Genomic DNA, 121,896 nt, shown 5'->3' with positions numbered 1-121,896 from the left:
TGCTCCGTGTGAGGCAGTGCACAGCCTCCAACAATTCACTTAGGCTGAGAAGATACAAAACACTACGTCAAACCAGCTACATACAAAATTGTGAATCAGAATCAAGCCTTTATCTCTCTTAAATAAAAGGCATACTTATAAATATGAAATACACACGCTAGCTGTCTACTGGAAAGGCATGAGAAAGGGACTATGCACTGTGGGGGACTGGTCTATGTAAACAGAAAAGAAAAAAAAAGAAATCCTAGAATTTTTTTTTTGTTTTTTTAAAATTTTTTAATTTTTTTTGTGTGTAATGATTTGACCTTAGACAAGTGATGAGGAAAAAGCTATCATGGTATTCGTTATCATTTCCTAAAGGTGAAGATTAGAAAGCTGCTGCCAGGCATGAACTTGAGAATTACCTCATTGTCAATTGTTTGAATGATTAACTGGCTGTGGAAGGAAGAGAAATGAAATCGAGCACTTATGCTGAAGAACATGTTTTACTAAAAATTCTTCATTTGTGTAGGAGATATTTCATGGAAACATGGGGAATGTGGTCTGTAAACTACAATGTTCCTATTCTGTGGACTGACTCGCTGCTGCGCTGCCCCCCTGAACTGCCCCTTCGCGTCTCTCCTCAACACCACCAACTGCAGGACACACCGAAGCAGCTGCCCCGGGAGCGCTTCAGTGGGTCCGGCCGGGGCCTCCAGCGCAGCACAGGTCCAGAAGGGCTGGTCAGACGGGGTGTCAGCAAAGGCAAGCTTCCTCTCACCACAGTTGCCTAGACTTGGCAAGGGAGTCCTGTCTGCTGCAGGGGTCAGGGTAAAGAAATGGCCACCATCATGCTTGATAACTCACAAAGGGGACCCAGCAAAGGGCCTTCCATGGGGCTCAGAGGACCCAATGACATCTCAAGCCACCATCCAATTCCTCTCCTAGAGAGGAAGAAAGTGTTATGCTGCCAAATTGCCAATGCTTACAGCTACTATGAGGTACTTATCACCCCAAGCCAGAGGATGGGAACATCCTGCTTCTTCTGGCTTGTGGGGTTTTCAGCAAGGTGGGGAGGCCATCAGACAAAACCTTTAAATGTCAGCTTGTGTGTGTGCCTTTTGCAGCGTTTCTTGTCTTTATCACCATGGACAGCTAGGGTGACAGCGCACAAAGCCAATGAGTTGCCACCTTCTGTTCAGATACCGTAACCCCCGTGGAGAGCCGAGATGACTGGGGCCACTATGGCGGGCAAAGGCAGCGGTTGTGTTAGAACTCGAGGCAAGCAGCGCCCCACGGACTATGTGACACTCACAATGTGTACCAATGTGGCCCGAGAAGGCTGGCTCACATCAGTCTAGAGGCGAGGTCATTTAGCTTTGTTGTGTTGGGGCAAAGTGAGTTCTGTGAAGTAATAAAACTCCCCCCGTGGAGAATGAGAAGCACTGTTTATTAACAAGATGGTCAGACACCCGCACTACTACAGTAATGACTAGCAGACTACGGAAGCTTGACTCAGACCGCAAAACATGCCGTATGCTGGCCACTGTTGACACCTTTTATCTTAGGAAAAGAAAAGCTTTTCAAGTATGCTTGGGAAGGGCTGGGGTGGTCTGTAAGGTGGGAGCCAGATCCACACTGTGCCAACCTACAAAGGATTGTGAACTGCCCTCTGGAAACCTGTGGGGACCATTTTCAGTCTGCCAATTCAACACTCTTTCTGTTTTACATGATTTGAAAGCCACATCCCCTGCTACCATAGGCTGAATACAACGTTGACAACAAAGAAGGAGTGCAAAAAAGTGATCAATACAAAAAAGTAAACATCTCAGTTTGTCAAGATTATTCCAGGGCAAGAGTTCATTTCCAATCACTTCTCTGCGGTTCTCGTTCTAATGGCCCAGCCGAGATGGTCAGTCCAGCTTCTTCCCATGCCTGTGCCAGATCTTTCATGCCTCCCCAATTTGGCTGGCACACAGGGAGGCATCTGCAGCAGCCAATCTTCACAAAGTCCAACAACCTAGTTGATTCTGGTTGGTGGGTACCGAACGAAGCCATGTTGGTCTAAGTCCCTGGGTGAGAATAGATGTGAGTCTCACCCTCGTGCAAGCCTTTCCTCTCCATTCCAGTGTTGCTGCCTCGGCCGAGGACAACGAAATCATAAGGCCACGCGGATGCAGTGGTGCTTCAGCTTGCAGGGAAGGACTCCCTTGTTGAGCTGGTAGAAGTCAACCAGCTGGATCAGGTCGGAGAACTTGGTGTTCCCGTCGTCCAAGCTGAAGAATGTCTGCCCCTCATCCTCACACTGCAAGCACAAAAAACTCTTGTGTTAGTGGACCTGACCCTGGCGAGCAACCTGAGACCTACGGTCAGAAGCAGCTTTGTATGCTCGTGGTTCTGTCCCTGAGGGACACAAAAAGGCAGCAATGTGGGTCGGAAAATGCAGGAGGCTGGGACATCAGGTATCTGTACATTGTTGTGTAACAGTGAGCAAGGGGCAAAAGCTTCCTGAGGTAGTCATGAAGAAGGGCTTTGAGCTGATCCTCACTCACTAGGCTCGGGAGGCTAAGTTTGCCAGCCGACCTGGGTGTCCACTAAACACAAACATGCTTCGTGGACAGTCACATGTCTAGGTTCTCACTACAGGGCCCAGCAATCTCCTGATGCCCCTGATGCTTGCTTGGCTCCATTACTACAAGGATCATGTGGGCAAAGCGATTTCCCAGGTACTAGGACTACTTGGTTCTACTGCAATGAAATTAGAGGACTTTGTAGTATTTCCAGGAAAACAATTACATCCTTTTTATTTTTATTTATTTACTTCTTTTTTTTTTTTTGAGGCAGGGTCTCATTGTAGCTGAGGCTGACCTGGAATTTCCTATGTAGCCTCAGGGTGGCCTCGAACTCGGTGATCTTCCTACCTCTGCCTCCTGAGTGCTGAGATTAAAAGTGTGCACCACCACAAGTGGCTAAGAGTTATATTCTTTTTCTTTCTTTCTGGTATTTTTTGTTTGGTTTTCTTTCTTCTTTCTTTTCTTTTCTTTTTATTTTTTTCATGCTCTAGCCCAGGTTGACCTGGATTTTACTACGTAGTCACAGGGTGCCCTCAAACCTATGGCGATATACCTCCCAAGTGTTGACTTTAAAGGGGTGTGGTGCCACACCTGGCTATTAAGAATCATATTCTTAAATCTACTTCAACACACTGAGTTTAAGTCCAGTGACAACTGTCCCCAATGGGAAAGCCACTCTTCTGTACACATGGACAAAGGAAATTCTAAACCTTGGTTGATTAACACATGTACTTCTGACCTTGAAAACAGTCTGTGTTCAAGGACAGAGGCTGCAATCTTGCTACTTGGAGGGGTGAGGGTTGAAGGAGTTAAAGTACACATAATGGCCACTATTGAAGATTTATTCATTTTACAGTTTATGCTGACGGAGTCCAAAAGTCTGTGCTAATAACATAATACAGTGGGCTGCAAAGCAACATTTGCTCTTGAATGATAGCTCTAATTTTGCACACGTCTACTGGAGGCACAAAGCCAGAGCTCCACGAGGTTCCAGTAATGTCCCTGCTGGGGGGACAGGCAAGCACCCATTTTCTTCACTCTAGCAGCGAGATGGGACTGTTTGGCATGCTACTTCTCCCTAGTTTGTGAACACTCCCCCAGGCAGCCTCTGTATCTGCACCCCTTCCTAGCCCACAACTTCCAGTCACCACATGATTCTTGGAACTGCAGCCTAAGGTTTAGGGAGCATGTATTCATGGAAAACCCCAGGTTCAACTATGTGAAACATGGACCTAATTACTTCCAGCCCTCTTGAGGCTTTTACCCTGTTCATGTACAAACGGAGTCTCTGAGAAGTAGAATTTGAACTTAGGCATACTGCAGGGAGAGTTAAACCACACTGGACAGTCTAACAATAATTGCAGTGTGGAATGGAGGGAGGGAGGGAAAATGGCTGATGAAAGTATTCTATAATGATACAGTGGAACTGTCCAAGGACCAGGAGGAAGAAGGAACACAGCTTCTTCTCAAGCAGGACTGTTCCTAAGCTTAAAGCAGCTAATGTCAAACTTGCTGTACACGTCCAGTCTTCTACCTGCAAATCTACCTCTGCGTGTGCAGGTGTGATTGCCTCCACACCTCCACCTTCTGACCGAGACCCTGCTAGTCGGGTGGAACTGAAAGATCTCAGAACAGCACCATCACTTTCAACAACACTTCTAGAGAAACAGTGTTTGTAAGTCCCAGGAACAAACCCTCCTAGAGACTTTTGAAAGCTGCTTACCAGTGAGCTGGGAGTTGTTATAGTCTTGTTATTTTATTACTTGAAAATTACGTTAGAAATAGAACCAGAAATCTCAAAAGGAAAGACTGGCTTGAAAATACAAGTACTTACAGGTAGGATCTGAAAATTTTTAATTTTCTGGTGATGACACAGTGTGAGTACAAACGCCTTTGGGTTACTCTGGCTGTCACGGAGGAGGAAAAGCCTGAGGAATAGAAAACCAGAAATTGTTAACTAATTTTAAAATCCAAAGTGAAATAAGTATGTATGCATGTAAACGCAGGCAAGCACGCTTACACACATGCACACTCACTGAACTGGCCTCACAAAATGGGCTTGAAGCAATGGTAAGTGGTGTTTGGGCCTTTGAGTGGCGTTCCCTGGTGGCAGCAGCAGCTACAGCACTCAGAAGGTAATTTAAACAGGCCACTCTCCACGGAAGAGAATATGGCTGACTCCAGGGCTGATGTAGGGAAAATTTACAAGGGTGAAGCTAGATTGTTTTGTGCTAGAAAGTCAGGAAGGGCTCAGACAGTCATGGGGATGTGTCAAAACCATCCACAATGTAGCCTTGCTCAATCTGGGTGCCAAGATAAATCACAGATGCAATGGGTTATAACCCATAATACAGTAGGAATCCATGACTAAACACAGGCATTAAAAAATAAATGAGTAAATCAATCAGGGAAAATAATAAGCCTGACCTTGGAGAATATCAATGATATAAATCAAGGAGCGTTGGACTCTATCTGGTAATGACCTTGGTAGCAACTGGTTAAGACTTAATGGCTGCTGAAACCAGCAGATGAGGGTTTGGCAAGAAACGGAGCAGTGCGCACCTCAGTGCCCTGCGTGTAATATTTCTTTGATAAGACTACTCAACTTTATGGTACAGGAACCAGGTTGAAACCACCTTCATCCAATGTTCAAATCAGTGCAAGGATGGGGCAAGTGGACCTCATGTATCTCTGGTCAGGGTGTGTCCAGGAGGCTGCCACATTATTTCTCCACATGCTCCAAAATGCCCATGCCAACTCTAGTCATGAGACACAGCCTGGAGCAAAGCCAGTCACCATCTGGAGGAACTGGCCTCTGCTCCTAACAGGTGATAACCGTGAAGCATGCTGGGATGGAAGAAAGAGCCCAGGAGTGTACACGTTTTCCTTTTGCTATGAAGGAAACCACGAGGAGCACTGGGAGGTGTGAGTAAGTGTGCGGAGCAGGTAACAGAACTGTACCAATGTTAGTGTGATTGCATAAGAGAGCTCCTGAGTTTTTAGAACTTTCACACAGAAATAGCTTGGAACAAAGGAACATCAAGCTATAGCGCTTTGCGAATGAAATAGACTACGGCATAAAAATAACTTCAAGAAGGAGTAAAACCTGCCTGGGGCTTTTTCTGGATTTTAGAGGCTGTGCCTTTACCATAACGGCCACAGCCTGTCCTACGTGCTGTGTCCACACCTGCAGCAGACCTGTCCGTGTCCCGGGCCTAGGGTGGGGATCTCCTGGGCCACGGGACAAGGAGCAACGGTGACGTAAGCACTTGCTGGTGCTGCTGTTTGCCCCTGTGCTCTCTTGCTGCTCGTTCGCGGTTGCCCTCAAGCGAGCCACTGCACGGTGACTGCACGCCCACCGGCTGTGTGCCTTTTCCCAAGAATCCTGTCACTCTGGCTAATGGCTGCCACCATCCACCACCCACTAGTGAATGAAGCCATGTCAAGTCCAGCCTCGCTGTGCTGATCCAGGGGCAATGGTCAAATACTCACAACTGTGAGGGAGTCTAAGCCATAGCAGGTTGTGGCTGTTTGTTCTTAGTGAAAGGCAACTGAAATAAAGTGCACTAGCCCTTTGTTATTGCTGCTTGCTTTCTTCTTTCCCTTCCTTCCTTCCTTTTTTTTGAGTCTTACTCTTTCTTACACTGGTCCTCACTCTGTAGCCCAGGCTGACTTTACACTGAGAGCAACCCCCAGCTTCCCAAGTGCTGGATTAAAGGTGTGTGCCACCGTCCCTGGCTTGTCTATTTCTTTTTAATTGTTTAACTTTTAAGGGGGTGGGGGAAGAATTCACTTCTAGATGCAGCCTTTACAAGAATGGGTCAGAAATGCCTCTGCTCTGCTCCTAACTGGGCAAACAAAGCCAGTATACGTCACCTCTGAGCTAGATGGACTCCTCGGTAAACTGAGGGTGAAACTACTGTCTGCTCTTCAGGGGTGTGTGAGGAACAAAGTAGAACCTGCCGACAGCACACAGACCTCAGCAGATGAGAACTCCTGTCGGGGGAGCTCCTTACCCGTCCACAAGACCTTGCTGCTTGATGATTCTGTGCGACTCCTCCCGGGAGATGCGGCCATGAAACCAGTGCTGAGTTCTGTGAATCACTGTGGGGAAGGAGGAGCACTGGTAAGTAGTTTGTGGTCCCTCTGCACAAAACCTTCTCAAGAGAGTAAGTCTGACAAACTTGGTGCCCAGCTGTAGCAGCATGGTGCCCTCCTCCTGGGCACACTGCAAAGTACAGGAAGGCATAGAGGGCCAGCCTGATCTACTTCATACACAATAGCACGTTTGTATAACAACACGTACAACCCGCCACATTTACCTGAACTCAGAGTAGAAGGATGGAGAGGGCTTTGGCTACCCAGGATATTCATCCTTGTGCTACGCTTCTGCAAGAGAAATGTCTGGGTCAGGTCTGAAGAGCACAAACTGACACACAAGTCACCCACACCTAACCTCGGGTCAGCTGGCTGGGCAGGGAGCTGAGAAGCCACCCTCTGACCAGTGAGCCTGAGGTGTTTACTGGTTGTGGTGATTAAATACAAATGCAAAAACATCCTGGTGAATTTCTAGCCACCCCAGCCCCAAAGCAGAGTCACATTTCCCACCCGGAGAGCCACAAGAGCGACTGCAAAGAGCCTCGGCAGAAAGGCAGGGCTTCTGCCAAAGCCAGTCAGGTCTGAGCCCGGCCTCCCGACCCTGCCCTGTGGACCTCTGCCTTTCCCCACACTACAGTGAAGGACTGGAAATGCCTTCCAAGAGCCCTGGGCCAGTGTTTGGAACATGATTTTTACATCTCAGGAAAAGAAAGAGAAATGGGTGGGAATCCCTCCATCCACAGAGTCAAGACCTAAGTCTTGCCATTTAAATAACTGTCCTCTGTGGAGTCCAGTCAGGCCTGGCTGGCTCTGCGCCCTCCACAGACAGCCACTGATGGCTTATCAACAGGAAAAGCTCTATACATGAACCAAAGAGAGCCGAGAGCAGAGGACTGTTCTCCTCCTGTCCTCTCCCTGACAGCCAGTGGCCAGCGGGGGCAGGAGGGACGACGTGGAGGGCCACAGGGACCCAGCAGCCGCCTCCACCCGAACACCCGCCGAGCCATTTGTTCTGGGAGAAGCCGAGTGTATGTGTGTAACCAGCCACAGAAAGACCGGGACTGGCATCTTACCCTCCAGGCATGGCCCTCTTCCAGAGCAGCGCTCTGGGCTTCAGCTGGGTTCTCTATCACTCTTCCTGTTTGTCCAGAAAAATCCATCGCCACAAGGGAGTTCTCGGAGACACTGCGCTGCAAAGGAAAGAACACAAGTTCTAAGGGGCAGGGAAATCAGCCCTGGCCTCACGCTGAGGAAGCCAGCATGGACCAATCAGAACGATGCTGAGGAGCAGGCCACAGAGGCCCTTGTTCCCCATTCCAGGTTGAAAATTCATTGGTTAGAAGGACGTGGCACTAAAAGTGGCTTTGGTTTTTTTTTTCCCTGAGCAGAGGCAGCCCTGGGAGCCAGTAGGATTTGTACTGAACTGCCATTCCAGCCTGTTCAAACAAAAACAAGAAATAACAAAGACAGATGCAAGTCTTATCTTCAGTGCAGATCACACTCCTGGATTGTCAGCTCAGGGACGCAGGCACCAGATCTCCTATGCATCATCTGCCATCTCCTAAGAACAGACCCTGTAGCATCTTTAGGACTGTATTTTGAGAGGACAGTGTGCTTCTATGGGCAGCAGACTGGACACAGGTGTGGTCAGCTTTAAGCACAATAGGAAACAGCACCTGTAAGGCCCACAGCTTGAAAGAGCTAAAGCCCAAGAGAAGAGAGACAGAGCTAAAGGCTGTGCCATCAATTGTGTACAGGCAAAGAGAAGCATCTATGTAAACAATTCTGCAAGGAGGCTGCTGGGGAGAGGCATGGCAGGGAAACTGCCTCCCTGAGTGTCACAGTACGAGACTGCAATCCCTCTTCTAAATGGACAGTGAGCTGAGGTGCCCGCAGCACCAGCGAGACTGCAATCCCTCTTCTAGAATGGACAGTGAGCTGAGGTGCCCACAGCACACAGCGAGACTGCAATCCCTCTTCTAGAATGGACAGTGAGCTGAGGTGCCCGCAGTACACAGCGAGACTGCAATCCCTCTTCTAGAATGGACAGTGAGCTGAGGTGCCCACAGCACACAGCGAGACTGCAATCCCTCTTCTAGAATGGACAGTGAGCTGAGGTGCCCACAGCACACAGCAAGACTGCAGTCCCTCTTCTAAATGGACAGTGAGCTGAGGTGCCCGCAGTACCCAGTGAGACTGCAATCCCTCTTCTAAATGGACAGTGAGCTGAGGTGCCCGCAGCACACAGCGAGACTGCAATCCCTCTTCTAGAATGGACAGTGAGCTGAGGTGCCCGCAGCACACAGCGAGACTGCAATCCCTCTTCTAGAATGGACAGTGAGCTGAGGTGCCCGCAGCACCAGCGAGACTGCAATCCCTCTTCTAGAATGGACAGTGAGCTGAGGTGCCCGCAGCACACAGCGAGACTGCAATCCCTCTTCTAGAATGGACAGTGAGCTGAGGTGCCCACAGCACACAGCGAGACTGCAATCCCTCTTCTAGAATGGACAGTGAGCTGAGGTGCCCACAGCACACAGCAAGACTGCAGTCCCTCTTCTAAATGGACAGTGAGCTGAGGTGCCCGCAGTACCCAGTGAGACTGCAATCCCTCTTCTAAATGGACAGTGAGCTGAGGTGCCCGCAGCACACAGCGAGACTGCAGTCCCTCTTCTAAATGGACAGTGAGCTGAGGTGCCCGCAGCACACAGCGAGACTGCAGTCCCTCTTCTAAATGGACAGTGAGCTGAGGTGCCCGCAGTACACAGCGAGACTGCAATCCCTCTTCTAGAATGGACAGTGAGCTGAGGTGCCCGCAGCACACAGCGAGACTGCAATCCCTCTTCTAGAATGGACAGTGAGCTGAGGTGCCCGCAGCACACAGCGAGACTGCAATCCCTCTTCTAGAATGGACAGTGAGCTGAGGTGCCCGCAGCACACAGCAAGACTGCAATCCCTCTTCTAGAATGGACAGTGAGCTGAGGTGCCCACAGCACACAGCAAGACTGCAATCCCTCTTCTAGAATGGACAGTGAGCTGAGGTGCCCGCAGTACACAGCGAGACTGCAATCCCTCTTCTAGAATGGACAGTGAGCTGAGGTGCCCGCAGCACACAGCAAGACTGCAATCCCTCTTCTAGAATGGACAGTGAGCTGAGGTGCCCACAGCACACAGCAAGACTGCAATCCCTCTTCTAGAATGGACAGTGAGCTGAGGTGCCCGCAGCACACAGCGAGACTGCAATCCCTCTTCTAAATGGACAGTGAGCTGAGGTGCCCGCAGTACACAGCGAGACTGCAATCCCTCTTCTAGAATGGACAGTGAGCTGAGGTGCCCACAGCACACAGCGAGACTGCAATCCCTCTTCTAGAATGGACAGTGAGCTGAGGTGCCCACAGCACACAGCAAGACTGCAATCCCTCTTCTAGAATGGACAGTGAGCTGAGGTGCCCGCAGCACACAGCAAGACTGCAATCCCTCTTCTAGAATGGACAGTGAGCTGAGGTGCCCACAGCACACAGCAAGACTGCAATCCCTCTTCTAGAATGGACAGTGAGCTGAGGTGCCCGCAGCACACAGCGAGACTGCAATCCCTCTTCTAAATGGACAGTGAGCTGAGGTGCCCGCAGTACACAGCGAGACTGCAATCCCTCTTCTAGAATGGACAGTGAGCTGAGGTGCCCACAGCACACAGCGAGACTGCAATCCCTCTTCTAGAATGGACAGTGAGCTGAGGTGCCCACAGCACACAGCAAGACTGCAATCCCTCTTCTAGAATGGACAGTGAGCTGAGGTGCCCGCAGCACCCAGTGCAGTGGCAGCAAAGAGGCACGTGACTGTGGAGGGCTACGCCTCTACTTACCACAGGTGTGGAGAAGGGAGACAGCAAGGCCTTCCTCTGCTGAGGGATGCGATAGTTCTGGTAGAGAAGCATTCCATACTGGAAAGGAAAGGTCAGAATCAGAGCCAGCACCCCAAGGGTTCCCGAGGCCCCATCACACAGCAAACTCCACAGCTGGGAAGATTAGTGTTAAGTACGGAAGAGTGAACAAAGCGCTGCTAAAAGCCCTTTGAGCTAAACGCACTCAAGATGGGATCCTTCCTTCAGTGGGGCCTCAGCACACCTGTTACCCTAGACAGGGGTGGCAATGATTTGTCTGGGAATGTTGGGGAGAGGAACAAATAGGCAGTGACAGATGTGACAATGGTAAGACCAGAACAATTAAGTTGACTGAATCCTGCTGTGGCCTAAGTACTGTACTAAGTGGTTTATTTCACTTAGTTCTCTTTATGTGCTACAGACTATTACTGTGTCTATTTTACAGATAATAGAACCAAAACAGAGAAATAAAGTAAGTAATTAAATGTGGTGGGCAAGTAAGGATTCAGGGTTCCCATGTGCACAGCCTGTTCTAAAGTCACTTCCTCCCAATTGATACTCAATGACTATTGACTCAATATACCCACTTGGAAGATTTAAAGCAACAATGTGCCAGGAAGAGGAAATGAAGTTTTCAAGGGGATGTATCCATGGTTCTAGCTCTTGGTCCATCAGTGTGCACTCATTTCGAAAGTATCCACACAACAAGAGTGTCTGGCATGGAAATAATTGCAGTAGAGAATGTTCTATTGACGTTGTTACATGAATGGTAAGATTCCCATAAAAGACCCTAATCTGGGTCTCTAGGTGAGCATTTCCATTTCTAGGCTCCACCTGCTATACAGGAGCTCTGTAATCTTTCTTTTTCGTAAGCTCTATCTCTATAAATCTTATAATAAAATCTAAATTTTATCCTCTAGTCTGTGGCTTCCAATCATCAAAATTTGTTAGCCAAGAAACACAGAGGACACTAATTTAGTGAAAGCTTGTGTGGCTGTCAGTGCCCAGCATCCTAGCTCCTGAGTTATTGCCCATTTAAGAGCCAAGAAAGACTCTGATGCTCTAAAAGACACTCCCGAATTCCCTTATCACTAACCCCAGAGGAGAAGGAATGACGGGGTCAGGAGCACGTTTTGACTGTTACAAGTTGAGGTGGGATGTCAGGGCCAGTACCAAGTTACGACTGTTACAAGCCAATGATAATGGGAGATGCTTGCAAATTAGTTACATATTATTTTACCAAACACTTAAATATTATTTATTTATTTGAAAGAGGGAGAGAAAATGAGGAAGAAGAGACGGAGAGAGAGAGAGAGACAGACAGAACGGGTGTTCCAGGGCTTCCAGCCACTGCAAACGAACTCTAGATGCATGTGCCATCTTGTGCATCTGCCTTACATACATGGGTCCTGCAGGACTGAACTTGGGTCCCTATTAGGCTTTGCAGGCAAGTGCTATCTGCTAAGCCATCTCTCCAGCCCTGCCAAGTCTTTTATCTCTTCAACATACTGGACAATTACATTAGATTTTGCTTGAAAGGGAGAATTCTGCTGTGAAAATACTTTGAGATTAACCAGATTTGAAAGATCAACTTGCAGTGAAGAGGACAGAGAAAGGTCTAGATTAATGATGCCTATACTTTCAGATTTCATTAAAACACTGATTTTTGGAGAGGAAAATAGCTGTGAATATGAGGGTTTTTTTTACAACTAGTTTGTTAAGTGAAATAGTAACACATACATAAAAATTAACCTGAAGCTTCCACTCAGTATTAAATAATATTTTATAAAATAAATATTTAAAACATGAACTAGTATAGTGCACATAATCTGGGGCAGGAGAACTAAAGAGAGATGCACCCGCACCATGAACACATCAGCTTCCCTTCCAGCCTTCTGCGCTGGTCTGTCTGCTTCATTCTGCCAGAGACCAGAGATACTTCTTTTCACTGACTCACTTGTCAGAGGACTGGCTGTGGTGCCATAGGTGTGCACATGGGCAGGAGTGTGGGCATGCGGGCACCAGCTGGGAAGGAGGGGCTGAGGGTGCTTGTCAGCAGCCCACTGTGATTTGCAGAGTCCTTCTGCCTCAGGTATGCTTAGTCCCCTCCGACCCTGAGGCCTCATTACCATCACCTGTCCTAAAGCCTGAGACAGGGGCCCATGGTAAGTACTCAGCACACGTACCCAAGCACTTGTGACTATGTGGCTTTGTCCTGCACCACTTTCTCACTGCTCTGAGATGACTTTAGTGCCTGCATTTAGAATGTGCTTTTGAACAGAAAGAGAAGAGCTCTCATTTCTTAAAGAGCTATGGGGTGTTCTCAGAGCCAGCTGACATCCTGTCACTTATATAAACCTTAAACCTGGCTTAGAAACAAGAGAAATGTATTGCTAGAGTAAATTCCTTACCCCTAGTGCCCAAGGGCCATATAGCAATGGATTGTCTTGGTTGTCTGCACTGGTTGGGGTGATCTTGTATGCACAGACCAGGAACACTGCTCAGTGTCCTATAATGCAAGAACCCCTTTCTGCCAACAAGGAAGCAATGCTCATTACATGTTAAGAGAGAACCCGGCTCCATTCTTCAATGAAGTCCTCTGTTAAGGCTGGGCTTAGGAGAATGTGTAACTACACTTAATGAATAAAATTCTGGGGTTGAAGAGTGGAAACAACCCAGGCATTTTTGTGCCAGGACAGACCTACATCGATAGGTGCCTGTTCTTGAGGATATGTGGCCACTACAGCCCATGAGCCACATCCACATACCTTGAGGAGCCTGAAAGCTGTCATCCAGCATGCGCGGATTTGCTCATCTTCTGCGCAAAGCAGTCTCAGCTCTTTAGTTTCAGTCTTAACTTTGTTTGGCTAGAAGAGGTGAAACAACAATCTGATCAGTGCCACAGTGGGGAGGAAGCATGAGAATGTCTACAGGAGGGTCGCACTGCACTTGAACTGAAGATAATCAGCCACATGACACTCCAGTGGGAACTTGTTCCTTGAAATTGCTCTTCCTTAACTGGGAATGCCGGTGGAGACACAGCAAAATAAACCATCACAAGGTGGTGAACATGGTAAGTGTAACTGGGAAGGAGGATGAAGTCCAGTGGCATGGGGAGGATGTGGGAAGCCACAAGGACAACTGCCTCCTGAGTTACAGAGAGATTTTCAAAGCTACCAAGAGAGCTCAAGGAGGTGATGGGGAGAGGGCTCATTCAGGTTAGCTGACAGGAAGGAGCTCCTGAGGGTCTCAGGGGTACTGGAATATCTAAATAATAGTGATGTGGTCAATCCCACGTATACTCGTGACTCGAGGCCTACAAAGAAGGTACCACCTCATTCAGTAGCTGCAGGTGACAGACCCGGTGTCAGGACAGGGGAGTTTTCTCCTGAGCAATTTCCTCTGTTCTCTTAGTTTGAAGTCACCAAACCCGCTACCTGGTATTCTCTATCACATGCCTGATTTCCCAGGCATCTGGGCTGCTCAAGGACTGGTGAGACATGAGTACACATTAATGTCTTTGCAGAAACAAGTAAGGGTCGCCTGGCTGGCTAGCACAAGTGGTTAGAGCATTATGCTGATGAAAATAAGGCCAGCATGAAGGTGTGTTTCTGTTAAAAATTACAGATTGAGAACCAAGTACTGGCAGGAGTGGAAAGCAAGGATGTAGCTCCCAATTCCCACCCATGGGAAGTCTCCGTGGGGGGGGGGTACCTTGATGCAGAGCCCATGGTCTGTGGGTGCACCGTACTGCTTCTTCCCAGAAATCAGGGAGAAGATGTTACTCTCCTCCAGGTCAGCCAGAAGCTGCAGGTGTCTGGGTTCCTGCAAAACAGAATCCAAGTGACGTGCAGGATCACGTTGTCCAGCACAGCAAAGAGCATGGCAAAGGGCAGTGTGTGCATGACCACAGCCTTCTCCTCACTGACACGCTGGAGGCCGTGACCACGGTGTGAATGAAGTGCTGAGGAGACGGCTAAGCAGTCAGAGGTACTTGCTTGCAAAGCCTGCCAGCCTGCTTTCAATTCCCCTGCACCCACTAAAGCCAGACACAAAGTGGTGGACATATCTGGCATTTGCAATGGCATCATACCCTGGTGAGTCCATATATGTACGTATACATGTAGAATCAAATAAATAATGAAAGAAACAAAGAATTGAGGAAGTAAAGACATGCTAAATTAAGATCAGCTTCATTTAGCCCTACCTCCAAACCCACCTCTCAACTTTTCTGACACAAGCCTGCTGGAATACATTTGTATTTCAGCCAAGTGAGACAAACACCCATGACAGACATCAAGGGACAAGTAGGAGAAAGTCTGTAGCCCGCAGTCAATGCTCAGGTCGCATTCCGCAGGCAGGGCTGGTGCACCTCTTGGGTGCTGCATGGTGGCACTTCAACTGTGCCTTGTCTGTCCCCTGACCTGTTGTTCCACCCTTATCCTGAGCGCTCCCACCAAGTGCCTTCCCTGCTCAAGCTCACCAGCTCTTCGTGGCCGCAGTATACGGGGTAGGAACAAGCCACAGACAGCAGGAGTAAAGAAGCCACGTGCTGCAGGGTGTCTGAAGTTAGGTTTTTCTGCTTTTAGCAGGTTATGACCCTCTCTGAAGATGGTGCCCGTTCTTTTTAGGTCATCAGTATGGCAGCTAACTACTGATGCCCCAGAGATGCATAGGTCAGCCTGGTGCTTAGAATCCTCCCCTAGGACCCACCAGCTCCTTCTTTTCTTTCCTAGCAGGAGCAGAAGAGATTATAGCTCTTTAAAGAAATAGTTGGCTAGAGCTGGCTGGACACAACTGTGGCACGGCCACAAGAAGAGCGGGCTCCAGTGTGCCAGGAGCCCCAGAAAAGACCCACGGGTCAGCCCTGCAGTGCTTGTGCTTCCCTTCCACTCTCTACGTGGAGCGGGCACACACACGTGCATGCCACATCGAGAAACTCCCAGGAGAACGCCAGCCGGAAGCGTCAGCTGTGTGGGATAATGGGACCACCTGGCTTTATGCACGTGGCGTGATCTTTAAAACTTGCTCAAGCATGGCCAAGAGCATGCCTTTGCTCATGAACGCAGAGCAGCAGCAACCTATGGTCACAGCGAACCCCAAATTCCTGCAGTGATGAAGGCATCCACAAGGTCTGTGCCCAGCACACAGGAGGGGTCATGGGCTGGGCAGGCCATGGATACAGGAATGATGTGACTTAGTGGTACCTACGTCTACGTCACCACATAGTTTACAAGCCAGGGTACACTGCTAATACCGAGTTCAGCTATTAAATGAACAGCTCATCAGTCAATCAGCATGAACCTGGAGGAAGCTCAGCTCAGGCACCAGCGGGATCAGCGCTGGCCTGGAGGAGGGTTGACTACTCACTTTGGAGGTTCCCTTTGTGGAGCAATAAAGGCCAGATCTACGTAAGCACACATACAGCTTCTTCCATGACTTTCTTCCCATCTCCTTCACATGCAAAAATCCTTGGATTTCAGGACAGCTACTGGAGTTCAGAAAATTCTATGGAAAAGAAAAAAAGTTAACAATCAGACAGGACTCATAAAATAAAGCATTTACATTATTCCACATAGCTGACATTTTCTGAATTTTCAAAACACTTTTTGGTGGTCAGAGCTTTATCCTTTCAAAAGTTTTACAATCACTGAGCTGGAGAGATGGCTTAGCGGTTAAGCGCTTGCCTGTGAAGCCTAAGGACCCCGGATCGAGGCTCAGTTCCCCAGGTCCCACGTTAGCCAGATGCACAAGGGGGCGCACGCATCTGGAGTTCGTTTGCAGAGGCTGGAAGCCCTGGCGCGCCCACTCCCTCTCTCTCCCTCTATCTGTCTTTCTCTCTGTGTCTGTCACTCTCAAATAAATAAATAAATAATTTAAAAAAAAAGTCTTACAATCACGATCAGACTGTTGCTACACAGAACAAAACTAGTACTGAAGCAGGCACAGCACAGATCCCCACAGTGGGAACTCACGATGCCACACGACTCCTTATAAGACAGAGTATTTATGGATTTTGCTCCCTCTTCAAAATTTCCAAGAAATGTCTGGTCATCAGAGCTAAGGAAGTAGAGCTAAGACGACTGCCTATGGGCACAGAGGGCAGAGCGAGCACCGAGCTGCCCACTTACGTGCCCCCTCAATGCAGAAGCGCAGCAAAGCTGTCTCTGTATGGGAAGTGCTGGGACACCATGGTGACCGCCCACTCACCATACCAGCTAACTTCTTGTACAGGTAGCCTTACAAGCAAAGGTTAAGAACAAACAAATGACAGCTCACATTTTTTTTTATGGGAAGAAGCCAAGAGCCAGGTCACAACAAAGTGCAGAGGTGACATTAGTGGGGAACTGGCTGAGGAACACCCCAGCTCCCCCTCACAGGTGGGAATGCCAAGGCAGAAAGAGTCCTGGGCAGTGGGCTCCCATTCCCTTATCATAATAGACCATGGTACATCCTTACAGAGAACACCAATTTCCTCCAAGTCAAGACACTGGAAGAGCAATTTGCATCCTATTGTTTGCCTGTGTGTGGAGGGAAACTGAGGGTGGACATTTCTTGTCAGAACACATGGGCACGGCAGCTGGCTCTGTGGGCATGTGTGTGGAGGGCGGGACTTCTAAGGGGTTGATAGAACTGAACACGGATGCTCTTTTCTTTTGGATGGTAGGAAGAAATTTGTGCTCAACAAAGCAGGAAAGAAGGGCCCAGGAGCAAAAATGAGCTGCTGCAGGCTGCTGTGGAGATGGGCTTCCTCACTCGGACCCTGCATGCAGCCGGGCGCGTGTGCGCAGCTGCCACACTCGCTTCCCTTCCCAGCCCTCAAGAAGAAGGTGGCTGCACACCGCACAAGCGCCCTTGGCAGCTCTGTCCCTCGGAAGGAAAGGGAAGGGCTAGGTTTTCCTGGGACGCATTTTAGCAAGCAGAGGATGATTAAAGCAGGTTTCCTTAACACAGAGTAAGTTACTTTTTTTGTTTGTTTTTGGGGTAGGATACCCTGGAACTCACTCTGTAGTTCCAGGCTGGCCTCAAACTCACAGTGATCCTCCCGTCTCTGCCTCCTGAGTACTGGGATTTAAGGCGTGCGCCACCACGCACGGCTTTAGCTACTGTTCAAGGGACTTTGTGATAACTCAGTCACTTTTTACTATGAAAAAAATCCAGTAGTTTGGCTTTTCCATCTTGTCCTCCTGCTCGCACTGAGGTGCCAATGCTACAACCGCTTCTAAGTGAGAGCAAGTTGGTCCTGTGTGTGACTGCTTAGTTTGCTTTCAAAGAGCCTGGCTACATACCCATCTCTTATGAGTACATTTGTTTCCAGTTACTCTAAACCCTGCTAGCGGCCAAGGTTATCATGTGATTGAAAGCACACTAATGGGCCACCGCCATAGTTCCAAGAGGACTTTTCTCTATAAACTAGTTCAGCAGAGATTCTATTTTTGCAGTACCTGCAAAAGCTGAGTCTGACCACCATTGGACTGTTGGCACCAAGTCACCATCTGCTCTGGGAAGAAGTTCTAAGGAAACACAGAAAAAAGGTAAAGACTAGGAAAATCATATTTCTAGGTTTGCCAATAATAAAAATTCCCCACAGGAATGACCATGATCAGGAACATGTGTATTTTAAATGGAAGTCCTTTTTATCCTCTTATCAAAACCTTCTTTAAAACCCTATATTCAGTTATCTTACTGGGCAGATCTAGATTCTACTATGCTTAATAAAGAATTTATGATGCACACTATGGCGAAGGTAATGATTCAGTGACACAGTGTGTGGCATGAGACGATGTCCTCCTTGGGCTAGGGATGCCAAACTATGGTAAAAGACGAGTCGGGCATGCGCATCCCCAGTGCTGCAAGGAAACCAGAACCAAGAAGGAAACACTGAACAATAAGGTGAACGCAGCTGCATGTTACATTACACAGAAAGAGTAATCACATTGCTTTCTTTTCAAGAAAAAAGCAGCGAAAATATCAGAGCCAGCAACGGATGCTGGTCTCCTCCCTGAGCTGACGTCACTCAGCATGTGACTCAGGACAAAAACAAATGCTACTGAAGTCATGGGGCTCCCTCTTCTGCTTGGCCACAGGACAGACACTTCTCCCCAAAATAGGAGAGGATAGAAAAATCAATGAGCTGACGTCAGTATGACAATCATATTGATTTATCTGCTCATTCTTCAAGATAATATCTGCTATTTACAAAAAGTAATATGTTTCTTCTGTAGAGTTCATGATCAATTTGTTCCAACTTAACTGAATTTTCGAATTAACTGAAAATGCTGAGATGCTCCTCTCTTGCTTTTCCCTGTCCCTACATGAGGAAGAAGATCACCTTCATCAGTCATAGTGATGCAGACTAGTTGTGAGCAAGGACTCTCTTGTTCAAGGCAACTCAGGGTCTCAACCCCACATGCTTCTCTATAAACCTCACCTAGTCATTTGATAATCAGATATTGTTTAACCCAAGGACAAACTTGAAGATTTCAAGAATCCCAAACCCCAACCCCGAAAAGATAAGACTCACCATAGGATTCTTAAAAAACTCATACTTTGCATAATTCTTCCTGAATAAAAATTTACTTTCACTTGCCATGGTGCCCTCCACTTGGACCACCAGCTCATGGTCTTCCAAGCACCTCTCTGCAGGGGGAAGCGCCACATGTGAGACAAGGCAGCAGAAATATCAAGGCAGTTTTACAAGTTACAGACCTGACTTCCTGTTCTTTCAACACTGGGAATGAAGATGAGGTCAAGAACTAAAACTAAATTTAAATTACTCTTTCATATATTCTCTAAAACCTAAAATAGCTCTTAAAATACAGTAAAATGGATGCACAATTCAGGTTTTAATACTGACACATACATATTTCTTTTATACGAAACATCAACAACATTGAGAGGGTCAAATGATTTTGTCCTTGTATAATAAAACTTTAGCTCGTGTAGCTATCCAACTATCACGACAGGGAAAAAATTCAAAGACAAAGGAAAGGAGGGCAGGCCCTGAACAAAGAGGCTTGTGGAGAGGAGACACGGAGGAGGCCAGGCCAGGGTTTCCTGCGCCTGCCTCGGGGGATATCACAGAGCAGCCGGGACACAATGCTGACAGCCACAGAAAGTACCAACACACTTATCTTCCACTTGAAGCCATGAAATACTTGCACCAATTGGATAATAAGTGATGTCAAAGAAAACATACTACACACAGAACATTCATTGTGTATGATGTACGTGCACACACATATACACACCTCAGAATGTCTTATTGAAGTAGTCTGGAAAGTCTGGTTTATTCCCCTCATGGTTTGAACCTCTGTTTCCATGTGGAGCATGAAAAACTTAGCTTGCTTCCCACTAATTGGAACAATATGTTGGAAAAGCTACGCTTTTCTGCTATCTGACAGAAGTCACAGCCCCTCCTGTGGAGCTCCTGAAAAGCTCTGCTGAGGGGCCTGGCAACACAGGACTAACCACGGCAGACAATGGATAAACAGTGTGAACAAATCCACCGCAGGCTTAGCGTGGTTCTGATGCCAACATGGCACACACAGATTAAGGCGCGATGGAGTGGACACAGGGCAATTCTGTCCTTCCAAGCTCCTACCTCCTTTCATGCTGCCAGAACTGAGTCTCTAGAAAAGTCTCACCTGGGAGGAAAGGGACAAAGCTTAGGGAATAATCATTTCCAAGTTAAAGTGATCTCAGAATTTGGAAAAAGAATTTGTGTCCACAGAGGACAATGAAGCCATAGTCACTCCTCCTTCACAATGGGTCACAACTGTTACCAGAGGCAATTTCTGGGCTGAGTCATCCTTGGCCTGCATTTTGGTGTTACAAGAAGATGTTTTGGTACAAACACATTTAAAATCAGAATTTGTGAAAAGAAAGGGAACTTGTCCCTTGGCTTCTAGGAAGCTCACAGACCTTGAGTGAACAGCCACATCTGACACCACCAGCAAACCTGGAAGAGTTCCCACTACCCCTGTCTGGGAGAGAATTCTGCTTGTAACACTTGACTCCAAACACAGTCCTTATGTTTCTATAGGACAGAGTACAACAACTAAATATAACCTAAGCATTGACTAAAACTGTGCTGCTTGCTTAAAACAAACAAACAAACAAAAAACCCCCAAACCAAACAAAACAAAAACTCAGGCCTTTTAGGGAGAAAAGAAGGCAAAGGGTTCCATTAGGAGTGTTACCCAGAGAAAAGTGTCATATTCTGTAACAACAGAAAACAAAACAAACGTAGTAATAAAACAACAACTTACTGGTCACTGGCTTACAGAATAATTTTTTTAATCAGTTTAAGTAATAAGAAAGAAAGTAGCAGCTCCCTGAGTAAGGATAAGATGGACAGTTCTGAAGCAAAAGCTATTTTTGTTTCCAAAGAACCAGAGTCCATGGAGAGCCTCCTAAGGGCCTACTAGCTCCAACCCGGCAGGACAGCCCCTTCACTCCCTACACTGGCCTGGAAGACACAGGCTGAAGGGAAAGCACACATGGATGGGGTGAGGGTATGGAGCTGAGGAAAGATGGGAGTTGCTATGGTCTCAAATGACTGCCAAGTCAACCTAATCACCCCCAAGGAGCAGGCTTCTTTCCCTCTTGATCCCACAGGAGCCTAAGCTCTCCAGCTATGGCTTTTCAAGCTAGCCAGCCTTGGTATCCATTCCTGTTTTCTTCCTCAGGTAACAGGCTAGGTGAGCCCTTCCTCAGGGGTTCCGAGCTGATAGTCTTGGGCAGCCACCAAGTGCCCCTGGCAAATCTGTTGCCTCACGTGGCTGCCTACAAATGCCCTGAAGTTCTATGGTCCTAAGTAAAACTGGACAGCTCCTTCATTTCATGACAGTCCCAAACCACTTGTGTTCATGTGGAAGAGTGGGGACACTTTAAAGGACAGTCAAACTTTTAAAATTTCTGAAACGAAGTCCAGTACTGATATCACTAGTCTGCTCTGTAAGACACTTGAACATCAGATAACTCCGAAGTAAGACTTGAGCCCAGACGCTGTGAAGAGGCCAAGCACAGCATTTTCAAGTTCATGGGCAATGGGGTTGAGGGCAGCACACGGGCTCCTCATCTGGGCACAGGGGATCAAAAAGGGCCGGATTTCTCTTCCAGTGCCTGGTATTAGCATTCAAGACATAGGAGATGTGGGTCTCTATGTACTGTGACAGCTCACATGACTATAACAAACACAAAAGTCTTAAACAGCCTCAGCAAGCCACTGCTCCTCTTAAGTCACTGTAGCCGAATGCACAGGCCCATGGAGTTCCTCAAGTCCCTGCAACTCACAGGGCTTAGGGGACCGTCTTCCCCTTCCTGTGTCCTCTGCCAAGTTTCTCATCTTAGAGCACCTGCTCTTCACGTTTTGCCTGATACACAGGATGACCCAGGGCCTGGATGTGAGAATCCCGCACCAGTGTAGGTGGCCCTAGACAGCCAGGGATGGAATTTATCTGCAAGTCCATTTTCAAGTTCAGGAGGTGCCACAATGTTTTTCTGCTCATTTAAATTTGTATTTTGCAAAATTCCTTTAAAGAGTAAGCTTTGGACTTGCTCTCTCCACAGGCTGGGTCACAGCACTCTGTCTGCAGGTTGGGGTGCTGTCCTGCCTGGGTAGATGGAACGGCTTCATGCCGGCCCCATTCCACAGTTGAGAATTCTATTCCTGCACAGTGAAGCCTCAGGGTCCCTAGTAGGTAAGACTCATAGGAAATGTGAGCTAATTAGAAAGAGAATATTTAAAGGGACAGGCAGACTGGAGCAAGGCTGATTCTGGACTCAACTCAGAATGCAAAGCACAGATTGGACTCACCTAAGCTCACCAGCTGCTAGGAGCTTTGCTGACCAAGGACAAGGTTTCTCACTAACTTTCCAAAGTACTTCAAGTGACACGTGCCTTTCGGAGGTGACAATGGGAAGGGCCATGGCCTCCTGGCTCATAGGTATCTATCTGCCTCTGTTTACCCACTGGTAAGGAAGACAGGGAAGGGACAAATCCTACCGACCAGAGGTGTGATCTGTAGAGTAAAGCAGGGGAACCACTATTCCTGTGTCTCCATCAGTCCACTGGATGACCAGTGTTCCCATCAAGGCTCTGCTCTTCAGCTATCTTGGGGACTGTTCCCCACATTTTCCAAAGTCATTATACCTTTCTGTGTATATAAAAGATAGGATGCTCTGAATGGTCTAATATTTTAGCTACTAAGATCAACACAGTAATTAGTGTTTTGAAGGCCTCCATCTGAGGCCACATAGAGAGTAAAAGTAATGTTAAGAATGAGATCCTTATGCCCTCAGTTCTCAAGAGATTGGGGTCATACTATCCTTTAGAATCTAACAGACAGACTTGAATGCACTGTCTCTTGTCTGTGCTGCCATCCCTAGAGAAGAGGCAACACTGAACTGCCAAAGACTTGTTTACTATGGAGATAGCAATGGCTGGCAGTGAGCACAGGTGAGATCTGTCTGACTGAATGCCCAAAGGACCGAGCAGCATACCAGAGAGCAGCATCCACTATGAAGAATTTCCTCACAAGGCTATGACCCATCATTCCAAGACACGATGGACCAATGTTAAGAGGGCTACAGGGCCCTGTGAAAGGGGCCCCACAGCCCTGAAATCTTCTCAGCACTGGGACCTTCAAGATAGACTGCTGCTTGGTAATAGCATAAGTAATTTCCACCCCCCCTAGATAACAACTAATTTTTTTTTTAAATTTAAATGATGGGCTTGGGCTGTGTACTCAGAATTCCCATGTAGAGAAGTGAGGGGCTGGGAACGCAGAGGTGGAATGTGTTCCAGGGGTGCTTCCCTTACTCGATGGTATGAACTGGTGATTCTTAAAACCCTACATAGTCCTCCCCAAATCCTGACAAACTGTAAAATGTGTTCACTTGTCCCTAACAAGAAAAGAACTGGCCTGGAGAAAGACAACCAAAGACAACACTGGAAGGGACTTTATCTCCACATTTTCACCCTGTGTAGCTCATTATTATTATTATTATTTGCCAAATGAAATACAAATTTTAGTCCAAATGTCCTGTCTCTTTAAAAATCTTATCATTTGCTCCCTTACTTTTTTCCATTTTTATGTGATTTTAAAATATTGTCCCATCAAACTATATGAAACCTATTTATGAATAAGAACAAAGAAAGGATCACAGAAATATCACATCGTAAGAATACTCTATGTACCTGGATATTGATTTTTTTTCCTACTTCTTCAAAACAAAAAGTTCCTTATTTGGTAATTTCCAAAGTTCCAACGTCTATTATCTAGTATGTGGAAATCGGAGGCTACAGTAAATACTTGAGTCACAATTTCTAGACTGTCTCCTGTTTGTTAAGCACTTCATGGCGCTCTATACTCATTTTATCAGCGCTCTGTGTGCATAGGTTATATTCACATAATAGGTGACTTCAGGAGTACCTTTCTCAGTGCTTTTTACATGAGAACTGCAGCATTTGGCTGACTTTAAACACTGTTTACTCTACTCTGGTCCAATTAGGCAGACTCATTCTTGTGTTCTCTCTTTCTTTTCCTCTTCTAGTTTCTGACTATTACTTAATTTCTGAGTGATTTGTGTGTCAAAAGATACCGCTGATTGCCTTATTAGACCACTGTAGGATCCACTTACGAGCTTGGCAGGAGTCAGTTCATTTCCATGGTAACAAGTGTGACCTCCCTTGCGTGCCACTCCCTGTGGAGCAGGTGGAAAGATCTGGCAGAAGGTGGTCAGTAAAGATAGAAAAGCTCTGATGTCACACAAGCATTCTGGCTGCCAGGTCAGTCATCAATGGGAAAAAAAAATCTCTGTGATGGTTCATCTTCAGTGTTGACTTCAATGAACTTAGAACCACCCAGGAAACACACCTCTGGGCATGTCTGTAAGGGTGTTTCCAGAGAGGAGGGAAGACCCCCCCCCCCCAGATTGGGGGTGGCAGCCTTCTGTGGGCTGTGGTTGCAGAATGAACAAAAGGAAGCAGCAAACTGAGAGCCAGAACCATCTCTCTCTGCTTCCTGAACGTGATCAGCTGCCTCCCATCCTCTCTGCCACACCCTCCCTGGCTGGATGGACTGCACTGTCCAACTGTAAGCCGACACGATCCTTCCTGCCTTCAAACGGTTTTGTTGGATATTCTGTCACAGCAACAAGAAAAACACTAATATATTTAGCAAGAGCAGCTTACTTCCGAAGCATCCCAGGTCAAGTATTTGAAAGTCCAGGGAGAACTAGAAAACAGTGACTGAAAGTAGTAACTCAAATTTATATAGCATTATTTACACTTAAATTACAGATTATCTGTTGGCAGAATGCTGCCCAGTTAAATAAATATTTTGAGAGATGGAACACAAGGGGGATTTATAATTTGAGTGAACATTCTGGTCTTCAATACCTACACATGCTTTGCAAGGTGCAGATGCTATGCAATACTACTACACACATCTGAGAAGCTTCCTTACCTGAGACAGACCACCTGAGTAAACAGAACAACATATCTCAGTGAATTCTGGGAACAGTGCATATTTTCAAATATTCCACGATATAAGGTATGCCATTGGCTCCATAGGCACAGTACACATGCGCGCGTACACATATGTGTGCACACACAGGGTCAGGCATCACTAATGAGCTCAGAGGGATGCCATTCTGGCACCACACTCAGGCGTATGTGTGCACACACAGGGTCAGGCATCACTAATGAGCTCAGAGAGGTGCCATTCAGGCACCACACTCAGGTGCTTGTGACTCCCAGTGGCTCAGGGCTCTTCCTCCTACCAGCACGTCGAGCTTTCTCTGAAGATGGGCGGCTGCAAACCAGTGTGCTGAGTGGCTGGTTCTCCTCAAGGCACTTCCTGCTCCAACACACAGGTAGGCAGAAACCCCAGAAGGCTCTGACAGCCAGGAAGGAGAAAGATCACAGGGACCCTTCTCCCTGTAACTCAGCCCTCGGGAAGTGACCACTTCACCCACCTACAATGAAATTCTCAGAGCATGTGAGGGAGAAACGTGAAATGTCACAGAAAGTGAAGGCAGGGTCAAGGGCACACACCCACTACCTGCCAATTTGCCTTTAGCAGAGCTACATTCATCTGATTCACACCGAGGTCCCCAGGGCCATTAGCAGCCAGGCCATCCGTCCCCTACCTAATCCGAGGTGGGGGTGGTGCTCCACCAGGGTCCAGCTGTTGTCATCCACGCAATGACTTTTGTAAACCAGCAGCTGGCACAGGTCCCTGGCAGTCATGTCTGTTGGAATCTCCACCACTTTGCTTGTCCCATCTTCACTAAAGACTTTAACATCCTGCAACATAAAGAGGGGACAAGTACAGATAAACAACTTCACATTTACAAAAATGAAAAACAGACCAAATGAAACAGAAAAGTAAAAACATTAGCATTTCAACACACAAGAGATTGGTTTTCTGGCTCACTGAGGCCTCACATGGAGGCCTGGGGGACCTGGAGGCTTCCTTTCCTTTCCCCTTTCTAACTGTGGAGGGCCTTTCCTTCCCTTCCTCCCTCTCTCTTTCTTTCAGTATGGTCTCATTTTAGTCCAGCCTGACCTGGAATTCACTAGGTAGCCTCAGGCTGGCCCTGAACTCACAGGAATACTCCTACTGTGGCCTCCTGGGTGCTGAGAGGAAAGGCCTGCAGTTCCATGCCTGGCTAGCCTGAGTTTTGGTGACCCCTCTCTCTCCATGTCCCGGCTGCTCTCATGGCCCTCACTGTCTCTGAGGGGCTGCTGGAGGAAGTTGAGGTGGGTAAATGTTGATATGCTAACATTTAACCAATTAAAAAGAGGGAGGGGGGACAGAAGAAAACAGACATGAAATTATTTGCCACCACCAAAAATTGCAAGCAAGCTTTATTTTCCAGGTCCTGTTCACACTCACAGAAGCTAAATGGCTCCTGATTAAAAAAAAAAAAAAAAAAAAAGATAAAGTCAAGTAAGTGTGAGTCCTGGACAACCATGCCCTGACCAAGCTGCCCTTGCCTGCCTGCCTGCAGCCTCACCTGTCTCTTAGGTAGGGAAGCAAACCACTCCAGCAGCCCAACCGTGTCCTTTCAGGGCTGATGTATGGGCTCTTCCACTTCCCTGCAGGAAGACCTGGGTTCGGCTGAGGACAGTGGTGACATCAATATCCACGCCGCCCAGCGGGATCAGCCACCCAGGCCCTTGGGCAGTGAACCCCAACAGGTAACCCAGGTGCTGGAGCATGTGCATTCTCTGGGTCCAGACCAAGCCTGTCACTCATCTTTATGCCTAACTGCTGCCATGAGTGGCAACTTTAGTGTGGAATCTGCCATGAGCCATGGAAGTCAGCTTGTAGTGACAAACAGCCCCGCGGCCCAGTTCTCTAGCTCCTTTTCACAGTCATGTGTTCTCAAGGGTGGTTCCATGGAGGGAAGTCAGTGCCAGCAATGGGGAGGGCCCTGTGGCCGGAGCAGGAGTGGTAACTATGCAATCCATGAGGTGGCCCTGAGGCTGGGAGGGAGGCAGTCGCATGATTCCGGTTGTGAGCTCACGGAGGCTGCAGGGGACAAGCTGAGGGGGGGAGGACCATGAGAGACCTCCACTCCATCCATTCCCTGACTCAGAAATGCCAGGCGTGCTTCCAAATCTACTCACTTTCAGTGAGGCACGCCCTTCCCTCCTAGGACTCTTCTGCCTCCCTCAGCAAAGCACGTTTCTACCTAACAAGTGAGACGCTCACACAGCTGACAATACTGACACCGTCACAAAAATAACACTTCATTTAAACGAAGAAAATATGCCTATGGTCTCCAGGCAAGAACATTCCTGATTGAAATGCTTTAACATACAAGAAATATGTAGGCCGAGTACAAGAGCATCTGCACAATGCCTGGTGCGTGTGCTGCTCCTAACATCCAGCACGTCTCCCCTGTCACCGTCCTCATCTTCCTCCTAAACTTCCGTGGGATTACTGTGTACTCCCTGGTGCAGAGAGGGCACGTTGTAGTGCCGTATGTCTTCCATGTCTCCCCGAGGCCATCTGCCACATTTCCTGCCCAGATCAGCTATGGTTCCACCTTTCTCGTTCTCTTTTCAGTCCTACTGCATTTTTCTTTAAGCTCTCTCCTTACTCGGTCACTGCATGGCTAGTCCCTCAGAGGCCTGCTTTTGGTCTAGGTATGAGACACTAACACGGGCTTTGCCAGAGGCTGACCTTCAATCCTTTGAGTTAGCCACAGAAGGTCAGGTTGTCAGGATAAGACCGGGGAGTGCATGATGGGCTGAAGATTGAGCCACCCTGTTTGCTACCTGATGCCCATGGCAGAGGACAGGTACAAAGGTACACATGTCCAGTTATGGGCATCTATTTTTGATATTTTTTTTCTTTCTGAGCACTTCCTCAAGCTACAAACCAATCAACCTCCAAGACAGAACTCTAGAAAAGCCATTGTACAGCCCAGCAGTAATGTTATGGGTAAATGCTGGTGGCTACGGCGGGACCATCTGTGTCTGCAGCAAATATGGAAGGCACAATGCCATCACTGGGTGCCACACTAGAGCCCTGTCACAGGACCTTTTAAAGCACAGTTGTACATGGAGGAGTCTGAGGCCCTCAGCGCGTGGGCCCTGCTGGGGCTCCTGCACCGAGCAGGTGAAGACCGCCTGAGGGATGAGCCCCTGCTACCGCCCACCGGTAAGACCAGGCAGTAAGAGGCACCGTTCTTGAACTGGTCTGTGAAGACGCTACCAGGAAGAAGGAGGGAGGAAGACCTTCCTTCAGAGTGGGCAACCCTTCCAGTGTCCGCCTATGGCTCAGGTGGGGCAGAGGCCAGGCCGTGCCCGCCGCCCTTGCTCCTTGCTGAAAGTGCTTCTGCTGTGTTGTCGCCCCCCTTTGTGGACACTAGAACCCAGCCTCCTGAGTCTCCACTGTGGACCAGCGGCTCTCCAGGAATACGCCAGGCCTTTGTCATTAGACTGGGACTGCTGAAGTGCCCGGCTTCACGGAATGAACAGCTACGGGGTTCTCAGACTCTGCAGCCTGCACACCCCCACTGTTGGACCGCCCAGCTTGTATCCTGCAAGCCAGCTCAATAAATCCCCTCTGTACTATATATTCATGCTGTTAGCTAGAGAGCTCACACTTGTACACTATATTTCACAGGTCTGTGTAAGGCCCTGGGAAAAGGGCTCCTGGCAGCAGCCTCGGTCCCCTTGGCCCACTGAATGCTCTCCTTTCCCAGGGTGGACACAGAAGATTCTTTCAAGCAGGTCGAGGCTCCTGCAGGCAACCAGTGACAGGGTGAGGAAGATGCTGGAGGCAGGTCTGCAGTATTCCAGTCCAGAGAGAGCAGACCTCAGAACGGTGAGGTGCAACAGAACGCTCTACTTGGGAAAGTCAATTCTTAAACCCTCAAGTTCCTTCCACTATCAAGAAACCAAATAACTAATTGCTTTAAAAAATAAAATAGTAATATGAAATAGGGCAGCCATAATTATGTCAACAGCATGGAACTTTTAGAGTTGTATATTTGGGGAATGGGGCTGCTGTGCTGAGCTGGCCCATGGCTACATCCTGTTGTAATAAATGTTTCATTGTTGCCAAACTTTATGTTGCCATTTACTATCCATGCAGCATATAGGGAAAAACAAAAGCCCCATTATTTGCAAACCTACGGAAGGTGTTTAGAACACTCAGGGCTGAGGAAGTCTGCCCCACAGCCTTCAACTTCACTTTGGGATACCTGGCTTTTTGCCTCCCTGGTCCTGAGCAGGTGGGGCTTCCGGGCTTTTCTGCTCCTAGTCTCGGCACAGTCTCCTGTGACAGACAGACCTGCTGTGGCTGGCGGAAGTAGAGGCTCTGGGAATCTTGTTACTGAGTTCAGGAGACCTCCTGACTTCGGCTGCCTGGCGAAACCCTGCCAGAGGCTCAGCGATAATCACTTTGTAAAAATAGAAAACAGGCCACTCTCGGCTGCCTCCCCCACCCCACCCTGAGCTGTCTGGAGTGTAAGATGTCCCTGGTCTGGTGACCTAGTCCCTGGGGTGCAGGGCTGACCTAACGTCACCGAGGTCCCTCCCTCACGCACCGCCGCCCTGACCGGGGCGTCTGCACCAGAAGGCCTTGGACCCCAAACCGCCTTCACTCGCCACCGATGTCCGCTTCGCTTCTTCGATCAAAAGCTCTTGTAGGACACGGGCGGGGTTTTGTCATCCCAGAACCCTCCCGTAAATGCCGGTGGGTAACACTTCTGAGAAGCTGGGCTGCGGTCAAAGCAGCAGCAGCATGGAGCAACAAGGGGGTGCGGGGCAGTCGTGCCGAGGCAGGGAGAGGAAAGCAAGCCTTGAGGTCAACGTTGCGCGCAGCCCCGGGACAACTGCTTCTGGAAGCAGCAGTTTTCTTTCCCAAATCCCGGAAACAGGATTCGAACCCAGGGCTCATGAGCTCTAGCCTTTCTTCTTTCTTCTTCCTCTCTTCTCACCCTTCTCTCTCCTCCTCCTACTTCTCCCTCTTCCTCCTCCACCAACCGGCTTCTCAGCACCATGAATCTTACTGCCCTGAGTCTAAGAATTTACACAGAAATGTTTGAGCCTAAATGTCTCTAAAACCCATAAGCTGGCTGGCACAGGAGGGGTGTTTGATGCCTACTAGATTAGGGTGCATTCAATTTACTTCAATCTAGGACAGAACTGACTAGAATAGGCTAAATTAATTTTAGCAGGAAAAAAAAAATAATTCTACCAACTTTTGGTCAGCTGTGCTCTAAATAGTGGTGTAACTGCATGGCCCCCTGACCATCTGGAGAAACCACACTAATGAGTTCAACTACAATGACTACAGCTACTTTAAAATAACTGCTTTCCAGAAACTGATGGAGTCCCTATGGTTATCAATCTCAATTAAAATAACTAAAATAGTTTTCAAAACTCAAGCAGGGTGTGAACAGGACTTTGGTCAGGGTAAAGGTCTCAGCAGGCAAGCAAGCCTCTGTACCAGCTTAACAAGCTTGTCTAGAGAGAAGATTCTGCTCTGCTTATCAGTGAATGCCATGACTTGAATGTAAAATGTCCTTCAGCCCCAAGTGCTCATGACTAAGCTCCTTACTTGGTCCCCAGTTAATGGAGCTGTGGGGCGATGTGTCAATGGGGGTGGACTTTGAGGTTTCTCAGTCCATCCCACTTGCCAGTGCCAGCTCATCCTTAATACTGTATCTCTGGGCTGGAAGATGAGAGCCAGTTGTTATGTTTTTTTCTGTCAGAATAAAATTTCCCCTCAAAACTGCAAGCCTAAATAATCTCTTTCATCTCCTAAGCTGCTTCTAGTAGGGTGTTTTTCCCCAGCCATGAGAACTGCTAGAGAGAAATGGTATTAAGAAGTGGGAACATTGCTGTGATGAAACTGACCATGTGGTTTTTGATCTTTTGGAACTGGTTTGAGGGAGGAATATGGAAAAGATCTGGAACTTTGGACTGGACAAGCCTTTCAGTGCTGTAAGCAGAGGTTGATGGAATATTCTGGTGAGAGTCTGAAAATCTTAAATGCAGACAGAGCGTGGACTGTGAAGGCTTTGGCTTGTGAGGTCTGGGAGAGGAAAGATTTTTTGGAACTGGACTACTGGTGGAGAGGCTGGCTGCACTCCGCCCGTATCCGGAGAATGTGAGCAAAGCTGAATTGAGAAGCAATGGACTGGTGTGCTTGGTAGAAGGACATAGGAGAAGGTGTGAAAACTACAAAGTCTGGTACAGAAAGACATGTAAGCAGGTTTGAAGTTTCAAGCACAGAGAATGGTATTAGGCCTTGCAGGAGAGATGCCCTGAGGCCACAACCCATGGATGGCTCAAGCTAATAAGAATGCTGATTATTTTGAAAGCCAGTGTCTAAAGGGAGAATGAAGGAGTTCCTGCTCCTCAAGGTTACCCCCACCTTGGATTTACATATTTGAGGGTGAAGCCCACTTGGTATTGGTTTTGGAAGCGTAGGAAATAGGGAACTGTTTGAAATGAAGGGCAGTACTGAATGCTACCTACTATCTACAGGTATGTATATGCACTATATGTATGTGTATGCCTATGATCAAGTTTACAGATACTGAAAAAATTCAACAGTAGCTCAAAATAAAACAATCATAACTATACTGCGATAAAAGTTACAGAATAGGCCTCTCTCTCAAAGCCTTTTACTTCAACTTTTAAAGGAAGCGCTTTCCAGTTTTGTCATATTTGAATGACATTACTACTTAAGCTTTAGGGTCATTATTAAGTAAAATAGGATTATTTAAACACTGATATTGTCTCATTGCTGGAATAAAGCATCTGATGACAAGAAGGGTTTTATTTTGGCTTACAAAGGATGGTTCCAGAGCACAGACTAGACATGGTACTTTACCGTAGCAGCAAGAGTGAGAGGTGCTCTGTCAAGGCAGATCTTGCTATAACATCCCTAAGGCCCATCCCCAGCAACACACCTCCTCCAGCAAGGCTCTACCTCCTAAATTGCCACTAGCTGGGAACCAAGCATTCAGAACACATGAGTTTACAGAGAATATCTAATGAAACCCACCATAAACATCAACACTACAAAGTCACATATATACAATGACATGACTTCAGTTGCATATATGCATGCAGTGACACAATACCCATATACACAGGCAAATGCATAATATGCCTATATACAGTACATACATACTCACGTAGAGACATACCTATATGCTAGGATAGACATACCTATATGCTAGCATCTATTACAAAATGTGTTTACTATAGTAAATTAGAAAAATACAGTGGAGGAACAAAGCGGACGAAATCTGAAAATCACTTGACAATTTCTAGGCTCGGTACTGCAGTATTCTTTTGCAGATACTTATAAATAGAAACATGACAAAACTGTACTCATGAATACCCCCCCCCGGGCTTTTTTTTTTTTTTTTTTACCATTAGTGCTGAAAGTTAGTGAAGATGAAGAATTTTCCAGTACTGCAGTCTGTCTGTTGCCAGCTTTTCATCATTATTATAATGTAATTATATTTTCATATATAAATTAGTGTATTTTTCTATTTCTAGATAAACTGCTAGACATCAGGCTTTGTTAAAGTTTACCTGTACGAGATAAACATTTCTCAATACACCCAGTCACATTTTCTGAAAAAATACTCTTACTTGAAAGTTAAGTTTGTTGAGTAATGACTAGACCCTTGGACAAGCCCATACATAATCTGAGGAAGCTCAGCTCCTCACTCTTGGTAACCGTTTTACCCCTGTACCCACCCCACAGGCACACTTGTCAAAAGGCACCATCACTGTTCAAAAATCCTGACATAGGGCAGATTGTCGAGTTCCCCAGTGGGTAGTGATTTCAGCTCTGGCTCTGCTATTTGCTGCTCATATCAGCCCTTTGAATAGCACTGTTCTTAGCAGTAAGCTAGGATGGTTCCACAGGGTAGTGTACGGAAGGACCCCACACAGTCTGTCCTTTGTTTCTGAGAATGCATGCTGTGGGGGAGTCACATGCCTCTAGATACCCCAGAATCCTGTTCAGTGTCAACATCTCTGCAGCATACAGAGACTAAATCAGCATTTGGCAGACAGAAAAGAGCTCACCTTGGACTTATGTGCTATGGACATTTGGAGGAGAAAGGCTAAATACTCCAGGCTTAAATATTAGGAGATTCTGTAGTTAGGGGTTTGTGTCTAGCGAACAAGGAACGTACTGGCAGCTTTTCAGAAAGAGATGTGACCAATCACGTGGCTGATCATAGTTATGGGGGCAAGGTGTGTGTGGGGGAACAGTAAGGATAGGGGAGGCCTTCTCCAATGCAGCACCCTGGTGAGCTAGGCACTTGGTAGGATGTCTGAGAACACAGGGGTTTCAACATTTCTGTGAGGGGCAGCACAGCTTCCAGAGAACAGGTGCTGGTGAAGGCACAGCGTCTTGTCACCTCCCTGAGCTCAGGCAGCAACCAGCGAGCAGACTGAGCCGCGCCCTTGCCAGTGGCAGCAGCCTTTCAGGGGCACCTCCTATAGAGTACGCCTTGGTGATGTGGTTGGATGAGAATTCTCTTTTTGCCTTTTTAATTTTTTTTTTGTTGTTGTTGCTGTTTTTTTTCAAGGTAAGCTTTCATTCCAGCTCAGGCTGACCTGGAATTCACTATGTAGCGTAAGAGTAGCCTCGAGCTCACGGTGATCCACCTACCTCTGCCTCCCAATTGCTGGGATTAAAGGCATGCACCACCACGCCTGACACTGTCTTTTTATTTTTAACATAATCCACCCCCAGTCCCCTTTCTTTTAAGTAATCCCTTTAAGAAAATTCTTGAGGTAGAATCAGTGGCATTTTGGTACCTTCTCCCCACCCACTCCTGTGGTGTTTTGTAGGCTGAGGCCAGGCACATAGGTAAGGAAGTGACTTAGCACTTCCACCAAAGCAGCAAGTCCTTGGGGCTGGGGAGACGGCTCCAGTGGTTAAAGTTGCTTGCATGTAAATCTGCTAGTCTGGCTTTGATTCCCCAGTATGCTCAAGAAGCCAGATGCTCCAAAACCAGATGGCAACAAAAGACTGAGCCCCAGTAGACCACATGCCCTCCCACTTCGTTACAAGAGACAGATTGCATTTTGACACTATTTATAAAGCAAATTTGATGTGCATGTGTAGATACTCATAAAAGCATAAATCCTGCAATCCAGCAATGACTGCTGTGAAGCTACCCATCCATCTCTGGACCTGGCCAGCCATGGAGAGCCCGTAAAATGCTCCCCGTAGCCTCATGTGTTTGAGGTCAAGCCTCATGCTTGACCCCAGCTCGTGGTGCTTTTGAGGACACAGTGAAAATGCACATCAGTTCTATGAAAGTGCTCTGCACAGTACTGTCCGTGACACCCACATCTAGAAAGTGAGACAACGGCTGGGAATGAGATGTGACTAGGGTACAAGGTCCCTGGATGTCTGGCATGTTACCTGGCCTGACTGGCTCACTCGCTCATCTGCCGAAGCCTTATTCCTATAAAACACCCCAGTCACAGTCACCAGGCAGAGGACCCCGTTATCCTCCCAACTTGGGCGCTTTCTGCTTTGCTTTCCTTAACAGTGTCTCATTTCTGGGAGCCCCTCCTGCTACACAAGAGCTCTGCCTTCTTCGCTTCTCTTAGCTCTATAATAAAATCTTTCTAGACCTCACCCTCTGTGGTTTGTGGATTTCATTCTTCAAATTCTCAAGCCAAGAACCTGGAGGCCGGGACTCAGTGGAAGTTTTGTGTGACTGAGCATCTGGCACCTTAACTCCTGAGCTAAAATCCTGACCAAAAACCAAGAAAGACTCCCCAAATTCCCATGTTACCAGTAAGTAGGTGGTTCTTAGAGATCCACATACAAAGACTCATAAAGCTGAGCTGTGGTAGGGACTACTGGGCAGAGACACAGGAACACTGGGACTCCTTATCTGAAACTGGCCAGTGTCAGTAGTGCAGGCACCTCTAAATACACATGGAGAGCCACTAACTAAAACAGTGAATGGAGACAGGGTGGCACGTGGGATGAAACGTACCTATGAACACACAACAGCTCATTTGCCATGAATAGTACAATTCTAGAACAACTGTCTCTGCTAAGAATAGTCTGAGCAACACAAAATGAACAAACAAGAAACAATTTAAACCATGGCAGCTGCTAGACTGAAACACTGCCTGTGAACACATCCATCCAACTACAACGCTCTGAGTTGAGAAAGTCTATCAAAGGAATCAGTACTACCGAATTACAGGCATACTGTCCACAAAGACGTTTTTAAAATGTAGCAGTCAAACTATCACGAAACATCATACTTAAAGCACAATTTAAAATTTAAAAAGTATTTCTGAATTTGAGTTGGGCTCAGTGGAATTTTTCACACTATTTCAGGTTTTTGCATGTAGGGTGAGAGATGTGCTGTCAAAGTCACTCTCTCTTGGCATTCCTTAAGGACCTACTTTAAGTCAGGCACAAAGGCTCTGGAAATTGTCCCCTGGAATAAATGTCCCTGGACTCGAGGATTTTCATTCAAGTGAAGGGGGGGGGCACATGAGGAGCAGCGAAAGAAAAGCCTGAAGTATCTGATGCTGGATGGCAAAAGGGAGACATTCGGCAGGATGTGGTCAGTGCAGGCGACAGGGAGAAGGACGTGAGCTTTCTCTCTAAGATGTGAAATCATTTTGCAGAGATGTTCCTCACAGCTAGCTTTGCTAGTGACTCCTACGGGTGGTCAGTAGAAGGTGGACACCATTTTCCATAATTCTCCAGGCAAGAAAAATCAAGAATTGAAATACACCTACGACCACCCCCCCCCATAAGCTGCTCTGCGGTCCCCCACAGTGGAGGAAGAGGTGCATGTTATGAGTCTGAGTCGCAGGCCTTGGATTTCCCCAGCCAGCATCATCATGCAAATGCTTGCCAAGGAGAATGGGGCAGCAGCAGCTTCAGGCAGGAGAACTCAGTGAAGCAAGTGCCAGGCTGGGTTCTCATCTAGGAGCCTCTGCCGCAGGGTGGGCCACTGATCTACAAGGCAGCCTGTGTACTTCCACAAATTGAGGCTGTTGCCCTGTGCTTGTGTTTCTCTGGTTCCATTCACTCTTTCTGCCCTCACAGAACCACAGTCTTATGGAAAAACATAGAGGACAAATGTGTCACCAAATAAGATCAACTCAGGACAATAACGTGCTGACATCACCAGGGTGTCACGCTAGAGGGAAGCGGGAGCCATCGTCTCTCCCAGGCAGCTAGGAAGAAGCTCCGAGAAGAGGCTGCAGGAGCTGAGGCCTGAACGATGACAGTGACCCTGGTGCTTCTGGCAAGAGGAGCAATGTGGGCAGTGATGCCGCTGAGCAGGAGGGTGTCTACCTCAACTATGCTAAATTCAGACGGCAGCTATAGAACTAACTGCAGACGCAGAGTCTCTCAGAAGTGGACCAGTCCATCTATTGCTGAGAAAGCCCAAATCTGGAGCTGAGGAGCAGCATCTAATGGCACAGCTCCAAGTGAAGTCACTTAAGGAAACATCAGAGCAAAGACAGCCGAAACACTCACAAGGTCTTCCAAAGCCTCATGCTCTGTCAGAGCATGCGATAGCAACAGGGACAGAGGAACAAAGAAAACCATCGGGGCTCACAGGAGTTAAGAGTAGCAACTGTTTGAGGAATGGACTGTGTCAAATGCTATCAAGGTTTGATTCCACTGACAATGGCCACTGACTTTGCTCAGAGGTCAAAGACAGTTCCTGTAGGCAGTCTGTTTCAGGCAGCTACAGGAACTGAATACCTGGCTTCAGGGGGCTGGGGCAAGACCAAAGAATAAGGAGTGAGGCAGCGAGTGAAAGAGCTGGCGTGCGGAGCTCCGACAAGCAAGGCATACAAGATCCCAGCAGAGCTGCACGGACGTGGCGCGCGCAGTGAAGTGCATCTCAGATGAGACACGGGAAGGCACCCTGGGTACTGATGTGAAGGACTCAGCAGCAGGAAGACTTGAAACAACAATGAGGAAATTGAGATGACCACACACTTGGCATCACTGAGAAGGTAAAAAGGCAGGCAGGGATGGAAGGGCTAGCCTAGGAGACTGCAGACACGTGTTCCCTTGCAGGGTGGGAACAGAGGCAAGAGTGTGTGTGGGTAGACACAGATGGAGGTTCTTTTTGACAGCAGCTCCTAGCTGTTAAACCTGAGGCAAGGGGAGAATGAAGAAGAGGTAAGTCTACTTTTTCTTGGGAGCAATGAATGAACTTAAGAGTGAGAAAAAGTCTTTGGAGGAACAGAAACCAAGGAACAAGGGAGGGGATTTCCCTTTATCCTGTGGATGCATAAAAGCTGTTTATTTCGAATAAATATAGACTGCACATATTCTTTCTCACTTCTCAACAGCTTAACATTTAATTTGTAACATCAATTTTCTTTGCAGTCAAATTCATTATCTTGCATTCCATAATTCCAACTATTGCCTTAGTAAGGAGCTATTTCTAGCTCAGTGGTGTTCCTCTGCATTGAAACCATTGAGCAACTATTGCCAGCATTTACCATAAACAGCTGGGACAGCTCACGAGAGCTGTGTGTGGAGTGTTATCAGACCCGAGGTCTCAGGTGCCCCACGTGCCAGCTGGAGGCAGTAATGCATGAGGTCTCGTGCTCTCGGGGAGCTAAGAGTGTACAGAGGTCAAAGTTCCACAGAGACGGCTACTTTGGGGTCCCACGCTGTAAGTAAGCTTTCACCCTGAGGCAGAGGAAGGCATATCCACGGGGGTAATCCTGCACAGTGAGCCTTGCTGAAGGGCTGCTCTGTGCTCCCATACTCCTGGTCAGAACAAGGAGCTTCTGGAAGCTGCCACAGGGAAATTATCATCCAGGCTGGGATGAGACTTCTTTTTTGCCATGATACCTGAACACCAATTAATCAAGTATTTGCTTTCCTACTTAAGGTGTTTGTGTTTTTATTAACTGATTGATTAGTCAAGCTGGAGTTCCTTTTAGTATATGTGGATTTGTTTCCTAGGGCTGCTGTAACAAAGGGCTACAACCTGGACACAGTTGTGAAGCACAGGTGTCCACACTCAAGATGGCAGCAGGGCCGGTCCGGCCACTGTGGCCTCATCTCACCTGCTTCTGTGAGAATGCGCTTTTCCCACTCAAGTCACACTTTGAGGTACTGGGAGTTAGAACTTTATCATATTAATTCTGGGGAACATGAAAATCCATAACACAATAAACAATATGACCCTGATTTAATTCTTTAGACAAACACTTCAGAACTGTCACAACACAATGAATTAAATAATACGGCCACATTCATCATCTTGTAGCCCTCGAAGGTGGGAGCCCCTCTGTGAACACACGCCAGCGCACAGAGGTCCCCATTCTTAAGCCAGAAGCGCATGGTTTTCATGACAGCAGCTGCGTTTCATCAAAGCCAATCTATCAGCGGTGGTACTAATCACCACGCAAAGCCGAATCCAAGCGGCCTCTCCTGTGTTCAGACACAGCGTCTCGGCAGCCGGGACCACACTGATGACCTCAGTGGCTGAACACTGAGCCCCACCCAAGCTCTGACCACTGCCTCCCAGGCTCCTATGTGCTGGCTGCACTTGGAAGAGCCTGATCGATTCTGGCAGTTTTAGAGGTAAGATTTCAGATTTCAACTTCTGACAAATCTAGACGGACACAACATGAATGGTTGATTCAAGCAGTGGCTAAGACAAATTAAAACAAAAAGCCGCCCATAGAAGCAGAAGTAACATTTATAATAAGGAGAAGGCAGAAGGGCGTACAAGTGCTGGTTTTTTAGATGTCCTCAAAGTACCTGGGACGAAGCTGGCTGCAAGCAGGGTCACATGGTTCCATCAGGGCAGGGCTACATGGGAGCATGTCTGGTTTTTCTCGTCTGCGTGGCCTAAAAATAGCCCACCTATGGCAGTAACTTAGGTTCCTGCAGAAGCCACTGCTTTTAATTCGGGAAATTCCAGATGAAACCACAAAGGAGAGGTGCAGGACTTTCAGGGAGATGTTGGCTGCTCAGGAATAATGAGCCTTTGAGGACAGATTAGCCACACAGGGACAGTGAAATGCAGAGACAAGCTACACACATCAGACATGTCCAGAGACCTACTGGTTTACAATGGAAGCAGATGGATCCTGAGACATGTACCATTTATTACCGACCAGTCTGGCCTGAGAAATAACCGCCATGGCAGCAAACAACATCACAGTCCTCACTGAAGTGGGGGAGCCAGCCCCTCCCACTTTCCTCGGCAAGCTCAACTTCTAGCCACCACCAGGACTCCCCTTTACTCTTGGAGGCTCAGTTTCCTTCTGAGCCTTTCCACCAATACACAACTCAGTTTTCAAAATCCTGCATTTCAAAAATGGCTTCCCAGCAGGGCTCTTGACACGTACTAGAAGTCTTCTTGGAATAGGGCTAAATGTGTTTTCCTTCTCATGGGATTGGTTACACAGGAGTGAAGGAAGTGCTGGGCACACTGGACCAGGTCTCACTGCAAACCTGTCTCTGTGGCTCCCTGCAACTGGCCCTGTCCTCAGCAGACACAGGAGCAGGTGGTACGGTGTGTCTTCCCACTTGGGTACGGGTAGGAGGTGAGCATTACACTGGGGAGCCCAGTGCAGTTCTCAAGGGAGAGCTGTGTGGCTGGCAGTAAGCAGGCGGTCTGTGCTGCGCCCCTGCCACCCCTCTAGCTCGTCACGGACTTGGCTCCAGAGGGGCAGGGAGAGGAGCTGACGAGCTTCTTGGGGCCATCACACCGCCCTCCGAGCTTGTCCTAACTTGCCCTGGCTGCAGCTGGGAAGGCTAGGGGAGCACAGACGCTTCAGGAGGGTCATTTCCGATCTTCCACTTCACAGAAAATGGCCTCTATACATGCAGATTTGTGCGTACTCCCATAGCTTAGGCTCGGTCCAGCTACCCGAGCCCTACAGGCAGGAAGCGCCCCTCGACCTCCCAACCCTCTGAATCCTACTGCACCCCACCACAGCCCCGGCCTCCTGAGGCTGCTGCCAAGATGGGGCTTCAAGTCTTAGTTGTATTCCTTATGACTGTTTACAGAACCACTGCAAACCACTGTGGATGAAGGAAAGTTCTACCCAAGCACATTCAGCAGTTCCAAAGAGGCAGCTGTACTTCGGGTTGAAGACGGTTCAGACTACCTACAATATCTGCCTTGTGCAGGCTCTTGAAGTTTAAGTGGGGAGGCGCTCATCTAATTCTAGCCAGAGGTGTTAATGATGAGGCTGGATGTGCCTTTGAGAAAAATGAACTACATTGTGTGGTATCATAAGCTAACGCAGGCAGGCATTCCTCGCCCATGGATGATGGGTACAGGGAGGGCTCTGTGTGTAAGGCCAGCACCGAGTCTGTCATTCTGGGGCTTTTCAGAAGAATTAGCAAGAGGATGGCCTAGACTACTCCTTCCACAAGTGGGAGATGCCTACAGCCCTCAGACACCGGGAGGCGCTCTGGGTGGGTCTCCCACTGTGGGCGGCACCAGCTCCTCTGGGTAAATGCCACTAGGATTCTTGACTGCCAGGTGACGGCTGCCCATGCCCCTCTGCTTTCAGGTGGTTGCTGCTGAGCACCACAGGGTCCCCAGGGAGGGCAAGGGCGCGGCGAGCTCACCTTGGCCTGTACTTTCGGAGGAGCAGGTCTGGGAACAGGGAGACTTTGGTGGCTTGCTCTGGTGACTTCGGCTTTCTCCGGGTTTGCCTCCTGGGGAAGAACACAAGGAAACGTCTGTGTAGAGCAGCATATTTGGTTTTAAACAGAGATTTTTTTTGTTGTTGCTTTTGGTTTAGCATTTTATTTTGAAATAATTTCAGACTTGCAGAAAATTTTTTAGTCGTACAAAGACTTTCTGTACACACTTCATCTGGCTTCCCCAAATAGTAACATTTGGCCCCACTTACTTGCTTGTATTTCCATTCTCTTCTGTCCACATGGGTCTGCCAGACAGACAGTCCAGTTTTCTTAAAACAAGAACGTTCTCTTATACAACCACAGGGCCATGATCAAAACGGGGAAATGAGCATGGCCCACCCTCTCTAACGTACTGATCCACCTCAGTGAGCAGCATGCAGGGCTACTTTCTTTTCCCAAGACTGAAAGACACAGCCTGTGTACCCTTGCTGCGTCCCAGTGCTTTATGCGGTGATCTCGCCCCTTTAGTCCTAACTCACCCTTTGCATTGCAAACCAGGAGGAACTTCCTAAAGACTGCAAGCCTGCTTGGCATTTTGAACACTTTTAGAGATTCCCCTGCCCTTGTGACCAAGCATTTACAGAGTAGTGTGTGTGGCACCAGCGGCCTGGCTCCCTGGGCCTCCTCTCACACCCTTATTCCACTTTGCTGGATGCTCTCTGCTCTGTGTGGCAGAGTAGGACTTACCTTTCAGCCTATATGGACAGTGTCCCTGCCCACTGGAAGAGAACAGGGCGGCAGCACACTGGCAAGTCTGTGCCGCTGAGTGACCTGGTGTGGCCCGCCTAACTCTGGCCCAAGGATAGAGATGGCAGCACATGCAGCTGGATGAGTGTGAGGGATGCGGAGGAACAGACACTGGGTCCCTTCCAGCTACTGGTCATTAGGATCTCTCCAGGGTGATTCTCCAGACTAAAGGGCATATGGCGGATGTGTGGTCACTTCCATTGCAAATGCCATCATAATCTCCTCCTCCCTCATCCTAGCTTGCTATGGGTACTACATATCCAGAAACAGAGAGGGGGAAATCAGAGGAGTTGTTAAGGTGGCCACAGAACCATGAAGACACAAACCCAACTCCTTGCAAACTGAGGCAGTGAGACCCACTCTTGCTGAGGACAGGCAGGACTGCAAAGTCACGTGGAGTTTCAGGCCTTCCCTTAGTGGAGAGGACACACCGGTGGGGATGGGGTTCATAGGTCCTGGAATTTATTCTGCATTGTATATGTGGTAATCAGAATACTTAAGGGTGCACAGCAATACATATCCTGAGCTAGACAGAATATACTCAACTACAAGAACTGAGAACATGGCAAATGCTACAAGAAGCGTGGTGTAGTATCTCACTTGTAGCTCAGAGACTGGGGTGGCAAGGTATCCAGCCAAGAACAACTAGGCGAGTGCTGAACAAGCCAGTACCTGCCAGTGCAGCTGTCAGCTAGGAAGAGGACTTTACATAAAGACCATTCATGTGAAGAAACATGAGCTACTGGATAAATAAAAATGTATATAACTGCCTATCTATCTTTACAGAAGCCAAATAAAGAGAGGCCCTTTGTCTCTTGCTGCTGTGGTCTGGGTGATAAGCCTAAAAGTCCACATGTTGAAGACTTGCTCCCCATGGCAGTGGCCTCGGAAGGAAGTGGGACCTTTGCCGGGTCCTTCAATCAAGGTTGTGCCCTTGGAGGTGACCTTGGGATACTGATCTCTTCCTCTTTTGTGTTTTATGAAGTGCACAGTTGGGAACAGTCTGTTGGATCACATGCTACTGACACTACGTGATGTGTTTCTTTTGTCAGCATTGCAGAGATATGGGTCTACTTGATCTTGGATTGGAATCTCCAGAACTCTGGATCAAAACAATCCTTTTCTCTTTGTAAGTTAATTGCCTCAGGCATTCTGTTATAGCAATGGTAAGATAACATACTTGCCATTGTTAAAATACTGTTTTGTGACAGCTCAGCAGTCAGAACTGAAAGGTTGTCACATTTATATTTCAAAGTTGAATGAAAAAGAAATAACGTTGCAAGTGTCTCCCTCCAGTATCTATAGCATTCCTGCCATGAGTTTGGTCCCCTTCAGGACTCTGGAGAAACCAGGGACCTTGTGAACAGAAACACTTTCTGACAACAGAGGACAGAGGGATGCAGAGCTCACAAGTGAATCAGAAGATGCCAGGGCACACGGAGGGGCAGGAGCTGCTGCTTTCATGCAGGAGAGGCTGTCTGCTGTGGAATTACAGGGAGAAAAGCACTCTGAGGTGAGGTGAGGGATAAACTACCACCGTCATTTGCATTTCGTTTTCTAGGGAACCAACAAAAAGCTGTCAGCAGAAGACATGTACTTATTAACCTTCCCAAACGAGGTCAACATCTGTGTTCTCTTTCCTAGAAATGTGGACGCTTGCCACAGCAGCTGTGGGAGGATGTTTACCCCACTCCCTCTTCCAAAGGCATTCAAAACACCCTTGTCTGGTGTCCCCCAGGGATCTTTATCATTTTTACATTTGTTATGACTCCAATTATTTTTCCTGGACACTGGCTAAGAGACTGGAGTGAGGGCCTAGGCAAAGAAGGCTGAAAGAAAAGCGAAGGCAGCCATCTTGCTGGGCAGAAGTGGCCTGGTGGGTGGCTGTCCCCAGGCAGGGCTAGGAAAACCTCTCCCGGCAGGCGCGCAGCTGAGAAGCAGAGCGACTCTCAGCCCTGGCAAGTGGTTTTGTACTTTTCTTACTGTACACCCCCCCCCCCACCACGACAGTGAAAGTGCCTGGATTTGACACTTTATAAGAGTGGCAGACATCTCCAGAGCATGGAAAGCCCTCAAACAAGATTCAGGGTCCAAGTCTTCAACTTTGTAAAGTCCTGAAACACTTTATCTGAAACCAAGAAGAACTGACAAAGGACAGACTGGGGAGGGGAGAATCCTTCCCTGGCTGCTCGTGGCCATAAGCAAGTGTCCTCTGCCTGAAATACCTCGGGCTACTTTTTCAGATTTGGGAATATCTGCAAATACATAATGAGGTTTTGAGAATATTTAGGCCCAAGTCTAAAAATAAAACATAGGTTTCAGAAGTAGACTTAATTCATAGCTTGAAGTCATTTTGTATAATAAAGCATTTAAAACAACTTTCATATGGTTATCATTTAATAAGATTTCGTGGTGAGCTATCTTCGACTTGTGGTACCATATCCTGTAACTGCCCTGAAAGTTCTTGAGTTTGGAGCATTTTGGAGTTCAGATCTCTGCATGGGAAATGAAATGTGAAACCTGTACCTCCACCGTGCAGAAGGCTCCATTCTGTGGGTACGGTAAGCTGCTTCTCCACCGGGTGGTTTGTGGGCACCAACGCAACTTTCAACAGGGCACTGCCTGAGCACAGGCATGTAGGCAAGCCAAGCTGCCCTGGGGGCTCTCAGGGAAAGGCTCACTGGCTAGCGATTTCACATTTTCTAAAGAAATTTCAAGTCGAAGCAGCAGTAAGAATTAGCAAATAATTTTTCCACGGAAAAACATTTCTGGTTTCTAGCAGATGAAATGGCCCCTTTTGAAGCCACCAGGGACGAGGGCCAGGCAGTCCTGTGCGCTGACTTTGCAGCAGGACCTCATCAAGTTGGCCCCCATTTTCGGCAGGGCTGACAGGCAAAAGCCAGATGCCCACAGTTTCAACCTCATGTATCTAGGGGTCCTTGGACATAGCGGGGGCTGCAAAGAAAATTCCATGTTAAGATACTCAAATTTATAAAACAGTCCAGAGAAAACTAGTGGTTGGGATTTCACATGAATTTCCTGTCTCTTACTTAGCCAAGCACACACAGCCTGCTCCAAGTCACCACTCCCCACTGTAGCTGCATCATTTCTCCAGAGGCAGACATAGACATGCAGGTGCTGCTGTGGCCAAATGTCAGGGATAATTCTCAGGCTGCAGGGAGCTGAGAGTTTAGCAACTGATTCCTTAAACAGACTTACCCTGGCCTCAGAACCTGCCTGAGGCAGAGGAGTACAGGACGTAGGACACAGGATTCAGTATGAACATCTGTCCTCTCATGGGGGTAGCAGATGGCAAAGACAAAGATGTAGCTAGCAGTGGGGTCTACCAGGCTGGTGTCCATTGTGTTTCTCTGTGGCAGTACTGGGGATTGAACCTAGAGCCTTACTTTTGATAGGTAAGTTACCTACCACCATTGGGAAACATACACCCTCAACCCAAGCTGGTGGTTTCTGCCTGAGTAGTTTGTTGAATTCACATGGCTCTTTCTACAACAATGAAATGTTGTGCCATTTACTGAGGCGTCTGAGCAGCGAGGGTCTGCTAGGGCATCTGGTGTACACAGGTCTTAGATCCAAGCCCTGTTCTTTCAGTGCTTTACTCATGACCTTGGGAAATGGCCTTGCCATTCTGGGGCCTCAGCGGCCTTCTCAGCACACCCTGGTGACCACTCCTACTCCACAAGAGGCAAGAATCAAGTAAGTGCCCCAAAGTGGCACAGTGTTCACTATGGTATTAGCATAGGGTGAGGAGAAACTGCAGCTATGCTTTTTCTCATGTGCTGATCTAACTGCTCCAAGAGACTAGTGTTCAAGTCACTAGCCTTGAGAGACTGTTGTCTGCGGCCTCAGCTCCTCCCACAGACAAAGAAGCTGAAGCTTTCAGCAATGCTCAGAAAGGGGGTGAATATGAGTTAGGGACTTCCAGCCATATCCTAGCTGTGACCTGGAGCTTATCCTCCAGGCTCTAGACCTACCTCTCAGCACAGAGAGGCAGACTACAGGGCAGGCTACCAAGCAGAACCTTTCCTGAGAGATGTAAGTAGTGAGCACAGGAAAAAAGGATAGAGATGCTAGGCAATGACGATTCATTCTTTCTTCTTTCTGTCTATGTATCATTTATTTATTTTAGAGAGAGAGAGAGAGAGAGAGAGAGAATTGGTGCACCAGGGCCTCAGCCACTACAGTGGAACTCCAGACCCTTGTGGTACCTAGTGAGCATGTGTGACCTTGCACTTGCCTCGCCTTTGTGTGTCTGGCTAACGCAGAGTCTGGAGAGTCAAACATGGATCCTTAGGCTTCGCTGACAAGTGCCTTAACCGCTAAGCCATCTCTCCAGCCCAATTTTATTTTTACGATGATGTGATGAGCAGATGTGTCCCTTATAGCAGGAAGTCACGAGTGGCTGTCATGGGATGGCAGCACCTTTTCTGTCCCACCACGGGCTGACAGTGCCCTTTCCGTTCTTGTCCCACCACAACCGAAGGCCTGCTCGGCGCAGCTACAGTGCCTCAGCCAGGGGTCCTCAGGGCTCAGGCTGAATTTCAGCTATGCCCATTTCCTTCTGTCCTCTGATCTCAGAAGGTACCAAAAACTATGACAAACTGCGGTGCTGCGGAGAGTAGGAGAGCGCATGAGCGGTGGGTGAGGGCTCTGAGGAGACAGGAAGTCAGTGAGGCCCAGGAGAAAACTTTTTTCAGGAAAGACTCAGTTATAAACATGACCCGTGACAAGGAGGTAGCATCCTGTCTACATGTCCATCTATAGAACAAACTTCACATGTTGGCCAGATTTAGATTTTCCCACCAAACAGGTCTCACATTGTAGAACATTCATGAAATTGTAGTTAAAGCCTCAAGAGACCCTATTTTTGTCATTAGTAAATTTAGAAACAGAATCCTATGCAAGGGGCTTAATTTAGTCCCAGAAATTTATTTATTTTTTTTAAATAAAGCAAAGAACAATTGATTGGACAATATTCATGCCCCATCAATGATGGGTTACAGTATAAGATTAACTGTGTTTTAACAGTAAATGAAAAAATGTGTTACAAGTCCATAGTGTCACCACATTGGGTGAAAGAAAGGGAAGCCTGGCATTGCCATCAAAGTACCCACTGAGCTCTGCGAACTCAGAAGAGAAGTTCTCATTTGTCTTTTCTTAAGCAGAACTCCTCTTCGAGGCCCTGTCCCTCTCCATGGCTCTGCGGTGACACGTCAGCTCTCTGCTTTCTCAAGAGCACAGTGTTTTCCTTTCAGCCTGGCTTGTGCCAACCATGCCCAGTGTCCCAGGAGGAAGGCAGTATCTCACGTAAGAGTCTCTCTCCTGTGACATTCCAGGGGTGAAAACAAGGAAGAGAGCAAGGTGTAGCAGGGCAGTGAGTCCAACAGCTAGCGCTCCCTGCAGTACACGTGTGTGTGGGGGGGACTACTTACTCATTATCTGGGGTCTCTGCACCCGTGGGGCACATGCTACAGACCTGCCCCCCTCCCCCCCAGCCATCCCTATAATCATTTCGGTAGTGCTGGCCAGGAAGATGTAGGCCGGGCCCAGTTTGTGAGCTTCTGTCAGGCCTAAAACGTGTGCCCAATCTCTGTGGGCAGATTCCACATGCCTCTCTAGTGTATGTTCCTGGTTGGCACTGACCGTACACACAACGGGCACTCAGGGCTGCTGTCGGATAAACACAGGGTTTACCAGGGCAGTGCTTACTGAGCTCTGGGCAGATGAATGAGAGACAAAGACAACTTTGGAGGGTCGCACAGGAATGAGGACCCATAGAGTCTAGCCCATCAAGGCATAGAAAGCAAGGAACCTGTCACAAGCAGACCACTAGGTGGTGGCTGACTCTGCTTCTGCCACACCTGGTATAACCTGGACCCCGAGTGCAGTCTCATGGCTTGGAAGCGTTCGCTGTAGGCTAGGTTAGGGATGCAGCGCAGCGGGCAGGGCGTCGGCCTGGCTAGCGCGCACGAAGCCCTCAGTTCGATTGCCGGCGCCGCATGCACTGGCCGTGAGAGTGCGTGCCTGTAACCCTCGCACTGGAAGGCGAAGGCAGGAGGGCCCCAAGTTCAGGGTCACCCTCAACTACACACCAAGTACAAGGCTAGCCTTGGACACATGGGACCCTCTTGAAGGAAAGAAAGGGGGGAGGAAGGAAGGAAGAATGAAAGGAAGGAAGGGAGGGAAAAAAAATAAAGAAATTCTTTGCAGTAACAATCATCCTAATCAATAGTTTGGCTTCTTCAAATGAGTTATAAACAGTCAAAACACCTTACTACTTTTACCACAAAAATTCAGTATCCTGATAGTAACTGAATTTTTCTACCTTCTAGAAGGAAAAAGAAAAAAATAAAAAAACCAAAAAACTTTAGCACTCAGAAAAGTATCTCAGGCATTTTTATGTTTGCTAAATAAGATGAAACTAAACTTTAGATCACTAAATAAAATTAAATGCTATCAGACTACACTGACTTTCATAGAAGTTGAAGTTGTACCTTCACAGAAGCCTCACTCATGCTTTAAAAATAACCAAGTGGACTTGCTGACAGGCTCTGTGTGCGATCACACTGTTACTATTTCTACGCTCGCTCCTGGGGCAGAAGGGACTTTCCTCTAATACTACATTCAGACAGTCTAACCTCTGTGTGCTCAGGCTCAGCACGGAGGGATTCAACCGACTGCGGATGGAAAACTATTTTAGAAACCTGCATGTTACACAGTATTCACATTGTGTAAGAGACTGTAAGTCATCTAGAGATGACACGGGGCGTGGGGGGTGTGCAGATTCTATGCAAATACTGTGCCCTTGGATGTCAGAAGCTCGAGCTTTCTCCCCTCCACCCCACACCATGAATGAATGGTCTGTGTGTTCTCCCTCAGAGGCTGGCAAAGCCAGAAGACAGCTTTACAGAAATGCAGCATTGGTACATTCTGGTGTATAAATACTACTGAGTGAACTACGCTTTGTGTGAACATTCATAAAATACAAAAACCAAAGCAACCCCAGAAGCCCAAGTCCAAGGCAGGCAGCCTTAACCCTTCTCACCCTGGTCCTGACTGTGACCAGAGCACCAGGCAGGACTGAGTAAGCATCACAGGCCCTGGCACTGGAAACGGGAGGTACCCCAACAAAAACCTGTCCTGCCAGGCTGCTGAGCCTCCAGCACTCTGAACAAAGCTGGACTCAGGACACTGGTGGTGCAGGGAAGGTAACAAGCCCGAGTGGACTGGAGAGGACAGGCCTGACCGCCTAAGGTCCCCAGCAGGAGCCCAAGCCAGAGGACAAAGGAGCAGGAGGCGGAGGGAAAAGGGGCCAGGCTGGAAGGAGCAAGGAAGCCTCTGGCGGGTGCTGTGCCAGTATGTGATCTCTGATTGGAAACTATCCCGCTTGGTCAGTTTCCGTGTCCCCAAACCGGAGGGTAAGAGATGCTAGAACATGGGCCCAGGTGAGCCACAAGGGCACCCACAACATAGCATGATATGGGCATCAAGCTGGGGTGGAGTCATCATGGAAGGACTTGCAGAACCGGCTTGGGGCTGCTTTGCTGTCTGGGACCCCTAAGGAGATGCATGGCAGTGACAAGACTTCCCAGTCCTTCCAGGAAGAAGGACAGCTTCTTTCTACAAATCACAATTACCTCCTAACCACTGCCTGCGCCCTCCTGCCTCTATCTTGGGTAGCTCCTGGTCTCTGCACTGCAATGCTCATACAGTAGCTGGCTTCCTAGGTGCAGGGTCTGCCAACGAGCCAGCACCGTGTGGGGCTCAGGGCGATAGCTGAATGCAACAGGGTGGAGGGAGACAACGGCACCCAACAAGCTACCGGCAGGAGCGGGCTGAGGGCTTTTCTCTCCCCACCCCTGCAGAATGTCTCCTCCTCTGGCCACAGAGTCCTGGGGCCACAAGCATCTGTAGGTTACTGAGATCATGGCTGGCCTCGTGCACGTCTGCTAAGGAGCTGGGCTAGTGCCGCGGGGGAAACCGAGCCTCGTGTCAGCCTACAGACATGGTGAAAGTGAACGCGGCTCAGCTCCCCGATGCCAGAACTGCATTCTGTGCCGCTGGAGGAAGGGTGAGTCACGGCAGCTGGCTCAGGGGCCGTCCCACAGGGGCAGTGTCCACCCACGTACAGTGGCACACTGGCTTACATTCTCTTCCTCCTGAGAGGTTCACATCACAGCAGGCCCTCTCCATAGCTGGGGTTCAGCACCCACGCCCGACCATTCCTGACCCATTTAAGCAGCCACCAAGGAACCACTTGGATGGGAAACTGAGGGAGATGTGGAAGAAAAAAACTACTAACTTGCCTAAACAGGACTTTAGAATGTTTTGTGTATAAAGCCTTTGGTTAGAATTATTTTTCTTTTCACAAAGTTATTTTCCAGTCACTGGCTTGTCCTCAGTTACCTCCCAAAGACCCAAAGAGCTCTGCGCTGCCTTCTTTCCCAAGGGTTCTTCCTAGCACTTTATGCTGGCAGACACATTAGGGATACTACTTACTCACTTATTACTTTTGTATTGCTTCAGAGCTGTTCACTGGACCCTGCTCCCAATGCTGTGTTCTTTGAAAAGATAAACAAGAGCCAAGTCCCCTTTCTCTCAGCAAACAAACCCAAACACCTTCCTCTAAACCCTCTCCTACCAAGATCCCAGGCACAAAAGCCCAGTAGGCAGCCACAGGTGGCGTAGCACTCACACCCAATAGAAACCAGGAAACCCACTTTGCACACATCAAGTCAGAAGCAAACACAGAAGAGGAATGCCTTCTCACCCAGGCTGCAAACAAGAGCCGCAGGGACAATGGCTTCCCACAGTAGTGCTAGGAGAAACACCCTTCTCGCTGGTGTTGGTTCCAGTTGGCTTACAAATCTGGACAACCCAAGGGGTGGAGGCTAGTCTCCCAGTCATGAGGACAGCCAGATAACCCTCTTGTGGTTATTTTAGGACGGGAAGCTTGTAAACAACCTTACAGCACATCCACAGACAACTCAACTGGATCCTTACTTGAAGCAGAAGGACACCAGAGGTAGATGGCTCAAGTGCACTGTGGGCATGTGACGGAGTGTGGAAGCTGGGCCAGCGCTGGCTCCACAAGGAACACTGACCTCATCTTCCAACTCTGACAGTGCTGTAATGCAGGCAGCTTGGGAAGCATGTCCGATGAGAGCAGTGTTTGAAAGCGAGGGGAGCTTAGAGAAGAGTTCTACCTCCCCAAAACTTGACACAGGCACAGCACAGACGCACTCGTAGAGAATGGGGCTTCCTGGCTCCCAGGAGAGAGAACAGCACAGACGCACTCGTAGAGAATGGGGCTACCTGGCTCCCAGGAGAGAGAACAGCACAGATGCACTCGTAGAGAATGGGGCTACCTGGCTCCCAGGAGAGAGAACAGCAGAGTGGGCATGTGTGGGGAAGAGGAACGAATCTAGTGACAAGGCCCAGAATCTTCTAAATTGTACTTGTTTGAAAGAAGAAAGTCATGGTTTCAGGAAGCTAGGCTCTAGTCCTGAATACAGGTCACACACAGCTCTGCTTTTTACAGCATCCTCAGTTTCCTTCACAGCTGAGGAGAGATGTGGCATCTACACTCAACTCATAAGGTGGCTTGCGGGATAAATGAACATAGTAATCAAATGTATGAGCCACCAGATCAGAGCCTCGCATACAGATCCTTTAACACATAGCAGATGTCACTGTTACTATTCTAATCATCACCACCCCCCAATCACACTGCACCCAGACTAGGTTCCCTGAAAAAAGCCTTGGGCCACTCTGTTCCCAGCCTGGTACCCAGAGGAAAGGTTTCTCTGGCATTGTCTCTGATACACCTGCCTGGCTGGCACTGGGTCCTTTGCTTACATGGGGATAATACCTGCTTCACAGCACTACTTAGAGAAGAAACTGTAAGTCCAAAAAGAGTTGCTGTCACTTCCTGTGTCAAGTGGATATTCTTCTATCCTGAGCAAGTCACATTCAACGTCAAGACCACCAGATGGAAACTCTTCATGCTGACAATCAGGTGCCACTCAAGCCAGCCCCACGTGCTCATGCCCAAAATGGCAGGGTAATGAGGATGACCTGGCATCCGCAATTTCTTTGAAAGAACTAAAATTCACCTCCAAGTGTCAAGCCATTATTTTTTTTTTTTATACAACCATAGTTAGGAGATTCCCTCTAACTTACTAAGGAGGATTTGGGGCAATAAAATAAAAGGTCTCATTAAATCATTAAGTAGCCACAGGAAAAGAATTCACAGGAAAGAGCTCATAAATCCCCTTTCTACCCGCAGTAAAGAGCCCTCAGCGTTCAGACTGGGGCCTACTCACCTGCTTGGCGGGAGCCTGGCTCTGGCTTGGAGGTAAGGAGCCTGGAGGGAGCACAGGAGGGCTCCCAGGGCCGCAGAGCTCAGGAAACGGGTTGGGGATGGCCGGCAGAGATGAAGTTTTTAACTGCTGGTCTTCCTCCTGAAGCCGTCTGCAAGGAATGGGTCAAGTACTGGTTAAAATCTCATTCCCGACAAACCCCATCATTGCTATTTTGAGATCTATGCCTCGAAGAACTAGAAGGGTTTCTGTTGACACTATCGTACCTATATTCATAACAGTATTATTCCTAATAGCCGCAAAATGGGCCATGAATGAGCTGAAAGCAGCATGTGGCACATGGTGAAGCATCACACAGCCCTCACAGAAGGGAGCTACCCAAAACAGGAAGAAATGTCGGGACATGCTATCACACATGCATCTTGGGGAGATTATGTTGACAGAAAGAATCCAGTAACAAAAGGACACATACGAGAAGACGCCAATTACATGAGGCTCATAAAGTAGCAGCACTCAGGGGCTGAGAAGGGAGAGATATACACAGCTGCTGTTTAGTGGGTGCAGAGTTTCTGTTTTATAAGATGAGTAAGTTCTGAAGACGGCGTCATTTTTGAGCGTACAATAGCACTTTAAAATGGCTAATATGGTAAGTATTATGTTCATTTTACTATGATTAAAAGAAAAGACGCCATTGGTAGATGCAAAGAACATTAATTCCTTGCTTCCTAAATACTCTGTGGGATGGTAGAGTCACAGCTTTGAGACCTCGTGCCCACTCGCACCTCCAACCATGCTCCACACACACATTGGCATTCATTCGGTGAACATGTGGTATGTGAAAAGATTGAGAATAAGAGCATTTACTTAGGAACAGGGACTTCTCAGTGCCCTTGAGATGAACATTATCTATCTGAATGAAAATCCTACAAGAAGCTTCCTGTGTTATTAAAATGGTAGAATAAATGCTTATTTGCTCAGGAAGTAGTTGGGAATAAAAGCTTCATGTGTCTGTCTTCCTACAGCACTACGCTCAGAAACACTGCACAGATTCAAAACTCCTCTGCCCTTTTTGGCAGTTTTCCAGGGCCACCCCACCCTCCTTAAAAAATGCAAAGCTTACTTGTCATGCAACTAGGTGAGTTGCATAGGATGGTGAATCCATTGTAATTATGAAAACAGAGAAATCAAGTTCAAAGCCAAAGCCAAAATGATGCAAAGTGCTTTTCTTCCCTATAGAGTCCTGCAGGTGACTTCCTGACCACACCTCCTAAGCTTTCCTGGTGGCACGCCTCTGCCCATCCCCGGTGAGAGGGGGCAAGGCCAGTGCATGGACACCCCTTCCAGGAGAGGAGAGGCTTGGACCCCTCCTCTCTGCTTGGAAATCCTGCTTAGTAATCCCTTTGTGTACATTATCTTAAAAAATTTTTTTGACTATTTTCTACAATCTGATAAGATCAATGGTCCATTACCTTTCCTGTAAGAGATGCCATTAGATAATTCATCCTCTAACCAATTTCTGTCTTTACCAACTCACCTTTGACGTTAAAGCAAGATCTGTCTAGGCACTCTGTGTGGACCAGGAAATGACATGCTGGTTTAAGACAACAGCTCTCCCGTGGCATGAAGAAAATTAATATTGTGAAATATAAGAAAGCTTTTCCTATAATTGCTTGCCAATGTTCCAGAAAGTTTATTCATTTATTTATTTTTCCTGTTAACAAATACTGCTTTTCCATAATAACTTCAGCTTCAGTAGGGCAGCCAAGGAAGATGTGACCACTGTCATATAGGACAAGGCAATACGGTCAAGGATGGCTTCCAGCATTTTCCAGCCAAAAGCCTCCCCAATGATTTAACCCAAATAGCATTTTTTCAACTTTGACTAGAGAACAAGATATGAATGTTCTGATATTCTAATTGCTCACAAAAGCTTCCCTCTTTATTAGGATGGCTGTGTGTGTGTGTGTGTGTGTGTGTGTGTGTGTACACGTGCCATGGCACACATGTAGCAGTCAAAAGCCAAGCGCAGGTGTTGGGTCCTCTCTTTCAATCCTGTATGAGACAGGGTCTTTCTTGTCACTTTAGCCACTAGGAGGCCAGGCTATCTGGCTTGGAGGCTCTGGGATTCTCCGGACTTCCTCCCACGGCCCTGAGCACAGTGAGGCTACGATGGATGTCACTTTGCATTTGGCTTTACTTGGGTGCTGGCAATCTGAACTCTGAGCAGCCTTGTACAGCAAGGGCCTTTAACTCTACTGAGCAATTGCCTCAGTTTTCTTAGATATGCCTAAAGCGTAACTAAAGGATATTACACAAAGATGGAAAAACAAAAGGCTATGTTAAAAAGACCCACAATTAAAGGATATGCACCACCCCTCCCCGCAACTAGTCATAAAGGAAAAATGCCCGTGGAGAGGGCTGAGCTTTGGGGTGTCAGGGGTAGTGGCAGAAATACCTCAGCCTGGGCAGTGAAGACAGCTGTGTTCCCAAACCTTTGCCAGGCTTATGTGCACCCAGGAACAGTCTCCAGTCCCTCCTCTCACCTGAGCCCTCCTTCTGCTCCACAGATCAGTCTGATGACGTCCGCAGTGGGCCAGTAGTCACCCAGCATGTCATTTGCTTCACCTGACCTCATCTCTACACACTGTGTTACCTCACAGCCTCAAAGAGGAAGGGTGAGGACTGTATATTCTGAGACACTCACTTGACTTTCATTACAGCCTACTGTTATAGTTGCTCTACTCCACTGTCGAGTTATTGCTGTAGAACTCTTACTTTATATGATTGTAAGCCAAATTTCCCTACAGGACTGTCTATGGAGGGCAAACCACAGCAGACAGAGAACCTGGCTCTAAACCCAGCTTCAGGTACCCACTGGACAGGACAACAGCTGTATCTGTCATTAAGAGGTGCTCAGCTACTACTGGACCTGGTGGTCACTGCACATCACCATCTACCGGACCGCGAGCAGTGTCTCAGCAGACCCTCAGGCCCTGGGCTCACCTGACGGCGAGGATGTGCACAGGCTGGGAGCGCTGCACCTTCTGCCTGGGGGAGGCCTGCGGCTGCGCGGGCCGGGCACTGCTTGCTTCAGGCTGGCTGCTGGCGTGTTGGCCATTCTGCAGGAGGGGTTCTGTGTCGGACTGCATGCTGCACGCTGAGTAAAGGCTCTCTAGAGATTCGTTCATATCATTCACCAGCGTCTCTAGATCCAAATCATCCTCTGGAGAAGAGGCAAGAACAGAAAGAAATGTTAGCCGTGGTGAGAGGGCCCACCCACATGTGTATCGTCACATGATCAGACCCCCAAACTGAACAATATTTTAAAACACTACAATGGGAAGGGGTATAATTCAAGAGTATTTTCAAGAGTGCAAGTCCACTGTGTTTACTCATAACTGCTGATGTTCTAGAGGCAGGCAACAGTCATGGTTCACACATACTTCTCCACACCTACTGGCCTCCTCCCTAGTGCTATTAGGGTAGCCACATAGCCATGGCTATCAGCATGACACCCCTGCCTGGACTTTGCTACCTGGATCCTAGGAGAACAGTGACCAAGATTAGGCCAACCAGGCCCTCCCTCCCTCCCTTGGAATGCTGAAAGTCCAACAAGGAGCAGCAGTCTATCTGCAGCCCTGGCAACATCCTGGGCCCTGTGCGGCTACAGGGTGGCATAACCATGGCATGTGTTAAAACCCATGCTCATGGATTTCCCAGCCCCACTCTTAGCTCCTGAGTAGCCAGAGATCTCACTGAAGCCAACTTCATGGTAGAGGGCATGTAGCAAACAGAGAGAGAAGCCAGGATGGTGCCTTAAAGACTTGCAGGACATGCACAGAAAGAAGACTGACAGTCTCTTCACTTGTCAACAGGCTAGGTCACAGCACCCAGTTCTTAGTGAAACATCAGACCAGATGTTTTAAAGATGTTACTTAGACTGATGTAGCTCATCCATTTGGGTGAATAGAAAAAGATGTATCCCAGGGAGGAAGAGAGCACTCTGCCTCAAGACATGATTTTCATTCCCTCTTGGGTCCCCTGGAAGACTATGATGGGCAAAGGTCTTAACAGCAGCTACACCAAACCATGGTTTTGCCACCTGCAGCCACACTGGGCCCAGGCTGGTGCCAGGGCTAGGCACGCTCTGCTGCTCCTGGCATCCCAAGGGAAGGAGAGTCTGGCTGCCATGCAGAATTGGGAAAACCAGCCTTCACAGTCTTATGAGCCAATTCTAAATTATATTTCTGTATATCCCACTTGTTCTGTTTCTCTGGAAAACTTTGACAAACACAGAGACCCAGGGTTTGCTTCAGCACATGCAGAGCTAGGTGAGACTGGGGATGGGGAGGAAGGATCAGGTCACACAATAAGCCTCATCTTTTGCTTCTTTGTTTTCTTTTTATTTAACATTTAATATTTTATTCTTATTTATTTGAGAAAGAAAGAGAGAATGGGCATGCCAGGGCCTACAGCCACTGCAAACCAACTCCAGATGCATGCACCCCTTTGTGCATCTGGCTTACGTGGGTCCTGGGGAATTGAACCAAGGTCCTTTGGCTTTAAAGGCAAACACCTTAACTGCTAAGCCATCCTTCTAGCCCATCTTTTGCTTCTTTGAGGCCTCGAGGGAAGACCTACCCTCAAAATCATCCTACACCCTACAATTGTCTTGTTGAAGTCAATGAACTTGTTCTAGTCTGAGTTTTCAGTATTTGTAATTCAATATAGTCAACAATACTGGCTTCTCTCCCTCCTCTATATTTTAGAAATGTCACTTTTTCATAATAAGACAAATAATGATCTCAGCTCCCGGTATCATATTGATCTACAAGTCACAAATTCATCATCTGATGTGTTTCCACCAATAGCCAGAGTGACAACCTCCCAGTCTATGGGGGTAACAAGTCACAGACTCTTAGACCCTCACCCTATTAGAGGCCATAGGATCCTAATAACATAGAAAAGGTACTTGTGAACTTGCCTATTCCCCAGTGTAACAGTTACCTCATCACTGCTGGGACAAAACACTTGACCTGAAGCAGCTCGGGGAAGGAATGGGTTTAAGCTCAGTTTCGACAATTCATGGCACCGTGGGACAGCACAGCAGTAAGAGACAGCTGGCACCCCAGCTCATCAGCGGGCACGAATGTGTAAGCCATGAATACTCAATGGGGCTCGACTAACAAACCTCAAGGTCCACTCCCCCACAAAAAAACAGACATCTCCCAAGGCTCCATCTCCCCAAAACTCAGCCACCTGGGGTCAAGAATGAGGCTGAATCACAAGCATTTTGAGGCTGTGAGGGACATGTTACGTTTAAACACTTGCCTGATCCTGTAAGCTTTAGGGCCAGAACAAACTTGGGCTTTCGGTTCTCAGTTTCTTCATGGGATTCAAACATGGATTAGCATGTTAGTATCCACTTCTTTGTAGACTGTGAGAACTAAGGTATGATCTGCTTGACATAGAGTAAAGAGCTCTTTCTCCTCTGTTCCTCTCAAAACGCAAAGTGGGCAAAGCTGATAGCCAAGCAGCTGAGGAAACAGGTCCAGAGGAGCTGACTCGTCCAAGATCACATAACCACACACCACCCCAAATCTGCAAACAAGGGCAGCCACTCACTTAACAAGGCATGTGTATGACAAATGGGCTCAAAGATCTTTCTAGAATACTTAGCCCTCCCTGCCTCTCCTCAGTCTCAGATGGCAGGCTCATCAGTGGGAGAGTATCTTTCTAGCATGTATAAGGTTCTGAGTTTGATTTCCTAACACTGATAACAATGTCTGGGGTGGACTTTCTTTGGCTCTTTTTGTTTCTACAAACTATAGTATGATAACAAAGACAAAAACCTGCCTGGAGCATGCCTACACCAGAGGTGCAAGAAGTGGAAGGGAACAGCCAGTGCATGCCAGTCAGTGGCACCTGGGCATTTGTGGTGGGCGAGGGAGGAAGTCAGAAACATTTGTGGGAAAATTTGCCCAGTACTAGAGGAGCCTCAAATCCACCTTTGTTGGTCCTCACTCTCCAAGCCATGATGTTGAAGAAGGCTCTGATGGAAGGCTAATGGAAGTGACCAATGGTGTATTTAGGCAGGCCACACCTAAGGTCATAAGGAGGGGAGAGGCAGTGAGTGGTTTGCTGAAATAGCAGTGATGAGTTGTACAATGTCTGGATATCTGGCCAGTAGAGTTTCTGCTGGAATGAGGAAGAGGCCATATGAGAGGCACTGAACGGGAAAGGAGTTGACAGGGTCTGAGAAAAACCCAGATACCAAGATGGACCCAAAGATTTAGATTGTCACAGAATATCTAGAGCCTATGTAGGGAGATTGGATGGAGAAGGAAGAGGATGATCCTAGCTCTGGTTCCAAGTGGTCAGTTACCAATTCTGTAGCCAGATAGTAACAGGACAAAAGTGCTGAATTAATAATTAATAAATAACAAATAGTCAATATGTAACAAAGGAGGACACAGGGCCAGCAGGCAAAGTACTTGTACACAGTCAGGGGACACGCAGACAGGCTGGCCTACAGAAAACTAAGACCTCAGTGAGAGGCAGTGTGGGCACACCTGACCCAAGTGTCTTTTAGAGAAATCCTCTCCTGGATGCTGTTGAGGCAATACTCAGCCAATGTACAAGTGAAGAAAAGTGCTGTTCAGGGTCTGGACCATTAATAAAAAGGCTGGTAAGAAAAGTTTATGCTAGAATTCCAGTTCTAGAATGTACGCCTCCTGAATACCAAGCATCTGTGCTCACACTTAGCTGACATGCTAACAGTGGCTTAAACTACATTCTGTAAAGCAATTAGGTACACACAACACCCTTAACTCACCACATTAGCAGCTCCATATTTCCACCTTAATGGGCCATTTAGGAATCAATAGTGATTGAGACACAAAGTTCACTGTAACGACCCAGTCAGCCTAAGCTGCTCAGGACAGCTTGCAGAGGGAATGCTGAGAACCCAGTGGCACTTCACGCAGGTCTGCGGTGTAAGTGTTCGGTAGGAGAGATGGGGGCAGAATACAGAGGTCCATTTCTACTGCTCTCGTTCTGCTGTTCTTAGGTTCTGAGAATAAAATGGCTTCGTCTACTGTGGCAGGTTTTTATCTGTAGCTATTTTTCCCAGGACTTTTCTAACAGCCCTTGGCTGTGCCGACCCCTGGTGGCAGCCCTGGTCCTTTTGCTCCAGTGTCTTTTCTCACTCAGTCAGGTGATCACTGGGTTATCCCTCTGCAATTAGGTTGAATACAAGGGAATTCTGATACAACACAAAATAAACAATAGGCAAGTAGGTGCTAGAATAGAAAGAGGTGACCTTCCTGTCCCCTAAGGCTGAGAAATTCCATAGCACCACTCCGCTAGAAAATACTTAATCAGGTCTTTTAAAAAATGGTACTTTTAATTTATTCTTTTTGTTTTTTAAACTCTTCACTGATAATTCTCACCAGGCATAGTAACAGTAGCACATGCATTTAATCTAAGCACTAGAGAGGATGGGGTAGGAGGATTACCATGGGTTCAAGGCCAGCCTATACTACAGGAGTGAGTTCTAGGTCAGCCTGAGACCTTGCCTCAGGGGAAAAAAAGAATTCTCATACAAGGACATAATGCATGTTGATCACAATCCCTTTTTACTTTCTTTGTTTCCTCCTCTTCCTCTTCTCTCTTTTACTGGACCCCTCCCCTCTGTCTTTCCCACTAGTCCTTTTGATGTCTTCTCTTATTCCTTCTTCAAACGTCTGTGATGACATGTTGATGGGCCCAGTTATGCAGGCAAACACTCTGAGATCCTTAATTCAAAAGCTTTAATCAGGTTTCTGGTTTTTTTTTTTTTTTTTTTTTTTTTTTTTTTTTTTTGTTGTTGTTTGTTTTTTTCATTTTTTTGAGGCAGGTCTCACCATAGCCCAGGCTGACCTGAAACTCATTCTGTACTCTAGGCTGGTCTCGAAATCATGGAGATCCTCCTACCTCAGCCTCCAGAGTGCTGGGATTAAGTGTGTGAGCCACAACTCCTGGCTAATAATATTTCTTTTAAACAACACTAAGTTAATGTAGTAGCATTCATTTATCAGGTTAGAATTTTCACTTTTTGAATCCAGCCACCTTATTCAGATGCATCAATCTTTCAGTAGCCATTAGAACAAAAATAAAATCCTTAAAGATTCTAAAATAACTTCTGCTGTAATCAAACTTAAAATGTCCTATGAGGGCAGATAGCATTTTATTTGTTCAGACTAAAAAATATATATCACCATGGTTATCTAGATGTATCTGAACTTCTTTAAATTTTCATGTGGAACAAGAATTTTATCTCCTAGACAGGTTTTAAATAGCTGACTATGGACAAGATACATCTTCATAATCTATAGTTTCTTTAGATACTAGAGAAGAACACCCCTGAAGTCACATTCAGCGCTTGCGGACATGGCAAAGGCTTACACTGTCTGCTGACTGCTCTCGGTGATGATCCTGCTTCTCTCCCATGCATGCAGATGACTGCCAGCTAGCAGAAGTGGGAAAACCACACAAACTGATGCTTCTAGAAACCAGTGTTCTGATAGTCAACTCAACGTTGACCTGGAGAGAAAGTACTACCATTAGGCTGCCCCTCTGCAAGGAATACTAGGAAAAGAACATGGCTTCACATAGGAAGCATCTCATCAGATGGGTTTGTTAGAAGTCACTTACTGTCAAAACATGGTCAAAAACATGGCTGCCAGTCAAGCTCTCAAATACGTATTTTCCTTCCTTAACTAGTCCAGCCCCAAATGGGCCATAAACTGAAGCAAATATTTGCACAGATTATTGGATCTCAAATTCTCATCTCTTCTTGCTTGAAGCCATTAGCAAATTGAGGCTGGTTTCATTTGAAAATAAGATATAAATTCAGCTATACTGATTCTCATTTAACTCATAAACCATGGCTAGTGTGTACCTCTCCTAAGCCAGGTGAGATGAGCCGGACAGGAAACGTCCAGAGGGAGGAGATGAATTAGAGGAGGGAGGGTTCAGCAGGCGGGCCCACCTTAGCTCTTTAACGAGTAATGCATTGCTTAGTTTACAGCACCATCTAGTGTCTTCTTTATGTGAACTAGAGATTAAAGATGGCCTTGGATTTTCTTCACTCCATTGCTTTGGCCTCTTGTAAAGGTATCATTTTCTTTATGTGTTTAGGATACACCCACGATGGTGGTCCTTTCTGCCCAAGTTCACATAAGTCACCAGGAATATGTAGTGCCTTCCCTGTTTGCTCACGCATCACTCTCCCTCCAGATTTTACACAGAACACACGCCTGTTACGAAATGAACGGTTGTAGGCAGGCATGGGTGTCCCGTATGATTAAGTGACTGAATCACTCTGAAGAAACAAAAGTCTTTGACCTGAAAAGCTTCTGACACAGGTGCAAAGGTCAAAGTTCCTGACACACCTATGTGGGAAAGAACTGAGAGCCTGACTGTGAAAGTGTTCAAGTTCACATCTGCTCTCAGCAAGCTATTTCTATTTTCAACCTTTCACCAATTACAAGTGTGGCAGATATCACGTGTTATGCTACTGAAATGGTCTGCACAACATCTGCCTCTTCGTCTTGTGTCCTCTAGTCACATGCATTTCAAGTTTCAGTGTTTAGAGTTCGTGCACGTACGAATAAGAAAATCAAGTGCTAGACTACTAGAATTTTGTTCTCTACTGTCATACAGGATATTTAAATGCTATTCATCATAATGAAAACAAATAATCTATTCACAACTCTAAATACAACTTCCAAACTGTATAAATACTTTCAATAAAAGAAAATGGAATTAATGCTTTATTTGGGTAGTGCCTATAGGCGGACAGGAAATATAAACTCAGTAATTAGTATGTGTAATTCATGCATGCAAGCACTCAGACACAGAATGTGTATCGATAATGCCTGAATTTTCAGTGTTTCTTCTAAACTGCCTTTCCTAGCCGGGGTGACGATGGCACGCCCTCTTCTCGCGGACCCCACTTCTTATCTCCAGTCCCCACTGAGCGAGAGCGTGCGGGTCAACAAGTGAAGATCTGACCATCTGTGAGAATCAGGTGCATATTGTGGTTTGTCTGTTGCACTGTGACCATATACATTTGCCAATTTGCTAAAGGGGGATACCATCTTCCCTCTGCTGGAGTCACTCCCCCCAGCCCCCAGCTGCAGTCAGCTTTTCCCTTCCTTCCCTCTTTTCCCACTCTAGCATTAATGACTTCTGGGCTAAAGAATCAAGTGGGGTAACAGTTTGACTCAGAACACTTGAGCTAACCATCCTATCTGAATGCCTTTGGAACCAATGGCTCTGGCCCAAGGCGAGACAGGAATCACAACCCTTGTGTACCTTCAGCAGGAGGAAGACCATAAAGTCTGAGAAAATTTCTGGTCTCTTCATTTTTATCCTAAATCAATGCTATCATTTTCCCAAGTCTTGAGGCCTATGCAGGAAAAATCATTGTGTCCCCGCATGCAGGGTCAAAGGTATGGCATACATTTGGTCTTACTGCTTAAGTGTGTGAAACATTTAGTGACTTACAAAAGGATAACTGTGACTAGTACCTCAACAAAGAGGTGAGTCCCATGCTTTCTTTTCTAAGCTTCTCCTGCTTCCAGTAACATTTTATATACAGTTAAGAATCAATGTATGATGGGCTGGAGAGATGGCTTAGTGGTGAAGCGCTTGCCTGTGAAGCCTAAGGACCCCGGTTCGAGGCTCGATTCCCCAGGACCCACATAACCAGATGCACAAGGGGGTGCACACGTCTGGAGTTCGTTTGCAGTGGCTGGAGGCCCTGGTGCGCCCATTCTCTCTCTCTCTATCTTCTTCTTTCTTTCTCTATAGCTCTCAAATAAATAAATAAAAACAAAAAAAAATTTAAAAAAAGAATCAATGTATGAGCTGTTGTGTCTATGCTTCTTGATTTGCCATTTTATAGCAATGGTTTTAAAAAACCTCAAAACGGAAAAGAATTTTATTTGGAAATTGTACTTGAATGTAAAGAAAAAAATGGCAGAAGGAACAAAATTTCATTATATAAAAGTTGTTTTGGGAATTAGTAACTATGGTATAGTTTCTGGTTCAACTCAAAGGGAAACCAAGCACTTAAATCTGGTTCAAATGATGGGAGAGAAAACTGGGATGCATTAATATTTAATTGTTAAGCATCTTCAGCAATGAGAGGAAGTCTGTAAGATTCACTCTAGCTTTTCTTTGTTTCATTTTTTCAAAAGGAGATGAAGGTATCTGGGAAGATAGCTCAGTGAGTAAAGTGCTTGCTTCACAGACGTAAGGACCTGGAGTCTGATCCCCTAAACCCACATAATAATGCTGAGTGTGGTCGTACATGCTAGTAATTCCAGTGCTGGGGAGGCAGGAACTAGGATGATCCCAGGGGCGTCCTGGCAATTGAGTCTAGACTAATTGGTAAGGTCCAGACCAAATGAGAGACCCTGTCTCACCAAAAAAGGGGACATTGCTCCTGAGGGTGACCCCAGGCTGTCTGGCCCTCATGCACGCCGCGCGTGCCACGCGTTACAGAAAGCAGGCAAAGGTAAGCGAGGCCTACGTAACGTCGCATTGCACGGATTAAGCAACTACAGATCATCAACAAGAATGAATTCATGACTGATACTGAAAGCTAGGCCCAAAGCCTATGTGGCTGGGAAGGTCACAGGCACTAGGGGAGGGCATACTACTATTACTCTGCTAAACAGATGTGTTGTCCACTGTCTTCGAAGCATTTACCTTTACAACCACAAATTAGCTCTGTTCTCTGGTCAGAAAAGCCCCTCCAGCCACTGGCCAAGATTATGCATCTTTGTTAAACATGTACAGATTTTGTCATTACTTCTTAAACAGTACAGCGGAACAACTACTTACATAGCATTTACACTACATTAAGTACTATAAATACACAAAACATTTCAAGTATGTGGGAAAATGTCTGAATTCTACATGCAAATCCAACCACTTTATACATGGAACTTAAGCATCTGTCATCTGTGCATCTTGGTTTCTGTGGGGGGTCTTGGAATCAACTGGCACCAATAATGAGGAACCACCACATTATCTCCAGAAAAGCTAATGGGGAGGACTTGAAGAGACCACTGAACAACAATGTCACCACAGCATCATTGTAACAAGCATAGGGCGTTTTGAAAACGACTCAAGTACCCCACAATGAATGAACGGATAAAGAAAATGTGAAGCCCCAGATCTGGAGCCAGACTCTAATCCTGGCCTAAGCACATTGTGCTCAGTGAGAAAAACCAGTCATAGAAACAATAGTGAATGACTCGACTTCTGTTAGGGCCCTGGAGGAGTCCGTCTCTTCCACAGACAGAAAATGAAGTGTGGCGGCCAGGGGCTGAAGGAGGACTGGGAAGCTGGTGTTTAACTGGTTCAGAGTTTCCGTTGGAGAAGATCACAAGAGTTCTCTGGAGTATGACTGTATTATTATTCTTTTTTTTCCCACAGCACCCTATCTGATATTCTACCTTATCCTCTCAATTGTTACAATTACAGAAATGGGCCACCACACTTTGCTGTGATTTTGTCTAATGCTACTAAATAGCATATCTTTTTAAAAGGTTAAGATGATCAATTTTATGTTGGATTCTTTAACCATAATTAAAATAATTTAAAAAATCAACTTTAAAATTGTATTTAAGACCCTTAAGCATAGTCGATTAAAATCTCTGTCTTGCTGATCTACGTGGGCACCTTTTAGGAACCCTCTGCCTGAATGGACAGCAGCGTCACATACTTTTACCTCACAGAAATAAGCCTGCTCGGAGGGGCGTCACCTCAATTTCTCAGCCTCCGCTTAACCATCTAGTAGGTATTCCTTCCAGGCTTCTTGAGTTGGCCTGTGTGTGTCCTAACCCTCACAACACTTCATTCTCAATACAGAGCCACCTTCCCACCACTATGCTTTCTCCTTTTCTAAAAAAATAATTTATTTCTTTGAGAGGCCGAGAATGGGCATGCCAGTGTCTCGTCACTGCAGATGAACGCCAGAGGCATGCACCCTCTTCTGCATCTGGCTTACATGGGTCCTGGAGAGTCAACTGGGATTCTTTGGCTTTGCAGGCAAATGCCTTAACCGCTAAGCAATTTCTCCAGCCCTCTTCTCTTTTGGTCCAGAAGGGCCACTCAAACTTGGTCTCTTCCTTGACCACAGCTGAAGCAAGCCAGGAAGGACAGTGGCTCAGGGTGGCCAGCACAGGGCTGGGCTCACCCAAGTCAGACTTCAGTATGACTGCATGTGACAAGTGGTGACATCCGCCTACTTGTGGAAAAATGTTGCCCGGAAAACTGCAGAGAAATATCTGATCTCCAATAAGGATGCAAGCCCCTGGTCAGGGCGAAGTGAGGCTAGAGGAAGCTCTGCGGCTGGCGCAGCCTAGCACCGTGGTCAGAAGTGCAAGGGCCCCGGGCTGGCTTCACGGAGGCTCTCTAGGTCGTGCTGAGCACACTGGTCAACGATGTCCATTTCTTGTGGTAAACATAGGGTTCTCTTTAACAAAATAGGAATATTCAGTACAAATTTACCTACTTGTCCACTCCTCCCTCAAGATGATAGCAGGAAAGGTTCGGTCAACATGGCCATCTTATAATGGTGTACGTGACCCAGCTAATGGAGCTCGACAAACAGACTAACATAAACACAGAGTGCGTCCACTCTTACAGACAGCCTGGCCCATGGCCATATCCCCAAGGCATCTAGTGCACAGGCTAAAGTCTAGGACAAATTGCAAAACTGAACGCAGATATTCTGGTGACAGAGACTGCACCCCACCACTACTGCCGCGTCACCAAAATAAGTAAATAAATGAATAATAATAGTAAGTCCAAGATTAATTGCTCAGTACTCTTAAATTGCCCCAGTGAAATTTATTTTTAAGTCTATGTTTCAGGGAGCTGTACAATAATTTCATTAAAAAATAAAGAAAGCTACTCATTTTATTCAGTGGTTCCATTCATTAAAATTAAAGACCTGGCATCCAATGGTGGACGGGCGTCCCCTAGCAAAGTGTCCTTTCTTGGATTTTATCCTCCCACATTGTTGCAAGGAAGCACCTGGGCATTACAAAGTCTTTTTCTGGTCCTTTCAGATGGCTTGGATTTAGTACTAAATAGCCATACAACACAGGAAAGGAATTTTCCACTACCAGAAAGTTTCAGCCTGAAAAGTAAGAACCAAAGGCCAGAGCTGAGAATTACATTTTAAAAGCACAGATTCAGCTAGGCAATTGCTATTTGTACTTCCAAAAGATGCTAGCACACGGGAAGGGGAAATAATGTATGAAATCATACTCAAAAAGGGCAAAAGATCAACTGCATCTTTCTCAAGTGTTCCCTAGCAATTTAATCTGTTTCTTTTCAACCTTCTGATTTTAATTCCTAATTCTACTCTTACATCATAATCAGGCAGAAGCCTGGGTACAACAAACTATTTAAATAGCTTGTCACTCTGGAAGGTTCCCATTTTCCACCAACCCGAAAAATATTAGCTCAAAAGCACTTTTATGATCCAAAAGTCTGTCACTCACTGGTACTGAGCTCTGAAAAAGTCAATGTTTTAAAAGTAAATGAGACACTGGGGAATCTTTATCATCACATTAAACATTAACTCCAATATCATGAACTTCACTCCATAAATTCAAAATCCATTTACTTAACCAACATTTTTCTTCATTTGGCATATATTTACTGAGCACCAGCTACATATCCAACATTGTTTCAGGTACTGGAATATAGGTGTTAGCAAAACAGACAGGACTCGCTGCCTTTGCACTTGCTTTAGCAGTGCACTTATGAACGCTCAGCCATTGCCGAGAAGACTAGTGAGGTCCTGGTGCAAGAATGACATGCACATTTATAAAACATTTTTATCATAAAGGTCAAGTCTTTAAGGAGAAAGATACATTTACCCTGACTTGAACATTATACAACATACACGTGTATCAAAACGTCCTGTGATCCACTGTACCTGGGTGTTGTGTGTCAGTAAAAAGTAGTGAAAAATATTCCTGCTAACCTGCATGTAATGAAGACTTGGGTAAATGGTCTGGGAAAGGCTAATGAGGCAGAATATAAAATAGCAGGGAAGAATATGAACTACTTTTTTTTACTGTCTCTGGAAAAACAATTCCCACTCAGAAGAACTTCAAACCCATTTCAGTTAATGGCAGCTAGCAGGGATTCAATGCATTGTGTAGGAATGTTACAACAGCCCCGACTGGAAGAGACCCGCTCAATCAGAAGGGATGGTTCGGTTCAGAGGACGTGGTGTCTTGGCTGCAGCTGAGGGGTAAGTGGGAAGGTACAGCAGGCTTCTGTTCTCAAAGGAAGGGATTCTTGGCAGAAAGTTCTTAGTCTATAAACATATCTCAGAGGCCAGAGATCCTAGCACAGCCTGCTCACGCCTTAGGAGAGAGGAGTTTAAATGTATCCCTGTTTACAAGTAAGGCAGTCATGGAGAGAGGGCACTGAGCTCTCAGAAGAGCCTCAGTCTTAAGGCATCAGAGGCAGAAAGCCATCCCAAGGGAACCCTATCAATGGTTCCAAGAAACAGTACATCTCCCAGAATCGAAAGGCCCAGGAGACAGGAGCTGGCTCCCAGGACAGGAGCAAAAACGCAGCTTAACAGGGACAGCACACTCAGGACCTCAGGTTGGGGCTACAGTGGGGTAAGTCATCTAGAGCTGTCCTTTCTCAGTCTGCCCACAGGCATGATGACCTGGAAGCCTTTTGCAGGTGAAAACAGGTTCCTGGAATGCACCTGGCATTCTGAACGCAGCCTCTGAGCTGGACTGAAATGTTTGTATGTCCCGAAGCTCCACGTGCCGGGCACAGCTCTGCAGACTGGGTCAGCAGGTGGGCAGAAAGTGGCCAGGTCAGGAGGGCAGAGCACCATGGATGGGATGAAGGCTCTGATGAAGGAACCTAAGAGAACTCACTCATCCCTTCCACAGCAAGAAGGTGCTATGGGGAAGACACTGAATCCACGGAGGCCTTGACCTTGGCCATCCAGTCTCTAGAGGTGAGTGCAATAAAATTCTGTTAATAAATCACAGTCTTTCAACTGCTGCAGTAGTAGTCTGGAGGGACAAAGAGAGCTCCTAATTGAATGTTTGTTATTTTCAGGATAATTACTTTTCAATTATGAAACATAAATACACATGGCTAAGTAGCACCTCCTGAATAATGACTCAGGAAAAAGAATGCCAACAACCCATCTCCCTCCGAGTCAGGGTGGACACATCCTCCCGTTGAGCTCCCGGGCAGAGACAGACAGAGATGCTGTGTTGCGCTCGTTAGTTGTTGATAATGAAGAGAAGTCATTGCTACCCATTCCCCAGCACCTCTCAGGTCCCCTGTCCAGGGCTGCATGCCCCTCAGCTCAAGCTATTTATCCCGTTAGCTACTTGTAGCCTTTCCTACAAACTAGCCCACTAGTAGGTTCCCATTGTTCAAGTACAGAAACTGAAGGACAAAGCCACTCAGCTTAGAATATGCCTGCATCCAAAGTTGGCTTGCCTTCTTATATGTTAATAATTTTCTTTAGTTTTTTTGTTTTTAACCCAACTTGTGTTTCAGTTTTCTAGTTACCTATCTTCTGTCACTAAACTTGAGTTTCTGGAAGGCTGGAACTATATTTGTTCACCTTTGCCTCATTACCTGACCTCGAGTCTGGCACACAGTACATAATCAACAAATGTTAGTTGAGCAGGACAGTGGACTCAGCACCCTCCATCAATCAAGCCGTAGAGTCTTCCAGGAAGTCAGACAGCCAGACAGAGTTGCCAAACTCTGTAGACGGCTGTGTCTCTCACTCTTTCAGGTCCGTGGAAGAAGACCTACAGTGTAGGTTACCAGGTAAATAGATGCCAACTTGTCTCGATCCAAAACGGAATGGCATCTGTTAAAAACCCAGGTCCAGGAATCTATCTGTGGGCTGCATTTCCTAGGCAGGTCAGGCCTGTGCCCCTGTGGCCAGGCTTCCTGTTCACTCCTGTGATTCCAGGGCAGCACTTAACACACCTGCTCTACGGGGAGTCTTCATCTCACTCCCGGAATCCCCCATTGCCCACACCATGGCTATCTCCATTGAGGATGTGCAGTTAATGGAACCATGGGCTTCGGAGACCCCATTCACCTCAGCACACACGTTCTCCCTGCAAAAGCACCAGCCCATGGGATGGCTTTGCGCACAGTAAGGAGAGGGCCACCTGCCTCAACTAACTTGATTACTGCTCTCATAGGCATGACCAGAGATTTTCTTTACATGGTGATTCTAAATCCTGTAGAGTTGGCAATGAGAGATTAACCATTAAAGAAGATAAAGTCATTTCCTGTGACAGAAATCTAGCTGTCCCTCTATTAGTATCTAGGATGCAGGGACTCCTAAATCATTCCAAGGGGCTTCCCAATGGGAACCATTTGTTAACTAATGAACTCACAGTTATTTGCTACCCAAATATAATATTCTCTCTCTGTAAACACAAGCATCTTCTTATCATTTATCATGTATGTATGTATGTATGTATGTATGTATGTATGTATGTATCTATCTATCTATCTATCTATCTATCAATCAATCAATGTATTTCCTCATGGATGGGAAACTTAAGGACTTGTGTGCTGATTAATTTTGATGGAACTATTATCAAAGACTTTTTGTGTCAAAATTGAGTCCAGGTTCTAACAGCCATTGGTAACTAGATAGCAGACAGCCAGGTCACCAGCAGGCTCTGGGTCCAATGTCTGTAAATTTGAGGGTATCTGCAAACACTGAAGTGTCTGTTCTGTAAGAATTCACTATAAACTAGTTACTGCCTGCAGGTAAGGAGCAGACATTTTGAGGATCTACTTAAAGCAGGGATTCACAGTGGGGTAAATATCAAGCATGCCAACAAAAATGACTTTGAAGGCCTTGTTCAAACATTTTTGAAACCAGCAGTAATGAAAGGCAGGAGGCTTTCTGTACTTCCTGAGAATCTGTAGCTTAATGTCTTACTTTGAGATACAATTTTATAGGGAAAATCACCCATCTCCAAAGCATCCCATACACCAGGATGGAGGCTGATTAGTACTCTCCTCTTGTTTTTTTTTTTTTTCCTTAAGAATTAAGTAAAATTTAGTATAGAAAAATGATAATATGTTTTATAAAAGAAGATATGCTTATTTTCTACCTAGGGAAAACTTAAAAATATTCCTTCATCACTTATCTTATAAATGAAAGGACTTATCACTTATAAGTTGCACCCTGTTGCATCTGAGCAGGCTTTACAGTTCCTTGAACAAAGTGGCCCATGTTACACAGTCTGTGGATAGAATGGTAGGAGGCTCACTGTTGCGTCCCCTAGACCTTAGTCTGACACCTCCTATGGACTTGACAGGCAAGAGACCCTTGTCTAACAGAGGAAGAAGGGATGAGTGGAAGTCATGGGAAAACTACCAAACAAGCAAGGAGGGTGAAAAGCAAACCTGCCAGGAGAGCAGAGAGAGCTGTGGGACTAAAGCCCTCTACGGAGCTGTAAGCATCCTGACAGCTAAAGGAAACATGAAACATTAATGGAGCCCAATTATCTGCTCAAAGGGACCAGACAAAAGAGTGGCGGGAACTGTGAGCGCGTCAGGAAAGCGAAGGCCCAGACTAGCCGACTTGAGGAGGGACAGAGGATGACAGTGGGTTTTCAGTCCTGCTCTACATGAGGACCAGGAGGAACAGGTCGACTGCGTGCCTGGCACTGGCATGAGATGCAGAGACTGCCAGCTCCTCAGTGCCTTTTGTTCCCATCTTCCTTATTAAGACAAATGATCTTCAAAGTGGGAAGGAGGGGAGAAACACAATTAAAGGGAGGCCAATGTCGACTGTGCCGAGGGGACAGCATCTCATGCTCTTGGCTGTATCCAAGGCCAAGATCAAAATCTCAGGATGAGCCACTGAAAAATTTTGAGAATTAAAAAATGAAGGGAAAGACTGGTAGACTTGTATAAAGACCAAGGACCAACATGGAAGACCAGAGGGACAGAAGACAGAGGCCAGAGTCCACTAGCATGGGTTCAAGTCTAGTTCTGTCACTCACGAAGGATGTGGCCTGGGCAATGCTCCCACCTCTGGCCTCTGTCTCTTCCGTAGATGCATGGACCTAGCAACAACGTCTACCTTAAGTTAGGTGAATTCAATGGACTGAAATATGAAGCACAGGGTTTTTGTTTTGCTTTGTTTTATTAACCTTAAGAAGTGACTGATAGAACAAAAAAGTCACCTAAGCATGTATGAAGTAAAAGAAAAGAGGTGAGAAGTCATGACGACTCTGACAGATTATGATATCCTCATGTTATTTGGCACTGCACATCATGATGTGGCATGAATCTCATTATTTTGTGTCAAGAGCCCACTTCGTGTTCCATGAGGAAGAAGATATGTGGACATTAGTGACTTTGTACAAAAACAACTAGAGATGAATTTCCTGTCTTTCTAATGTTGTTATCCTAACAAAAAGCGTTAGGCACTGGGGTGGGAGCGAGGAGCACCAGAAATCCAAATTATCAAAAGCTCAGGAATCAAGATATACCAAGAAGCCCATATGCACTGCTACTCAGGATTTTTGTTAAGAGTTTCACAAAAAGGACTTTATCAGTGGAAAATAGGATTTATCATAAGAAAATGATAACCAAGAAAACAAAGTTACTTCTACATATATACATATGTAAAATGGGATAACACTGAAGTTGTTTTTATGACAGGTGAGTAAAAAGCAAATAGCTAAGAAGGTACTAAAAAAATCATGAGGCAAACTTTGTTCTCAAGCTGCAACTGGAAGGAGGAACTGGCTTCTCAATTGACTTGTATATTTTCTCCATGATGATGCCCTTATCCAGATTGTTCCAATGTCCTCTGGATAGCATGTCAGGAAGGGAAGGGCTCTGTGAGCTGGTTTTTGTCTTTGCTTGCCGGGAAATTACCAAAATGTCCCATATACAGAAGGTTTCTGGGATGCATATATGTATTTATTACACATGAGTTAAAGAAGTTATTACATAGCTATAAAGTATAACTGCAGAAAGCTACTGTGGTGAAACCTTCAAAGTAGAAGGACAGAAATGCTCAATCTTGGAAGGATAAGGAACACATAATAATATGGTAACAGTGTAGGAACAGCTTATACCTATGGTGTGTACTTGGTGGTTCTCTGAAATTATCTTAAATTCTGACACTGAAAATATTTGGCTTTGATTCCTAGCATGTCACTGATTACCTCTCTAGGACTTCTTGGCAAGTTAGAGAACTCCCTAGACTTAGTTTCCCCATATATAACTGTGACAATTAAATGAGAAAACACGAGGCTTGCAGAAGGTTTTATTACAAGCGTCTAAGATAGCATGACCATTGTTATTCTGTAGTAATTATGTAAGGTGGCTACATACAAATAAAATTAACTTAGTCACAAAGATGTACTAGAAAAGATTATGACAGAAGCCCACAGGTCACAACCCTGCTTAATTAATATGGCTGCAAAGTACAGGGCTTGAGCAAAGAGGACGGAAGACTGAAGCAGTCAGTATCTACAAAGAGACTATGATCGCTGCCCTGAGCTGATGAGTCCAGATCACTTCACAATCTCACAGAGGCCACCAGCAGCGGACAATAAACACAGGGTAGGGGCTGGGGATCTGAGTTGGGGTGGCTGGAGTAAGTCAAGACATGCTGGCTCCCTGTCAAATGCCACCATTCAATGGCTATCAGTTCTCAGATAGTGTTGCGACCTAAACTGGGCAAGACCTGCCAGAATGGCACATCTGTGGTGGCAGTCCCTCATTCTCTAAACAGGTGGCATCTGAACACAACATCCCCTTTTGGGGATACGGCCTCAGACCCTCTCACAGCTCTGAACCCAAGGGCTCTAGGGAACCTCTAGCTAGAGAATTCTTCATTTTGGTACATGTACAATGAAAGCACAATCACTGTAAATTCTACTTTGTATTACTCTATTCTTTATTTTAGTAATAAATTCACATTAAAGAGACATTTAGAAACTGAAGAGATGCACCAAACAACAATGTTCTCAGCCCAAAATGACTTTCTTCATAGCAGGTGATGAAAGGTCACCATCTCCCTTCCTGGCCTTAATTATACCCTTTTAGTTCTTCAAAGACCCTAGGTCCTAGGAACTTTACTCAGATTGCACTCCTTGTGCTGTGACATACTTCCCCACCTTTCTGGGGAATCACTGAGGCAGCACAGGAACACTGCCACCATCCTGACACTTGGAGAGCAATGTCTGCCCTTAGTATAATGTCTACAAGATGGCTCAGTAGTTACGTGCATTTCCTGTTCAAGCATGAGAGCTTGAAGGTCCTGAAAATCACCCAAGATGGAATCTCCAGATCCCACATAAGAAGCTGGGTGCGGCCACTCACGTCTGAGACCCCAGCCCCACAAAGGGGAGTGAGGCTCAGGGATTGCCTAGAATCATGCCAACCAATGAGTCTGCGACCATGACAAACTAATAATTCCACAGACTGTCCCAGGAAGATGGATCATCAGCACAATCATGTACCAATGATAAGAAAACACCCAAATCCTGGCAAAAGTTCAGAAACATGCCTTATCCCAGAGCAGTAAGTTTTCCAGACACATATCCATTTCTTTAAAGTAAATTCCAACAATTGGTCGGTCAAAATGTGTAACAGGACTGAGGCTGTAGCTCAGTGGTCAAGTCCTTGCCTAGCATACACAATGCCCTAAGTTTGAGTTCTATTGCCAGAAAAGTAAAAATAAAAAGCATGAATGTTGTGCAACTCATTAGATGGGCACAAAACACCTCTGGGAATTGGACACATTCCTTCCATTTGCCACACGGCTCTCTGTGCAGAGCCCACTGTGAAAGCTAAGGCAGTGCATGCTTCACAGACACCTCCTTCCCATCCTCACAATGCCATGAACCTGTCTGGGGTGGCCTATGTTATGGATGGAGAAAGAAGTCCAGCTCCTCAGGAGAGCAGCTTTACATGACACAGCCTTCAGTGACATCAGGTGTGTCTCAGGTCCTGCCCTGCCCTGCCCCCAACACCTTCCCATCTTAGAGACCACAGGGGCATCTCCAAGCGATTCTCAGGACTTCAGTACATAGACTTTAAATCTTTTTGTGGCCCTTGTGGAATCTGTGTTTATTTGTACTACTAGTGTGAGGTATAGCCGGACAGCTCAATGTCAGCTGTGTGGAGTACCAACTACTGGAAAGAGAATGCTTAAAATGAGAAAAGTTCAAACTTCTAAAGCTTACAGTTCTCAAAAATACCACATCTCAAAAACTATTGTCAAAGAAAAATAAAAATAGGGATTCCATAGAATCCAGAAATTCTATTCCTCTATATATGCCTGCAGACTTGAATTCAAGAGGTACAGACACCCGTCAAGCTAATGCTCACAGCAAGTATTACTCATGACAGCCAAAAAGGGAAGCGAACCCCCATTCACCAGAGGCAAAGAGGTAAACAAAATGCGGCAGGTCAATGAAATGGAACATTATATAGCAACAGAAGATACAAGACTCTGCTAGAAGCTAACAAAGATGAAATTTGATAATGAGATTCCCCAAGACAGAAGCCAGTTACTAAATGATCAATACTGTATGATTCCACTTATATGAGTTATCCAAAAATAGACAAGTTCACAGAGGCAACAAGTACTTAAGAGGTTATCAGGGGAGGGGGACTTACTGTCTAATCTGTGTGGAGTTTATGTTTGAGGTGCTAGGAAAGTTTTGGAAATAGGAAATGAAGATGTTTGCACAACACCATCAACATAATTAATACCACTGAATTGACACTTAAAAATAGTTAGAAAGGGCCTGGCGAGATGGTTCAGCAGTTAAGATGCTTGCCTGCAAAGCTTAACCACTTGAGTTTGATTTCCTAGCACCCACATAAAGCCAGATGCACAAAGTCGTACATGCATGTGGAGTTCATTTAGAGTGGCTCAAGGCCTTGGCATGCCCATTCTCCCTTTCCCTCTCTCTCTCTCTCCCTGTGATAAGTGTGGTGGTGTACTGTACACCTTTAATCACAGCACTCAGGAGGCAGAGGTAAGAGGATTGCTGTAAGTTTGGAGCCATCCTGAGACTACATAGTGAATCCCACGTCAGTCTGGGCTAGAGTGAGACCCTACCTCAAAAAGAAAAAAAAAAAAAACCGGTTAAAATGGTAAAATTTGTTTTGTATATTTAAAATGTTTCTTAGAAATTCTTCTCAGTAACTTCAGCTGCAACTGAACCACTAGCCTTCAAAGGAAAATGCAGCCCTTCCTATAAGCATGCTAAGAATTGTATGAAGTATTTTTAGCAACTGCCATAAAAAAAATAAGCAGCTTATGTTAGGAATGCGGTAATAAAACAAGAACAAGAAATCCTCTTTGCCAGGTAGAAGTAGCAGGTCAAGGAAAGTCACAGCTAATCTTTTATTCTAAACATCATGTCCTCTGCCAGGAACCCGGCAATTCTGAACCCAACACACCAACCAAACCCCAGGTCTGTACAGAGCATATGATTATGCTTTGAAAACTAACGAAATAAGAAAGCATCATTGTATCTTGTCAAATTCAATACCATGACATCTTGTTAAAAAGAAGCATCATAGTCAGGTGTGGTGGCACACACCTTTAATCCCAGCACTTGGTAGGTAGAGGTAGGAGGATCACCATGAGTTCGAGTCCACCCTGAGACTGCATAGTGAATCCCAAGTCAGCCTGGGCTAGAGTGAGACCCTACCTCAAAAAATAAACAAAAAAAGAAGCATTTTGCCTGCTGAAATCGGTTCTGGGCCTAGGGGAGGAGGGGGAGGGGACAGTGACTTGAGGCATTGGGAAGACAAGCCTCTGGGCTCTTTGCTGGCCCGGGACACCAACCGACCTTCTCTCCTAGGGGAAAGTGGCCTTGAAGGTGCTTGCACTCAGCTGAGGAGCTGATCCCGCCCTCCAGACCCCTGGGGCTCTATGCTTCCTGTTACTGAGCCTCTTTCCTAGTTAAAGCCAGGAAACTTCATCAAGGCACATCAAAATTGCTGGGGATTTGACATTTAGAGACACTATGAAGACACATGGGTGAAGATGTGACAATCTTTGCTACATCACATCTTCCCAACTAGGACCACAGCACACAGCTCTTCACTCTTCAGCAATTCAGATTATTTAGCAACTCGCTATATTACCTGCTAATCTTGTTAGATTTATCAGAGGTACAACATTTGCTGCTACTATAAGTTGGATTTCTTTCATATATTTCCTGATTATTTCTTACTGGTATTTAATAATCATAATATGATCTCTCTTGCCATAGTTTGCCAGTGCTGCGATTCTATTCCAGCCCATTACTTTTATATGCTGATCTCACATTGATTTTATCTTCCAATTTTAAAAAAAAATATTTTATTTTTTAAAATTTATTTGAGACAGAGAGAGGGGAAGAGAGAAAGAGAAAGAAATAATGGTGAACCAAGGCCTCAAGCTACTGCAAATGTATTCCAGATGCATGCACCCTCATGTGCATCTGGCTTAAGGGGAATCTGGAGACTCTAACCTGGGTCGTTAGGTTTCACAGGCAAACACCTTAACTGCTAAGCCATCTCTCCAGCCCCATTTGTACAACTATTTTTATTTTGGTTTGTCAAGGTAAGGTCTCACTTTAGCTCAGGCTGACCTGGAATTCACTATGTAGTCTCAGGGTGGCCTTGAACTCATGGTGATCCTTCTACCTCTGCCTCCTGAGTGCTGGGATTAAAGCTGTGCGTCACCACACTTGGCTTTGAGTAAATTTTTAATCATATTAAACCTTTCCCTGTATACCAATGCTGATTTTCTATTAGAATAATCATTATTTTCAAATAAGCAAAGATTTTGTTTCTTCTTTCCCAGCGTTTACACATCTTTCCATTAGCTTACTTACGTACCCTCCTGAAGACCTGCAGGGACAGGGGCTCTCTGTCCATGGTTTTCTTAGGCATAACTCGTACTTCCCCAGGTAACGGCTACTTTTCACACGTCTATGGTAAAATGGCTGAGCAGGGGGAGGGTTCACTTTGGCTTCAGTGCGAGTGGACACAGCCCACCATGGCAGGGAAGGCGTGGTGGCAGGAGTGGGAAGCAGCCAACCACACTGAACTTCAGTCAGGAAGCTGGAAGTGACAGGAAGTGAGGCCTGGCTATAAACCTCCAGGCTCACCCCACAGTGACCCGCTTCCTCCAGTGAGACTCCATATCCTAAAGGTTTTACAACCTTTCAAAGGAGCCACAGTCTGCTCAAACATATGAGTCTATCGAGGCTATTTCACATTCAAGCCACAGTACCTCAACTACACATTGTATAGCTGTCTTACAAACCAATTATAACGGTTTAAGTAAGGAGGACCCTTTCTCCTGCTGATGTGGTAAGAATTTCATGTACTATACAGAGTGGGAACTTTTGCTAAGTCCTCCTTCTTTATACACAGTCAGACAGACAACTACTTGCTTTCCCTTTAAAATCTTCTACAGCGGCTCATGAGATGGTTCAGTGGTTAAAGGATCTTCCTTGCAAAGCTTCATGGCCCGGGTTTGTATTCCCAGCCCCCATGTAAAGCCAGAGGCACAAGTGGCGCACGCGCCTGCAGTTCACTTACAGTATCAAGAGGCCCTAGTGTGTTAATACTCACTCATTCTCTTCCTCCCTCCCTCCCTCCAAATAAATAATATTTTTCAAAAATCTTCTACATGTTAGATATGACCCTAGCTGGATGATAACATATCTTTGCATGTTCTAATTAATCCAGATTTGGTTGCAATAATTGTTTTGTATTTTTTAAGATAAAGGGAATTTGGAGTTCATTTGCAGTGGCTGGAGGCCCTGACACTCCCATTCTCTCTCTCTCTCTCTCTCTCTCCTTTCTCTCTTCTTCCTTCTCTGTCAAATAAATAAATAAATAAAAACCAAATATTAAAAATATAGTCAACGTTTTGGTATATTTAATCTTTTTAAATTCATACATAAATATATTTTCCCCATGTGGTCTCACGTTATCCCACATTTTTCTTCTCCTAAATGGAGTCTTTTTAGGTTTCACTCAGTACTCCCGAAATACCAATGTGCAATTTCAGTCTGGTATTATCGAAGCAATTTATAGGCAGTTACACTTACAACACGTTGCTGATTGCTCTGCAGTTCATCACCTCTTGCCTGCCATGTTCCCTCCATTTCTTCTTCCTGAAGTATCACTTTTAGTATGTTTGGTTTTGTGTGCTGGGAAGAGACCCTAGGACCTACGTATGTTAGGCACTCTACCATGAGCTGCCCTTCTTCCCTTAATCTCTCTTTAAATGAAGCTTGTCAGTAACACTTTCTCAGTCTTTGAAAGAGTTTCACTCTGCCTTCACATGTTGGTCAGAAATTCTGGATGGATGGTTATCTTTCCTTCAGTGTTTCTGAAGTAAACCACAGTGTCTGACATTTACCATGCCCAATTTAGTATCAGGCTCATAGTTTGTTAAGACATTTATTTCTTCCTTTAAGACATCCTATGGATTCCATCCTTTTGGACTAGTACTAAATACTTTTAGATGAAGACAAACCTTCATGTTTCCTTGGTAGTCTTATAATCATATCATTCTTTGTTTCTAGCCAATTGTTGGTTCTTAAAGCCTTCTATGCCTAAATGTCAACCTCTTGTCTCTGTTTCTCTGACCTAGAGGGAGGTGAGTCTTTTAGAAATGACTTGCAGGCCTCTAGCCACCTTTTAGGCAGAATCCAGCACTTAAAAAAAGAATGTCAGTAAGTGTATATTTCATGTCTAAAAGTTCTACCTACCTTTTCTTCTTAGTTCATTTATTTTTACTATGTATGTTTCATAGTTTCCTTCTCTGTTTTATAGACATTTTCCTTTCATTGATTTGAGCATTATAAACATATTAATTTAAAATCATTTTTCAGACTTATTTCTATCACACGGTCTGCATTTGTCATTGGCTAATTTTATTAGCTACCTATCTTAGCACAGATTTGACTTGGGTGATCTGGAATTAGTTTGTACACGCAATGGAAGTAGGCTGTTATCTTCCTCACTGATGTTCCTACTGCTCCCTGTGGAGAGTGAAGCCGGGGGCCAGCTGTAGCTACTGGCTCATGAAGACTGTGGGGTTGAGCTTGAGTCATCGTCCTGCTCTGTTGCTACTCCATCAAGCTCTGCCTGCAAGGCTGAACCCAAATGGTTGCCCGCATGCTCACATGTTGACCATCCACCCTGGCAAGGGTCTTTGACCAGCACCTTATGAAAGCAGGAAAGTCCCATCCCAGTCTCTGGTTAGAACTAACTGTGGCTCCTCTGTCACTGGTAGAGGGGGAGACCACAGAGCCCATTGCTCTGGAATCGAATCTGGGTCATTAGGCTTTGCAGTCAAGTGTCTTAATCACTGAACTCTCTCTCCACCCATTAAATCTTTTTTAGCAGTCTTTTTTTCCTAATTTTCTGACAAAAGTGTTAGTATATAATTCTACAGGAACACTAATATTATGACCCAGAGCATTTCGACTTTAATAAGATCATTTGTAAGGAGCACAGTGAAATGACTTAAAGTTGCCTTAAGCTTCAAAGCCTGTAGTAAACAATTAGTATTTTTCGCTTATACAATCTCGTTTCAAAGTTTATATAGGGTGAGTCTGAAATTATGCTTGCCATAGAAAGCTTTGACTGTCTAATGCTTGAGGAGACACTGATTTGATTTCATGGGTAGATCTCAGTTTTCAGTTTTTGCTAAATGTCATCTTCCTTCTCATTAAGCAGTTCTTTAAATAATCTGATTACTTCAATTTCTAACAGTTCAAAACCATATGATTTCTTGGACTTAAATTCTCTAGAAATCCAAATAATGTGTCACATGCATTTCCCCCAGTTCCGTGTCAGGATGAGACTTCTCATCTTCTCACAACATTTCAATTTATTAGATATAATTTAATAAATAATTTTTATGCTCACTTTATGCCTTTGCCTTCTTCTCCAGAAGAAATCAGCAAAAGAGAAATACCAACAGTGCACACATGCCAAACCAGCAGAGGACCCCACGGAGGACAAGGGCCCTGCAGAGGGAAGGGCAAGTTGCTTTGCTTCGAAGCTCACCCCTAGCACAGTGAGGATGAACCTCAGATAACTCATATCCAGCACCCTTTCATGTTTGGCTCACTGAAGTCGGTTTGTTGAATGAAACGACATAAAGCGATATATTTTAGGCTTCATTTGCCTTAAGGGGAAAAAGAACATGTAGTGCTGGAATCTTTCCTCGTGCCAAGAACATTTCAGAATATACAGCTGGTCTTCCGTATCCCCAGGATCTACATCCATTCAACCAGCCATGAATCAAAAACACTGAGGGGGAAGTTGTGTACTAAACGTACACAGACTTCTTTCTGCGTCATTATTCCCCAAATGGCACAGCCACTCACCGTGCACTGGGGATGACAAGCAACCTAACTGTGACGAGCACGTGGGAAGGAGGGTGAGATTCTATGGAAATAACATTACATCTAAAGGACTTGGCCATCTGCAGGTGTCAGTGTCTGCAGGGGCTCCTGGGACCCCATGGACTATGAACAGCTATAAAGTGCTTTCATGGTTGCAAAGCAACAGTCAATTCTTACATACTCCTTACCTGGATGGTTTGTCGGTCGAGAAAATCTAGGCCTTGCCCGGCCTTGTGAACGAGAAGGTGTCTGCTCCACTTTGTCCTAAAAGGAAGACAAAGGATCAAAAGAGGCACAGCATACATCTCCAGTATTTCCTCCCATTAGCAGTATTTTACACTGCTTTCCCTCTATCTATCTATCTATCTATCTATCTATCTATCTATCTATCTATCTATCTATCTATCTGTGTCAGTTTTACATAACAGTTTAAAATATGTCATAGAAAGGAGTCCAATCACAAAAGTTGCAACCTGTTGTCAGGGGAGTCAGAAGCAGTTCATGTTTCACTCTCATGGTTTTCCCTGAAGAGTAATTTAAAAGGATGACCACCAAGTGCTCACCTTCGGCAATGAATGTCATAACCGACATTCCATGAAGCACACACACTTTCTACAATGACCAGTGATGTGCCTTGACCTTCAGCTCTCTGAGTCTGAGAGAGTGATTCATAGACAGGTCCCTCCACAAAGAGCAAGGAGCTCACTGGCACTACTTTAGACATACGAGGATAAAATTTGAGGCAAAAGTTAAAACAACATTAAGACTCCAAGGCTACAATTCTAGAAAAATATCTTCATAGAAATAAAAATAGCCAATAAAAGACATATTAAAATCTGGGTAGAGGGCTGGACAGCTTAGCACTTAAGGTGCTTGTCTGCAAAGCCAAAGGACTCAGGTTCAGCTCCCCAGGACCCACATAAGCCAGATGCACAAGGTGGCACATGCATCTGGAGTTCATTTGCAATAGCTGGAGGCCTGGCGTGCTCATTCTCTCTCTCACACACACATTTCTCTACACTAATAAATAAAAATAAATCTGGGTAGAAATATGCCATATAGTATTAATGAGCTTACAAAAAGCAGCAGTGATTAACACCTGGTGGAGAAATCTCAACAGCCTCTTACAAATGTATAAAATCTGTGAAATGTTTCAGAAAGCATGGATAAGTAGAAAAGGTTTGAATTCTGCCAGAAGTACAGAAAGTACACTTAAGTCAGTTATTACTATGCAGTCACAAACATAGTACAGATGCTTCTTGATTTATAATGGGGTCACCTCTCAGTTATAAGTCCACTGTAAACGTAAACTATTTGAGATTGATGCTAACTTCCTGTGTGTAAACCAGCCTGCAGTACAGGGCTAACTGTCAGATCCACTCTAAGCTTTGGGGCTGCTATGGAGGAGGCTGAGGGGAAACCAACGGAAAACCTCCACAAAGGCCATGTCACTTGTATGTCATACTTCAAAACAACAACAACAACAAAAAAAACCCAAAAAACAAAAACGAATGCCCTGTCCACCCTTTCATCCACAAAGGCAAATGTCTAAGTAACAGGAGATGCTTCCTGGTGCTTGCCCTCTTCTTGTTCCTCTTAAAAAGCAATTGTGGTCAGGTTTCTTAATCATAGATTGAACACTTTCTAACTTTGAAAATCTACGGGAGTCAAACAAATAGAAAAAAAAAGCCCTCAATCTACTCACACACCCATGAGTTTATCTATTAGTATCCAATAACATTATTTAAGGAAAACAGAAACAAAATCTACATTAGCAAAATGCTTGCATTATTTATCATAAGTATGTACATAATATTAGAATCACATACAGTTACAAATAATCTTGGTTTTTAGAAAAGAATGTGTGTTAATATTCTATGTTTTATTGTGTTTCAAGGCAGGTTTTTGAAATTTTCCATGTTAACAAATCCAGTCTACATTGATGGAATCACTTCACAGATTTGGAATACTCAGATGCTTTGCTTTATTCTCCAAGCCACTCACAGTTAACTAAAAGTCCTAAATTAATGTTAGAAAAATAATATTTACATACTTGAAACAGTTCTAGAAGGTCTTTTTTTTTTAAGTAGTTTATAACTCTCAAATGATGATTAAACAAATCCCTTTGGGCAAAATTTTGTCCTTATTTCTCATTATTCACTTAGGATCCCTAGAAGTAGAGAGACAGGGTAAAAGTTCATATATATAATGTATATAATTATTATATAATTATTGTTATATAATTATATAATAATATATGTTATCTATTATATTATATATAATATACTATATATTATAATATATAATAATAATTATATAATTATAAAATATATATAAAGTTGAAGGAACATATTGCCTATTTATTCATTCATTCACTCATTCAATGACTGTAGTACTGAGGACTGAAATTATGACCTTGCATTTGCTATAGCTTCAGCCCACTTTTTTCCTTCACTTTTTCAGATGGGGTCTCAGTAAGTTGTTCAGGTGGGACTTGAACTATGTAGGACAGACAAGTCCTAAGTCGTTGGGATTGTAGTCCTATATCACCATGCCTAGCTGTCAAATGCACTTTTGACCAATTTATTCTTATATCCTAAATTAAAGAGAACTGCCCAACAACAAAATAGCCAGTTATATTTCTGGAAAAATATTTCCTCCAATTGTAGAGGTAAGCAGAGGCCTTACTGAGCAGTTTTCATCGTAGATCTTTACCACTAATAAGGTGGAAAGCTTTTTTGAGAGTTAATTAGTCCCCCATCGTCTTTCTTACAGGCTGTTCTTAGGCCAGCTAGACTGGCCCTAGTTCCTCAGGGTTCAAGAGCTTTCCAGTCACAAGGTCTGCCAGTGAATCACAGCCTGGCTGCTCAGTAGCTCAGGGCTGGGGGCCAGTTACCTGGAGCCTCTGAGTCAACTGGCTGATGGGTAAAGTGGGTTGAAAAGCCTCCAGGTAACAACTGGGAAGGCTTGTTTATAACACAGAGCACCAACTGTGCCTGCGTTTGCAATAAGTACTGCCTCAAAGGCACCCGACGTGATGTGGGCAAACTGCACTCATAACTGTTTCTTAATTTCCACATGGTGAGCTTTTTATGTGGTAGGAAACCAAGGTTTGTCTTATATATGTTCCTAGATTTTAGAAGTTACATTTTTTATTCATATTCTACTTGCATTGTAATCACATTGGTCAACCTTTTGTTTAAAGCTAATTTTCAGCTTAAAAACTGCTTTTATTGCCCCACTGAGAAAATTCAAAAACAAAACATTCACTTGAGTTTAATTATGCTTTCCTTTATGACTTGATGTATGGTTTTTTCATCTGACATATTTTGGTAGACAATAAGAGGGGAGGGATAACTGGGTGTCACACACATATACATGATTGATGAACTCACCCAACCCCTTTGTGTTAGTCACCTTTCTGTTACTATAACAAAGGTGTAGGTAACAGACTTATTATAAGAAAAGGTTTAGCTTGACTCAGATTTTAGAGTTTCAGTCCATGCGTGTGGCTGGCTTCAATGCTTTGGGACTGATGGATGGTAGATTGCAATGGCTTGGAATGTCAGGTGCAGCTTAGCTGCTCACCTCATGCCAAGACGGAACGAGGGACACAGAACCCGTCCTCTTCAGTGGCATGACCTCTTGAAAGTTCTACCACCTTCCAACAGTGTCACTCTGGAAATCAAGACTTTAACCCATGAACCCTATGAGAAGACATAACTCGCACCATTTGCCTGCACTGGGAGGTCAGCATACACACGTTAAAACCTGTATGTGGGCTGGAGAGATGGCTTAGTGGTTAAGCGCTTACCTGTGAAGCCTAAGGACACTGGTCTGAGGCTCAATCCCCCAGAACCCATGTTAGCATTAGCCAGACACGCAAGGCGGTACAACCATCTGGAGTTCTTTTGCAGTGGCTAGAGGTCCTGGAGCACCCATTCTCTCTCTCTCTCTCTCTTTCTCTCTCGCTCTACCTCTTCCTCTCTGTTGCTCTCAAATAAATAAAAACAAACAACAACAAAAACCCCTGTGTGCGTGCGCACATGCGCACGTGCACACACCCACACCCTCCTTCTCAGCTCCCTCCTCATCAGTTCCACACATCTGCCTGCTCTTGGGCGAACACCCCACATTTTCCACTCACCCGGCCTGCCAACATACTCTATCATCAGCAGAATATTTCCTCTCTTCCTTCTTTTACATGAACATCTTAGTCATTTTCTTCCAAGCAAACTTCTGAGCCAGGAAATATTAAATACTGGTTTAGAAGAGTCATACAGGACATTGCTATGTTTCAGCCAGTGGCAGGCAGCATATCTGATGGTGGCTAGAAGTTTGAGAGCTAGGTTTGTGTGACTACACTATGTGTCCATGACATGGCTTAGTTTTAGGTTCTGTTTGAATAATTAAAACTGCTCATCTGAAACATGTCCTTGTATATAAATGAGTATTACTATACATTACACATGCAAGTTTTGCTGTGGGGCACATCGGCTTAGAAGCAGACCACAAACACTGGAATGAGTCTATAAAAAAGATAGAATCCCTCTTATTTCCATGACTGGGTGGGATTGAGTTTTAAGTGGTGTTGCAGTTACCTTCTCACTATTGGGGTAAACGCCCAACCAGAAGCTGCTTGTGGGAGGAAAGGGTTTATTTCAGGCTTATAGTTTCCAGGGGAAGCTTCATCATGGTAGAAACTGGCTCACATCTCATACACCCTTTGAGAGAAAACAGCACACAGGAACAGACTTTACCTGTGGTGATTTCGATCAGATGTCCTACATAAAGTCATGTGTTTTGTGTACTTGGTTCCCGGCTGAAGGAGGTGTGTTGCTGAGGGTGAACCGTGAGGTTTATTAGCCCCTAATTTGTCAGTGTTAGTTCACTCACTCTCCTGCTGCTGTTGTCCACCTGCTGTGGCAGAGCTGATGTCCCGCCTCTGTTCCTGCTTTTCTCCTGCCACCATAAAGCTTCCCTTGCAGACTTGTGGTGGTTTGACTCAGGTGTCCCACATAAATTTAGGTGCTCTGAACACTAGGTCTCGAGCTGATAGGAGAACTGGGAATTCACGCCTCCTGGAGGGAGTGCATTGTTGGGGCAGGCTTATGGGTGTTATAACCAGTTTCCCCTTGCCAGTGTTTAGCACGGTCTCCTATTTCTGTTGTCCACCTGACACTGGCCAGGGGGTGATGTCCACCCTCTCCTCACGCTATCGTTTCCTCCTGCCAACATGGAGCTTCCACTCGCTTCTGTAAGCCAATAAGCCGGCCCCCGGCCCCACCATATACAAGCTTCTCTATGTCAGGTATTTTCTGGAAGCAATATGAACCTGACTGTAACAAGACTATAAGCCAAAATAAACACTTTTCCTCCCATCAGCTGGTTTTGGTCATGTGCTTTGTCCCAACAACAAAAAGATAACTATACGGCCACTCCAAGGTCTGCTCCTGGTGACATACTTCCTCCAGCAAGCTTCCACTTCCCAAAGGCTCTACTAGGTGGGGGCCAAGTAGGAAACAACCACAAATACCTGAGGCCATGGGAACATTCCATTCACATCACTAACAGTCACCCAAATCCCACACGGTTGTGCTCAAAATGGTTCCTTTGTCTCCACCTCCAGTGTGCAGAGTGACCAGTACCTGAGTGTTTTCCTGAGAATATTCAACTGTGACAACCACTCACGCACAGAGCATGCTACTGTCCCTAATAACCCTCAGAAGTAAACCAGGTCCCATTGATGCATCTATTTCAGACAAGAAGCACAAAAAACATAATGTAAGGCAAACTGTCTAATTAGTGTCTTCATATTCAGCAAATAAAAATTACACGACATCCAGTTAAATCTGCATTTCAAATAACTAACGGATAATTTGGTGCAATTATACACCAAATATTACATGAGACTTATCCTAAAAATTATTTTTAGTTCTATAATTTTCCTAGGTGTTCTAGATTTTACTTGGCAATTCTAATGTCTCTAGCACTGTTCAGACTTTGACAAAATATGATACCAATCATGAAATATCAGTGTCTATAAATATGTTTATCAAATTTCCAGGTTATAAAAAGAAAAATACCTTACATTCAACAGACTAGAATTCTGTCCCCTGAGTTGGTGCAGGTTGCACACCACTATGAGAAGTGCATGGGAACAACAATGTTTGAGATTTTTGTTTTTTCTTCATAGTTTGTACATGTACATATCCAATGCTACATATTGGAGGTGCATTCCAAGTCTAAACATGTAATTATTTGTGTTTCATTTATACTTCATCTACACAGCCTGAGGGAACAATACCTTCACAATCCCCTTTGGAGGACAGGAGCAGGTTTTCCATGTGTGGCCTTGTGTTGCCCCTGCCCCACTAAGTTTTAGATTTTGAAGCCATTCTGATTTCAGATTTTTGGATTAGGGAGAAACCATCTGTATATGAAAAATGATGACACCTGTAAAATAAAATCGATACACCAAAGACAGCAAGTAAAGTTAACAACTGACTATGGCATGGACAGGAAAGCCCCAGGGCCTGGAAGGTCAGGAGCAAATGTCTGTCCACCGTTCCGAGGCAGACAGTGTCATGCTGGCAGGAGCAAAGGGATCAACACTGGGGCCAGAGTAAATGGTCTGTCATTGTCCTGGCCTGCTTCCTCTTCAGGCTAGTTTCTGTTTATCTCTGTGTCTTGTTTCCAAGCCTCCTGCCCCAACTAGGAAGACTGGACAGGTGGCCTTATGGTCAGAGCCTCTCTGGTAAGTAGGAGGCCCTGGGGCTAGATAGGGAGGCCGGTATTCTTTGATGGTCAGACTAGAGGCAAATGCCTTTTAGACCACAGCCTTTAATTGCTGTGCTATCTATCTCTAAAGATGGAAGGATGGGGAGCATGCTCCCAGAGCTCTTTAACTGAAGCCCTATGGAGCAATTTTCTATTTAATGCTGAGTCTATCCAGATCCATGTAGCTTTGGAAGCACTAGCATGGCTCAAAATCCAACTTTTCATATAGATCTGGGCAGAAATATGGCCTTTATAAAAGTGGACAGGAAAGCTGGGCATGCTGGTGCATGCCTAATCTCAGCACTCAAAAGGGAAGACGGTCGGGAGTTCAAGGTCACCTCAGCAACATAGCTATTTCAAGACCAGTCTGGGTTCTTCAACCACAATAAAATATGGGAAAAGCCTACCCTCACTTGGGTGGCCTAAATGATAGGATGGGCCTGCATAAATCCAAGAGCTGGCAGCAGGGAAAGTGAAGATGGTCGGCGCTCTGCTCCTTGGCTCTGAGCTGGACAGCAAGACTTCCTGGTTACACTGTCAGATGCTTGTGTTCTGGCTTCCTCGGTGGCACCCAGTGGAGAGAGCTAAGCTAGCAGGGTGAGACAAGGATTGGGCAGGGAGTGAGGCCTTGGTTTTCTTACTCAACTGCTTCAGAAGCCACATTTCAAGGGGTTGAAGGAGGCCCACAGGCTGGCCCCTCACGTCCTATTGGCTGCATTATGGGTCTACCTGTTGGTTCATGCTGAGACCTTGGTCTAGGCAACCGGTGCCAGAGCAGGGTGTGAAGTCCACCAGGCTTGGTGTTCAGGGGAAAGGCCAGCACTGAGCACGCAGTAGCTTCTGTCCCTGCATAAGGCCTTGGTAAACAACTGACCTCTGCCTACCTGGAGATGTCAGGTGAATGAATGGTGTACCAAGATGGAACTCCTGCCTAAATTCCACCAGGCCAGAGCTTCTGAAGATGGCAGGTGAAATGCTATAGGCTTGGGTTTTGTCACTTCACACAAAATACACTAAGTTGTGAGATGATTTGAAGTGAAAATCTACTAAGCTATGAAATTTCTGCCCAATGAAGACCACAGAGGGCCTCTCCACTTCTGATGCCTGCATTCTGAAAGGTGAGAAAGAGTCCTACCTTCCCACTGACTCTTTTCACATGCCGATGTTCACTGGCACCTTCCATATGCAGCCTACTCCAGAACCTTCAAACACACTTGGTCTGTGAGGTAGGATGGGGTTCATGACTGACATCTGCCCTCCATCCAGTTATAAACAACATGCATTTTTATTAAATAATAATGTAAAGTTGAGCGTGGTAACTCGCATCAAGAGCACTCAGGCGGATCAGGCAGTTCAAGGCTGGCCTGGGGCTAGAGCATGAGTTCCCAGATCAGTCTGGGCTGGAATGAAACCCTGCCTCAAAAAACTTAATGTAAAAACAGTAGTTTCCATCTCAACTCCTGAGTTCTAGGGCCCGTGTTTCTCCAGAATTTTCATATATCCTCTTTTAGAAATTTCCTACAACATGTTCTGTACTATTGGCAGAGAGGCAGAGGAGGAAGGCCCTTGTCCAGGTGTCCAATTTGTTTCCAGATGTCACTATAACTGGGCTCTCCAGTCCCTAAGCGTCAGATAATGGCAAAAACTGTAATACTGACACTACAATTCCACCCACTGAAAGTATATGAAATCAGTTTTCTCAAGTGGAAATACCACTGGTTACAAATAAACTGGAGCCATGTTCTTACCACAGACAGCTATGCCTCTTGAGATGCCACGTTTCATATCTATGTAAAGGTAAAGGGTGGGAGAGCAAAGAATTATGCCAAACCAATCCACACCCCAGGCCAACCAGCTTCCAAGAGCTGGAACAAGACAAGGAAAACTCAGCACTCCAGCTGTCCGTGTCAAGAAGTGAGGGCCATGTTTTCACCTAGAATGGTGTCAATTACACTTTTGCCTATAATTCTATTTATATAGGGTGCTGAGACCATCATGAAAATAGTTGGACCATATCTGGTCAGGGATCAAAGAACCTGTCTCCTAAACTGCATGAATGCTGAGTCCAACAGTGAAAATGCTTCCATACTGAAGTTTTCACTTCAATCTCTCTCCCAACCCAACATCTCAAAAGACACAGGGAAATCATATGTATTCCACACCTAGCCTTTTCTTCAACATAACTAACCTCCACAAACAGCAATTCTTGACAGCTTTAGCAAAAACAATTTTTGAACTGTGTAACTTTAACACCTATACTGCTACTTTGGACAAAGAAATATCAGGCTCAATTATTCACAGAGTCACACTGTCAATCTTGGATTTTTAAAGACAGCTTTATTGAGATGTTGTACAACATACATTTCATCTGTTGGAAATGTACAACCCAGTGAGTGCTGGTATCATGACATAGTGTACAACCCTCACCACATTCTAATTTTAGAACATTTCCATCACCTTGCAAAGAAACTTCATGCCCAGGGCCTGTCAATCTTGACAAATGGTTTTCCCAAAATAAAATGCCTCTGCCAAGTCAGTTCTGTTCCTGGTTTCTGATACGGTATTCCCACATCAAGGAGGCAGCTCAGCCCCAAGGTGAAAAGACACCAGCTCTAGAATTTCTGCAGATGAGCAGCTATATGACCTTGGGGAAGACATTAAGAGTCCTCATAAGCACAAGGGCTACTGTGCAGATTTCGTGTGACACTGCCCATACAGAGTCACTCAGCAAGTGTCAGCTACTGCTTTCAATGCAACCATGGCTACTCCCTTGTCCACTTCGTTTATCAAATCTGCCTCCATCCACCCACCCGCCACCTTCACTATCATCTCCTGAACCTCTGCATTCACTTCTCAATCCACCTTCTCGGCTGCTTTCACCTGTGCCTCCTCCACTACCAGCACCAGCTTCCGCCTTCTCCCCACACGCATCCACACCACAGCCTCCACCATTACCAACTCCACTCGTGCCTTCTTCAGCTCCGTCACCTCCTCTACCTATTCTATTTTCTTCATCACTCCCACCTCCCCATCACCTCTACTTTGTGCCCTCTATGCTTCTTCTCCCTCCACTTCCTCCACACCCACTCCTACGCCTCCACTAACACTCCCTCTGCTATTGCCAAGCTCCCCACCAGCACCTCCGCCACCAGCATCACTCCTACCTCCCTCTGCTTTCTTCATGACCTCTACCTCCGTCTTTTCACTACTTCTGCTCCCTTCTACCTCCTCCACTTCCACCACAACAACCCACCAACCCACCACTACCTCCTCTTCCTTCCACTACTTCAATCTAGTATCGTGTGGCCTCCTGCTCCCCCCAACCACCACCTCCTCTGGCACCTTCAACTGTAACAAGTTACTCCTATGAAAAGGCAATTGAAAAGACACCAAAACTTAAACATCTAATCACATAAGTATAATCTGTGAGAACTATATGACCTCTACAATAACTTCAGTTGGGGAACTACAAAATCTAACTGCAGAAATCTCTACCTCCACCCTGTAACTACCCCAATAATAATGCTGACAACCACAACCTTTAAACTACCACAACATTATCTGCTAAGGTACAAATTAGGGCAAAAACATAATTTGAAAAATAACACATTTACAAATTAAATAAATCGTATTTTGATTTTAGAGTCCCAAAGAATTCTGACCAATCATTATTTTAAAGTTTTAGAAATGGGAGATTCCAGATTTTGCTCCTGTCACTTTCCCCTCTACTGCCACAGAAAATTACTGCATACTCTAGCTCCAGGTGGCCTCAATGCACCAAGCTAAAATGTCATTAAAAGAGCCAAGCCCTCTTGATACTAGAGCCATCCTATTCTATATGAATGAATAGACCCTAAGTTTTTGTTTTTTTTTTTAAAGCAAAGGCACTAGTTACCAAAAAGAAAAGTGTGGCATGCTAACAAGCCACAGCTCTAACTGGGGGTGGTGGGGCTAGAAATACACTAGCTATAGGGCAATTCCTGAGCACCTCAGAGCTTCAGCAGCTTGCCTAGAAGGGGACTTACTATCCTGAGCTCCCCTAGTGGGATCCACAAAGCCACTGCATCCAAGTTGAACCCAAATTCTTCAGCTCCAGGCTTTACATTTTCTCTCTTGGTTGAGCAACATTTATGCGAAAACCAGAACCCCAAACCACATGCAAGTGGAACAACTACCTAATGAAGACTGACCTGTCTGCCTAGCAAAGCGTCAGGTGCACAGCAACTCTTCCCCTGCTTAGCAGAAGGAAGACAGGCTCTCTTCCTTGAACTTGCTCAACAGCAATCTCAGAACTTGGAGAGTGTTCTCACTGCCCTGGTTGATGAGAAACAAGGCCCCAGGGTTTAATATGATGTAATCCTTGGTAGTGGTTCTTCCTCAGCACAAAGTGCCTACAGAGGGCCAAGGGTAAATGGCGGACCATGGCCAAGACCCAGAAGGCAGAATGAGTCTGCTCCCGTGTCGTGGGTCCCCAAAGCATACCTAGATCAGGTGTTACAACTCTTCAGAAGGTAGGTGTGATGTAGGGCATGACTAGCAGGTCAAAAGGTGATTGTGGTTCAAGGTAATGCTTTCTCGAAATCATTCTTCCATGGAGCTTTTGATAAAGCAAGAGACTAATAACAAAATGGACAAACATAGGCTGGGGAGACAGTTACATCAGTAAAGTGCTTTCCTAACAAGCATGAGGATCTGAGTAAAATGCCCAGGACCTATGTAAATGCCAGGTGTGGTGGTGTGTGCGCTTGTAATTCCAATACTGGGAAGGCAAAGACACATGGATCCCTGGAGCTCACTGGCCAACAAGTCTAACCTAATTAAGCAACAAACCAGGGAGAAAGCCTGTCTCAAAGAGGTGGAGCACACACCTGAGGATGGCACCCAAGGATGTCCTCTGGCCTCCACACACATGCAGACAGACATCAGCGCTGGGGGAGACAGGTGCAGATGAGAAAGCACCCAGCAGAGGAAAGCTGGGGAGACTTGCAGAGGGCTCCCTGTAGTCTTCAGCGCAGACGGTATATGTAGGAAAACTATTATGATCAGAAGATGAAATCACCAGGAAAAAGCAGATAGAATACAGCACCAGAGCTCATAGGGCAGGGAAAACAAGTTCCCACCAGCCCAAAGGGAACCTGGTTCTATGTGGTTCAGCAGGCAGGGGCACCAAAGGGGCCTGCCTTAACAGTGAGGGCAAGTGATCCCAAACACAGAAAGACTCCCAGCCTAGGCGACAAAGTTTAAAAACAAGTCTCAAAAGGGTCAAGTGTCCCCTGAGAGGCCCAGAACTTTTTTTTTTTAAATCTTGAAAGGGTCACTTTCCCACCCAAAAGCCAGCCATGGAAAATTCACAATACCTGACATGTAAGTGAAAATAAGACCCATAATGATTAAGGGAAATTAATCAAAGGAAATATTTATGAAGTGCCAAAGATGACAGCAGTAGAAAAGAATATGTGGGAAATAGCGATAAATACTTCATGTTACAGAAGATAAAGAAAAACCAACAGCCTGATACATAATAAAATGGAAGAAATTAAATGACTAAGCACAACCTCTAGGGGAGAAAAATACACGAGATACAAAAAAGGAAAAAGAAATCCCTGCATGGATTACTTAAGATCGGACACTACAATTCTCTACTCCCTGCTCCAGTCTTCATGGCTGTCCACTAGGACACTCTCTAGGGGCTCCTTGAAACTTGGGGCTCGACAGTCAAATTATCCAAAAGTACACATGGGGATAAATGAATACAGGAAAGGTAATGATCTGTCCCTCAAGTTGTGTCAGATACAGGAGACAGGAAGGAAACTCGGGTTTGGGGACACAGTAGGTTGAGTAGAAACTGGCAACCTCTAGTTTCTCGCTATTTGTCCCAGCAAGGTTAGGTCACAAAAAGTCCAGGAACCTCCATTTCATCATAGGTAAATTCAAATAATAACACTGATAACTACAGCTTTATTTGCTGGGAAGACAGTGAGAAGAGGGACAACAGTTCTGCCACAAAGCACAGGCCAGTTCCTCTGTCCATCCCCAAGGAGCTGGCCTCCTACTCCACCACAGCCTAATATGGGCTGGGGGAGAGGCGGTAGTGGGCGGGGGGCCAAAAGAGAAACATGGAGGCCTTCACTGTTCTTTTTAATGAGCAGTGTGCATACTCTTCCATGCCTGAATAGCAGTTATAAATGGCAACAGCCTGGCTATTCATAGGGCCACTCCAGCTTCCACAGACAGCATGGAGGGAAGAGCCAGCTGGCCTCCATCACAGTAGCCCAGCTGCCAGGCTCTGTGCTTCTAATGCTGTCACCAAAAAGAATGACACTTTCAAGAGAAGATAGGGAAGCGTGAGGGTATATGTACACACAACTGTATACATGCACTTCCAACATTACCATGTGTGCACACCCAAGCACCAAATCTCAAATGTTCACAGGTACAGATGTGACCATCTGTAGCCACCATAAGCCCTTACTTTTTCTATTGCTAAAGTTAGAAAACAAAGTTTTACCCGAAAGCTTTCTCCCTGAATTATGAACTGATTGCAGCCCAGGACTTCAAGGTCAGTCTTGCTTATTTTTTATCACCAGGTCTTGAGAGAATGACTTCCTTTCCTCTGTCTAAGAACTCTAGAATGTGGTTCATAGGCTAATGAGCCCTTACTATGGATCTCATAATCTTGTGCTGAGATTGGTTCTTGCAGGGACTTGTGAGCAATGACAGCAAGACCAAGGCTAAACTTTCAGATGGTCCTATTCCAAGCTGCTCAAGAGGGAATGGGTGAGAATAGAGAAAAATCTCCTCCATCCCTCTCATAGAGTACAGTGACCAAGTGAGCCTGAGATTTCTGCCAGCTCAAGTTTCCAACCCAGGAGACCAAGCAGTGGGGTGCAAGATAGGATGGGTATGTTGAAGTAGAGATCAGGTGACCCCAACAATCATGTTCATAAAGAAGCAGGGGATCCCCAGTTTTTGAAAAGTTGTGAACCTGGGTGACCTAGAGGACGGTGACTTAACAGTGACCACCACTGAGAGCACAACCCACAGTGAACGGCAAGAAAGTGCATGTGACACAAGACGCCTCCCTTTTGAATTGCTTAATGGTCTTGTTCCCAACAAATAAATGGTCACTGGACAGTATCCATGAGACTTCAGATACTTACCAGAGCTAGAAGTGCCAGTTATCCACAGACTGTTTTTCCTGTTCTAACTTGTTATCCAACCCTGATTACCTTACCTTTGAAATCTACTTCCATCCATGCTGACTTCTCATTGTGGCCACAGCTTCCTGGGCTCAGGCTGTGCTGTATCTTGTCTGAGAACTACTGACCACAGAAACAAGCAGTGACTGTGCCTGAATCACATTCTCATGAGCTGGTCAGTATTAAGGCCAATGACCCCCACCAGCCTCAATCTTAAGTCCTCATTCATTAGCTAGTATTTCAGACTTTGAAGATCAAAGTCCTAAACTTACTCCATGCCAGCCTTCACATTAAGAAGCTTGGGTCCAGTTCACCAGGACCCCACAAATGCCATGCCCATACTGTAATTCTACCCATTTGAATCCCAAAGGTAAATTTTTTCCTTCACAGCTCAAGGATAAAACAGTATCACTACCCAGTAAGAAGAGCTTTATAATCATTGATCACGGTCTTGAAGATTACAGAGTATCACAAATCTCTACTGGGGGTTGGCACAGTTATGAGGTAACCACAGACCTTCACACACCTAAGCATCTGGCCTTTTGGTCCCCTGAAGAGAAGAGAAATACAGGTGGTCCCTGATACAAAATGACCTGACTTAACGTTTTTCAACTTTTAAAAAGCTTCACGATGATGCATAAGTGACACATAAAAGACATCAAGCTTTGAATTCTGAACTTGATGTTTTTCCCAAGTTAGGGATCCCTGGCACATGCTTTGTGGAGATGCCAGGCGGCAGTCAACTCCACGATCCAATATACTATGTTGTTCAGCTATGACGATCAGCAATTGATATGTTTTAATACATTGCAGCATATGCTTTCACCTTACAAGGAATTTAATAGGATGTAACCTCATTGTAAGTTGAGCAAAGTGGTACCTGCCATATGGTATGGATGGTAAGGGTTGGGGTAAGGATGTTAAGGCTCTTTGGCCTGCTCTGGAGGGCTGCTCTGGGCACTACATAATGACAGTCAGTCTTCACAGAGAGTCACATATCCAGTGAACATTTACAAGATAGCGATGCTCCACCCAGAGCACAGCAGTGACTGTGGAGAAGAGCCAGTCCTCTCAGGGTTGACATTTTAGCTGGAGACAATAGGTAATGATCAATACACATACAGCACAGATTGCCAGTGTATAACTTAAGAAGGTGTTGCTAAGTAACAAACAAACACTGCAGCAAGAAAACATGTAGACTGAAGTTCAGGCCAAATGTGGGGAACAGGTATAAGGATGAGGCCTAGAGGACCAGGGCCAGTCTGCACTGTCCAGGGTATGCTGTGTGGTAGCCAGAGAAGCCCTCCACATGGAGGCCACAGCCATGCTAAGTAACTTTAATACTATTATCTCAATATTCGCCATCTGTAACAACAGAATAGGTAACACTTTCCTCATGAAACAGACATACCCACTAGCTCCTCAGACTTCTACCATACTTTGAGATTTTCTACGAGCAATGAAAGCTTTTGATTTTCTTGTAACTTTATTATCCTTTCATTATTTATCTAGCTCTCCTACCAAATGACCTAACACCAGTTCTGCATCCTAAAGGCCGATTCCCAATTACCTACAAAGGATCTGGTGTCAATGTCCTCCTTTTGCCAGTTAGCTGCAGGGTATCAGGAGGACAATGCTATGGGAACTCAAAGTCCAGTAGAGCTGTGGGAGAAGCCTTCAGAATAAGCAGTGTGGGGCTTCCCTACTCTCCCAGACACGCCAGGAAACACAGCTCAGTAACAAAGTATTAGAGGAAAAGTGAGCTAAACAATCAGTGATGGGAAATGCTCACAGAAGTTAGAAAGAATGCCAGGCTTCATCTCATAGTAACTTCAAACATGTTTTGGTTCTTCTGTGTTAATAAAAACACAAAAGAAATACTGGGTGTGAAGAGGGGGGAAAGGAAAGGAGGGGGAGGAGAAGAAAGAAGAATGGGAATAAAGAAAACCCCCATAAAGCAGCCACTTTCTCAGGATGTATCTAGAAGTATGTTACGGGGTTTACTGGCAAGCATATGACTATGAAGCCTAAGTGGCCCCTTTTGACAAGGCTTGGGTATTCATAGCTAGTAGCAGCAAAAGCTGAGGCAACATGAAACACACAGCATCCACTGGACAGGAAACCTAGTAAAAAGCACTGTGTGCTTGGGGGAAGACAGCCTAAGAATGAAGGGCTTCATGCATGTTGTTAAAACTCCCATGTGGGTGATTATGGCATAGGAACGTACAAATGTAATTTAAACAGAGCTGCTACCTCAAATACCAGACACTCACACAAGAAATTAAACATGGAACCTCATGTTTAAATTATTCTTAGGGTTTATAATAAAAAAATAATTTAAAGTCTCCTTGAAAATGCATTATTTTTAAATAAACAACTGTATCTACAACTAGTTGTTTAAAACATATCATTTTTCTTTGTCTGTCTGTCCAAAGTACTAAGTACCAAGACATTTCCACCTTCTGTATCTAAGAGAACATGGACATTTTATAGTTTCCAAACCCAGCCAGTGAGACTGTCATAATAAACACACCCTTCATTCAGGTGTTGCAGAGGAAGGGATGCCTGGCTTCACCTAAGTGTCACAAGCCATTAACAGGATTCCCATATATATTATTTGCCATGTTTAAATAATTATAACCCAGTAAAGGTGCCCAACCATGAATCTATTTTAAGCTGTCTTGGAATATAGAAATCACTGCATGTCTCTGTGCCCAACAGGATTTGCCCTACACAGAACCACTGCCCAACTTCCTGGGTAGAAATCAGGCCTGTTCTGGGGCTTCCACAAGGCAAATTCCAGGCTGGTGGGAGGAAGGGTCAGGGCAGACGTGCAGGCTGAGGAGCTGGCTGAGCTCTCTGTCCATGTCCTCGATGGGTTATTTTTAATTCCTCTTCGTCGATCTCAGGGAAAGACAGATCCTGGAGGATTAACTTGTTTAGCACCCTGACAAAATGGAAAGGCTGCATTTCCCCCTTATGAAGGTGAAATTATATATATTTAAATCCTTAAATACAAAGATGAATTTAAACATAATGGATATGTCTGAAATATTGATTAAAATGGATGCTTTAGGTATACGTTCCTTTCCTCTGTGATTGTACACTTTCTTAAATATAAAGTTCTGTCTTAAATACATTTGCATTCTTGAAATGGACAACCAATAAGAAAACATTTTCTCTTCTCATTGCCCAAAGAACAAAGCAAAGCATTCTAACATAGTGTGTTTTAATCTTAAAATTGAACTGGGTTTAAAAGTTGAGGTCTGGAAATACAGTTAACCCAGTCAACTGTGAGGAAAAAATATTCTAGAAAAAAAAAATCTTCAAATAAATTTTAAATTGTGAACTATTCTTCACAATGATGAAATCTAGCATCTCTTACTCAGGAGATGGAACACAGCCTTGCAATATATGCTACCTGACATTTGATAGCCTTGGTAATCAGACCAACCCTTGTGGCATCCCAGTTTATTTTAGTTAATAATAGCGACAAAGGACAAGGGTCCCATTCCTTGTTAGAGAACTCATAAAACCAGGAATAGCACTGTGATTAAAACCCGAGTCTGAACTGGTACAATGGTGGCATGTGTGTTATGGGGGAAATCAATGGCTTTCATATTGTACTTTAGACCCATTCCATGGGAGGGAATTACTGCCTAGCATTGAAAGCATAATGAAAAGCCTATGGCTTAGTATGTCATAAGCCCAAGGGAGGAACTACTAATGTTGTCTGGCTAAAAGGAATAATATACCCACCACACTGTCCTCTAAATGCTTATGTTTATGTCCATATATTAACATTACTCACACTTTCAGTTAGAGAAGCTTCTGTTTTCAGACAGTGGTGACCAGTGGGAACTCAAAATTCACCCAAGGACTGAGAAATGTCAGTGGAGTGTTGGTCTCTAAATGAGACATCCTATATTTCAAGGCTCGGGAACCAGGGTAGAAGAGGTAGTAGAAAGAATGTAAGAGCCAAAGGCGGGGGAACAGTGCTTACAATGCTGTCTCTCAGACATAAAATGTCTCAGATATTCATGGCTGAGTCGGGGGCTCCCTCCCAGTTTGGGAGTGCTTCTTGTTACTTTTACTGTCTGTGTTATTTTCTCTTCCTTTTCTAATAAGCCTTTGTATTAATAACAGCAAACCTGATTCTGCCTGGCTATTGGTCTGTACCACTTCCTACTTATCATGTGGTAAAGCAAGATGAACAGACAACTTCTGGGTCAGTCAGGACTACAAACTGCTCATGAGGAAGAAATAAAGTATGCTCAAGTAACTCAGGGATACCAATTAGCTTGATGCTTGATCCTTACTTGATGGCCCCATCCTTCAAACTCCATGATAGGTGGAGCAGCCAATCATGGACAGCTGATGGAAGGACATGAGTGAGAATGGACATCCAAGAAAGAATGGGGCTCATGTTGTGGAATACAAAGGTATCTCCTGCCCATGACTCCATTAGAGGCAGGGAAGGGAAACTGGAGCTATGCCTCATGAAACCTCACAAAAAAAAAAAACAAAAAAAAAAACAAGAACACAAATGATAATAAAAAGCAAGCAAGCAAACAAACAAAAAGACCTTGAATTCCAAATTTAGTTTGCCACAGACAGAATCATCATCAATGTCCCAGACATGACTGGGACATTTTGAGGTAGACCAGATGACTGTTCTTGGCAAGCACAGTAATTCATCAAAAACGTGATATAAATAAACTGGGATATCCTCTCCTTATCTACAGCTCCACTTTCTCATTTTACTTAGCTACACTCTACCAAGGTCCAAAAATATTAACTGGAAAATCCAAAATAAGTAATTCGTAGTTTTAAAATAACTTTTATTATAAGTATAAATTGCTTTAATTATTCTATTTTATTATTAGTTACTGTTGCTGTTCTCTTATTCACACATTGTAAGTTAAACTGTATCATACATATGTATGTGTAGGGTTCAGTGCTGTGAGGTTTCAGGTACCCACTGGGAGCCTTTAAATTTATCAGCTACTACAGATAAGAGGGATGGCTGTACTAGAAAATAAAATGAATGAAGTGACGATATCCAAAGTTTTATTATTAAATTCAACATCAAATTTCTTTAAAAGTTTACAAACATTGTCTCAGTATTTATTGTTTTATTTATAATTTATTATTGGCTGGAAATATCACCATCTCAGGTAACCTGATGAGGTGCTGCATAAAAAGATGTTTCCTTCAAAAAGAAGTCCATCCTAAGCTAGTCACTGGACCCAAAATAGGACAGCTAACTCAAGCTGTGGTGTGGTCAGATGCACCTCCATGTTAACTCTGACCCTTTTATTGGAAAGGGATGGGAAGAGCAGGAGCGTAAGATGAAGAAAAGGTGCCAGAAAATCATTAACAAAGGAAATATATCTCAAGAAGTTGAGGGAAGTGGTGCAGTAATGATATGTGACTTCAAACATAGCAAGATAGAATTGATTTTACTCTGAGTCACTGAAAAGATCAGGTGAACTGACCACAAATGGATAAGCTCTCTTTAGAAGCAACCAAGTGACATAAAATGACCCCATGTCAAACAGCTGAATGACTAACTCATGTTATTCTTCCAGATGCCTCTCCAACTCCAAGAACCTGTGACCTGCCTGGACTGGGAAGGCAGCTGTACAAGAAGCTGTACTTGAGCAGGAAGACAGCAAGCATCCTCCTGACTATCTGCCTGTTGCTCATCTGCTCACTATTGTCTGCCTGCTGACTACGTGCCTGCCTACTGCTTACCTGGCTGTCTTCCTGTTGCCCATCTTCCTAACTCTGCATGCTACAGGGAAGATCTACCTGCAAGCAGATGTGCTGGACTTTATAGTTACAATATAAATTCGGGGACCGTACAACTGAAGTGCAACCATCTGGCCACCAACGGAAAAGAAAACATAAAACAGGTAAGAGATTCCACAGTGACCAATAGGCATATGGTAAAATTGATTAATGAAGTTTAACCTTCACACAATGGAAAATTAAAGGAGCATGTATTCTTTAATGGGTATTTGATCACATGAAGAGTAGAATGAAAATCACAGTGGGTCCAGTGATAGCTCATGAGTGAGGGAGAAGAGGCAGGAGGATTAGGAGAATCCAAGACCTACTTGGGCTCTAAGGACTCTCTGTCTCCCCCAAAAATAGAGAAGGAAAAAGGGGGACAGGACAGAAATCCATGACTAGATGGTCTTTGTAGATATGAAGGCAAAGTAGATTCCCAAAAATAGTTCTTGTTCTTCCACTGCTTATGAACTCCTATAATGGAGTAGATAAAGCAATTCAGTGGCTGTGAGCCTGTGAGCAGGTGACACACACCTGCAAGTCACATACGCGATGCCATACCACTATCACTGCAACAACACCAGGGCTAGGACTGGGGTTTAGGTCTGGTCTGTCCCCTGCTCTGTCACATGCAAGCTGCCTGACCTTGGGAAAGCTGTCAAAATGTGCGGGCCCTGGTCTCCTTGAAAACAACAGAGAACTTTTCACAGTGTTGGGCACAAAATGAAAATAGCATAAAGAAGCTATGCAGAAAATAAGTGCTGCACTCAGAAGAATCTCTGACTTCAAGCCCACACTTGAGAGCAGCTTGATTCAGAAGACAACATTCAGGCATGAAGAAAAACGCACCACTACAGCAGCCCCCCACATATACATGACAATGAGTATTTATGCATTTTATTTGCTTATTTGCCATATTTTATTGATTCTAGGACACGGCCCTCATTTCAGTATATTTGAAATGTAAACACCTTCTAGCCAATACACTGATTGTACATAATTTTCTTATTTATTTTGGCTGAAAAGCAATCATTAAAATTGACTTATGGCATTCTAGGAACAAAGAAATTCAATAAGCATAAAATTGCAGGATGCAAATTAAATGTTTTATTACAGTGGCTCTGAGGAAAATGAGATCTTTGTTATCTGGACAGTACCCTTTTCTGCCCAGTCTCACCTCTTCCACACAAGCATCCTCCATTATGGAGCAGAGGACACACTCCTTTCCACCATAGTACTCCCATCTGTAAAGGAAAGATTATAAAAGCCTTTTCTCACTAGTTTGGTAGGGTGAGGAAGTGGGAAACCCAGTAAAGTCCTTGACATGCAGATCAGTACAAAGTAAATGGCTTGGTTTGCTTATTTATGAAATGGCCACTATAAAAGGTTATCCACTTCCCAGAGCCAGTGGAGTGTTCAAGACATGAAATACAGAGAAGTGCCTCATCTTTTCTCCAGTGCCACCTGTGCCCAGCATGTAGGCATTGAATGGATTACTACAGGGGACAGGCCACCACTGGCCTTCAGAGAGTCATTGCTGATGACATTCCAGGTCATCTACACTTAGGATTTGCACCTATCTGGGAGTTCTCTACAGGTAAGGATAAATCCTATTCATCTTGTAGCCCAATATCCAGCCATGATCTGCCTACCAAGTGCACTACTAAAATGCTGAGTAAATGAACAAATCAGCCTCAATCACTCCAAACATTTGAAATTGATTCCATGTGTTGCCAAAAGTAGAATCTACTATTTATTTACCAGTCATAAACCACCTAGAATGCCAAGAAATAAAACCAGTTAACAGCAATTTGCCAGATCAGCAAGAATGCTTTTTTTTTAAACCAAACATCATCTGTTTTTAAGTGAATAGAACACTGATTTCAAAGACTTCAAAAGACTGTAATCTCCCATTTATGTAAGTATCATTAAGATATCACTTAAAATGCTACTTTCTTAAAAAAATTTCTACAATCTTTTTAAACAAGACTCAGATGTCCAATTAAAGTCTTAATAGTGATCAAAACACTATCTCAAAAGAGGTTGAAGGCAAAGATCAAGATGCAGAAATTGTCCTCTGACCTCCACATGTGTGCTGTGGCACATGTGCCCCTACACTATTTCACACATACACACCATGTACACATACACCCCACACACCCCAGAACTCTCTCAATGAGGGACTTTTGTGTGCAAAGCACAGTCCCAAAGGTGTCAGAAAAGTGACCCCCATTCTAACGATGGAACCGTAAGAAGAAGAAATGTACAACAGCTGAGGCACAATGCAGCAAGTATGAAATCACCTGCTTACCTCAAAGACACTGCTGTAGTGTGTTTGTCACTGAGATAAAGGTCATAATGTGGTATCATCTGTGAAACAGTATTAGGCAAATGTCTGTCAACAATCACAGAACAGTTAAGATAGTTTTAAATGATCACGGCAGCCTTCCCTCTCAACGTCTAGAGTGGAGTGACTGAACGACACAGTTCTTGAAGAAGGAAACATAAGCACAAATAGTGGGTGCTAAGCGCCAAGCAGGAAAGTCACAGAACTCGTCTCGGAGGAGTACAAGCAGTAAGAGTGCTGTCGATGGAAGTCACCTTCAGTGACTGGCCCCAAATCAATACTGTCAGCACTGGCATCATCCTTCAGTGGTGTTCACATAATATAAAGGAATCTAGAGCACCCCACTGAAAAATCCAGAGCTCAGTGTGAGTTCCAGAAACGACTACAAGATGGAGTGGAGACAAGCTGACACAAGAGGCCCAAACTGGTTCCATGACTCCCAAAATGTGTCTGGCAGCTGGCTGGTACTCAATATTCAAAAAATTAAAACTTAAAATTTACAACTTTTGACTTGGCTTCTAAAGTGTGATCATCCGACACTGGGCTATTCCAAGCCTTTCCTTCATCTCCATAACCTGGCACCTGGCTGGTACTCAATATCTAAGAAATTAAAATTCAAAATTTACAACTTTTGACTTGGATTCCAAAGTGTGATCATCTGAACACTGGGCTATTCCAAGCCTTTCCTTCATCCCCACAACAACGATCGCATTGTTAGCCATTTTTAACAATAGGGAAACTGAGGAATACAGAAGCTGTGTTTTTTACCCAAAAGAATAGAACTATGAAGAGCCAGATTTTACAGAACTACTCCAGGTCTTCAAATGAATTATCCTTTACCTGACAGAACCCTGCTCAACCAACACCACCTGTGGCCTCCATCACTAAGTAGACAGCAAGATCATTAGATGCACAAAACAGGGTTTTTTATTTTGCTTCTGTATATACAGCAGTCACTTCTTAGTGCCTCATGGACTGGACCATACATCTGACCCAAGCCAGAGCTAGTAGTGAATACAGCTAGAATTAGAAAATTATTTGTATGTTGAAGATTGTAAGAAGTAGTTTTCTCTATAAAACCCTGGAGATTTATCTAATTGCTGTAATTGCAGATTGCTCAAGACTGGGACCCACTGTAAATCATCCTGTTTTCTGAGAAATTCTGGAACTGTCATCTAATTTTCCAGGAACACTGAATAAATGCTGCCAAGTCTTGCTTTTGGGTTTTTATGAGAGTAGACAGTGCCTTCAAAGCAACTGAGAAGCACTGAGCATGTCCTCGAAGTGTGACGAGGAGGACAAGAATGCCCAGCACTGCTGTGCTCCCAGAGTCCTGGCTTCCGGGACAGTAGCCTTGAGCACAGTGGCAGTGAAGACAAACACTCAGGCACCGATGGGAGTCAACGCTGATGTCACCTCTGTGTGTACCAGCAGAAAATGGAAGATACAGGGGAGGGGGGAGGTGAGCAAAACTTAAGAAAGTCTTGGTATCTTTACCATTATTTGGATCTGAAAAGTCTGTCCTGTTCCCAAGTGACAGTGACATCAGGGAAATAACTCTGAGAATGTCTTCCTTGGGCCGCTGTCCTCTGAGTTCCACAACCTCGTTCTTTTGGGAAAGGAGTGGTGGATGGAGGACTATGAAGCAGGGAGTTGGTCGTAAGGGGTGAGAAAAAGCTAACTGGCTGTACAAGAGTCGACCTGTAACCTGGGGATGCAGCACAGAGCTTTCATCAGCCTCTCGAGGAACAAGGAAACCAACATGGATGAGGAAGAGAGAGCTCGCCCACCAGACAGATGCGCAGGTCGCCATCAAACTTCAGTTTGCTACAGCTTTCATCTCTTGGCTTGTAAATGCCTTCGGATCTGCACCCAGTCCAATGATTATAATAAATGGTATTTCTAATTTTCTGCTTTCTCTACAAGTTTGCACCATTTAGAGACCAAGAAGAATGCAAAGGATTTTTTTTCCGAAGCCATAGCACAGAAGGCAAATTCTCATCACTCACTACAAAGAAATTTCAGCATAAGGGAGAAGAAACACACATTCAAAGTAGTAAAAGCTGATCAAGGCCAGCACATATGGAAGAACTTCAAAACTGAGGGTTTCTCCAGCTGAAAGGATAGATACCAGGAGAGAAGATGTAAGAACTTCACATAATATGAGTATTGGTAAGGATAAGCTGAGATTTACTGATCAAATCTTAAGAACTAGAGAGCAGTCCTAAAGACAACATCCCTCCACACAGCAAGGCCCAAGTTCAAGCTACATCTGTTTCAGAAGGTGAAGGACATTACAGGTGGAACTGTTCTGGAAGCTCACAGGTGATATAGAGAGACTGAAGGAAGACAAATGCTTCTAAAAGGTCTTCTAAAACCACACCTGAGACCCCAAGGAAAAGTCAGGACTATGGGGGAAATAACTAACTGTGACAAACAGGTGACAACCAAGCAGAGGAACCACCTGTTAAGAAACCACTCATTGCCTTTTCTATTTCCTCCCACCCATCCCAAAGACTCATGTCTCCAGCTACATATCCTAATGTATGTCATTACTCCAACTTGCCACTGGGAATTCTTAAAGCCAGGAACCAATGCACTGAAATACCTCATCTCATACACTGGTGATACAACAGGACCCCATCAGAACAGAGTCCTGTAGCCAAGTGAGAATGTGGCTGCTGCCTTTTCACTACACAGAGCAAAGCAAAGATGTGACATGGTTTCATATACCATGAGGTCTCCACTAGACCCTGCTCCAATATTTCCTTAGTGACCTACTAGAAATGGAAAGGCGCCCTGACTGATGACTGCATTTGTTCTCTGTCCTGACCAGCACCATCTTGCCAGATATGATGGACACGCTCACCCATACCTGGTCGTACAGATAGGGCAAGAAGGAATCTGGGCAGTCAGCTAAAGCCACTGGTTCCTTTGGCCTTCTTCAGATTGCATTTATTGCACTGGAGCACCTGGAATAAAGACAGACCACGAGAAGAGCCACAGCCCTCATGCACTCACTGCTTACTACTGGCCCAACTGCAGCGCCGCAGTGTTCCACAAAGGTAACTCTTGACATATAGATATGGTTGGTTAGGATGCCTGCCAGGAAAGTAATAAAAGAATGAGCCCAGAAGAGGCTGCCCAGGCAGAAAGAAACTGATTAGGAGGTGGTAACAAAAGGTGTTAGTACCCTTATCCAAGACACAGTTTTATGTGTTCATGCTCTATAGTATCCAGACTTTTAACCAGTGCCTCTGGGTGCTGCTTTGTGGGGATTCTGTAGATAGGGTTAACATTTACAATCACCTGACTATAACTAAAGGAGATTACCTTTAGCACAGATCTGATGCAACCCACTAAAACCTTTAAAGCAAAACCCGACATTTCCCAGACAAAAAGGAATGTAGCCCAATGGAGGCAATGAAGGCTTGTGCGAGATTCCAGCTTTTTCTTCAAACTTGCTAATTCCTAAAGAATACTTATCTACATAAACACATATGTTATGCTGAACAACCTATCTCTCCCAGAACTGGCTACGGTCCAGTGCCTCAAATCCTTTGCTGCACGATCTCGGCATCCCACTATGTGCTGTGTGTGGCGAGCCAGCAGCCTCTGCTCCCTTCACCCCAAGACCAGAGCATGTGGGCAGGACTCACCACTCCACCTCCTTGGCACAACCTCGCCATATCCTGATAAGCTATCTGCCTTGGTGCTGTATGCTGTGTGGCTAATAGCTCTTCCCATCCCCGTAAGAATAACCTTTTGCCCATCCCACAGGCTCCCCTTGGCCCACGCCCTCCTATGCTGTCATGTCTGCCATCACTCCAACTATACGTGTTTGCCATAACTTGTATGCTCTCTGGGCTGCTTGGTCTGACCAACATATAAAAATAGTTTTAAACCCCTCCAGAATTTCAAACAATATGTGTTAAGTGTTTAAAAACTCATTTCAATATCCCAGCTTTATTATCTTTGAAAGCATTTGCAAGTCAGTTCCCACCTTAACCAGGAAACAACTGTGTATCTTTAGAAGCCCTGGTCAGCAGTTTCTCTGGGAACAAGCAAACAATACTTAGACATTTTAAATTATTCTAACCCTGGTCTCTAATAAATCTATCAAACCCAAAGATTATATCATATTTGAGATGAAAGACAGAGAGTTTTCCCAGGAGATCAAGAGTAAGTCAGGGATGACCACTAATTTCACTTCCAGTTCACATTCCAGTGCAAGTCTGAGAAACAGCACTTACAAATAAACAAAAATCCTATTGCATCTAATAAATTTAGCTAAAGTGTAGAATGCAAAAATCAACAAGTAATAATCAATTGTGTTTGCAACAAGAACAACAGAATGAAATAATACAAAATAATTCCATTTACAATAGTGTCAAGAATAATAAAATATTTAGGCATAAAATTAACAAAGGAGGTGAATGACTTAAATATTGAGATAAAAAAATAAGAGAATATAAATTAAATATAAATAAATGAAAGGATATTCCATTTCCATAGGCCAGAAGAATCAATATTGTTAATTTATAATACTACAAAAAAACTACAACATTATTGCAATTTCTTAACAATTCCCACTGATAGATTTTTGCAGAAATAGGGGGAAAAATTCTGAAACATAGGGCTTCTTAAGTGGCCCTGATAGCCAAAACAATATTAAAAACACACACAAGCAAACAATGAAGTTGAAGAGCTTGTACTTTCTGACTCCAAAACTCAGTATTAGTAATTAAAACTGTGGTACCATCATACGTTCACACTACAAGATTAAAGCAGCCCATAAATAAACTCTTCAATATAGTGTTGATTTTCAAAAAAGGTGCCAAGACTATTCCCTGAAGATATAACAGTCTTTCCAATAAACGGTTCTCAGAAGACCAGTGATTAACATGCCAAAGAATGGAATGGTCCTAACCTTATACCAAAACCAAGAACCTTAACATGGACAGAAAACCTATGCAGAGAGATACACACTCGTATAAACTGGTTTAAAAATAAAGTATCATGTTTTCCAGTCATATTTCTTTACAAGTTTTTAAGATATTTTATTTTCTAAGAGAGAGAAAAAGATAGAGAGAGTGAGAGAGAAAGAGAATGGTTGTGCCAGGGCCTGTAGCCCCTGCAAACGAACTCTAGATGCATGTGCCACCTTGTGGATCTAACTTCTGTGGGTCCTGGGGAATCAAACCTGGGGCCTTAGGCTTCACAGCCAAGCACTTTAACTGCTAAGCCATCTCTATAGCCCCCTCTTTACAATTTTAATGCACTTTTCTAGTTCTATAACTTTATACCTCAGCTCTATGAATTACTTTCCCATTTCCATACCTACCCAGAAACAGCCTAGGGAAGGAAAAAGTTTATTTCAGTTTACAATTCCAAAGAGAAGAACCCATCACTGTGGGGAAAGCATGACAGGAGGAAGCTGCAGTCACATGGTCAAATCAGCAGGGAAGACATGGAAAGAGAAAGTGAACTGCACCTAGGGCTGTTAGTAACTCCTTAAGACCTGCCACCAGTGACACACTTCTTCCAGCAAGGCTTTATATCCTAAAGTTTCCACAACCATCCCTAACAGTACAACCAACAGTGGATTAAGTAGTCAAACATATGAGTGAATAGGGGATATTTTATGTTCAAACCACTACATTCCACATTTGGCCCCCATAGACTCTTAGCCATTTCATGATACTAAATGCTTTTAGTCCAACTTTAAACATTCTCATACTTTTTTTTTTTTAACCAGTCCCAATATTGTTTGAAGAGTCCAAAGTCTCACCTGAAATTCCAGACAGCCTCTTAACTCTGAACCCTGTAAAGTCAAAACACAGGTTACATACTTCCAACACAGAATGGCACACAGTAAACATTCACATGCCAAAAAAAAAAGAGGAATGAGGGCCAGTAAGCAAAGAAAAGTTAAACAGAAACTCAGCAAGCAAACATCAAATCCTCCCTGTCTGGTAGCTGGGACCCCTGATAAAATCACCTGTCTACAAAACACTTAGCAGATTTCTAGAACCACTGTGAAATCCTCCATGACCCACTACCCCTTGACTCTTTCATTAGTCCAAAGCCAGAATCACATAGGTGATGCCAAGGTCTGCTGTCAGATTGGGGTGAACCCTGGCGCCCATGTAACACAGCTGAAGCAATCTATATATGTATATATATGGGAGTCAAAGATACCCTTCAGCATTCTTCCTTCAGGCCTTTTCTTTAAAAATTATTCACATTTCTACTAGCTAAAATCTTTAATAGGTTAGGATTTACCCTCGGGGCATCCTTTCAGTTGTCCCTCGGTAGTTAGCTAAGCTAATCTCTCATGGAGAGCATCTCTACAAAAATTATTTCAGCAGTGGCTATAGTTTCGGGGCCTGCAACTTAAAATTTGCTCAAATTTTCCCCTGCAAAACTTTGCCTTTTTCATATCTTTTGACTAGATTTTTGTTCTTTTTTTTTTTTTTTTTTGCTGTAAATTTGAATCAGGGAAGATACAAGAAGCCATACCACAGACTCAATGCTATCCTGTACTGAATTTACTCTTCCAAACACAATTACAGATTACTTTTAAATTCAACTTCACTCTATTTCTCAGGACTCGGGCAGGATGCTGACAGTGCCTTTGTCCGAATTATCCTATGAACTGCCTCTGTCTAGTACCTAGTACAGAGAGTCCTTGTTCCCCTCTGAAACCTCAAGAGATGAGCCTCTGTTGTCCACATTTCCTCTGCCCACTGGTCTTCCAAACTCCCAATGCAATGCCTCATTAAGCTCTGCTTACAGCACCGTAAATCTTCTCTAGTCCAGAGTTTCAAAGTCATCCACAGATTTCTCATAACTCATTTCCAAAAGCCAAGTTTATTTCAGCACCATCCTACTTCTTGGTACCAATTACTCTCTCATTATTGGAACAAAATACGCAACTGAAATGAGATAAAGGAAGGAAAGAGTTTATGTCAGCTTATACTTCCATACTTCCAGAAGGTAGAGGCCATCATGGTATTTTCAGAAAAGCCAGGCAAGAATAGAAAGTTTATGCCACATTGTCACATCACCAGAAGAATATAGAGACCAAACTGCAGGTGTGGCCTGGGTGTAATAGTTTAAGGCCCACCCCGAGTTACATACTTCCTCTAGCAAGGCTCCACATCTTAAAGGATCTAAAACCTTCCCAAGTAGAATCATCAACTGGGAATTAAGCATTAAGACTCACGAGTCTATGCAAGACATTTTACAAACTACCATAAAAAGTGGCCTCCATAAAATGGTTTTTCCACTCATACTTGACAAAGATAAAAAGTTCTGTAATTATCAGTGTTCTTATGAAGACTAGAAAGCACCACACATCTGAAATTCCAAAATTCTAAAGTTCAGAATGGCTAAGGATACAAAAATTTGTGAATGCTGATATTGACCTAAAAACATTTATTGGATTTGGGATTTTCAGAGCAGGGGTATTCATAAGGGTAACGTCTATGCAAATATTCCAAAATCTAACACATTTGAAGTGTTATCTGTTTCACTTCTCCAACTCATCTCTAGCCGCCCAGCTGTTACGAGTGCAAACATGCACTGCTTGTTATAAAACTCACTCACAATTTTTGTTGTTTTGAGGTAGGGTCTTGTTCTAGCCCAGACTGACCTGAAATTCACAATGTAGTCTCATGGTAGCCTTGAACTCACAGTCATCCTCTTACCTCTTCCTCTCAAATGCTGGGATTAAAGGTATGTACCACTATGCCCGAATACAATTGTATTTCTTTTCTTTTCTATTTTTTCTAATATTTTGGGTTGGTTTTTTTTTTTTTTTTTTTGAGGTAGGGTCTCACTCTAGCCTGAGCAGACATGGAACTCACTCTGTAGTTCCAGGCTGACCTAGAACTCACAGGGATCCTCCTACTTCTGCTTCCCTTCCTGAATGCTAGGATTAAAAGCATGCACCACCACACCCAGCTTACAATTGTATTTCTTATCACAAATCTCAGAGTTATTGAATTCCTAAATCTTCTCGTGAGACTATGACACTGTATTTTTTAAAATAATCCTCCTTTCAACTTAGAATGCATTGTGTCACCTATAAACCCAGCGGCTCCTGCAATACTGTCAGTAGGCCACCTCATTCTCACAAAGTAAAAAGGAAAATCTAGCTTTCTGAAGACAGTTGGAATGCCAGGCTGTCAGATCACAGGTGGAAACAGTCGAGACCCCTGGCAAAACGCAGTGGAAAGCACCTTTACTACTCAACCAACACTATCACCCAGGGATCTGCTAACGTCCAACATCCTTTGCAAAATTTGCCTTCTATCTTCCCTTTAGGATGGCCATAAGCAACATCTTGGTAGGCACCATGTTTCCAATCATACACAAAACCTTCCTGAAGAGCTAAATTGGCAACCAACACTAGACAGAAAACACCCCTTCCCCAACAAAACCTCCTGCGCTTCTGCATCTTTAATTTTCTAATTCAGCAGGGGGAAACAGGTGAGATTCCCCTGGATATGCTCCTTCCTCACCTCCATTTCAGGGTGAGTGTATCCCATATAATCATCAGTGATTACAATTTAGACTGGGCCTGGAAAGGGTCACCCTTGGAACCAGACACTTGCAGGTGCTGGTGCATGCTGCTCAACAATTCTAACACCCCAGCCCTGAACAGACGTATACAGATAAGCACCACTGCTGAATTCCCAGAGCCATCTCCTACAACAGTGAAGCCCAGTGCATTCACTGTCAATACCAAAGGAGTAGAATTTTTGGCCCCACGAAATAACCAGTTTCTAGTCTAATCCTGCTGGCCACAGAGAAGGAGGGGATTTGGGAGAGGGTACCAAGGAGCTTTGTGTGGTATGATCAAGAACAACTGGAGTGGATTATCATTCACTGGAAAGAGGTTCTGAAAGTCACCAGAATACCGAGGTAGTAAATCTTGAGTAATGGTCCATGCCCAAAATACAGGAGTAGCTTGGTTTTTATGTGTGTTGTTGTTTACAGGGCAGTTTACTTAAAATATATTGTTGATTTACTACCATTAAACTCTTGGCCAATAGCACTGTAACTCATGCTTGAACAAAACTCAGCTATGACCTCTGTGAAACACATTCAAACTCTCCTGAGCTTATGAACACTCTAGCACTCTGAAGTAACAGCAAAAACAAACCAACCCAGAACCAACCCCATCCCCCAAACAGACACAGAACACCAGGCAGAACACAGAAGAACATTTGCTTCCAGTAGAGTAGCCATGTTTAAATCCCCCAGGAGCATGGGTTTCTCAGCAGTGCAGGAGAGCCCCCACATTAACAGAATGGCATTGCAGGGATGGACTGGTGATTTGTAAATATGTTTCATCAAGTGGAAAATTCACAAATAGGGCATCCTCAAATGAGTATCAATAGCACCTGGCTTCTGTGTGTCTCTTCCTCATCACTATAATGTGGAAAGGGATATTTACTCATCAGACTCTCAGGAAGGTCAAGTGTATCAGTCCACAGGGGATCACAGAAAGCTAGACCTACCGAGCACATGCAAAGTACAGCACGTTTGAGCTGGGCTCTTGCTGCCATTCACATTACCCTTATCTGTTCTCTGTACCCATGGCAACTGCACCTCCACTCTTCATGTGGCACGTACTCTGTGCGCTTATCTACTTCCCTACACACCACTCCCAGTATCTGTGAACATTCTAAGGACCAGACCACATTCTGTGATATTAGAGGCTTCACAGAGAGATTGTGCCTGAGCTGAGTGAGAACTGCTGGATTTTGATCTCTGTGACTTATCTGAAATACCACAGTAACTGCTTTTCTACTTGCTTTGCCCAAATGTAACACTGGCCTTGTCACTGCTTAAAAACACTAAGCTTAAGCTTAAACTTGTTACCTTATCCTGAAATGTTCCAACACCCCCAAACTGCCAAAAACTTATCAGTTCTCCCAAGAAGCTCTTGTTTTACAGAGGTATTAGAAGTCATCAAATTAGGAACCATGATTTCCTGAATAGCAATCAGATCTTTCACCAATTCTGATGGCTGGAAATAATGACAAGAAATTACCATTTGGCTTTAAACCTGCAGAAGATATTAAGGAGATGGACTAGCACCTTGGAAAAAAAAAAACTGACAAGTGATCAACTTTTAAAAGGTTACTGAGTAGTAGTTCTTCTAATTCAGGAGCTTAAAAAATGTGTATTTCACAAGTATTTGGTTTCTAGCAGGCATTGACAGAATTCTGACAATTACTGTCAATTTTTGGCTGATCCTTATAAAGGGTCAAATAACAAATCTCTAACCATCATCCTAAAATGCACCAACCATGTGAGACTGAAAGCTTTTGAACAGGAAACTAAAACCCAAAGCAGAGCTGGTGCAATGACAAGGAACTCCCGTAACTGCAGCAGCACTCAGGAGGTAGAGGCAAGAGGATCATGAGTTCAAGGTCAGTGGGGTAGGAGAGGAGGTATACAGAAAAATCATGTGGCAAAAACATTTTTAATATTTTTAAATTTTTATTTACTCATCTGAGAGAGTGAGAGAAACATGTAGCTAGCGAGAGAAAGAGAATGGGTGGACCAGGGACTTCAGCCTGCAAACGAACTCCAGACATAGGCGCCACCTTGTGCATCTGGCTTACATGGGTCCTGGGGAACTGAACTTGGGACCTTTGGGTTTGCAGGCAAGCATTTTAACCACTAAGCCATCTCTCTAGCCTGATTAAAACATCTTTAAAAACTAATGGGTAATCTGTAGAACCTTCCAGTTCTGACAAAATGGTATACTGCCATTCCATTCAGGTCTCTGCCCTCTTACTAAAGAAGCTTTGTATTTAATCAAAACAAGCAAAGCAAGAGTCCAAGAAGGCAAAAAGGGTACATTTCTCCTGGGCCTTGGACTAGAGGAGGAAAGACAGGGAATTCCCAGTTTCCCTTCCTGGTGTGCACCTCAGACAGTGCACTGTGTCGGCTCCAACCCAGAAATGCCAGCAGGCTCGGGAAAGGAAAACCTGTTCCGCTGGCCAAAGGACAGGGGATAATGGCCTAAGAGAAGCAAACGTCTAAGCTATACTCACGAGCTAAGTACTAACAGACTGTTCCTCAGCCCCGAGTTTCAGGGAAACTGAGCAGGAGTTAATTTCCCACTCCTTCCCAGATCCTGACTTGGCTCAAGCAGATGGCAACACTCCAATCCCCCAGCATTGTGTCTGTTGCCAAATTGGAGCTAATCTATTTCCCACCTGGTAGAAGTGGGAAATGAGCAGATTCCTCTGCAGGGACAAAGGAAGAAAGCACCAATGACAGCTGAGTCTCTCCTACCCTGAACTAGTGAGGTGAACAAGGAAGGTGGAGAGCGGTAAGGCTGGCTGGCAGCTCCTGTGTCACGGGAAGCTTTACGTGCATGCTTCAGTGACGAGGCAGTGTGTGGGGGTCCTTCCCCGTCACACCACCACCATCAGTGGTGACAGCAACGAGTGGCACGGCTCCCCTCTTTCAGACCCGTGCACTCCAGGTCCAGAAGGAAACTGCCCTCCGAGAAGGTTGAAGAGGATCCAAAGGTACACAAGATAATGCTCACAATGTCTAGAACACAATGGAAATACCACCTGTCAGACCAAGAATGAGGACAATGGTAACTTGAGTGAGAAGAGACAACAGATGCCAACATTAACATAACTCAGCAGCTGGAATTGTCTGAAAGGATAATAAAGGAGCCATTATAAAAATACTTCCATGAGAATTCCAAGCATCCCTGGAACAAAGAGCTAAAGTGATAAAGCCAAGTGACAGATTATTTTCTTCCTTCAATCTCACTGATGCTCAGATTCCACTCATCAGTGGACAAGATGTTAAAACACTAGAGCCAGGAGAAATCACAATTTAACCAGATGTGTAGTGAGTCTCTGGCCCATGCAAGGTGTCATTCTGCTGGCTGATAGAGATACAGAGAGGAGCGACATGTAACCACCACAACCCATGAGAAACAGGCACACATACAAAACCACCATGCTAGGACATACTGGCTTATGTGGACCAAGTGAGGCAGAAATAGACGGAAAAGGAATCCTACAAGAGAATACAACTTCACCCCAAAAAAGTGAGAATGCTTTTATGTGTAGTAGACAATAGCGTCCATTACTGAGGGGGACGATTAGGGCATTACAGCGTCCTCTCAGCAGAAAAACTGGTGTTGGAGGAGATTTCATTGTTGAGCCAAAACAAGAGGATGTCAAGAAAGGGGGAAAGATGCAAAGGCAGCGTATATGAGCTTCTCCAGCGCAGGCTACAACTATCTAAACCAGACCAGAGTGACGATCAGAGTATCTGCCATGACTGATTGACCTTGGGAAGAAAGAGGCAGAAGTCCTGTCATTCCAGTTAGATTCTCAGGCAGCTGAAAGTACAATGCAAATGGGAAAGAACAATCACTAATCAATACAGGTGACAAAACTGATCTCTTCCCTGAACCAACCAGAAGAGTTGTAGCAAGAATGAATCGCTCTCCCCTGACTGCATCTCCAGGACTGGCAAAGTAATGGCAGTCCCCTATTGCAAATAAGGACTTCTCCATGTGAGCCATGAGCAGGGAGCATCCTACCCAAGGCAGTCACACAAGTGAACGTCATGCTCCAAACCAGTCAACCCTAGAAACTCTCTAATAAAAAAATAAATTATCTAACAAGAAGGAAAAAAAAAAAAAAACAGCTAAAAATTAAGACAAAGAAGAGCTAAACTGTGACTCTTAAGAGTGTTGAAGCCTAGAGTGAAACACTTTAAGGCCTCTTTAGGTCCAAGAATGGAGAAGGCAACATGGGATGATTAGGAGCCCTGGCACATTAGAACCGCTTATCCACAGAAGGTATGTTCCAATACCCTCAAGCAGACGCCAAAGGGGCAGATAGCACTGAGCACTACATACGTTGCCTTTTCCTAAACATGCCTATGATAGAGCTCAATTTATAAGTTAGGCATAGTAGACTAACCATAGTAACTATAAAACAGAACTGTAACAATTCACTGTGCAGAAAGCCTCCTCTCCTCTTCACCCCCTCTTCCCTCTCTCCCTTTCCCGTTCTCACTCCCCTATTCTACTGCCCTGAATTTCAGGCTACTGCTGAGCATACATAAAACCACAGCAAGAGAGATCCAGACACAGGAGAACAGCTATGCCTCCTCTCGCCCTCCACAACAGCCCCAGGCAGCACGAGCTCCTGGGCTGCAGCAAGCACTAATGGTGAACACAGGACTTCCTGGATGGCCAACCGTCCAAGGCCCACGCACAGATCCCTCAACTCCCACTGTGGTGGATGTTTCACTGACCAATACTTGAGAGAAGCCGTTGAAAAGAAGTTTTATCCACCCCCCCCCCCCCCCGCCAAGGTAGGGTATTACTCTAGTTCAGGCTGACCTGCAACGGGAATTCACTATGTAGTCTCAGGGTGGTGGCCTTTTTTTTTCTTCTTTTTGTTTGTGTTTTACTCATGATTTCAGTCCATGGTTGATTGGGTACATTACAACAGACCTCTGGAAAGACAGACCATCATGGCAGCAAGAGAACATGATAGAGAAGGCTGCTCGTTTCATGATGGCTGAGAAGCAGAGTGAGACAAGAGGAGGCTGGGTCAAGTTCCACCTTTCCAGGTCATGCTATCAATGACTGTCCAAGTAGGACCCAATTATGAAGAGTACTCTGAGTCCATCAAAGATGGACTGATTAAGCCACTGATTAAGCCAGAGCCCAGGATCACATGATTTCCCTAATGTCCATCAGCTCGTCACTAAGCTCCCAATGCATCTCACCTGAAACCATGGGCCTTGTTGACACCAGGCCTGAAAAGTCTGACCTGCAGCAAACCGTGTGCCAACAATATTCATTTCCTCTCATGCACTTCAATTTCGTTTACTGGGCTTTGGTCATTTGGTCAAACAGAACACAAATTATTGATAATATTTATTAATTAAAACTATGCTCTGGGTTGGCAGGGACTGTGGCACCCATAATCAATAAGTACTCACTAGGAACGTGTGGCATGAACATAAAAGAGAGTACGGGTTAATGCACTAATAGTTCCAACCAAATGCACATCCAAGCAAACAGAGTCTAGCTTTCAGGTTAAGAGCCATGTGACTCTTCCCATGTGCACTCAGGGACGCCAGGGAGCGCTGCCCAGCACCCCTGCTGCCTCAGCACTACTTTGGAGAGAAGTATTCCTGAGCTGAGAGCCACAGGCCACCACTCCTGCTCCAGTGTCCCTACCACACTGTGTTTTGGGATCTCTCTGGCCAGGATTAGGGTGTATAATCAGGAAGCAAATACACATTGACTTTTCTAAAGTCTGAAGTTGTTTTTTTTTTTTTTTTTTTTTTTGTAAACCTTGAACTTACCTTCAGAGAATCTGATGGTCGCAGCCATCTCAGTGAATGCAGCCAAGAAAAGGATCATCCAAGTTCAACATCCTGGCATCTTGCAGGCTTCTGGGTCCCAGGCTCAGTCCCTGAGGCCCATATTCACATGACCAATATAAGGGAGACTATGAAAAAGTTTCCCCCATTAAAAAAGGAGGTTGGGGAGCTAGAGAGATTACTCAGTGGTTAAAGTACTTGCATGCAAAGCCTCATGACCCAGGTTCAACTCCCCAGCCTCCTTTTTTTAATGGGGGAAACCTGTGTTTGATTCATCAGTACCCATGTTAAAACAGGTACACAAAGTGTCATATGAACCTGAAACTCATCTGCAGTGGCGGGAGGTCCTGGTGTGTCCATAAACACATTCTCTTTCCTGTCTTCTCTTAGCTCACAAATAAAGACACACAGACACATTTTAAAAGGGTTTGTAATCCATGTATGGCAGGACACCCCTATAATCCCAGCATCTGAAAGGCAGAACCAGAAGTAGGATTTCAAGGCCAGCCTCAGTTACACAGCGAGTTTGAGGTTAGCCTGGGGTACATAAGATTCTGTTTCCAAAAAACAAAACAAAACAGTTTTGTGGCTTGGAAAGTATGAATATTATTACCTCAGAACAATTTTTGTTCACTACCCTTATCTAATACCCAGTGATACCTCTGAGGACTCAACGGTGTCAAAGAGGGTGGTGGAACTCAGACAGTACTCGGTGGAGGGTGCTTGTTTAGTGTACATGAGGCCCAGGGCTTGCTCTGGTATGCAAAAATAAAATAAACAGACAGAGCAGTGGATCTCTGGAGATTCACTTAAGCCCAGAGGAAAGATCAGGCCTATCATAGTACTTGGCCGTCCCTGCTGGTGGCCCCACTCTTTAAGCTCCCACTGATAATCATATTCCAAGCCAAAACCAGAAAGATTAACTGTGAAACAAGTCTTTTTATTTCCATGCTGTGTTCAACCCAATCAGGCTATTGGAATTCAGAGGCCTCTATTTCAATGATATAACCAGGAAAGAAAAACACAATAGACCCAACTTGATCAAATGGTCCTAGTGGGGCCAGGAGGTGGTTAGAGATGGCGTTTTGCTTTTCCACATGTTGTCTCTTTAATGGTGCAAAGTGTGATAGAAACAAAAATAGTCCCACATCTCAAGAAACCTTAGTGTTGTCCATAATATATTTGTGCTCTACAGAAAGGCCCTCTGGTAATGAAAAGGGGCAGAATGGTCCTAGAGGGCTTTCTGCATGGTGTCATAGCACCATCCCAGGACCACTCTCCCTGGGTGCCCACCTCCTAAGGTTGCAAGCCATTGTTCACAATGGGCAGCAAAGGAAAGAATGAGGAACAGTTACCTACACTTGGGCCCCAGACACTGAAGTCCTAGCATCCATGTACTGTAAGGGAAAGTGTGCAGGCCTCTGTCCAACAAAAAGCAGTTGGTCACACAGCACAGTTCACTCCACATGAACAGCAGTGCCAGTATGTGGCATCTGTGGCTAGGTGATGCATCCCTTACGTTGACTTTAGTGAAAGCTCTCTATTCAGGGACATAACCTCTCCAACATTATTCAGTACCTCCCATAAGGCTGCATGTGGGAAAGGACAAAAGAGCCCAAAATGTTCTACCAAGGATGCTAGGCAAATTGTGTGGTCCATTCCCGAGTTTCCCATCAGCCTCTCAATCTAGCATCCAGTCTGTAATTGGCTAAGTTGTTTTGTTCAGGATATTCCTATGTTGAAGTCCTAGTACCAATACCTTAAAATGTGACTACACTTAGAAGTGGATCACTAAAGAGATTAATTAAGTTAAGGTGAGATCATTAGGGTGGACCTGGTCCAATATGACTCATGTCACTGTAAGAGGAAGTTAAGAACCAAACACAGAGGAAGGACCATGTGTAGACAGAAGATGATGACACCATGTGCAAGTCAAGGACAGAGAGAAGCCTCAGGAGAGACTGTGCCAACACCTTCATCATGGACTTCCAGCCTCTAGGACTGTGACACCAAGCAGAACAGAAACGAACAAGGAGCTAAAGAAAGAACAGGCAGGTGAGAGACACATTTTGGAATCCTTGAATAAAGGATCTGGTGTCATCTTCTGCTCAAGATAACGTTAACCTTGCCTTGTTCAATATTTAACAGAGAACTTGTACTGTAAAGAAAGTGCTATCTATAAGTAAAAACACACAGGACTTACCTGGCAGGTAGCTCAGAGGCTCTGTCCAATAAGGCAGCCTATCTGGCTTCACTGAGGATCAAAGTAAGGACCTCACTGGTCACAGCGACCACTGCTCCACCAGCTAGCTCCTCACGGTCAGCTCCAAAGCTGGAAAATCAAAGCATAGCTTGTGTCAAATGTGTACACATCCTGAACACAAATCTTGAAATGCACCCAGGAAAAAAATGTTAAAAGATATAAAAGAATAATTTTTCAAGGAGATTGTTTAAAAATCTCCTAAACAACAAACAGGAAGTAAGTCCAGACAAGAATTAAGTCTCAAAAACCCTCCAAAGTTCAGGGGACACGGTAGAAGAGGGGGTAGAAAGAATGTGAAGAGCCAGAGGATGGGGAGGAGTGCTTTGCAGTGCTGTCTTCCAGACGTGAAATGACTTGCAGTTATGACCCCACAGTAACAGTCATTAACTGCAAACAATACTGGGTCCATCAACATTTCAGCATGATGGAGAAGGACAAAAATAAAGATTAAAATAGGGAAGGGATGAGTTAGGAAGAAGGGAAAGGGCTCCATGGAATGGAGGACGGGGAAGGGGACAATGGAAAGAAGTGGGACCGGAGTATAATCAATGTGCTATATGAACACTGCCAACAAAACTGTTAAAGGGGGCTTGGAAGATGACCTAGTGAGTGAAGGTGCTTGCTTGCAAAGACTGCTGGCCTAGGTTCAATTCAATTCCCTAGCCACCCAGGTATGTCGGACACAAAACAGTGGCACAGGCATACGGTATTCATTTGAAGCAGCAAGAGGTCCTGGTCACCCTACCCCCGACATCCATACACGTGCAAATAAATATTTTGAAGATTTCTTTAAAACAAAAAAGTGATTCTCTACTGCCAAGTCACTAATTTCAGGGACATATGCCTAAAAGTAATACAAAGGTACACAGCTCAATGCCTGAAAGTCTCCAAATCTCAAAAACCAGTGACCCTTAAGTTCTATGAAGCCCACAGAACTGTGCCTCCCTGACTGTCACTGTGAGACACAGTTTGCCTAACGTTGAAGTCTCGAGCTCAATGCCTGCATCCATCACAGAGTCCTTCAAGGATATGTCCACATACTCAACCAAGTTCTCTGGGAGCTAGGAATCAGACCAGGCATCAATTCCTGGGTGCCACTCCTGGGGAGCCTTGGGGTAGAAAACAATGCTCTGAGTGTACACAAGTTCTCTTCCAGGAGGGATGTAGAATAGACAAGGCTGCAGTTTAACTCCTAGCTCTGGTGAACTACCTTGATTCATACATTCAAGTCCTATTTACTAACAGCTCAAGACACATTCTGGGTATAAAAGAGGATGGTAAAAACCCCTCACCATGTAGGAAATGGCTCTGTAGGGGAAGGGACCTCATCCTTCTCCTGGACCGAGTCATCTGCAAGGAACTAATGATAAAGTCCACTTCATTATAAATTGTAATACTTCTAAATGAAACACATACACTATCTCAGTAGGATGGTTAGCATGGAGCACGTGTATAATTGAGGAGATCATTATGATTGTATCTGTGGTGTTCCCATGAGCACACATGACATTCATTGGTCCTCTAAACACATAACTCAATGGAGGGACATATCAACTAAGTTTGCCTAATCATTCAAGCATGAAAATAGGGCTTGCCTTTGTCTTTTGTGTGCCAGTGATCCCACTGGGCACCTCCTTAAGAATCCAGGTTTGGGAACTATAGAGCTCTACTTCATTTCCTGACCTATCCTGACTGAACATGCTGCACCTGGGTAAATTATTAGACTGATTGAACATCATGTCTCCAGTCATTAAAAAAAAAAAAAAAGACAAGAAAACAGTACCTCTCTTGTAGGGCTTTTATGAGAATTAAGAGTTAAGGCATGTTAAATCTGAGGACAAGATACAATCATATAGTAAACACTAAAAAAAAATACGTGCTTCACCAACTCTAGTGGTTTATACTGCCTGTTAACTTGATGGACCCTAGAATCACCTCATCTGTGCAGATTAGGATAGTTCTGTCCAGGTCTGTGGGAGACTATCCTGATTAGGTTTAACTGAGGTGGGAAAATGCACCTTCATTGTGGGCACCACCATTCCAAGGGCTGAGATCCTGGACTGTGCAAACAGGAGAGCTGGATGAGCAGCAGTATTCATCACTCTCTGCTTCCTCACTGTGGCTGAATGTGACCAGCTGCCTCAAGCTCCAGCCACCACGCCTTTTCCACCACCATGGACAATTGACCTAAAACTTTAAGCTGAAACAAACTCTTCTTCCTTTAAACTTATTTTGGTTCAGTCTAACACAGAAAACTAGTTCTGGGAGTGGAGCTATTTCTGTAGTAAATCTGAATTTGTGGGTTTTAGTCTTTGGGAACTTGTCAAGGAAATGTAGAAGGATGTGGAACTCTGGGCTAGAAAAGCCTTGCAGTGTTGTAGGCAGAGTTTAGTGGGCCATTTAAATTTTTTTTTAATGTTTTAATTATTTATTAAATACAGAAGGACAGGGTGGGGGAAAAGAGAATGGGTCCACCAGGGCCTCTAGCCACTGCAAACTCTAGATGCATGCACCATGATGTGCATCAGGCTAACATGGGACCTAGAGAATCAAACCTGGGTCCTCAGGCTTTTCAGGCAAGCACCTTAACCGCTAAGCTATCTCTCCAGCTGAAATGGGCCATTTTGAAGGGAGTTTGAAAGGAAAAAAAAAAAAAAAGAAAGCCAGGAGAAATGCAGAAAATGGAGGCTTGGCTCAAAAAGTTCCAGTGGGGAACAATAACTCAAGTTAGAACTGAGCTAAAGGCAGTTCGTGTGATACTCTGGCAAAGA

General features: G+C 45.1%; 1 protein-coding gene across 1 annotated transcript; it reads right to left on the bottom strand.

Moving 5' to 3' along the window:
* Positions 1-1,408: 1,408 nt before the first annotated feature.
* Positions 1,409-119,194, bottom strand: Grb10 (growth factor receptor bound protein 10). The gene is made up of 17 exons (XM_045135540.1): positions 119,066-119,194; positions 80,523-80,598; positions 54,827-55,046; positions 51,827-51,974; positions 40,656-40,745; positions 25,687-25,843; positions 19,052-19,167; positions 17,973-18,041; positions 15,898-16,035; positions 14,242-14,352; positions 13,296-13,394; positions 10,510-10,587; positions 7,724-7,840; positions 6,875-6,941; positions 6,569-6,656; positions 4,387-4,480; positions 1,409-2,284 (listed from the first exon to the last, which is right to left on the bottom strand). Exons 3-17 carry the CDS (start codon positions 55,009-55,011, stop codon positions 2,138-2,140), a joined length of 1,704 nt encoding a protein of 567 aa, XP_044991475.1. The 5' UTR covers positions 55,012-55,046; positions 80,523-80,598; positions 119,066-119,194; the 3' UTR covers positions 1,409-2,137.
* Between the last annotated feature and the right edge of the window lie 2,702 nt (positions 119,195-121,896).

Source organism: Jaculus jaculus, chromosome 16, assembly GCF_020740685.1.
Source record: "Jaculus jaculus isolate mJacJac1 chromosome 16, mJacJac1.mat.Y.cur, whole genome shotgun sequence".
Classification (NCBI taxonomy): Eukaryota; Metazoa; Chordata; class Mammalia; order Rodentia; family Dipodidae; genus Jaculus; species Jaculus jaculus.
The sequence above is the reverse complement of the archived record's forward strand: the minus strand, read 5'-3'. Positions and strand labels throughout refer to the sequence as shown.

What these genes read in the sequence shown, in the direction of transcription:
- Grb10 (XM_045135540.1), bottom strand. Translation starts at nt 55,011, where the DNA reads ATGAACGAATCTCTAGAGAGCCTTTACTCAGCGTGCAGCATGCAGTCC. An exon ending in CAGCTTTCAGGCTCCTCAAG is followed by an intron (nt 10,588 to 13,295) that starts GTATGTGGATGT and finishes TTTCCTTTCCAG; the next exon opens with TATGGAATGCTTCTCTACCA. An exon ending in AAAATTTTCAGATCCTACCT is followed by an intron (nt 2,285 to 4,386) that starts GTAAGTACTTGT and finishes TTGTGCTTGCAG; the next exon opens with TGTGAGGATGAGGGGCAGAC.